Below are 112,092 nucleotides of genomic sequence, written 5' to 3'. Positions count from 1 at the left end.
CTATGCCTAGTGCATTTCATTGAAGACACTCAAACAGGCTGCTTATGCTAGACTTTTTTTATTTATTTATTTTTTTTAAACCAATTAGAATCCTGGTGAAATCGGGAGTGAGTTGGCTTAGATTGACAAATCTTATCAGCTCGACTATTGGGGATTTTCAAGAAAGCCATTGCAAACTTGACGTTTAGTTGGATGCCTCACTCTTATTTTAGTTTTGTGACACTGCATAATAGGGAAATAGTAATACAAGTGGCAAAACCTGTGGCAAGTTGTCATGACTCAGGTGAAGCCATGAAGTTCAAAAGGTGCTCTTGAATATAATAGACTCGAAGACCTCCAACTAAAAACAATCCTTGTACTACTGTAGTCCTCGGTAAATTTGTCATTCAACTTATGGATTTAACATGGCAGTGCATCATTGGAAAAGAATGAGAATCCATAGGCCATGCAACCTATCACTAAGCCATTCCAGTTCATTCCAACCCAGTGAATCTTCCACCACTGAAAGAGAAATAATAGAGCTTTGAAAGAGATTATTCTGCCAACTTAAAAGTTTGTGAATTTTTCTGGGATGGGCAGTTTTTTATAGGTTGGATAATTACTTTTCAATTGAATTTGCTCTCAATTTGTCGCATCTTACTTGCAGGGTGACTAGTGCAGGAGGTACAGTCTGGCATATAATACCGATCCGTCTGCACTGATGGCAGAAGCATGAACACCTGTAGCAATACAGAAGGTAAATTGCATAGTAGCCTCATTATAACTGGGAGCAAGATCTGTCTTGCGTGCAGTTTTCTAGTTTGCTTTTTGTTTTGGTCTTCTGAGTGACTTGACATGTAGCCAAGAGGGACCTGGCCCATACCTGTACACGGAAGCATCATTTACATCAGTTCCACTGGTATATCTAAAGCTGGTGCCAGTCAGAATGTGGGCACACAAATTGGGGTTTAAATTGGCTAAACCAAAGTAAGCTTAAATTAAGCATCTTCACTGACCTGGAGTTTTAATGTATTCATTTAACTAACGCTACTCTTTCATCAAATCAGATGGCCATGGTATTTAAAAATGTGTTGTTGGGGGGAGGGGTGGGTTGAGGTGGTGGGGGAGGGGTGTTCTGTTTTGTTTGTGGGGGGGGAGGTGTTCTTGTAAAAGCATTGCGTTACCTGAGGCTTTTGGTGTAATCCTTAGGCCTAGAAGAAATTGGGAGGGAGACCCCTGAGCTCTGTAGACCATTTCCTTATTTAGCTTAACCAAACTTGCCCTTTGACACTGGCACATTCTCTTTACTGGGGACTGAGCAAAAACTAGACTGCTGGAATTAGTCTATTTTGCAGGCTATGTTTTTGTAGTTTAAACATTTCAATTTAACTTCTGTCAATTAAACTTGAATGACTGGGGAATCTTAATGCCTATAGAAAATGTGAAGGAACTTTATCTGAAAAGTGAGACTGCGTAGAAAAAATTACACTGAAATAACTTCAGTAATACACAATAATTCTTCTCATCGCTCAGTAAGACAACAGTTTCTAACTTGGTTTCATTTAGAATATAATAACTCACAGCTTGATCTTCCAAATGGTACTTCAAAGAAAGATTGAGGCTGTTGTCAAGTACAAGTTTGCACCAAAGAACATGCAAAAATACTTGCATCTTTATCAAAATATTTTGTTAAAACTTTGGAACTTGTGTTAAATACTCAGACTTGGCCTCCAGCCTTGATGCAGTGGGGGAGAGGAAAAACACTATCCTTGATGTACTAAGAGCATTGGCTTTTACTTGAGAAACACTAGTGCAGGAACATAATACCTACTGTCCAACTACTTGCTTGGGCAGCATACCAGGAGTAACAAACTATTACCTTTTCAGATGAGGGGGAAAAAAACAAACAAACATGTTTTCTAAGTAACTCACGTTTAAAAACTGAATTTATTCTTCATAATGCTCTTAACACCAGCATTAAATATCCATAACTTTATCAGGATAGCGTATGACACATCTGTGAAATGAGGGGATCTGATGTCATTTATAGTGTTGCCAAGTGTTTTCTGTGACACGGCTTGGTTTTCCTATTTAAAAATATATATACTTGTCTCAGCCATTGGAAGGTATTACTTCTGTGCAGTATCTTCAGTCTTTAAAGCTTAGTTTGGGGACCAAATCTAGTTCTTGCTGTGAAGCAGAAGAATTTGAATTTTTAGCTTTCAGATTGGCTTCATGGCACAAATTCAGAACTCAGTGGGCAAACAGGCTATTAACCTGGTTATGTAGCTGCTGGTTGTTAAATGTTGGTTTTTGATTTTTTTTTCCTCCTCTAATATTCTGTGTGTTTGGAGATAAGGGAAGGTTTAGAAATGAGATCATAGGCTTCACCTCCTCTAGTCTTAAACTTAGTGAGCTAAGGGCTGACCCAGTCATGGATCCTCAAAACAAAGAATGTGAAAATTGCCTTTAAAGACCCAAGGATGCTCTACATCCTTTACTTGAGTCTTTTGCCATGGCAACTTGCTAACACTGCTTTAATGCGGATCACTAGCCTAAAAGATCCACTTCTCCAGCTATTCAAATTAAGCTCTGGCAAATTGTAGTTATCACACTGAACAATTTTCTCCTTATTGGCAAAAGAAGAAATGTAAAACCTTTTTGGAAGAACTAAATCTTCCTCCTAGGCTCATCCTGTCTGGATTTTGTTGTTGTTGGCCAGTTCTGCTGTATCGTGGCATGGTATGCTTGCCTCTAACAAACTGCATGCACACAATCCTGCTTGCATGCGTTTAACATATTCCAGACACTTGCCTGCAAAAATGGCTGTGTTAAGGGATAAAATGGTAGACAGAACTTGAATAACATCCCGCAAAGAAAGACTAACTGTGTTTTAACTCAAAGGTGTGGGGGGAACAGGTAGTACTAGCTATTTGCTTCTGATTGAAATAGCTTTCATTGCAACAGTCGAGTGATAGCCGTCCTTTTTTAGTGCATCTACGTATTACTTAAATATTTCACAGACATAAGGGGCTGGAAGGGACCTCACAAGATCAAGTCCAGCCCCCAATATATGTAATTACACAAGACTTTACACTAAAGCATTTCTGGAAGCCCTCCTTGCCAGGGAAGTCTAGATGAAGGCTGTTTTTTGTTGAACCACAGTAACACTATAAAAGTGAAGCAGTAATGTGTGTGTCCACAGTAGAAGAATTGCCAATTCAGGTAGGTCTCAGAGCAGTGGTTGATTTTTATTATGGCAGAAGGTCACTGCTGCCTTAGCTCTGTGGCATGGCTAGTGCTAGCTTTCCAGATTAGCTTGTCATTAGTGGTTTAGAGCAGTACTACATCTCTAGAGTCATAAAAAATTTGGGCTGCAAGGAACTTTAGGTCATCTGGTCCAACCCCCTGTTCAAAGCAGGACCAGCCCCAACTAGATGATCCCAGCCAAGGCTTTGTGTAGCAGGGTCTTCAAAAACCTCCAAGGATGGAGCTTCCACAGTCTCTTGGGGTAGCCTGTTCCAGCACCTTTACTGCCCTTCTAGTGAGGTTTTCCTACCATCTAACCTCAACTTCCCTTGCTGCAGCTTGAGCCCATTGGTCCTTGTTCTCTCATCTGCCACCACTGAGAACAGCGGTGTTCCAAGAGATTCCTCTTTTGGAACCACCCTGCAAGGAGTTTAAGGCTACTATTAAATCCCCCCCTCAAGCTCAATAGGCCCAGCTCCTTCAGCCTCTCCTCACAAGTCATGTCCCCCAACCATTTTCATTGCCCTGTGCTGGAGTTTCTCCAGTTTGTGTACATCCTTTCTGTAGTGGGCCATCAACAGAACTGGACACAGGACTCCAGATGCGGCTTCACCAGCACCAGAAAGAGAATCACATTCCTCAGTCTGGCAGCGCTCCTACTGCAGCCCAGTATGCCATTAGCATTCTTCACAAGAAGGCCACGCTGTTGGCTCTTACTCAGCTTCTTCCCGGGTCCTTGCCTGATAGCTGCTGCTTAGCTACTCAGTCCCCAGCCTGTACCGGTGCAAGGAGCGGGCTGCTTGAGAGCTTTCAGCCTAAAGTTACGCCAGTGTCTAAACGGGATAGTTATTGGGATGGAGCTATCTAAGGCTGAATTATGTGGCTGATCTTGGGATACTGTTTTAACATGCTGCTTTTCCTCAGTTACAGGGTGACTGGAAGAAAGCGATGGAACAAGGGATACATGTTGGAAAATTTGAGAATACCTACTTGCAGCTAACACAATTTTAAATTTCTGAAAGTGGTCTTGATCACAATGTTCGGTGCATTCAGAGGTTACTGTTAGTTAGGGTGAAGGAGGTTTTAACTAGTAATTCTTGAGTTTTGGGTATTTATGCCCCAAAGATTACTAATGGGCATTTCTGAGGAAGCTTGAATAGTGGAAGTGCAAGTGACTGGCTTCCATAGTCAGGTCAGTACCTACTTTTGTTTCTGCAGTAGAACAAATATTTCCATCCCACTGTTAATTGCATGCACACCAATTTCTTTGGATTGAAAAGGTGTTGATAAAATTAAGCAAAAACAGTTAGCAATTTTAGCAAACACTGGGGAAGCAGTTTAATGTTGGCTAATATAAAAAGGCAATTCTGTAGCTTGACTAGGCAATTTTACAGCTTGTGGGGGAAGCTGGAAGCAATAGGTGTATACTACGCAGCACAGCATGGTCTGAGTTATGCTGAAAGTTCTCTAAAATTAGCTTTAAAATGGCAGAACAAGGCTAAATTTCTGTTTGTATTTTTTTCTTTTTTTTTGAGCTGGAGGCGCAGTGCTCACTATACTTTTGCAGGTGGATCTTTAGTTCTAACCTTGGGATCGTTAATGTCCTTGTACTGGCTGGTACACTTCAACATTGTCTTCAGATGTTTATAGGTTGAGATGCACAAGTTCCTGTACAACATAGTTGTCTTTTCTCTGGATGCATCTCTAGGCTTTACTTGATTTGTACTCTGTAGCATGTTACACCATGTTTGTCCCAGTATGTCAGTGTCAGTAACTTTTCAAGCACCAGTATTTTATACACAGTACTCTGTTGTATTTGGTGGGAGTACTTTTCAGCCATGATTAATATTAGACTGCAGGGAAGAGAAAATGACATAACTGGTAACTAAGCTTCAGTGTACGGGTGACTGAAGTTTTGGCTTATCCTCAGGCTAAAACAGGCAGACAGAGGATTGAAAATGTATTGGTGTCTGCTGCCTTTCCCCCACCATGGATTGTGGTATTCAAAGTTTACAGAAAAAAATATAGTTGTATACCACTGCCACAACCTATGGCCATCTAGCTATTACTTGATCTTTTGTTTTATACTCATGCTCCTACCTCAGCCTCAGATGCATAACAGGCAGTAAAGCTGCATTCTTCCCCCTGACATTTTTAAGGAAGGAACAGGGACAGCTAGTAATAGTTTATATTGGTATAAAGAAAATGTTGATTTTAAAAAAAAAAAAAGTACACATTACCAAAATGGTCATACTGATTTAGAAACAGGAGGACTTAAAGAATATATAACACCTGCCTGCAATAGAAGGCAGACGGTACTGAGTAGGCTAAAAAGCAGCAGCATAATCCTTATCTTTCTTTACAGCTTTCAGATTTAAATGTGGAACAGTCTTTCTCTAAGCATTATTCTGCTAATTCCATTATAATATGCATGTATTCCTAGAGTCCTATCCTGCCACTTGTTGGATATAGAATTAAGCCTTTGATATGTTACTAAAGCTTTCTTTAAAAAGAAAAACATTACTGCAGTAGATACAAAGATGTTGAAGACATGAATAGTTTCATGAATCTGCAGCCAACCTGAAGCAGTTGATGGGGGTAACATGCTGCATCCATGTCTAGTGGGTGGCAAACACTGAATCTTAACTTATCAGAGCCATCAACTTTTAACTTTTAATCAGCAAAAGCCTCCATCTCCTGTTTTTTAATCCTTCATATTCGTTCTCCCATGTATCTGTTACCTTGATTATACTTTCTAAAGCCTCCAGCTTCCCCTGACTGTTCTACAGTGCTTAAATGCATTGCAAACTTGCCACTTCCATTTTGAACATCGTGTAAATTGGCGAGGTGGCTAAAAGAACAATGGCCATCATAAATCAGTTTTGGGTCTTGAAGTTCTGCATCATGATGATGCATGCTGCTCCAGTATGAAGAATTTTAAATCTGATTTTTCTATAGTATATGTGGGTTGTGGACTTGATCGATATGTTAAAGGCAAACAACTCGCAGAATATTGACTTTAGGTCCTGACTTCAGGTTTGGGCTTGTAATGATATTAGTCTAATAAACATAATGCAGTCTTGGAAGTTAGTAGTAGTAGATAAGCTTTGCAATGTCTAGGGTTTAGTATTTCATGATGGTTTGTGTTTTGGCCTACACCCCCAGAATTCACAAATTATTTCATATATAGAGTGCATTCCTTAACTTCCAGTTAATACCCAAGTAATAAAATCAGTTAGCCTGGCTCTAACAGTGGTAAAAGCATCTATGCAGAACCAAGTAAAAATAGTTGCACTGTGCCCAAATCTTAATGCCAGCTGGCAACCATGGGTTTCTGCCTTTTGGGTTTTGCCAAAAGGTGGTATTTATAAAGCTTAGGCAGCCTATTTGAGGCACCTCAGTGGGGTCATGCTTCCTAAAACCTGTCCAGTTGATACCTGATTTCTTAGTTACTTGAAAAAGCGTTTACTTTTTTCAGGCAGCCTTTTCACATAACTAAGACAGAAGATTAAAAGGTTGTTATGGGTCTTAGTTGTGTTGGCGTTTTTGACACCTAGTAGAAAATTTCAAAGTTTAGGTGCTTTTCCCCCAATAACTGAATAAATGGCTGGTGTTTATGTTGTAAGGGTTGTTGGTTGTACCTGTGTAGGTCTAAGGACATAGGAAGACAAGGGTCTTTGGGTGAATTTGATTAATCTTTTATTAGACCAACTAAAACAGTTGGGAAAATTATTCTTTGCCAGATTTTGGGCACAAACAAAAAGGTGTTTGTGTCCAGAAGTTTGCAAAAAACAATTTTTCCAACTACTTGTTGGGCTAATAAAAGATACCATATTTAGTCAAAGAACCATGTCTGCCCGTGTTTGTTGGACATTCATCTTAAAGTTCTTGGAAGGTTCAGTGTGTCCATGGAAAACGCCCTTTGGGCTTTTCCCCTAAATATTTGAAGGGTGGGGAGCATTATGTATTTTGAAATCTATAACTTCAAATATAAAGCCTGTGTTGGAAAATAATTTTCAGAAATGTGGAATTGGAGGTAAGTAGCTTTTTCCTTTATCAAATATATTTGTTGCACTACAGTGTTTCCTTTTAAGCTGATTTATTACAGTTGGTGTTTCCATATTCAAATATTTCTTTTGGTAAATTAAAGGGCATTGTAATTTTAATGCGTTCGAGGTTCCAGCATCCAGAGGAAGAAAAGGATTTACAAAACCAAAAATAAAGATTTGTTTTTAATAACCCAATAGATATAGCTTTTTTCTTTGAAATAACAAAATAGTTGTACAATTTAAGTCTATCTACGGAGGTTGTCCATGAACGTTATAAGGAGCTTATAATTGGCTGCAAATTTGAAAATTGCATATACATGACAAGCCTGCAGCAGATCTTGTGCCACTTGGAAGCTGATTCTGCTCAGAGACTGTTATTGGCTTATTAACTTATAATTTAAGCCTCCTTGTTGCCTCTTCCCTGGCCCCCTCCCCCCGATAAAAATAAAGCCTCTTAAATTCCTCTGCTAAAGCATTTTGCCTTCTCTCTGACCAGTGCAATTCTTTATGTTGATCTAAACATAGCTGGATGTGTGTACATCTTGCTGTATGCTGACTTTGGAGAGTTACTGTTCATGAAGGAATGCTGTTTTCCAAATAGCCGTTAGGGGGAGGCCTTGGCTGACCTCAAACAGATAAATTTAAGGAGCTGCTTGGGCCATGGACGTACAGTATCGAGAAGGGTTTAAATGCAACTTGAAACCTGAGGCAGACCTGTCAGGCTTTTAGATCAGCCTACGATGGTTCAGCAGTGCACCTGGACAATCAAGTACTGTTTTGAACTGGGTCAGTGTTGTGTGTGGTTGTGTAGATGGGATCTGTAACAAGGATCTGCCTCCTATGCCCACCACTAGTATGCATCACGCTCCCTTGCACCATGTTCACTAAAGCTACCCTAGCATCTAGCTGTGTTCTTCACTGAGGAGCTGCCATTGCCCCCCAGCCCCATGGTCACTAAAGCCAGACAAGCATACTGCAAACGAGCCACGTGCGGGTTACTGAAGTCGGACTCGTCAACAGAAAGGAAAGCAGAAAAGTGCAGACATCCCCAGCCCAAGTCCTCCGTGCCCAGGCTCCTCCAAAGTTTTGGTGCTCACTAACTGCAAGCCGAATCCAAGTCGGTGCTATTCTGGGCAGTTTAAGTGTCACGTGTTTGCACCCTTGAAGTAAAACTTTCTGCTGGGGTCCTTCAAACATAGCTTTAGAATTTCTTTATGCTACTTTTCAGCCCTTAAACTTAAGCTTGCGTCTTTCAAATGGGCTGGTCCCCAAACCTGCCAGGATTAGCCTTGAAAATCAGAACCAACTTTGAGACCCTCGCAATAAGCTGAGCGCTAATGGGCTTGCCTCGTCCACACCAGTGATTTTGAAATGACTCTAAAGCCAACACGCATCTGTTGTTTTCTGCTCACTTCAGGAGAGCAATCTAGCGCAATCTGTTTATCACAAGAACTGCCTCCCACCTTCCTCTTGGATTTCAGAAGCCGCCTTGTGACTAAAGCTGAAATTCTGACACCTCACATGGTGAGAAATTACAGTGGAAAATGCATGGACTCGGTTGTGATCTATTGGCTTTGAATCTGAACTAAGTCAAATCCAATAAAGTCATCACATGCTTCTGCTGCAGCGCTTGTACCAGTGGGCTACAGCAACCAAGTTGTTTCTCCAATTTAATTGGGTGCAGTTGGTTAAAACACTTTCAGAAGCAGCTGATTTGAGGTCAGCTTGTTGCACCTTAGAAGCTCATAAGTGCCTCTGAAAGGCTTGTCCTACTGAGTGCTCAACAGGTGTTAGGGGGAGGGTGTGGGGGGAACAGTTTGGGCTTCTGGTTCTGGGGCTGCTGCTGTTAAGAGCTACAATACCTAAAACACAAGGGTGCATAACCTTTGGAAGTGAAAAGAGCAGTAAGCAATTAAATGGGGCTTCTGTTAAAGGAAGATCACAGTGAAAAGGGAGTCTCCTGCTGTGCCTACCTGTTGGGGTGCCGTTGCAGTGCTGGGCAACTGTTCTCCAGCCCTCTAATACCCACTGCCTCTTCCTGCTATGCTTATTCAGAGCTGGAGGCTGGCTTGGCTTGCTCTTCCTCCACCCAACCTGATTTCCTTCTGTGATAAGGTGACATGTTTTGTGGGTGGGAGAAGAGCAGTGGATATGACATCCCTAGACTTTATTTAGCAAGACTTTTCAATGACATTTTCATTACTTAAAGAAATATGGACTAGTTGAAAGTACTGTAAGATGGATACATAACTGGTTGGATTATTGTATTCAGTGAACAGTCATCAACAGCTCAATGTCTGGCAGGGAGGAGGCTATCAAGAGGGGTTCTCCATAGCTCATCTGGTATTAACAACCTTAACAATTTGGATGATGGGATAGAATACGCGCTTCCCAAATTTGCAAGCGACCCCAAGTTAGGTGGAGTTGCAATCACTGGCGCGCAGAGCTAGGATTCAGAAGGACCTGGATACATTGGAGGAACAAAACGATCAGATGAAATTCAGTAAAAAGTGCCAAATCCTGCACTTACGCATGCAATTATTTCACACCAAGCACAGACTGAGGAAAGACTAGCTGGATGCAGCACTGTAGAGAAGGACCCAGGGGTTACGGTGGACAATAAGATGAATGTAAGCGGTTGGTGTGCCCTTGTTGCAAAAAAAACCCAACAGCATCCTGGGTTATATTAACAGGAGGGTCGCTTGCAAATCAAGGGAAGTGATCCTTCTGTTGCGTTCAGCACTGGGAAGGCCTCACCTGGGGTACTGTGTCCAATTTTGAGACCCACATTTGAAGTAAGATGTGAACAGACTGGAAAGAGTCCAGCAGACTCTGCCAAAAATGATTAGGGACTTGGGAAACGTATGAGGGAAGGCTGGAAAAATGAGGCTTATTTAGTCTGGAGAATTTAATAAGCAATCTTCAGATACCTGAATAGCGATTTGTACAGAGGGTAGAGACAGACTGTTCTCTGGCCGTAGGGGACAGGGCCAGGAGCAATGGTCTTAAGCAGCAGAGGACAGTCAGGTTGGAGATTAGGAAGAATCTTGTGAGCATGGTCAGGCATTGAAACAGGCCACCCGGAGAGGCAGTGACATCTTCATCCCAGAACATTTTCAAAAGCAGGTTAGACAAATGCTTGACTGGGATGGTTTCGTCAAGGACGACGCTGTCCTGAGCAGGGGCCTGGACTAGGTGTCCCATCTAGCCTTCCTTTCCTATGATCGTAATAGGCCCGTTACAGATGGGGGACGTGTCGGGGGAAACCTCAGCCCTTCCTGAAAAATGTAAAAGCAGGCGCAGCTTTGTCACTGCAGGATGGGAACCTGAAGTTTCTTGGTGGTGCTTCCTAGTCCTGGCTTTGGGCAGCACCTAAATCACAGGGGGAAGTTGAGAACACTGTTTAGCTAATGACAGAGAAGGGAAATAGCCTTGATATCATCCATATGTAAATACCTGTTATTTAAACCCTTGAGCTGTAAGCATCCCAGTCTGACTATCGGCTCCTGGGTTCTCGGGGCCAACCAAGGAGGTACGGTACAACTTCCAGGCATAAAACTGCTCATGTAACTGCCTCCACATTTTTGTGTATGGTCCTCCATTATTTTCCAGCTATGTCTGAATAGTTCCCCAGAGGTGATGACACGAAAATAGCCGTCTCCAGCTATAGGCCTGCAGCTTCCAATCTGTAACCTAAAGCTATTTTTACAGAGGGCTTCTCCCTGAACAGCAGGGTTACATACAACTTGGAGGGTCGAGTTACTGATTTGAAGGAGCTGGGTTCCTCGGTCCAACTATTTAGTGCAACTTTGCTGGCTCCTAGCCCCACTGCCCCAGATGCCTTCTCAATCATCTGGAAGTGTGAGCTTGCTGCTGCAAGTAATTTAGGTTTTCAGCTCTGCCAAGGTGGGTCAGTTTTGAACAGATTTGAAGAAAGGCCAGCTGCCTGCTTCTAAATTAGTGTCTTGGGTGATAACAGTTGCAGTTACACTGTTGGGCTCTTTGTACAGGCTGGGACAGAAATTGCACATAAACCGGTATAAGTGATCGGAAACTGGTTCAGATTTGCAACGCAACAGAAATTCAGTGCCTGTAAACCACTTTCAAAATGGCCAAACCCCGTTTAAGATGAACCTGGACGGATGTAGCATCCGACTGAACTGATTTCGGTTAAATTGGTTCATTTAACTTCTAACCCAGATCCAAATTAATTTACAGTCCCCCAGCATCCCAGGATGCTTTGCACCTCCCCCTCAACTCCCCACCTTGGAGGGTAGGCAGACTAGCCTTGGCCCAAGCATCTGCTCCAGCCAAGCAGGGAGGCGTGTTCTAGTGCCCTGCAGCTTCTGGCCTGGGCCACTGCAGGCAGGTGGCTGCAGTTCAGAAATCAAAAGTGACCGTCTGTTCACCTGCTTATCAGTTCAATCTCCGCAGCTTGGACTAACCTGCAATGACTGCATCGATTCAGCCTCGGGCTTCCTAACTGTCCATATTTGGCTTATAAGAGAGTCTGATTACACCGTACATCATCATCCAGAACTGAGTGCAGTATCTCACACCCATATGCCTTTATGGTTCATATAGTAGTGTCCTGAAAAGCTAGTTGAAACCTCTTGAACACCTGTCATGAGGCAGTTTTGTTTTATTAACTGTCGTACAGTTTTTCCACAAAACATTTTTTTCCCCTTTATTCATGGTCAAATTTGAAAAAAATTATACAGGATCTGGAAAGGAAAAATCTTACAATGCAACTAAACTGATATATATATATAGAGAGAGAGAGAGAGAGAGGAGTTTGAAAATGAAAGTTTTAGTATTAAACTATATTAGAAGTCTTTTTGTTACATTTTCAAAGTTGAAAAGCAACTGTGGTTGAAATACGTAACTAGAGCAAGATCTAACCTTTACACCTTGCCATGCTGCAAATGTGTAACGCAGAGATCTACTTTCAGTATATTTAAACAAACTCACCAAGGACTAGAAACTATAAGACACAGCATGTTTCTTTAATTGGGGTTAATCTGGTATTGAAGCCATGAAGTCAGTGGGTTTCCATGCAAAAAAAAAAAAAAAAGTGTCAAGCCTTAGCTCTGCAAGCCCTAGAAGAGGCAGGAAGAGGCAATCACGGATGTGGGTTAGATTAGACCTCGCTGCTGCACAAAAGATTGGCACTGGAGGCAGAATTGTCAGCAATGAACCCAGAAGAGCAAGCGGTGACATGGCTTATTTCCTTAGGAGTTTTGAATTCCCCCAAAAAGATCATCAGTGATCCAGGGGGATTCCTGAAAACTTCCCTGAAAGATGGGGTCGTGCTTTGCAAGTTGATGAATCGGCTCCTGCCAGGATCTGTGGAAAAGGTAACGACCTCACTCATATAATCCATTGCTCACTTCCTACTATGGCAGCGGCGCAGCGCTGCTGCAGGACCTGTCTTGGTGGACCCAGAGTGGTCTACTTTAGCGGGAGGTGCCGTGCATTTTGGCTTTTTCTTTTCTGGGGCGGAAGGCCTGTTTCAGAGGACTTGAGTATTTTATCTTGTGACTGGATTATTGTCTTTGATTGGCTGATAAGTTATTCTGTTGGGCAAAATCAGGCAACAGTATTGCGCGTGTGACTTGCAGTTACACCCGAGTCGGTTGCCTTATGTGGGTTCTTCCGTTTTAAAAGTGGAAACGTTTAATCTTCCAGAAGTCCATTTTAGCTTGATCGATCTTCGTACAAAACTTCATTTATTACATTTAATGGTGCTAATGTTGTCCAGCATCCCCTGGCACCCTCCAAAGGATCTTATGGCACCCCAGGGTGCTGCAGCACCCTGCTTGAGAAGCACAATGGAAATAATGCAGACAATGAATAGTTGAGCTTTAAATACAACTAGGTAAATACAACTGTGCAACTACGTAAAGAAGCCAGGTGATGTTATTTTTCTGTATCTCACCGGGTAAAAAACCAGACTTGAACAGAAATAAAAGCACTTTATCCCCGCCATTTTCAGCCAATCCAGTACATTGAATTAATCCGTCTCAAATGCCTTGCTAATCAGTACATCCATTTCCTGGGTACATAAACAGGCAGCCTAAATCAGCAACAAATAATTGCAAGGGGGAAAAGAGGAAGGATCCTGATCAGAGCTAATGAAATGGCGACACAGAAAAAAGGCTGTTCAGTAAAAGGCTCAGAAACAATATGTTCCTTCCTCCTTACAGAACGGGGACCTTTTATTTCGGAAACGGCACTTGTGCTGGCTGATGTGCCCCTCTGATGGCACGCCTGGTGCTTTGGGGCAGCGTGCTCTTAAAGGTCATTAGCGTCTCGCTGTCACTTAAGGCACTGTCATGTGTTGACATTCAAAAACAAGATGCCGACCATTTAGATTTATGCATCACTTCCTCCAGTGGCTCTTTCTTCCTGGTTCGACAGCTTGCCTGCCACCCCCATCCTCCCCCTAGATAAGCTTCCCTAATTCGGCATAGATCACACACATGTCAAACATCCAACATGCAGACTGCGCTGAAGGTACTACAGTAACCGTGGGGGATTTTGCTTCTTTAGTACTGCCTGGAGCCCAAAAATGAAGAGGATTGCATCGGAAACATTCAGGAGTTCTTGAAAAGCTGTGCAGTCCTGAAAGTAGAGGTAAGTCATCCTACTAGTCTCCATTATATTCTTTTTTTTTTCCCCACTCTACTAATTGTGTGCTTTGTAATTATTCCTAAATGAAGCCAGGTGCCAGGAAACTGAAGTTACTGTTAATCTCTTACATTAGCAACATGCATGAGAGTGTGGATCATTTAATATTCTGTACAGGGGCTCTGCACAAGGTTTTAGTGGTGGAATATATGATGCCTCGGAGTTGAACATATTGCCCTTCAAGCCTCTGACACGAAGCAAAATGCTGAAGTAGGAACGTATAAAGACAGTCTTCCTAGCGCATGCTAGTAAGCTAGTTGGACCGGTGAATAATTTTTTTCAGTGTTGGGAGAGAAGTCACCCCGTTTTCAGCCCCGCATTAACTAGCTGGATCGGATGATAACAGGCGGAGTATTGTAGATTGATACCGTGTCTTCCCTTGCAAAGGATCGTTTCACAAAGGGTGAGCCCGATAGGGCAACTTTATTCATTTGGCCTCGCACATATACTCTTACACAGAGCCTGAGTCCTGCCAAAGGACACAAGGAAGGGAGGAGGGACAGAAGAATGAGGTCTTTGTATCCCCCCAAGCCTTCCTGTCACTAAGTGAGGCCAGTCCCTGTGCCCCAGCACAGGCTGTGTGTTCGCGTGTGCTCTTACACAACGAGCTGCCGCAGGGTATGGAAATGAGTCGGGAGCTGTTCGGCTCCGTGTGCTCACTCTGGCTGCGTGGCCTCCCTCGAGTTAGTGTAAAATGCCATCAATGAAGAAAAGCCCTGTTGTCTTTTGCATCGGCAACGTCCCACAGAAAGCAGCCGTCGTTTTTCAAAATCGTCGCCGACTTCCTTACGGTTGGTTTGGTGGGGGGGAAAATGCAGTTCCCAATTCCTGCGCAGGCAATAACCGTCCACAGTTGTCACTGGGAACAAATCATGTAGCCCAGGGGAAAAGGAGAAGAGCCAGCCAGTGCTGCTGCTTTTCACCTGAAGCTTCACATTGTGTAAGGAGAGTTGCTTGCTTTTCAAAGCCCTTACTCAGCTGACTAGCACACAGCTCTGTTATTTCCAAAACCGTCTCCTCAACCTGTTGTTTCCCAGCAGTCTGGTGCTGGAAACCTGCTGCCGGCTGCAACAGCTTCGTTTTCAGAGCAAATATAGTTGCTCGTTGAAGCCAAAAGAAACCTGATCGGGGCGTGGAGGCAGCGTTTGCCAGTTCTGACTTTTTTTTATCCTGATTCTTGTGACAGTCAACATTTTCTTTGAAATCCCCAGCTCCTGGAGTCATGTGATGGCCTGGGTGTTTCAGCTCTTGTTTAAAAAAATACAAATGAGAGTTTTAGCATGTGGGAGAAAACAGCTTGAATAATATATGAATGCTGCAGGCTCAAAAGCATCCATAAAGCAAGGGGAAAGAACCCAGAGTGTGGTGTTGGCCTGAAAAATCATGAGGTTTTTGAAAGCAACTCGTGATTTTGAGAGGGTTTGGTAACACTGAAATCCAACCTCACACCAGGCCTTTTGCTCTGTCCCCAGCTGCTCGTTCCCTTTCTCCTCGTTACAGAATCCTCCATGTTCTGCACTTTACATGTATAATTTACCCAGCCTTTGATCCTTGAAAGACGATCATTCCTTTCATAGAGCCAGTATGAAAGCCCCTCGCGTGGCGGTCGCACCAGAAAGCGGAGGGCTCTCCGGGGCTAAAAGCCTGAGTCTCCACAGTGTGTCCACTAGATATAGAGAGGCCCAAGGTATGCTGCCCCCCAGGTTGCTCCAGCGCCCTGCCTTGTGCTTCGGTCAGAAAACATTGCACTAGTAGAAATGCAAAGGATCGCTTCCTGGTTTTCGTGCGCTCGCACTGTCGCATTTTCCGAAAACAGGAACTTGGCTTCTTGAGCGTCCTCCACGGGCTTTCACCCATGGGGAGGCACTGGCTGATGCAGCTCATTTGATGGGACTACTTGTGCACCGCTGGCAAGTCCACGCAATGCAGTGTGCGGAGGGCACGGTGCCACAGGGCCGCGGCACCCTCTCGGTTTTCTTCCCATCACAGCAGCACACTTTTTATCCCTGTCATCCATAGCAGTGGCTCAAGAATCACAATCATACACGATTGAGACAGTCAGCAGCATCAGGATAGGAAGGATCATGGCAGACCGCATGTCAAGACCCTGTTTTAAGCAGCACACATTGTGCTGGGGGTCTTCCCAATGTCTTGGCTGCTTGGCGTTCTCGTTTGGAGGTGGTCTGTTTGCACTGCGTTGTTCCCAAGGGTATGTGAGCCCAAAGAGCAGACCGCAAGCAGCCTGGGCAGTGAAGCTTCTCGGGTCTGGTGTCTCAAAGAACCAAGATAACCAAGATAAAGGGTACTGTCTGCTCCGGTACAGCTAGCTTGAAGGAAGAGCACCCTGCAGAAACCTCCGATCCTGGCTTTGGGACTGAGCTCCACGCCTGCCTCATGTTTGCCTCCAAAGACTTTGAATTTGACAGCAAAAAGAAGCCCAAAGCCGGATTTTGCAGTAGGCCTGAAAACATCCACTGGATGCCTATGGGCATGGATGGAGTACCGGTCAGGGTCAATCCCAACCACCTAACAGACCTGTGGATTGCATCAGACCTGGCAAGAGTTTCTTTCTTCATCACCGATTAGCTCAGCTACAAGTTGCTGCTGCAGGTGAAATAGTATCTCGCAGATCCACAGTTGGACCACAGCCCAGCTCTTCAAGCTTCAGTATCTAAAGAGAGCGTGCTCCCTCTCATCATCCTGCTTGGAGCTCTGCTCCTGAAACATAAGAGATCGGATGGACTGTCTCCATTTTCTCTAGAGACTCTTCTCCCTTGGAAACACTCTTTGGCGCACCCAGTGAAGTCGTTGCACCTTTTGCTATGTTATACTTGCCAAGTCCTCTCGTTTTTATATTAGCTTCCAGATTGCATCCACAGTCCAAAGAGGAACAGGACCTGGATAGGCTTCCTTCTTCAGATTTCACTTCTGGCAGGCAGACCTCCTTGCTGTATACTGCACAGAACATGACAGGAATACGGAGTGACTGCAAATCCCACTCCTAGCTACCTGGTCATCTCAGCCGCCGGCCAAGCAGCGTCGAAAGGATACAGCATCTTCTCCCCGGGACGGGAGAAAGCTTGCCCAGTCCGCGTGTGCTGGGATCCAGCCACCTCTCGTGGTTTCAGGGCATGAGACTTCAGGGCAAGTGTCTCTTGCTATGAGGAAGATGAGAAGCGTGTGCCTCGGGGGGAAGACGGCACTTGGAGCCAGAAGAAGAAATGGGCTTGTCACCAAATGAAAATGTTGAAGTAGGTGGTGCTGCTCCAGAGGATGCTTTACAATTCTGTATGCAAGTCAGCCACAAATCAATGGTAAAACTCCCACCTCTGCCAACAGGGAAAACTCCCATTCAGTACCCAACACGGGATGTGCCGTCAGAGACTAAGTAAACTCTCTCACGCAGTCGGCACATGGCCATAACTTCCACTACGAACGTAACATCGAACTAGAGCATTCTGGCTGCAAAATGCAGTCTGGGCTCCTACCTCTCCCTGCCCTCTTGCCCTTCCCTATTCAGGTCCGTGTCTCACAGATCAGAAATGTAGTTCCCATTGCGAGCGGCAGCGGTAGAGGAAGTGCCGAAGGAAACCAGAGGTGAGGATTGCTACTGGTGATGTTTCCCCATAGCAGAGAGAGGCCGCGCTGGGTGTGCATCTGAGGAAGTGCATCGTCTTTATCAAGAAAGGTTGATTTTGGACATGAACGCTATAAACTGGCACTGCAGGAGACTCTCGAGGACATTTGTTACGTGTTCCCTCTTTGAGACATCTGGAGCGTCCATAAATACAAAAAAAAGTCCATTATGCTTTTTCGCAGGAACGGTTCTCAGCGCTCGGGAAGGCCAGGCTTTTCTGCTGCGTGAGGCTTCAGTTGGCTGTAAAGACACTTCATCAGTAATGCACCCAAAAGCAAGGGTTTCCATAGCGCCTCGCCCAGCTGGAAAGGAAAACTCGGTCAGCCGACTAAGCAGAGACTTGACAGGCGGCAGAAATGGGCAGTCAAGAAAGCAGGGGTGGACGCTGACCTCTTGCGCCTGCGTGAGTTTGCAGACATGGACCTGTTTGCCCCCCGTTACCATCCAAAGCGTCTTGGCTCCGGCAGGAGAGCAGGCAAGGGCGATCTGTCCCGATCTGGGGAGAGACTCTGCTCCCTCCTCCTCGAGACCTGCCACAGCCCAAGCCCAGACGTCTTCCAGAAGCACTGCGAGAGCTTCGTCCGACTTGGGCAGGTATTTAACAGGCCAGGCTGAGCTTGGATATTGTTTAGAGGGGTTTAGCTTATTTCACTACTCTGTTGGCTTTTCTAAGTTATTTTATTTTTCCTGCTCGTTTCCTGATTTTTACAAGTTATTTTGCTCTCTTCTGTGAGCCACCCTGAGTCTTTGTAAAAAGAGGGTGGCATATAAATCCAACAGAAAAAGAAGCATGTTTCAATCGGAGATCTGCAGCTCGGGAGCTCAGCACATATCTATGCCAACCACTGCTTGCTTGGTTGGGCAACGCCGTCGGTCCCAGCTCTGTTACGACCCTGAATCCCACCCGCCAGGGAATACTTAGAGGACACAAGAAGGATTGAAGGTTATTTCCCTTGTAGATGAGCTCTGCAGTCACAGGACACGTGTCTCTCAGGAGATGGGGAAAGGAGCTGAAGTGGCCAAGGTTGCCCTTTCACATCCTCTTTCACAGCCTCCCCCTCAAAAGCATGGAGGGAAAGAAGGGAAAGCTGTGAGCCCTCTGCTAGGACAAGCTGAGCAGCACCAGCCCACCCCAGCCCCCGAGTGCAACTGTGCAGAGCCCACCTCGGAGAGCAAAGGGTCGAGCCTTGACTTCCTCTTCCCTAACTTCTGCACAGCTTCAGGTCCTGCAACGCCCTGCTCACGCAAACTCGAAGCACGGACAGGAGAATCAACCTGGCTTCGGGTCTAGACGTGGTCAAAAAAGTGCATTGCAATGCTCCCCAGCCTTTTTCCAGGGATCTCCCGAGGTCCCTTCCAGCCCTAATGTCTATGAAATCTATGAAATCTAAATGTGAAGCATTTCCCCCAGCTCTGCTCTGCAGGACGGCAGGACACCTGAACCTGCCGCTGCCGGAGCCGCCTGCGAGTTTGGACGGAGGTGCAGGAGCCGAACGGGCTGTGCCGGGGCGAAAGCAGGAGGCACCCAGCCTTGGAGATACCTAGCGGTTTGTAAAATGTGCCACGGGGATGCTTGGGCAAACTTCATAGATTTCATAGACATCAGGGCTGGAAGGGACCTCGGGAGATCATCGAGTCCAGCCCCCCGCCCAAAGGGCAGGAAGTCAGCTGGGGTCATAGGATCCCAGCAAGATAAGCATCCAATTTACTCTTGAAGGTGTTCAGTGTAGGTGCTTGAACCACCCCCGCTGGCAGACTGTTCCAGACCTTGGGGGCTCGGACAGGAAAGAATTCTTCCTTATGTCCAGCCTGAAATGGTCTTGCAGGAGTTTGTGACCGTTCGACCTCGTCATCCCTTGGGGCGCTCTGGGGAACACACGTTCCCCCAGATCCTGGTGGTCACCCCTGATAAACTTACAGGTGGCCATCAGATCACCCCGAGCCTGCGCTTTTCCAGGCTAAAGAGTCCCATGGCTCTCAGCCTGTCATCATAAGATCTGTTTTCCTGACCTCTGATCATGCGCGTGGCTCTCCTCTGGACTCTCTCAAGCTTCTCCACATCCTTTTTGAATTGTGGAGCCCAAAACTGGACGCAGTACTCCAGCTGCGGCCTCCCCAAGGCCGAGTACAAGGGGAGAATGACGTCCCGGGATTTGCTCGAGAAGCATCTATGGATGCAAGCCAGCGTTTTGGTCGCTTTACTAGCCGCAGCATCGCATTGGAGGCTCATGTTCATCTTGTGGTCAATGATGACCCCCAAGTCTCTTTCTTCTGTAGTGCTAACCAACGTAGCACTGCCGAGCCTATAAGGGTGATGCAGGGTTTTCCTCCCAAGGTGGAGAACCTTGCATTTTTCGGTGTTAAACACCATCAGGTTCTCGTCTGCCCATTTGCTGAGCTTGTCCAGGTCAGCCTGGATCACCCGCCTGTCTTCTGGCGTGGATGCTTTGCCCCAAAGTTTGGTGTCATCGGCGAACTTGGCCAGTCCACTCCTGACTCCAATGTCCACATCGTTAATGAAGATGTTGAACAGGATGGGTCCCAGGACAGAGCCTTGGGGGACCCCACTGGTCACAGGGCACCACGATGAGTGACTGCCATCAATCACAACTTTACAAACCTCGGCTAGGATGTTTGAGGCCCTGATTCTGCGAACGCTTATGCACGTGCTTTGAAGTTAGTCCCATCGACTGGAATGTGACAATCCACGTACTTAAAACACGTACATCAATGTGTGCAGGCTGGAGGCCCAAATTCCGGCTTAATATTTGATCTCTGTCCAATACTTCTCTCATCCGCTTCCTTTCCAAAATGCAGCCAACTGCTTCGCTGAAGTGTACCGGGAATTTCACACTTCGAGGAAGGAGTGTTTTAACTGAACAGATGGACACACAAAGCAGAGAGGCTCGGAGTTTGCTACGTGGCAAGGACATTTTATTTCTTTTAAATGTCACTTCCCTGAGTAACGTGTGGATCCTTCACCAGCCCCTCTCGCAGCGATCTGTCCCCACTTCAAGAGCGCGCAAGGTGCCGACACCTTCGCTTCAGCAGCCTGTTGGCTTTTTGCACGCGTTGCCTTGGTCTGGGCTTTCCAGCCGACGCGGCGCCGGGCGGCCAGGCCTGCGCTGGTCCTGCCCGCTGCGCGGGGGCGCTGCGGGCCGCCCCGGGCGCGGCTGCCGGAGGGAGCGGGGGCGTCTCCCCGGGCCTGCGGCGTGACAGTGATCTTGCGGCCGCGGCGGTCCAGAACTGATGCCGGAGGCAGGGCTCGGGCATCCTGGGCGCGGCGGGCTTGCTGGCCCGTCTCCGGGCAGCGTCCCCGGCTTCTCGGGGGTGCTTCCTGCTCCGGCCGGCACCGGGGCTGGCTCCCGCTCACAGAGCGAGGGGCGGCAGGGGCCCGGCCCCGCCCCTTGGGACCCGGCTCCCGGTCTCCCCCCGGCCGGCTCGGGCCGCCGCGCCCCCGTGCGGGGTGGGGTGGGGTGGCCCGGCCCGGCGGCGCGCGGGGGAGGCGCTCGCCGGCACTTCCCCTTCCTCGCTCCGCGCCGATCCGGCTCCGGGTCAGAGCCGCCGCCGCCCGCGCCCGCCGCCGCCTCGGCCGGTGAGTGCCGGCGCCCGCGCCCCCCCCGCGCCGAGCCGCCGCGGTGCCGCCCGCCCCGCACCCCGCACTAGACCGGCGCTCTGGGTCAGTGCGGTACCTCGCACTAGACCGGCGCTTTGGGTCAGTACGGTAGCTCGCACTAGACCGGCGCTTTGGGTCAATACGGTACCTCGCACTAGACCGGCGCTTTGGGTCAATACGGTAGCTGGCATTAAACCGGCGCTTTGGGTCAGTACGGTAGCTCGCCTTAGACCAGCGCTTTGGGTCAGTGCGGTACCTCGCACTAGACCGGCGCTTTGGGTCAGTACGGTAGCTCGCACTAGACCGGCGCTCTGGGTCAGTACGGTAGCTCGCACTAGACCGGCGCTCTGGGTCAGTACGGTAGCTGGCATTAAACCGGCGCTTTGGGTCAGTACGGTAGCTCGCACTAGACCAGCGCTTTGGGTCAGTGCGGTACCTCGCACTAGACCGGCGCTTTGGGTCAGTGCGGTACCTCGCACTAGACCGGCGCTCTGGGTCAGTACGGTAGCTCGCACTAGACCGGCGCTCTGGGTCAGTACGGTAGCTCGCACTAGACCGGCGCTTTGGGTCAATACGGTAGCTGGCATTAAACCGGCGCTTTGGGTCAGTACGGTAGCTCGCCTTAGACCAGCGCTTTGGGTCAGTGCGGTACCTCGCACTAAACCGGCGCTTTGGGTCAGTACGGTACCTCGCCTTAGACCAGCACTTTGGGTCAATACGGTACCTCACACTAGACCGGCGCTTTGGGTCAGTGCGGTAGCTCGCACTAGACCGGCGCTCTGGGTCAGTACGGTAGCTCGCACTAGACCGGCGCTTTGGGTCAATACGGTAGCTGGCATTAAACCGGCGCTTTGGGTCAGTACGGTAGCTCGCCTTAGACCAGCGCTTTGGGTCAGTGCGGTACCTCGCACTAGACCGGCGCTCTGGGTCAGTACGGTAGCTCGCACTAGACCGGCGCTCTGGGTCAGTACGGTAGCTCGCACTAGACCGGCGCTCTGGGTCAGTACGGTAGCTCGCACTAGACCGGCGCTCTGGGTCAGTACGGTAGCTCGCACTAGACCGGCGCTTTGGGTCAATACGGTAGCTGGCATTAAACCGGCGCTTTGGGTCAGTACGGTAGCTCGCCTTAGACCAGCGCTTTGGGTCAGTGCGGTACCTCGCACTAGACCGGCGCTTTGGGTCAATACGGTAGCTCGCCTTAGACCGGCGCTTTGGGTCAGTGCGGTACCTCGCACTAGACCGGCGCTTTGGGTCAATACGGTAGCTCGCCTTAGACCGGCGCTTTGGGTCAGTACGGTAGCTCGCCTTAGACCGGCGCTTTGGGTCAATACGGTACCTCGCACTAGACCGGCGCTTTGGGTCAGTACAGTACCTCGCACTAGACCAGCGCTTTGGGTCAGTACGGTAGCTCGCCTTAGACCGGCGCTTTGGGTCAATACGGTACCTCGCACTAGACCGGCACTTTGGGTCAATACGGTAGCTGGCATTAAACCGGCGCTTTGGGTCAGTGCGGTAGCTCGCCTTAGACCGGCGCTTTGGGTCAGTACGGTACCTCGCACTAGACTGGCGCTTTGGGTCAGTACGGTAGCTCGCCTTAGACCGGCTCCAGTGTCTGGGGGGGGGATCCCCATCCCCATCCCCATGTCCTCTTCCCCGCAGGAAGCAGCAGCTCCTGTGCAACAGAGGGGTGCTCTGCTTTTTGCACCCCCAAGCAAGGAAGGATGCTCCAGTCTGGCTTTAATCTGCTCCCTCCAGCAGGTTTTATGCGCATGCCCCCCTTGTGGCCGGAGGGGGGTGGGGGTCTTTCCTCATGTAGGAAAAGCACCCGGCGCGTGTAAGATGGGGTAGGACCCCGGTTGCAGCGGACGAGCTAGCCTGCTCTTTTGTAGTCCGGCAGGATTTTGCTCCTGGCTTTGCTGCTCTTCCTCGATGCAAAAAAAAGGGACATGGTGCATTGGGCTGGGATTGCAGGAGAGGCCGGGAGGAAAGCGCCAGAGGAGCGGGCAGGGAGTTGTGGTTGCTGCTCGGGACTGGCTCTTCATGCAGATGCTCTTGCTCTGCGGAGGCTCTTCCAGTCAGTGTCTCAGTCTAGATCAGCCCTTGAAGTTGTCTGATTTCCTTGTGCTGTCGGCCTGTTTGGGGCTGATCCTGCTTTGAGCAGGGGGTTGGCCCAGACGTGACCCCCCCGGAGGGCCCTTCAACCCTCCTTTCCTGTGATTTTTCAGTATACGCACATGCACGCACACAGTCTGTGGCTAGATGCACGCGCATTCACACACGCACGCACGTCGTCCGCGTGTTAACTCAAGGTACGCAAGCCTCACAGATTCATCCTGTGCGCGGAGAGAGCATCGATCCCTTGCATCGTTTCTCGCATTCACTCCTTTCTAAAATATCAATGCTGCTCATTCGAGTCTGGGCTTGTTTTCCTTCTTCCTGCTGAACTGGAAGAAAAAAAGGACGTGACTGAGAAGATGATACACCCGGGGAAACGGCAGCAAACATCACAATCCCCACGTTTACTGTGATGGTTGGCTTGGCAGGAGAGTGACGCCCTGCTACTGTCACATCACGCAGCCGGCACTGCCGCCGTCCTGCCAGGCTTTCCTTAGCCGTCTCTCCTGTCGGAGAGAGGATGGCATCTCTGTGGCCCTCGTAGAAACAGACCTGAGAGTAAATGCAACGCGGATATTAGCCCATCTGCTTGGAGTAGCTGCAGGTATGTAAAAATATCTCTGAATTGTGTAAGCACAGGTTAGTGCAGAGCCGCGCAGTAGAAGCGGGGAGCTTCCTCGGCCTTCGGGAAGCGTTCGGCTTACTGGAGTGTGAGTATTAGCGTGCGTGCTGCAGCTGTCTGCTTTCAATATTGCGCCTGGTCTTAATACCTCCTCTGATAATGTTCATCTAGAAAGCCTGACTGCAGGTAGCAAGTGCTTACATTGATTTTTTTTTTTTTTTTTTAAAGCCAAGAGCTCATTTTACTGCCTTCATTGACAGCTGTGCGATGTGCCCGTACTGCGCGTGGCAGATATGCTGAGCAGAGGAGGCTATGGGAGCGTGGAGCGGGGGCACTTTTCCCTAATGCTTTACGAAGAATTTGTCAAATGCATCCATAGTTACATATGGGAAGCAAAAAGATTGAGCCCCTATTGTAAGGGTAACTTTGAGGAAATGGATGTTCTGGCTGGAAGGGATGAAGCTCTTTCCAGGCTTGTTGGGTTTGCAGATCTGTAGCTCAAGCCCCGAGCCAAAGCATCTCTCTTGGCAAGCAGAGAGTGCCTTGTGTTGGAGTGTGTTTTGTGCACGGCTCGGGTAAAATGCATGCCCAGAACATGCTCCGTGCACCATGTCAAGAAGGGCAAGGATTTGCATAGGATCTAGAATAAATTTCTCCTGTATTGAGGAGCGGGGTGGTGACTAGCATGAAAAACCAGACTGCCTCATCTCTGGGAAATGGCCAGGGTCAGGTCCAGAAGATCCACTGACCCCAGTAGAGCATTGGCATGGACATAAAGACCTTTAGCACCCCCGTCTAGATGTAGTTTTCCACTTGCTAACTCGACTCTTCAGGATGGACTATCTTCTATACTGGACGACCGGTACAACCAGCGCGTGCCGCCTGTAGTAGTAATTTGTGAGTGTGCCGTGTTGTCCGCGTAGAGCTTCTGGTGGGTTTGGGACCTTTGCTTTGCAGCTGTTCGCAGCTTTGGCCCCTTTGGCTTCGATGACTAACTTGGTAGTGGAAAGCGACCTCTTCTCGAAGCAAACAGCCCCATTTTCCAAGATCTGAATCTTGTTTGTCGCTGCTGTGGAGGCGCATACTCCTTTTACGGTACCTGTTGCCAGCTGGACCCCAGAAACTCTCCAGCTAGAAAGCAAGTTGAACAAATCAGCTCCAGAGAAACTTCCTATCCCTGCAGACATGCCAGCTGTACCTAGCTATTCGGTCAGCGCCGTGGTTGACTGAAGGTAAGGTTGCGCTAGTAAGATATTTTGTGTTACACTGACAAATTTCCTCTTTCACAGGTGTTTGAGGCACATGATCTGTATGCGGGAGAGAATTTCTCCAGGGTCCTGAATACCTTAACAGCTGTAAACAAAGCCACGGAAGGTAAGAAAAGGGTAGCCAACGTTTTATCCTCTTGGTCAAACCCTGCCTGTGGTGTGACCTGGCCTTCCTGGGAATTCAGCGTTTTAGATTTATTTTCAGAAGCTTGGCAAACAGGACTGTCTGTAGGCACCTCCTGGCTACTGTGGGCTCAACGGTATGGATTTAAATGCAGTATACATGTCTGGTGTGTGTGTTTGTGGGGCTGGATACTCATGCAAAGGCCCCTTTACACTCTTCTGACATCATAAAGTGGGTTGTTGTAAAGAGGCCTTTGTAAAGGAGCTTCTAGCCCCCCAAATGGAAACATCAGGGTTTAAATAGTCCATGTGAAATCCTGCTATCTGCATTGTGCATTCACTGAATGTCAGAACAAACCAGCTGCTCCGTAAATTGTATTAGTGACCTTTTCTTTCCCTTCTTGAGATCTGTAGGCTGCGCAGCCGTGATCTGACATCAAATGCCTGGTGGGTGCTTTGTGCCACTGTCGTTAGTCTTTGCAGGGGTGGTAGCAGAGGAGCTAGGTATAGAGGCAAAGCTGATCGCTTTGTTTATTTTTTTTCTGCCCAGCATTTAGCTGCTCACTAAAGACTTATTTTAATTCCTACCCAATAGGATTGCAAGTCAGAAGGTTCAAAAGGAAATAGCTAAATACTCTGGAGTTGGAAAAACAGATTGACTTTATTTTCATGGGCAGAATTCCCTGCATCTGTGCTGACCATTGGAAATAATTATGGGCAGAGTGTCTCCTGGAGACGAGAGCAGCTAGGATGTTCTTACTGGGTGGGCTGGGGGAAAGATCTACATGTCACGGATCTGAAAAGAGGTTGCAAGAGAAAACAGTTATGGCCCTGATCCTGCAGCTGGATTAGCATAGGCAGATCTCTGGACCTAAGGGGATCCAGTTTCAGGACCAAGGCCCAGGGAGAAGTCTCTAAACTCACAAATGCTGCACTTTAAGGCCCCTCCTGCTTCCTTATTACATTGCAAATTATACATCTAGTTATTACAGTCCAGAAGAATACAAAAAACCCCTGTTTACTATTCACCATTGCAACTCTGTTGACTTTCTGCATCATCCTGGGCTTGGTTCTTGATAATAGTCTAACCAGTTTCACTTCTCTTCCTAGTTTCTTTTGCTGGGCTCTCTTGCAGTGGTGCAGTGCCACAGGGGAAAGCTGACAGCCAAGGGAAAACCTTCTCAATGGGGTTATAAAGCCATGGAAACAGTTTGGCTGATCTGAAGTTTTATAAAGCCCCATTTGTGCAAACAACCACAATAAAGATTTGGGGCCTGAATCGAGTAGGTGCATCCCCTTAAGATGACTCTCCTTCCTGAATGCCGCTCCAGGAAAATACAGGGCTTGAGGCTGCCTTGTCGGGCTCTGCAGCTGCCCTCTCTGCAGCTCCCCTCTTCTGCCCGAGAAGCCTATGAATAGCATTTCAGCCTCCGCAGATTTTTAAGAGGCTCTTAATGGTTTGTTAAATGAAGAGAACCCACTGACCCAGTTCAGAAATCTCGTGAGTCAATGGGATGCTAGTATGAAATGCAGGTCACTTGAGAGGTACAGGAGAAAAATCTTCATGCAAACAGGATCTGGTGGTTTCTCAGCACTGATTGTCTCTGATACCGGAGCTCGGGCTCTGTGCTATCAACTAACTGCTATGGAAATCATTAGTGACCTCATCAGTCAAGGTTTGTTTCAGCCAGAGGATGAACTGTTGGAACGGGACAACCTCGAAGAAACACAACGTCTGTTTTCAACGCATTGAGACCCTCTCGCATACCCATTAACTCTACATTGCCTGTGGACATCCATTGAGCAAAATAATTCCACAATTAGCATGTGTCTTACATCTTGAAGCTGGAGAGAAGGAAGGGCAGTAATGCGGTAACAGAAGTGTTACCAGTAGATAGAGCCCAAGGTGGCCTGTAGTGTCAGTGAACTCTTCAGGCAGTTTTAGATCATCAGTCCTTATAGCGTTTAGATGCTAATAAAGGTCATCTTACTTTTTTTTTATCTAGCACTCTTCAGTCCTAAGGATATGCAGTGCCTTACAAGCTCTTTATATGTGGAATATTTGAAATGCATCCTCCTCTGGGGTGGAGAGCACCCACTGACGGAAACACAGTTGGCTGCATAACAGTGGATGTATATTTTCCTTGGCAGATTGTAGTGTTCTTGTTTTTATGAGCAGTGGCAGCTGCTGGCCCTGCTGGAGGCAAGCTGCCTCTCTCCCTCCACATCTGTAGCAGTGCAGCTGCAGTGCCAAAGCACAGCTTTGCTTTGAGCTCATTTGATAAGCCAGGCCTCCCCTGCCAGCCCTGTAGCACAGAGGGCTTCAATCAGACAGTCGTCGTAAAAGTCGAGGCTTCATTTTGCTGTATAATAATCACCATTGTTACTTCACCAAGGAGGGTCGGGAAACTGGGGTCCCAGGCAGTTTTGTGATATACGTCTGTTTGAACATCTGGTTTTTCTCCTTGTAAATGGTAATGTAAGTGGATGCCTGTGATATCATCTGCCATTCAGAGAGAGAGAAACTTTGGGGAAATGGCAAAGGTAAAAAGCACATTCTAAATCTTCAAACCTTTTTTTGTGGTTTGGCCTTGGTCCCAAGGAAAAGGAGCCCCTAGGCAACAAACCACTACCACAGATGGCCCAGACTGTGGCTCCCAGGTTGGGAGTTGCACCAAAGAGCCCAAGGACTGCACAGCATGCCAGGACGAGACATCACTGCCTGCAGTCCTTCCAGCTCAAGGCTGAGTCACATCAGAAGGGCAGTGCAGGGGAGCTTGCCTCGATGCTCCCTGCCTATCCATGAGCCTTTATTATTTGCTCTCCTCACACCCTTCCCAGCCTCATCGCTCTCAGCTGTGTCCTCAGGGAGTTCAGATGCCTGTACACATCGTCTGTGTTCCTGGGCATGCTCCTAGACTGTTGTGGCTTCCTGGATGCCGTCATGCAGAATAACTCTATATCTGCAGAACGCAGCAGCTGTCTCCAGAACATTAGCAAGACCAACTGCTCTGCTTTTTAATTTTGGAAAAAAACCTGGCTATAATGTTATAATGCACCCAACGATGATGACGTGCTTCAAATAATATAAGACTCTGAACAGAAAACTCAGCTTATTTTAACCATATTTTAACAACATATGGCAAGCTGTGCTCAGCAACACTCCATTTTGGAGCAGGCATAAAATAGGATGCTAACGTGATGCAACACAAATGATATGTTTTCCTGCCAAACCGTCAGAGTTGCTGTTACATTTGTCCTGAGGTTGCTGCTGGTATTTATAAAAGTACAAACACAGAAATTGGAGGAAGGTAAAACTGTAACCCATCCAGTAACCAAGGCATTTCCCCAAGCTGCTGCTTGCTGCTCGGGTTGGTCGGGGAATACAGACTTGTGGTTGATGTCCTCTCTTTTCAGAACAGATCAGGGGAGGAACCACTAAGGCTGGCAACATGCCCATCCTGCCAGTTTGCCAGCCCCAAGAACACCGAAAGCAGCTGAAACTGCGGATCAAATGTCAGGGCATTTCAGGAAACAGCCCTGTGTTTGCAAAGCTGATTGCTTTGCACTGATTGCTGTTGCTTTCACCATCACAATTCCAGGAGCCTTGAACTAGTTTCACTGCACGCATCAGGCCGTTGCATTGTCTAGGGGTGGGAAAGAGTGCGGAGAGCCAACAACAGAGGCAGAAGGATGTGTCAGAGTGATGGGGGCTGGGAATGAGCACGCTAACCTCTGCACAAACACGATTTGTGACTCGTGTCGCCGTGGTATTCACGAGCTGCAAACCCGGACAAGGCGCTGATCATGCAATGGGATGTACAAGCACGGAGCAGAAGAGCAGTTCCTAGTCCAAGCAAGCCTGCAAGCAAAATCACTCCAAATTGCTACTAAAAGCTCCCGCCAACTCTGATCATTAGAGGGCCCCAGAAACAGTTGGTGTTTGTCTGACAGAAAATCCCTGAGGGGGGGAAAAAGCCCAATTGATTCATCGTTCTCCCAGTCCTACCAGCTGAAAGCTGCTTTCGCTCCCACTGAACTCAGTGGGTTTGAATGGAACATCCTCCGTCACACTGGCAGTGAGCATCGAGGGCAGCCTTGTCTTGCAGGAATTGGTCCTTTATTTTCTGATTGCAACAGGTGTTGGACAACAAACCTTCCTGGCCGTGTTCAAGACTGAGTGCCGCTCCCCCTCCTGCCCCACAGGACCACTCTGAAATTCGAAAGGAACGAGAGAGCCAAGAGAGCAAGCCCTCCAGTCCCCCTGCTCTGCCAGAATTAGCACGCCTGCCTTCTCAGTCACATACGACAGCTTTGCCGAGTCTCACAATTTGATTGTTTTTCTGCAGTGGGACCCAGTAGCCAGGAAGCAGCCAGAGTTTTCCTTTCTGCTTTGAAAGTAACAGCAGTGGTTTGAATGCAGGCAGAAGCGCGCTCTCGGTGGGTGGGGGTGTCATTCCGTGGGTTGCAGCGAACCGTTTGAGGGCAAGAGCCTTAGACTTTATTCTCATAAGTATAGCACATTGTAAGCTGTTTATTGACATGGTTAATGGCAGCCGTCCATTAACAATAATCAGAATAACGTAGGGCAGCATTCAGCTGCACACACTGAGCCAGTAAGAGCTTGTCTGCACAAGGAAACTATTGTGAAACAGCTGGGGTGTGAATTCACAGTGAAGGAGTTTTCTTCCAGCCTGGTTTTACAGAAGTGGCCTCAGCGTCGATACCTGTGCGAGCTGCGGCACTCAAGCCACAGCAACATGGAGCAGAGTGGGGATTAGTGTGCCCAGCTCCTCACCCAGCTTGGTTTTCTCTCTGCTGCAGTGCAGTCGACTCTGTGCCTGCAGCAGAGACATATCCTAGGAGTGGGTTAGCACAGTCCACTTCAGAAGCAGCTTAACTTGTGCCACAGAAAGGCACTGCGTGTCCCCCCATGGGAAGCCAGCGTGGGTCAGTGGTTCATTGTTACTCCCCGTGTGCACATGCTCTTTGTGTTCCTGGCCATTCCAGTTCTCTGCATTTTCCCCTCTTCATTAGGATGCAAAGGAGATGGTTTTGCAGAGCACGGATTACAGTGCAGCTTTTGTTCTTGCTTCCACAGATCGGCCACTGGCAGGGCCATGCTCAGGTGTGTCCTCTCCTAGCTCGGCAGCCGGTAGCTCCCAGGCCAGCTTCAACGGAACAGCTTCGAGAAAGTCCAGGGTGCTGCGGAGGCAGTCCAAACCCGTGGTAGGCTCTGTCACAGTCTGAGGGCTGCAGTCGTCATCCTAGCCTAAAAAGAGATCGCAGCAACTAGAGCGGGGCACTGGGAAACCATGTCTTCAGCTCTGCTCCCAGTCTTGCAGCTGGGTGGCTGTGTGCTCTTGAGGAATTTACAGGCATACCTGTCTGTAAATGAGCAGCAAAATCCCGACCAGTCTCTCCTGGTGTGGGGGAGGCCCAAGCAGTGCTTTCAGGGGACACTGACAGCCTTTTATGCAAGGCTTTGTACAAGGATAAGATATGGTGATTGCTATGGAGCTGCAGCCCCAACAAAGGCATAGCGTCCTTGTGGGCCATTGTCATCCACCTCCCCTCCTGAACTGTTTTTGATGTGTGTTTCTTTAGGAGATGACCGAAAATGGCAGTCACCAGTTGGTGGTAAAGGCCCGGTTCAATTTTAAGCAGACCAACGAAGATGAGCTCTCGGTTAACAAAGGAGACATCATCTATGTCACCAGAGTTGAAGAAGGGGGCTGGTGGGAAGGCACCCTGAATGGCAAGACGGGCTGGTTCCCCAGTAACTACGTCAGAGAAATCAAGTCCACTGGTAAGCAGATTGTCTTCAACCGCCCTTATGTTGCTTTGAACCCTGATGCCTTTGGGAAATTGCTGCTGTTTGTATAAATACTGTTCACGTGCGCAATGAATGGGGTGAGACTGAGACAGTTCAGCCCTTTGCATCGCTCACTACTAGAGGGCTAGTAAAACATGCTTCCCAAGCTCTGCAGGTGTCCACGGTCCTGGGGGGAGGAACAAGCGGGCTGTGCTCCTTTGCAGTTGCCTTCATGTGTCTTCCCCATTTCTAAGCACAAAGCCCTTTTGTTGTTGTTTTCCACTGATCCTGCCATTTCTGAGAGCAGCGTGATGAGTGCCCACAGTCTTGGTGGAGAAGCCAGCAATAACTATGTGGCTGTAGGGAACAATTCCCATTTTTTATGCGTATGTGCGGCTGACTTCCCAGAGTCTGGTTACCCAGGCTACATCTTGAGCTTCAAAGCTACAGGCAACATTAACAAGAGCTTTCTGTTTTCTCTTAAATTCTCTTAAAATTTTTCAGAAATGTAGTTTTTACCATGTAGGCAACAAGCACGAACCAAGGCAGGCCTGTTTCAGCACAGTTCATCGTATCCGTTTGTAATGCTTTGGTGGGGGCCATTGAATGATGGTCAGATTTTGTTCAAAAAACAACCTCAGTCTTTTCATTGTGAAGGTTTATCATCGTCATTACAGCAGAACCTAGTGGCTATCACCAGGACGGCATCCCATGATCCTGGGCACTGTATTTAATGCAGTTCTAGGCATGACGAGCTTTCAGTCCGAAGGGGCAAAGAGTGGGTGGGGAAAGAGGCGCAGAGACAAGCTGGGACGTGCCCAGAATTAAATAACATGGCCAACCTGGAAACAAAATCCCATCCCCTCAGTAGCACCCCAGTGTCCCATCCACTAGCTCATGCTGCTTTCCAGGGTGCACGTATGTATTTTTTTATTACTGATGAGCATACTGATGTGCAGAGCATATCCCTGGAAGATACATATGCCAAGCCACAGCCAGGCCTGTAGACAGGACAGATCAGTCCTCCCACTCTTCCACACCATACAAGAGAAAGATGGGGGCTGCTGCAGGACTTTACAGTGCAGTCTTCGTGCCTTCTTGTACAACCAAAGAGCAATTAATTATATTACTGAAAGAAAGTGGGCAGGAGAAAAAAGCCAATTCCATTCACCTAAAGCTGGCCAAACTCAGGCAAAGATTTCATGAATTAATAGGAAGGCGCCTTACCAAGGTTCCCAGTGACCTGCAGGGAGCTCAACAGACCCCTTCAGTCTTGTAGCTCCTCTATCCTCCCTCCAGCACCCACCTTGAGTACAGGATGGTGCCAGAGACCTCTGCTGAGCAGAGGAGGGAGGATCGTTCCTGCAGGGAGCAGAGCGAAGGAGCAGTCTCTCTTGGTGCCAGGCTGCAGGTAGTTTTGCAGTGCGCACAAACAGGAGCTGCACAGAAATGGCCCAATTTGCTTTGCTCATACCCTGTACCAGGATCCTGTTTGCTTCGTCAGCCTGGAGTCTAAGGATGGACTAAGCTTGGAAAAGGGCCCTGTGGCCTAGGTCAGTAGGTGCTTGTAAGCCAGCGGTGCAGGGTTAGAATGACACACGATCACTAAATAACAGAACAAGGCAGCCGACCTGAGAATATGAAGCGGTGGACTGGTTGTCAGTCCTGTGACTGTTTCAGCTTGGCTGCATCGGCACAGTCAACTGCTCTGGCTTTTTCCAGTGCTGCAGTCACATGACAGTGTCTGTACTCCCACTCTCCCTCTCTCCTAAGTATACCTTGTGGGCTATAATGACTAGCTGTGTGGAGCAAAGCTTCATCGACTGCTTTAAGTGATGCACACAGCCCCTTGGTGGAGGGTGGAGGAGACAGGAAATGCTGCAAAGGCAATAATTAGAAAGCACAACAGGCTGCAGTCTCCAGTGAGCTAAATTTACTAACATCAGCTTCTCCCCTGTTATCTGTCTCAGAAGCTGCTGATGAAAAGCAGGACAAAATACCCCTCTCTACTCTGTGTGGCATATTTCAAGCTCTTCTTAGGTGCTCCCAGTTCCCATTGATGTAGACAGGAGCTGGGCCTCCAGAGGGACTGCAGTATTGGGCCTCAGTTCAGCACCTTTACTCTTTTCCCAGTACAGCTTTACCAGGGGTACTGTCAAACCTGTTCTTCTGGGAAGAGAGAACAAGCAAGGCCTGAAATGACAGTGCCTCCCTGCAGATGCTAGGCATACCACAGCCTTGAGGTGATTACCGAGGAACTGTAAAATTAAGAGCACCTTCCTTCTGGAAGGCTTGTTTCCTCCTTTGTGAACACACGGTGATTTGTTATTGCACATCGGCTTGCTTGCTCAGCTTCTTCTGGGGAAAAGAACAATGGGACAAGGACTTTGTGCATTCACGGCTGTGTGTGCTGGGGGAGTGGAAATTATACGCAGAGAAGGAACTATTATGTGTCAGCTTAGCAAAGGGTGAAAGCTGCAGAGGTGTTTCATGTTGAACCATGAGTCTTCCCATTTGTGAGCAAGGTAGGAGCAGAGCCCACATTCCCCTGAATTTCAGTGAGAGATGTCACCTTTCAAAGGTCTGACTGCAGTTTGTTTTTAAAGTTGGTGTAATGTAAGTTGTGAATCAGCAATGAGCCCCAAGTAAAATCCTGCATCCGGCATTCCTGGCATTTGAAAACATGTGGAATCTACTTTTTTTAGATTGACTGAGCCAAACCCAGTTCCAGTCCCCTCTTGCCCCCTGCAGCTTTGGGACAGTTGCCAACTATTTCAGAACAAACTTAAAAATATTCTAGAGTTGCTGCGTTGCAATTCTAAGGAGATTCAAACAGCTGTCAGCTTCATGCATACATTCATTTTGCTTCAGGTTTCATTAGAAAAACTCCACAATAGGGCTGCTGGTTCGGTGATCGTGGCATCTTTTTCAGTCTGTCAGACAAGATAGAGGTAGGGCTTTATCCGACGGAATAATGGCAATTCTGCATTACAAGTTATTTATGGTGGGGTTTTTTTCTTGACAGATAAGCCCCTTTCTCCCAAAGCATTAAAAGGACTTGAAAGCGCACAGCTCACAAAGAATTATTATCCCGTGGTAAGTTTTTAAAGTTCTGAGCAAATGTTTTACTAAGCAGAACATTAATCTTCTAGCCCAGCTCTCTCCCAGGTGTAAGTCATTGTCACTCCACTGAAAGTAAGATAACTTATAACAGCGGAGGATTTGGCGCTTTTAGTATTTAAATGTGACTCTTGAGATTGTACTGGATTAAGACGTTTACTTGGCTGTCAAAACAGTAAAACTCAAATACGAGATGCTACATATGTGAGTGATTTAAAATGGGCAGCAAAGTTAAAATAGCAAAGATGAGAGTTTAGTATATCGCGAGGTTAGTACTTTAAAAAAACTTCATGCTGCTGTTCCAGTTCTTCTCTTCCAATAGTAATTATCCACCTTCTGAAAGGTGGGGAGATAATCAAGTTTGCAAGAGAGCAAGGCAGATTAAATTTTGCTCTAAAATGGACACGTGTACATGTGCTTATTTACTGCACAGTAACCAAAATTACTGCGCAATATGGGTGTGCATCTACATGTGCATACCCATACTGTGCAGTAAATATGGAAACTTATGCTGACTTGAATGTGAATTTGATACCTGCAGCATGTAGGTATTAAATTTACACCTGATTACTTACTGCTCAGTAGTGCACATGTAGACACCTTCCTGTGCAGTAACACTATGTGTGGAGTTGGGACTAACTTTAGTCCCAAATCAGTCCATGCACAGTGTTAATGCGCTTTAATGCCTGCATGTGTAGACGCTGGCCTATTCCCACTTATTGCGCAGTAACTTATTGCTCAGTAAATTTAAGCTGGCGTAAATGCACTTGTAGACATACCCAGTAAGTCCAAAAAGAGAGTTAAAATGTCTGTATGTGGACATCATCCTCATCCCTGGGTGCTGGAGGTTAAATGCATTTGTCAGATTCTATTTTATACAAGTGGAAGCTGAAATAGGCCATGTTCAGACAGTAGAAATGGCTAGAATAGAAATAGTCTTGTCTGTCACTGATCCTTGGTCTACAGTGTGACGCCTCCTGCTTACTGACAAAGGGGAGGCTGCAACAGGTCTGGGTACACTGCTGCTACAGGAGACAGGACCGGAGCATGTTCACCGCTGCTCCATAAAGTGGGCACTGAGGCGTTCTTTGGGCTGGAACAGTGCTGAAGCCAGCGGGGTCCTGCCGCAGTTAAGTTGTTGTGCTCATAAGCATATGCAGATACCTGACTCGCATGTTGTTACTGTGACAGCCTACCCGTAACAGGAATGTACATACATATGCAGATGGCCAATGAAGCAGGAAATCTGCCCCTAAGTGGGGACATATACCTGACTTAAATGTGCCTTTACATGATATGCCAGCATCACAGAAGAACACTTGAAAAGCAACTGTCCTTACAGGCTTATTTTTACAGCTTTCCTAAAGACACTCCAGATTTGCAAGATTAAGTCCCTATTTTGAATCCACATGCCTGCATTGCACATTCTCGGTTTTGAATTTAGCATGGTCTTAAGACATGAATAAGTTAGAAGTGGGTTTAAAATCTGCTTCCAGGTTTCTCTACTGCTGGAAGCTGACATTGTATTCATGTGGCTAGTTGCCAATGCTCAGATCGGCTCAATTTTCTGTTTCTCTCTAGGTCTTGCAAAATATCCTGGAAACAGAACGGGACTATGCTAAGGAGCTCCAGTCACTTCTTGGAACATACTTGAGACCCCTCCAGTCCTATGACAAGTAAGGTCCAAGTCCAGCTACAGGGACCGAACACTGGAACTTTTAACACTCTTTGTTACGTTTTAACTTGTGAATAAGTGGGGATAGTTTCAGCTCTTTAGAAGTCTTTGTGCAGCATTTCATAAGTTCTCTGTGTGCTCAGGAGAACCAAGCTTCTGGCAGATCCTGCCCTTTCATTTCCCCCAAATTTTTGTTCAGACCCGTGGTGACAAAGGATTCTAGCTTAGGCACAATCTCTGTTTTAACCAATCCAGAAAGTCAGCTATAGAATGCTTCATGCTCATTTATTCCCTTTCAATGGTCCTTCTTTTGGCTTTTCACCATCAGCTGGGAACTCCTGGTCATCTCTTCACCAGACATGATGTCTTCACCAGGCTACAATCTAAGAAATGCATCAACCATGGTTGGCCTGGCTTTTGCTGATTCTGAACTTGAGAGCTAGAAAAGACCAACCCAACATCTCTATGGTGATTTGCTTGAAGTATTTTCTTGTTTTACCTGAAACAATACTCCGCAGTCATGTGCAGCCCAAACAGACATCTGGAAGGTCCTTGTCAGCTGCAGAAGTAAACCAGTAGGTTTTCATCCTGGGAAGAGCTGATGGGGAGTAAAGTTCAGAGTTGATAAGTTTGAAGGTACACTCTTAGGATTTTGAAAAGCCTTTGTTTGTGGCTTGTCCAAACAGTGGTACACACAGATAGCTCTTTGTTGTCTGCACATCAATAGACTCCATGTGCTCCAGCACCGTTTGCTTGATCTTATGCTTCCTGCCTTGGTTTCGCAGTCATCTGTTCCAGAGAGCAACACTGAAATCAGCACAAAAGCTTGGATAATTCCACTTAGCGGAGTACCTCCGTCCTGCCTCCTCTGGTGAGGTTGTGCAGTTGTGAACAAGGAGGTAGTGGATCACTGCTGGTCTGTAGCGTGAGAAAGATGGTGAAATCCCAGTGGATCACAAGCGCCGAGGTCAACTGCTTAGACTTCCTTTTTTTCCAGTTCGGAGAGTTTTGAGGGCAGAATCTCAAGCCCTCTATGAGAGAGGATTTCCTCTTTTTTTTCCTCAAGTATCTCCTAAACTTCCCCACAGCAGCCTGACTTCCTCAAACCTTTAGAAGAATCTGAGACGGTGTATTTGGCTGTGACCAGGTCCTGGGATGCCATGGCTGATCTCCCTTGAAAAGCCATGGTACCTCCATGATACCCCAAGGCTTTTGATGGTGTCATTCTTATCCCAGAGTCCAGGCAGGCAGCCCTGAGCGAGATTTTTCTCACATTATTCTCATGTTGTATCAAATGTGGCAAGTAGTCTGATATGCTTGCAGGACTGTAAAGGGTACCGAGAGGAATGAGGCTGAAATGAGTGAGGGAGCAAAGGTGATGAGGGGGCGAAGACTGGCAGAAGACCAAGGGTACTTGCATTTGACTGTTGTTAGTAGCACAGCAGGTTCCAGTGGCCATACTGAAGTCAGGTCCTGTTTGTGCCATGCCTGGTATGCATGTATTAAAAGACAGTCCATCCCCTGAAGAGGCTGCCATCTCTGGCTCTGCTTCTGCAAAGAGAGCTACAACCCAGGGCAAGCCTGCTACAGTTCAGAGTACATAGCTGCGCCGGCCTCCTCCCTACCCCCAGAAGGAATCCTCTCATTTAGGACAATTTAGCAATCTGAGACGATTCATGTGATTAAGCGATTAAAATCCAATTTGGGATAATTCCTGCGAGCAAATGTTTTCTCTGGGATGTTTTAATTGGATTTGCAAACTGTGAATTTTTGTACTTCATTACATTAACGAGTTTGCCTGTTGGAACCAATACTTTAGATTGTCTGCACCCCTGAAAAGGTTATTTGCAGAGCTTGTTTTACAGAGACAGCACCATTTGTTTTGAACGGTGGTAAAGCACCTCACTAGCATTCTTCATTATCTTAATTCTTTCAGGCTCAGTGCTGCGGATACCGCATCCTTACTGGGAAATGTTGAGGAGATCTGCACGTTTCAGCAAACACTGAATCAAGCCTTGGAAGAATGTGCAAAGTAAGCTTCCACTGTTGCAACGGAGGGTGATAAATCATTAATTTGCCTCTTTACTAACTTTTTTCTTACTGCGTGATCGCTGTGTGGGCTACTCGCATCTGAGGAAGGTGGTGTCTTGCTTTTGCTGATGGTGCAGGCAGGATCTCAAAGTGAGATGTGGCTTCCTAGTAGCTGCGGGAGGTTGAGCCTCGGGGTAGTCTACCCCTGCGGGGTAGACAGCAGGGGGAGGAGTGGAAGACTTGCTATCTTGCGGGGAATTTGGTCCCCTTCTGAGGGCGTGCTCTAGTTCAGCTTGCAGAAGAGTCTAGCATTTGTCTGTACGAAGGAGGTCAGGCTGGGCCATTGTGACAATCCTTTCTGGGATCTGTTTCCTTCTCTCATTCATCCTTCTTCCTCTTGAACTCCCAATTTAACTACAGTATTTGCTGAGCTTGCAGTTAATTAATTGGTTCACACTTCAGGCCTTCTGCTGGCTGCCTGGAGGGACCAGGAAATAATTTTTTGACCCCCTTGAACACAACTTGACTTCTGTTACTTTTCCCTCCACTTTCCTCTGAAGCGTCGGTGATTGACTGGGTGTCCTGGTGCTCCAGGTGGGACTGTGAAACCTCCCGGGTGCCTGGCTGGGCGGGGGGTCCTGCTTACACCGAGTTGGAGTCAGGAAGGAATTTTCCACCAGGTCAGATTGGCAGAGGCTGTTGCAGGAGAGAGGGGGAATTTCTCTTCCTCTGTAGGATGGGGCATGGTCCAGTTCCTAGGATTATCTCGGTATGTTTTACCTAACAAACTCCTTGCCACTGCAGTGACCTTGGCATTGGCAGTACCCTTGGTCTCTCCTGCTTTCTTCCTTTGACACAGGGTAGTTTTTGAGGCGTTTGATTTTTGTATGAAAGACCCCAGCTTGTATGAGGAACTAGGATGTGTTTTGTGGCTGTGATATGTAAGAGAGGCCAACAGGATGTTCTTATGGACCTGTTTGGACCATGTCTATGACATGGCTCCCTGCGATTGCAAGGGCCAGTGACCCTGATAGTCTCTATCAGTCCTACAATCCCAAGCTAGTGCCATAAACCTGCTTCAAGAGAAGGTCAGTGATTTGGGGACCAGGAAAGGTAACAGAAATAGCAATGTATCTGCCCAGCTGCAGAGAAATAAAACTAAATGGGAAACTAAAAACAATATTTGCGGGTTTTCAAGGGGACCTATGAAAGACAGTGCCCAAATCCTAACGTGAAGCCAGTAGGATTTTGATGTCCAATTCTCTTGGGTGCCTTAAAGCTCAACCTACATCCTTTGTATCCATCCCAAATGCTCCTGTAGGTGATGTGAGTGGTGCAGAGCCAGGACTCAAACTGGGGGGAATGGATTCCCTCACTGGTAAAGACAGAAAATAGTAGAAAAAAGGCAACAAACAGAGGGAGGCAGAAGTTGGAAGCTGGAAAAAGTACTGAGTCCTTTTGGGCTCCAGGTCTCCTTTCCTTTCCCCTCTCTCTCTCTTACTTCCTACTTGAGTCCTGCATAGAGCTGGTGCAGGAGCCACGCAGATCAGGTGCTCTGTTATCCCAGGCTGCCGTGTGCTTTCCAAAGCACCAGGCAAGAGGACTGCAGAGCTGGATCCCACACTTAGCTGTGCAGTTAAGCGATCCAAAGGCTACGTGCAAGTGTCATCTCAGCTAATGAGCATGTGCGCAGCTAAGGTGGCTTAGAACATCCCAGCGAAACTGCTGAGTTGGAGCCAGCGCTCATGGGCCAGTGTGTTTGGTGTGGGTGGGACAGGCACCCTGCAAAGTTGGGTTTGGACCGCGTCCAGCACTGATAGCAGGTTACGATGCAGTGTTGCCAGTCCGCTGCTGCTCTGTCATGTCTGAGGACCTATCTTGTTACCTCATCTCCAAATAACAGGCTCTGAAAACGTTCCTGTTTATGTTTACAGGCTTCCTGAAAACCAGCAGAGAGTGGGAGGCTGTTTTATGCACTTGATGCCACAGTTCAGAGCTCTGTACCTCACATACTGCGCTAACCACCCTTCTGCTGTCAACGTCCTCACACAACACAGGCAAGTAACATTTTGTGATGAGGGAGGAAGTCATTCCCTTTCCCATTTAAGTTGAAGTTCAGTGGGAGTCCTCAACTGGGATCTCGGCAATGGGGTCCAGTGTTGCCCATGGTCTTTGGAAGGTTCTGGGAACACTGCTGACACTGGGAGATGGGGGAGACTCTGGGATGGATCTGGCTGGCTTCCCTGCCTGCCACCCAGGGACAGCCGCTCATGGAGGGATTGTGGTGAGTGGTCAATCGAGCAGTTAGGGAGATGAGAGCTCTCTGCTGGCTTCGTGGGACAACCCTGTGCAAGTGCAGAAGACCCCATTAACCCCTGTCCAGATCTTATGGACGTCTACCCCACCTATACACGCTCACTCACAAGGGTCCTGGTCCAGTGAGATTCCAGATATATCTCCTTGCACTGATTTAACTGAAATGCTCGCCACCTTCCAGGACCAGGCATCTAGTGTAGGAAGGGAGGTACAGGCAGTTGCTTTGGAAAAGACGGCATCTATTGCTGTAACAAAGCAGCTGTCCTACAGAATGACTGCTCGACTTGCTCTGTAAACTATTGCAGAGATCATGGCAATGGCCTCCTTCAGGGTGCATCTCCTGAATAAGCTGTAGCTGCAGGGCACATGGGAGAGCTGTGGAGACTGCCCGCTTCACTGACATGAGAGCTGCTGCCTCTGCTCTGCTGTGTAATTCTAGTATGTTTGTAATGGGAGGCCAGCAAAGTGCTTATCTCCTAAAGTGTGGTTTTAATTTCGCCTGATGAAAATTGGGGCTTTTGTAAATGACTCTGTCTTTCACCTCATTAGCCAGAGCCCTTTTAAAACTATTTTAGCAAATGTGCTGATTGCAGCTCAAAGTGCGCTTCCCAGAGCATTACAAACCAAAGCTGCGCAAGCGTTGCATGTTCTCTAAATACAGAAACCTCCTTCTCCCCCACAGTGTGCTATTCAGCAGGGTGATTAAGAGGCCCATTTACCAAACTCCAGGAGAGCGCACCAGCCAGCTGCTGGCCTCAGAGCTAGACAGAGCCACAGCACAACTGGGCCTGCTGTCCCACTGCAGCTTGTAAGAACAGACCCCAGGTGTCATGTCATGTGAGCAGATACTGCTGCTTATTTTTGGGCCTGCTGTTATCTGGGCCTTACCAGGGAGGAGAGTACTAGGATCTCTCTCCGTGGCAATCAGGACTCGTAGTACAGATGATGTCTTTTATTGTAGTAGAGATGATTTTATTGTAGTAAAGATGATATCTCCGTGGCAGGCATCTCATACAGGGGCCAGCCACAGTAGGGAAGCAGCATGGGCACCACTTCCACTGCCTTCCTGCAGTGCCTCTAGGGCTCATATCACTCTTGAGGGTCTTAGATCCCTCCCTCTGCAAAACAGGCTGTAGAGCTGACCAAGTGTACCAGCCAGGGAGCTGGCTGCTTCTTCCTGGGGTGCAACTGCCCCGCCCAGCCCAGACAGACCCGCGGTGCTCCAGAGATTCCTGAGGCACAGTCATTTCCAGGAGCTTGCTAGAGAGTTATGTCCCAGCTCTGTTGCAAAAGCCAGGCTGAGTCTCTGGCCCACCCTGTGTCCAGCAACTGGTGGATCTGGGAGAAGCTGGAGTTCTGTGGGAACAGAGTGCAGCTCAGATGAAAGCCAGAGTCGTGGCAGGAGCATGGGAGTGAGTAACACACAGCCCTGAGCGGCTGGTGAAGTCTGCTGCTTGTTGTTGTCTCTATTTATAGCGACGAACTGGAGAAGTTTATGGAGAACCAGGGCGCACCCAACCCAGGGATTCTGATTTTGACCACAAGCCTCAGCAAGCCATTTGTGAGGCTGGATAAATACGTTACTGTTCTCCAGGAGCTGGAACGGCACATGGAGGTATGTGAGACATGGGCCAGCCAGGCCCTGTGCACCCAGAACTGTGCTGCTAGGCTGGGGAACGTAGAATAGTTGGGCCCTTGAACCTCTTCTGTCTGGACACTGGCAGCCCAATTTCTGTGTCTCCCAATACTTCATATATTCCTTGTTCTTCACCCTGGTGAGTTAGGGGATCATTATGATGCCCATGTGTCAGCTGCCTGCCTCGTAGGTGGGAAGGCATCGGAGAGCTACCAGCCCATGAGTGACTCTTGCCTGAGTCCTTGGTGCAAAGTTGGGTTACAGCCTGAGTTGCAGCTGAGCTCAGGTTGTAACATGCATCCCCAGCTGGGCAGCCAGCTGGAGCACAAGGACCTGTGAGTCCAGGCCAGAAGTTTCTGTGTAAGAGTATGGCGGGAAGTGAGGAGAACGATGGAGCCCAGGTTAATTTGCAGTGCATGATTTAACGATTCTGCTTTTGATGTGCTTCAGATGTGAGGCAAGAGCAGTCTAGATCACAGCCCCTGCTCTGTAGCCCAAGTGGAGATTAATGCATCAGCTGTTCCTTCCCCTCAAACAGCTGAAGTACCCCCCTCCAGCTGCCTCCTGCTTGCTGCAAGACCTTGCAACAGGGGGAGGATGCTGTGGCAAGGAGGGTGGCAGCTTCCCACAAGCCTGCAGGGGAGGGCAGCAGCTTTTTCATCACCCTGCTTTGAGGGGGCTAGTCCTGAGGTTAATAGTTGCCTTCCCTGGGTCCCTCTCGCATCCTGGATGGTGAAGAAAGGATGCTTTGATTGTAGTTGTTACTCATGTCCACCAGAGGCCACTGCTCCCAGTACCACATCCAAGGCTATATCTGACTTCTCCCACTTGTGCTGCTTGCTGGCAGGGACTGCCGGGGTGCGTGTGTACCTTGCAGCGTCCCAGCTCCAGGCTGCAGGCCTCTTCTCAGGAGACCTTCCCCATGTGGGGTGGGGAGGGTTCTGCCAGCGATGCTTCACTGCTGCTGTCCCATATGGTGCAGCACTGTGTGGGTCCATAAAGTGCTAGGGGCTTTGCTGCAGTTTTGCAGCATCCTACATATCAAGTTGCAGCAAAGGAAATTTATATTATTAATATTATATTATAATATTAAGACAACTTTCTCCCTAGGAGGGGGTAGTAAAGCATTGGAAGAGGCTGCCCAGAGAGGTAGAATCTCCATTCTCAGAGATTTTTAAGACCCAACTAGACAAAGCCTTGGCTGGGATGATGTAGTTGAGGCTGGTCCTGCTTGGAGCAGGGGGTTTGACTAGATGTGACCTCCTGAGGTCCCTTCCCACCCTCATTGTCTGTGATTCTATGTGGCCCAGAGCATAGGAGCTGGTGGAAGCGGTGTCCTGCTCACTGTGAAATCTGGTGTCTGAGAAAGGCCAAAACTGCACCTGGCTCTGAAGGCCTGCTAAGATATGCATCGGTGTGTTTGTCTAGCTCTGCATTCCCTGCAAGTCCACTTGGAAAACCATCCTCAGCAAAAACCAGCAGGTGTTGTTAGAAGCAAAGGGGTAAGGGACTATGTCTTAATCTGCCCCCAGAGTCCTGACTAACTTCCAGGAAGGTCACATATTATACAGACTTGATATCCAAAATTCAGCTCTCTACGTGGGCATCTAGATGTTTGTTTACAGGAGGAAAACACCCTAAAACCATCCCAAAGCACCCGAACGGGGTGGTATTCCTAGTACAGAGGGCTGGGCTAAAGACAGCAAAAGAGACATACTCTCCTAATCTCTGCAATCTGCTACCCATACCCCTCTCACAGCTGTTGTGGCCAGTACCGTAACCACAGTGAGAAGAGCAGTGGGGATCAGTCATATGTGGGTCAGCTGTCTTTGCTGACTTCTATATGGTGAATGTGGTGGTGAGGCTTTAAATAAGACTCATCTTCAGTGAGCATGTATGGTTGAAGTTATGGGCAAGTGTGGGTTTCTGGAAAGTGGGCACTGAGCAGTGGGGCTTTGCCCAGCAGGGTCCCCTGCACAGCAACACAACAGGGGTTAAAGCATGGTCAGTGCTGCTCACTTCTGGGAGGGTTAACTGTCCATGTTCATTCCAAAGTGGCTATTTTGCTAACACCAAATAGGCTATTAACTACCACCTGGTGGTGAGGTGCATTAATAGCCACTTAATCATGTAGCATCTCTAGAATAGTTGTCTGTCTGCCCGTGCTGGATTCCAATGTAACGTGCATCGGTATACAAAACGGGTATATAGTTGCATATCCGGGTTCCGGTTGCTTAAATAGCCTTAGGCTGAACAGAACAAGAGCAAAATGAAGATTAGACTCAGTTGTGTTTGATGGCATGTCTTCCTGACCCATGCTGCCTCTGTCCTGGGTTGAATCGTTACGACCCAACTCCGTGCGGCCAGCAAGAATCTCTGTCATTTTTAGATCACTGCACTAATGGGAGAATTCTGCACTTCCAAATGCTGCTGCAGTTCATGACTAACTCGGTGATTTCTACTTTCACTAGGAGGCGCATCCAGATCATGAAGAGGTTTTGAAAACAGTCACATCCTTCAAGTCTCTTGTGGTAGGTAGCGATTCTCAAAATAGAGTGCTCCATTTCTGTGCTGCGTTTCACAAAGAGTGAGTCAAGCCTGACATTTGTCTCCTTGTGAGAAGGTCTTTTGGAGTGGAAAACATGGGTTATGAAGATTTTTATTTTAAGTTCCAAGACTGGCTTGCCCCCATCTGGTAGCATGTTCCAATGGCTGTGTGTGGCTCTCAAGACTTTGTGATCCCTGCAGTATCATAACTTAACTATATTAAGTAACTCTTATTTTAGTGGCATGCCACCTAAGGAAGCCATGTGTGGGTGGGGGGTTTCTTTCATCTCCTTTACTTTTATACAGTTATGTATATGAAGAGCAACTCGGGTACAATACATTACTCATTAAAATGAACTATGAAAGGTTAAATGCTTGCATTTGACTCCTCTGCCAGTGCTAACAGAGAGACGTGTTTGAATGGGAGTCTTTCCAGTGGCCTTTGGCTCAGACTCTGATACATCACAGTATTTATAACACTATAAAAATGGCAATGAGTAGAGAAGCTACTAAACTGCTATCTGTGGGTCTCTAATCTGTGCAATCAACAATAATCTGTTTGTTGCAGATGCAGTAGCAAACATTTTGATTAATTGTTTTCAAGTACTCATATCCTTTAGAACCCTTTTGCAACAAGGGAAAGGGGGAAAAAACCTTCCATGCAGTGACTGTTTAACAGGGGGAAGGTTTATTATTCAGTTCTGAAGAAAGTTATGTTCTGTCTCTCTTCAGCTACTGAATACCTTTTGCTATAATCACTCCAGGTGTGGTCCAGCTTCCTTCCTTAACACAGGAGCTGTTAACATTTACTGCTTAACGGTGCAGTTGAAAGACTGAGGAAGAAGAAAGTTCATAGAAAACAGGAAAGGGAGATGGTGTTATGTTTACTTAGAAACTCATCTCAGTTTGTATTCACTGTGGTAGATAATTCAGGAATATTCAGTTAAACCAATTACAAAGTGGCATGAATCTTTAGAACTGCTGCTACCTGATGGAGATCAATAGTTGAGCTGCTTCTGTATTTGGTCAAGTCCAGTGTCCTGTATCTCAGGCCAGGGTCTTATTGATCAATATAATGTAATTCCTGTATGTCTGAGGTGGTTCACTGTGCAATTGAAATTAGATGGTCAAAGAAGTAAATTGTGTCATCAGACATGCATGTTTAACTTCATGGTGTTGGGATCAGTAATGCAGATGCTTCCAGCCACGCAGCGTGGACCTCAGAAAGCAATGCAAATGCGATCTGTAGCTTCCAAATAGTAGAAGAGCTATGTGGTTTCATTTACAGAGACTGCAACAAACATAAGCAGGCGCTACATGTGCTTGCTCCAGAGACCCAGAACTATAGGACATTTAGAATAAAATTTGCCACCCAAAAAGAAGCTGCTGTGCTCTGCTTTAAAAACAGGGCATGTACCCGGGGTACAGCCAAAATGGCCTCCTCTCTAGCCACAGTGTCATGGTGTTTGAACAGCCTGTACAGAACTGAACCAAATCTTGAATTCTAAACAGAGTAATAACTGGGCGCATCTACACATGCTCCCGACTGTGCATTTGATACTGTGCAGTCATTTAGCACTTGTTTTAAGTAATATATACACACCCATTGAATAAGAAATCAGTCCAGCAGGAGGCCCAAATCGAGGTTTGGCACTCTAGCGTTTTTCTCCTGCTTCAACTGAATTTGAATCCAGTTCCTAGTGAGCTTTTAGGGCAATAACCAGTAGTCCTTGCTCTCATAGCACCCCCAGTAACTTGCAGGGAAATTTGTCTGTGTAAATACTAAAGAGAGACTTCAGGACTCAAGGCTTGATCCAAAACCTATGCCACGGTGCCTCTCTTCTTTTCCCTAGTTCCATTTTTGAATGGGCCTCGTTAAAGACACAGCACTTTGATAATTTACAAACCTAGCAGAATAAAACAAATTTTAGACATTTTGCTTGTGTGAATTTAATGACAATCTTGCCTAACTGTACAAAAGTGAATAATGCTATTGATCTTCTTGCTGAATTCTCCAGTTGTGGCCTGTTCTCTACTGGGATAAAAACTGAACGGCTAGAGCCAAATTTTTCTTCTGATGTGTTCATGCTTTAACTGTAGCCAACAAACTGATAAGAGCATTGCCAGAAAGCTTTCTTAGCTAGGGCAGAACAGGTTTGATTTTAGAGTTTTTCTGTTCTATTTTTAACCAAATCTTTTCTGCAATATTGGCTTTGCAGTCACAATGCCAGGAGCTGAGGAAGAGGAAACAGCTTGAATTGCAGATCCTTTCAGAATCCATTCAGGGCTGGGAAGGAGAGGATATAAAGTCTATGGGAAATGTAATCTATATGTCCCATGTCATGGTTCAGTGCGGGGGAAGCGAGGTAAGCCCTTCAAATGGCAATAGCCCTTTTTGCTGCATGCTGAAACGTTCAAAGAATTCCCAGGTCCCAAAATCTCTTTATTTCAGGCTTGACTGTGTAGGATACAGAGTAATCTGGCCTCGGTCCACCAGAGCACTAATGCAGCTGCTTAGCTTTAATCACACAAATCAATTGGGCTCCTCATGTACTTAAAGTCAAGCATGTGCTTAATTGTTCACTGGAGTCAGTCTTGAATGCTCAATGCCAAGCTCTCTGGGAGTTGCTTTTCTTGTTCAAGCAGAGATTTTAGCATCATTAAACAACCAGCGTTTTTCATTACTTAGTGTGAAAAAAGAAAGTTTCTTAAATCCACCTATTTGAAATGTTATATCTTTCAGCTCCTAGGCTGAAGGTTAAAGTAACTTCATATGGTGTACAGAATTGCTGTGTGCTGTTTAATAGCAAGCAAGTGCTATTCCAGAGCTGGCTGAATTTGGAAAAGTTCAAAGCAATTCCTGTATTGTAGGACTAAATGTGGTCCTTGTATACACGTCTCTCACTACCATGTGAGAGGAGTTTGCCAGTAGACTCACTAGGCATTTACTGCTTATTACGTGAGCAGCCCCATGACTGTGGGTGGAACTGCTCACACATTATGGTACCTGACCCAGCCAAAACTCTGCACGAGGGAGGACTTTTAGTTTGTAGTGCTTTAGCATAATTTGGGTTGCCCCGTCATAGGCATTCCAAACCATTGAAGCAATTCTTCTGCTGGATTATTTAGAAAAGGAAGTATATTAATATTTTGGAGCCACAGGCACGCAATGCCTAGTGCAATGACTGGAAGTTGGATACATTTTTTTTACCCTTGCTTTTTAAATAAGAGAGCAAGAACTGATAGCCTTCTTTAATATGTTTATATTGCATATAATTATGCATGTGTATGGTTTGACATATTTGACAAATATGTTATGAAAGCAACTCTTACTGGTTTTGATTGAGTATTTACTCAGAAAATGGGCATTCTTCACTGCCATCTAAATTAATGCTGAGGAGGATGCATGTATGAGGGTTTGCAACCTCCAAAGAATTAAAATTAGCTTTCAGCTAAAAGGCTTGATTCTGGTCCCCTAAAAACCAGTAGGAGCATTACCATTGAGTTCTATTACGTGTGTACTGAGCCCAACGTACTCAGCCCTCTGAGAAAAGTGTCATGCAATGTTAAGTGGGACTTAAGCAAATTCTCATCTTTTCACTTCAGGAGAAAGAAGAGCGGTATTTCTTGTTGTTTTCAAATGTTCTCCTAATGTTATCTGCAAGCCCTCGGATGAGTGGGTTCATTTATCAGGTAAAGATATTTAATTTTAAGTCATCTGTAATCAGATTCAATCCTCTTGCTTTCTGAAACCTCTCTGTTGTGGTGTTAATACTCCACAGCCAGGAAACAGAGAACTCTAGCACACTGTGCATGCCAGCGTGCTAACTACAAACATTTTTGTCCTTCAGAGTCATTAAACAGTTTCCACAAGGGTACAGGCTCTTGAGTTTAAAAAAAAAATCTGTCTTATGCTTGGATAATCCTCAGCCAGTGTTTTAGTATATGGGCGGTGAATTCTGACAGGCTCTGGAATTTTGCACTCAAATAGAAATTTCAAACTGACTGTCAGTGATGTTAGCCATCTCCATATCAATAATGCCTGGCTAAAATAAGCTTTTAGCTGTGGACTTTCTAATAATTTCCATTATATGAGATGCCTTAAACAATGCATGTACTGGTACTTGCTACATTTCTAAGTGATTGAAGTAATTCTGTTTGGGTCCTATTCCCTTTAACTTACTGGAAACATTAAATCATTCCCAGAAAAGGAAGGATCTTGTGCTAATATCACACCCAAAGCAGACACATACAAGAGTAGTGTAACAGAGATTACAAAGGATTTGTCATTGGTTTTGTTTTCTTAACTGAGATTTAGAATGAGATGAAGTGGACAGTTCCTACAGCAAGATGGGCAGGATGCAGTAGTCTTCCCTAAGAAGCTAATGAAACTGGTGACACTTATCTCCTTTGTAGAAGTGCTTTTGTGAGGAAAAGTGCCACGTCCTGTAAAAAGAGCCAGGTAGTATTAAGTTAACATGGGTGTCCCCTTTGGGGCTAGACCTTTTGGTCTGGTGTGCTAAGGATAGGGACATTTACATCCATAAAACTTGAGAGGAATCTGTTCCTATTTTCTGAATCAGCCTTCAGGGATCATTGATGGCAATTCATGAGAGAGGTGGAATCAACCAGACTGATAGAACATGATTTTGGAGACACATGTAGACTCTGAATTGTTCTCAACCCCTTTTGTAGGGAAAACTGCCATTAACAGGAATGACACTCACAAAATTAGAAGAATGTGAAGGGAATGACCATGCCTTTGAAATCACAGGTGAATACATTTTTCTACATTTCCTGCTGAGGGAAAGGGGGGTGTGCAATGCTTCATTAAGTTCATTAGTGTAAGCAGCACCTGCTGCATAGTAAGTTCCCCACTGCTATTACTTGCATACATTCAGATGCTTTAAACTCTTGTCCTTATGCTACCCCAGTATCTTCTCCCAGTGCTTTCACTATCAGCGTCTAAGCCCTTTGGGTGTCTTGCTGTCCTGGGTATGCATGGAAGGAATCTATTTGTTGGTTAATCTTCAATGACCAGGCTTTAGGGCTACTTCAAAGATGCATGGAGGGTACAGCCAAGATCTGCTCGCATTGAGAGAGCCCCTAAAAATATCAAGAACCACTTACATGCAGAACCTGTGACACATGTCTTCAAGCCACCGTGTTTCTGTGTGTGGAGTTACAGAAGTTGGGGATGAAAGAAGCCCTGAGTAATTCAGTCCAATGCACAGTTGTTTCTTACTATACATTTCTTCGTGTTTTGTCCAATCTAGCTGTAAATGTCTCATGTGCTGGAGACAAGACCCCTGGACAGACCACCCCACAGCCTAATATGTCTCACTGCTGGGGAGCTTTTCTTAATGTTCAGCCTAAAGTTTTCTCTTTCCAAAGTATTCTTCCTTAGCCCAGCTTTGTGTGACACTCACAGTTCTCTCTCTAGCACTGGTGTTTGCAGACTGCCATCATCATCAATTCATCTGCTCTTGCTTAGCACTTTCAGTAATTTCCTGTAGGTTCACTGTTCCAGGTTCTGATCCTTTCTGTTGCTTTTCTCTGAACTCCTTCCTGTTTGCTAATATCTCTCCGGTAACCAAGGGCCCAAAATGGAATATACCACTCCAGGTGTGGTCAGACCAGAGTTGTATACCCAATCCCCCAAACCCACTGAGGCTAGTTGAGAAACCCCCTCTGACTTTAGCTGAGCCTGTCCCAAAACCTGTTTAAAGGACTGTTCCCTTTCTCCTCTCTCATGCCGTGCCTTTGTACTGGCCTTTTTTTGCAGCTACATCGCATGGCAAACTCAGGAAGTTCTTGCTGTCAGAATGAGTTTGGCTTGGCTATTTTCTCTCTCTGCACTGTTATAAAGAATCTCATTTAATCCTACAATGCAGGGAACATGATCGAAAGAATCGTGGTGTCCTGTAACAGCAGCCAGGATTTGCACGAATGGCTTGACCATTTGCAAAGGCTGACCAAAGGGACATGCAACACGATATCAAAAACACAGTCGTGGAGTGCTCATTCGGTGAGTGTGGTAGAACATCCCAATCCTTTCTGCATTTCACTGTGCCGCATTATCGACCAGGTTTTCTTGTAGAATATGACTGTAACTAAGCCTCTTACACAGCCTTGCAGTTTTTCATAGAGGTTGTGGTTATGACCCCTCATCATGCTTCTGACTATATAGCTGACGACTGACACTATAGCTACAGAAGTCATTTGTCTTATCTCCATTTCCAATTTTGTTGCAAAGTGAGCTTCTTACGGTAGTTTAGATGGAGAGGGCTCCTGTTTTCCCTGCTCTTGTGCATGTGTTATATGCAATGCTTAACGGCCTTCATTGTCTCACTATCTGTTTTCTCAGTCTTTTAGTTCCACTGGACAGATTCGTGGCCCACTGGAACCACCCAAAATTCTTAAACCCTGGACCTTAAGTTGCCTCCGACCTGCTCCTCCACTCAGGCCATCAGCAGCTCTGAGTTACAAAGAGGTAATCCTTCGCGCAGACAGTAGATTGTGGGGTTTGTGCACAGAATTGCTTTGCATGATAATTCAGGAGAGGGGTTGATTTAATGCCCCTGAATGAATACTGATGTTAAAAAGGACTGCACAGCAAAGACCCCAGTCCTACAAACACTGAGGCATGTGGACGAAACCAGGCAATAAAACCATCTATGTGCTTTAAATTAAGACTGGGGCCAGGTGTTTGCAGGATTGGAGACTCAGTTGCACTGTTTCCAGTGAGCCCACTCTTGCGGTCTTTGTTTAATCACAGCTCTCACTGGGAGCTGCACCTCTGTACCGTGAGGCAGTCTTATGTAATGTGACTGTGTAGCTTAGTAGCTGGAAACATTTGCCTAGGGAAGGACTACAGTGGGATGGAAAACCACCATGTATTTCTATCACATTCCTCCATGCCATATTTTTGGTGACTAGATTACAAATATGTTAGTCACCAGATGACAACGATAAATGCTTTTTACTTCTCTGCAGTAATCCCCTCAAAATACTTCACAAATGTTTAATCTTTTTAGTATCACAGAATATCTGTCAGTCTTATCTCTTGCAAGAAACTTACATTTGGGGTTTAGGTGATACCTGGGAAGTCTGTGGGTGCAACTGCAACACAGTTTGCTTCTCAGATAGCTCTGGTTCTCAGTCCCTGGCTTTAACCACAGGACCATCCTTCCCGATTTCAAAGCAAACATTTTGAATTACTCACTTCAAACATGGGTAATGTTCTCATTAGTAGTAGATGAATCCAGTTCTGAATCACTGATTATTCGTGTGAAAAGGTGTGAACATTACTTCACAGTGCTCAGCATTGTGGCCTGAAGGCCCCCCCAGACAGCCATTCAGTTAGTTACAAACCCCTCCTTTTCCAAGATTGCAATATTCATCAGAACTGAAGCCTAACAGAACGGGAGATGGGTGCTGCCAGATTGGCCTGGTTATGACGAGACGTTTGACATCACTGTGGCAGTTTAGCTGAGAAACTTGTATTTATAAAATGCAGAAGAAATGTTCTTTTGAAGACCAAATTGTTGGTTTTTTAAAATAAATAATAAAAAACCCCTTAATCTTTGCATGTTCCCAGCCCCTCACTTAGACTAAATGGTTTCTTTCTTGCATGACAAATAAGAGGCCCTGTTTAGATTTTAACCAAGGAGCAGTCGCTCCTGTACAACAATAAAATATCTTTTTTAAAAGGCCAAAAACACACCGATTGACTAATGTAGTCAATGACATCATGGCCTTCCATGCCTCTTTCTCAGGTATGGTTATCCCTGGATAACTCTGAATGCCGAGCATAAGTTAGATATTGGCTTAGAAAACCAATCCAGGCTTCTCCGGAATAGACTTTATCAATGGTGATGCCACAGGAACGCAATACGAGAATGACTTTGGTTGCGCTGGTCCTCCGGGCTTGTATGCTATGGAGGTTTCCCAACAAGCAGGAGATCAGGCTGTGGTGACATTACAATGCACAACATGGGCATCAGCAGCCCTCTGCCTGCCGAGGGCAACTTTCTGGTTGCAATTCCCACTCACACCCGGCACACCTTAATTGAAAAGGTGCAAGGAAAGCATGTGCTCACTGAAAATGGCCAGGTTAACAGCGAAACTTGATTAAATGCTGAGGGAGCAGGCACAGCAAAGCTGCCCAACCTGTATGCCTCAAACTTATTCTGGCAGGACTAGGCCTATGACCGTGAGCCGTTAAGTCTTTGTGTCTTTTCAGCATAGGCCTGGTGCAAACGTGGCTGGCAACAGCATCAGGTGTAGAGGCAGTGCTTGTGAAGTGCACCCTTATTCTCTGGCAACTGGTCATCCTCCCCCATCCCAGCATACAGCTTTAAAAAAATGTTGGTGTCTCCTATCTTTTGCTAATTGAAATCCAATTACAAGCAAAAGCTGAACCAGGTGTGACTCACATCTGTAACATGCCAACTGGTCAGGTTCTTTTGACTGAGACTGAAGGAGGGCAGGGGGCATGGAAGAGGAGGAGAGGAGTAAAGTTAGGGAATACAAAATGTTGCCTGTCTTTGAAGTGATTGGTTACAACTGTCTAAATCCAAATGAATTTGCATGATGACAGTGCCAGATGGAGATGTTCACACGTGCACATGCATTTGAACCCAGAATTTGGCTCTGTTTTTGAATGCCTAATGTTTTAAAACACGGGATACCGGACTCAGAGTCTATGAGTCTAGTTCCTAGCTCCTGCACTTACCTGGCAGGTGACAAAATAGCTTTTAAATTATAGGCACAAGCATGTGGTGGCCGAATACAGATAGGAGATGAATTCATTTATTTAAACAAGCTGCATTTCAGCCACCCTTTCCCTCTTCTCTCAAGTCCAGTCAGTTCAGTCACAAAGTTAAGCAGAATTGCTATTTCTATGAAATTTTTTTAAACTAGTGCCAAGCAGAGTAAATCAAGTATGAAACTAGGATAACAACTCAGACTAGGTTAGGTTTCTATTCAAAGATGCATTGCATGAATTCAAATATTTCTCAAGAGCATGAGTCTGCCATTGAAAGAAATCAGTTATTTTCCAGGTAGGGTGGGGTATGGGTTTGATGAAAAGACCGGAGATTTTGAGACATCCAGTGATATATCAGTTGGCTTCTGGTAGCAAAAGACAGAATTTCACAGGTTTGTGTGTTTTTTCTCGTATCTAACTGTATTCAGGAAACCCCAGAACACTGCTTACGTGCTGTGTACCTCTGTTGTCATTTCCATTCAAATTGGGTCATTTTTCCTGTTCAGTGTCTAGTCATCATTTGAAATTACAGAGGAGGTGCCCCTTGGTAAAATTGTATGTCTGGATTGGGGTTACTGGGGTGTGAGGACTGGCATACTTTTCCTAGTTCAAAAAATTACCTGCCTTGAATCACTTGTAAGATTAATTACATCAGTACATTTCTGAGCAAAAGTTGTACCTCTCTGCGTACAACTGGGGAAAGAATCTGGGCTGAAATAAAACCTGCGTCACACAAGTTCTCAGGATCTTACCTTACAAAACCATTTGTAATGGGACCCATTTGTGTAAATGCAGCCCCCAGGACTTCCTCCATGAAACCGGCTGAGCTATCAGGGAACACCTTCAAGCAGGTTACCAGGCCAGGAAACCAACTTGCTAATCCTCAAAATCCAACTAACCAATGAGGCATGATCTCTTTTTTGCTCTCTTAGGCATACAGTCCTGCTTGCCACCTTTTTCACAATTAATTTTTTTTTTTAACAGTCACAGTTTTGCATGTAATTCTGCTCTTTTTGGGTCTCTTGCATGTTGATATTGCTCTAAAACTGGTATAGAGGGGGTGCCCATCCTTGTAGCACATATCTTGCAATGCTAACATTAAAATGTGTTTTAGAATGATAGATTTAAATGGATTTGGTCAATAAAACTATCAACTTCTCACCACTCATCTTCTCTTTCTTTACATATTCATTGTAGAGGATGTCTTATATCTTAAAGGTAAGGGTAGATACATGTCTTTGGCTTATCGTGAAATAAAATACTTGTCCTGTGTCTCTTAGCTGATTTTTTTTTCCCTGATTGCTTTTTCCTGACTGCTAGTAATCTTTAGCGTGAGTCCCTTCTGATGGCTAAATAGATTTTAAAAAAAACTCAGAAAAATATTTGATCCTATGACACTAACACTGTACTGCATGAAAAGCATGAATGACACTCTTACTTTACCCCATAATATTTACATTGCATGTAATCTTTTAATATGCAAGTGCTTTCACACTTTGTAAGAATAATTTAACTTAGTAAAAGAAGTAAAACCTGTTTCTTACTTTTACAATGCTAGGCACTAACTCTCTGTGTTATATGTTCTGTGTATATGTATGGGGGGGTCAGTATGTTCAGACACACCCATGAGTAGTGTGTGCGCATTAAAAACAGCGTGTCATTGATAATACATTCTAATTGAAGAAGAATGAAATTGCGTATCACTTGCATAGTTATGTAGAGAATGCTTACAGCAGTGAACTTAAAAGGTGATCTCACTGTATTTTAGCACAGTGGTTTTCAACCATTTTTCATTTGTGAACCCCCCAAAAATATGAATGGAAATTTCAGATGGAAGTGTCAGACCCCTTTGAATTGTAAGTTTAGGTATTCACATACTTCTAACTGATCATAGTTATTGTTTGTGGACCCCTCAGGCACAGTCTGCAGATCCCCAGTTCTGTGGACCACAGGTTGAAAACTACTGTTTTAGCAGATTGTGCTTCTCTCCCAAGGGTTTTGTCACGCCGTGTTTCAGTTGCTATGACCAGGTGCAGCTCATCCAGACATAATGCAGGGATAAAGCTGAATGTTGTTAGTTTTCCCTGATGTTGACTGTGTGCCTCCTAGCCTTCTGTGTACAGCATTAACATAATGAGCTGTGTTCAGAGAAGCTCTGTCATTTCAGCTACCGTTGACTCTTACCTAAAAGAAACATCTGTTTTTTATAGGATTCCAGCAAGAGTCCAAAGACAATGAAGAAGTTTCTCCCAAAAAGGAAAACTGAGAGAAAAGCATCTGATGAGGAGTTTGTCATCAGAAAAAGTACGTTTTTCTTCTCTGGCACTGGTTTCTGTCTGCCCAATAAGCCACCCAAAAGTCAGCAATCAAAACAGAGTGACTGAATAAATCATTAATCTTGGGAGGCTCCCCACCATGCCAAACACAGCTGCCATGCAGCTTAGTTTGGTGGGCCCTTCTGGGAATTCTTAGTATTTAACTCAATAAAGTTAAGAATGATTTTATATCACAAAAGTATTGTGAGGTAGCTGGGCAAGTTGTTTTCATTATTCAGGGAGGGATATGGTGCAGAAACCATAATCCTCAAAACTATCTTAAAGTCTAATTTCAATCTATGTGATATATGCGTGCTTGCCTGGGATATTGTGGATCCATATGGTCCAAGGCAAGACAAATCTTTCTCTGCCAATGGGTCCAACTCTGGAGTTAACATCCAGAGTTCTCACATGTGCACATAGCCAAAACTGTACGTTGCAACTCAGGGAAGTCCAGATAGGGCGCTGTTATTGATTTTCATATGGAAGGGACCTAGTGACTGGTGATGGGCAACAGTGTAAAACTTTGCAATAGATAAGTGGTTTGTCCAGGGAGAGGCAGTGTCTGAGTCGGAGTTAGACACTTCCTGACTCCACTACTGTTCTGCAGCTGCTGCATCACCCTTCTTTCTAAGAAGCTAGCAGGGGGGTATTATGCCTGCACTTTCTTAGCAAGTATGTTTATTTTCCCTTTAAATCCATCATATCATAAGTAAGTTCCTACCTGCCTATTCTTACTGCCTTCTCTCTAGTTGGTCTTTGCTGTTCAACTTCCCCATCCTTCCTTAGTCAGACCTGTGCTGTGATAGTACCTCTTAGTCAGTTAGGACCATACCACTTAACCAGCCAGTCTCCGTGATACAGTACAAAGCTCTCCCTCCCCAATATTATCTTTGCACCTTTGCCAGACAGACATCTGTCATAAAAGCAAGGTTCTGTTCTTAGTTAATTTGTCTCAGGGTGGTTGAGAGGGGAAGATGCCAAAGTATCCTGCTGTTAATAATGGCCAATGTTTGTAATGGTTTGCAGGTACAGCTGCATTGGAAGAAGATGCACAGATTCTGAAAGTCATTGAGGCATACTGCACTGGTGCAGGCTTTCAGCAAACTCTCGGTTCAGGTGGGCACACAGATGTAGTGCTTAATTCATGATGTATTCAAAACGATGATAACCTCTTAGGAAAAACAGATTGTTGCATCATAGAGCAATAAGAATGGGGCTAAGAAGCCGTGTCGTGTTTATCTTTAAGATAAGGAAGCTGCAGATACCTAGTGGTTTATTTTGCCATTGTTTTTCTTCTAAACACAGAGAATGAGCAAGTAGGAGGTTAGATGAGACCCAGTTACTTCACCAGCAAGGTGAAGTTGTTAGGAATTAAACAAACCTAGTTATTGCCTGTGGCTGTGAGCATAAAACATTGATGCTAATCTCAGACTGCAGATAGCTTTAGAAAGGAAGCATGAATATTATCTCTTGATCAGCTTCATATTTAAAAACGAGCTGCTTCATAAGAACCCAACTATCTAACATCTTCTTAAACTCTGGAAATATTTACCGGTGCTGGTGAGATATAGCCTCGGTTGATAGTTCACTGATTTAATTTCACATTAAAAAATGAGGGACCATACAACATGTATCTTCTAATAGGTCTTAACCCTTAACAAATGACTTCATTTATCAAGTAGCTTCAGATAGCTGACAGTGATCTGTGTATTTGCTGTCTTAGTATTTTAGCCCTATTCAGCAAAACTCATAAGCTTCCACTTAAGCATGTGCTCTAAGTTATGTCCATCCCTATCAAGGAAAACACGCATAACACATTCTAAATCAGTGGGACTTAAGTGCTTCAGTGTAAGCACTTGTTTTGGTGCTTTGTTAAGTCAGAGTATTGGTTGATGTTTGCCTTAGTGTTAGTATTTCCTGTACTTAGAAGCACTCAAACAATGCAAGTTTTAAGGGTGCTGTTAATGCATGGTAGTACAGATGTGGGCATCATGATGTTGGAGAGGATGAGGATGGCAGTCTAGCAGAGACCCTCTGCTCAATAATAATGAATGGAGGCCTGGCTCTGCACCCTCCCTCTGAAGTTATGCTCCTGTATTCACAGTAGTCATGCTGAAACCAGGCCACCACTAAGGCTTAAATTCCTAGATAGGTCGAGGGAGACTTGTAATTAATGGCATTTGAAACACCCTCCAGGTAGGGCCCATGCACATTCTATTAGGACTCTGCCTGGAGCTTCTGTGTGTGCTGCTATAATGTAAAGACTAATGCAGAGCTGTTCCACTTTTAAGTGGCCAAGGGCCACACACTCCCAGGCCACATTCATGGGGGTAACATGTTACACAGGCCAAACTAGCAGAAGCCACAGGTGCCCCATCTCACCCTCCAGCTCTCCCACTGTAACATATCACACAGGGGTCCCAGGTGTCGTCTGTGCTGTGCCACACTGCATTGCCCCCTGAAGTAGGGGTAGAAAGTGGAGCCAAGAGATCCTGGCTGCTAACATGCAGCCAGAGCAATGTGGGGAACAGTGGCTGGGTGGGAGCCTGGGACCACAAATGAACCCCTGTGGGGGCCACTCCAAGCTGCTAGTTGGACATCCCTGGACTTAAGCAACAACGAGGATGATGATGATTGTCAGGAAGTAACACAAGGGGAGCCCACTTCTGGTCCCTGCCACAGAGGTATGTTTGACACAGAGTAGGGTGCACCAGACCAGAGTTTGACTCTATTTCTAAATGGGGTTAGTTCCCGAAGAAAGTTCCTGTTTCCTTCTGTGATTGGTACCTGTTGTTGTAGGGTCCCGTAAGGACTCCATCCCCCAGGTATTACTTCCCGAGGAAGAGAAAATTATTGTGGAGGAAACAAGAAGCAATGGTCAGACTGTCACTGAAGAAAAGTAAGTAGGCAGATCATCTGCTTTGTGGCTTCCCCTTCTGTGCCTTTATGCTTCAGAATTTTTCAGTGAACTCTAGTGTGTTTGTGGTCAGATCTTAAAAACCAACAAGACTTTTCTTCTCTGCATGGGCATGAATGGAAGGACATAGATGGTCAGCATGTCCCTGCCATGGGTTTCTCCACTCGCTGGGAGTTTGGGGTGTACAAGGAATGCAAGGGTGCATTTTAATTTGTATTTAGCATCTTTTCATTCCAACTTTGGAGGCAAGATTCCCAGGTGGTGTAAACTGGGCCTCCTTTCACTGTAGTCAGCTGGAGCTAGGTCCTCTGGTAGTGTAAGTCAGTACTGCTCTCCTGGGGACTATGTTGGTTTATACCAGCTTGGGTCCTGGACTTGGATTTTTAACTGCACCAGGTAAAATAAACCGTTCTTAAACTGTAGGTTGTTGATATGTACAGTCATTACTTTTCCTTCCAAGCCTTCATTTTTGTCATCCATGCGTGCTCTGCGTATCTGTATCAGACCAACTGTAGATGTTTCCTCAGCCTGATGAAAGGTGTTTGTGCCTGAAAGCTTGCAAAGAAGATTTTTTTTCAACTATTTGAGTTGGTCTAATAAAATATATCAGATTTACCCAAAGAACCTTGTCTGCCTGTGCATCCTACAAATTTAAATGTCTGACATGTCTGAGACCCAGAGCAGGATACACAGCATCTTTCCACTAGTGTAATCTGCCTTTATGCTAATGTAAACAAAGAGCAGACCCAGGGCATAAGCCGCTACGCCAGAATAACTTAATAGAAACTGGAGTTGAGTTATCTCAGGAAGAACCTGTAAAACTATGCCAGTATAGGTGTCATATGTCCTCTTCTGTCCTGGCAGAGACATTTCTTCAATGCAAGCAAGCTCTTTACTGCCTCTCCCTCCACTTAGTCACAAGATACTGTAGTATTGCCTACTTCAGCAGCTAACCCAGGAGAGCTGTCTTTCCATCTGCTCTGGTCACCAGTGTAATTTACATTACTATACAAAAGTGATATGTGTTTGATCAATGTTACCACATCCGGCATCCAGGTCCCTAGATGAATACATGTTCTGGTAACTTTCTAATCTAGCCGGTGCATTCTTTATACAGTTTGTTTTTAACCATGTAACCACAAGGTATAAAGTTTGCATTATGAACACGACCTGGATGCTTAATTTTTAATCTATCTATAATTTTTAGTTACAGTGGCATAAACAAAGCAGTCACAGCCACTTAATTATGTGAGCGCATAAGCTCTTTCCAAATGTTGAAAAATGGGACTTTCGTATGCTCCTCAACTGCAACTCCAGAGCGCGATCTTATGGACACATGTTAGTAGCACCTTAGAATGGGCCTCAGCACTGAAATATTGGCAAAAACATAACCTAAACAGCAGTAATGGCACTGCAGACTGAGGAAGCATGAGATAAATTGCAAACTGAAAGTACGTGCCCACCTCATTTCTTTCTGTACTAAAAAAAAACAAAAACAAAGCAAACCCTCATGCTATACTGAGATAAAGAGCTGCATAGTAGCAGATCAACTATCTGCTTTATTTTCTAGGAGCCTCGTAGACACTGTTTACGCACTGAAGGATGAAGTCAAAGAGTTAAAGCAGGTAACTAACACACTTCTGCATGAGCTGTCAGTAAATTAACCTGAAGTCGGTAAAGAGGAGTGGTTAAGTAGGGCATCTTGCTGCGCGAGCATTTTATGCTCTGACTTATCCGTGTTCAGGACGAATGTCATGCAAATCAAGGGTTTGAGCCTACAGCTGCTCAAGGGGTGAAATTCCCAGTAAAGTAAGTGGGATTGTAGTGGAGTTGCAGGTGCGCTTCCCTATTTTGCAACATTAAATGGAGAATATATACAAAGCCAGAGGCTCAGTCCAACTGTGCTGGCTTTTTAACAGTACTTTTTAACCTCTAGGGATGTCACTCATCCTTTTGTAGGAACATGATAAACAAATGTAAAAATTAATTTCTGCTGAGAGTGAAAGGAAAAGCTTCCCTTCTTCCCACCCCTGACCCCAGTTCTGGATCTTGGAGATCCCACTGCAGAACAGTGGGTGACCAGTGATGAAATAGGACTTCCACAAGGCCCTGCCTGAATTCCCATTGTCAACTGACAGTGAGGTTAGAACCAGTCTGGTTCAAGGCCTTCATTTATTCCATATCACAAGAGTGCTGGTGTCTTTGAAAACCAACGCCCATCTCCTCCTTCCCACACTGCAGGAAAACAAAAGAATGAAACAGTGTTTGGAAGAAGAGCTGAAGTCCAGGAAAGATTTAGAGAAGCTGGTTCGAAGGCTCCTGAAACAAGCAGATGAATGTGCCAGGGAAGAGGTGGGGCGCAAGTCATCTGTCCTGGCCTGAACACTGAGCAAAACTGTCGGTGGTTTTTTGTGACCTCAGGTGTTCTTTGGAAGCAGAACTGGATGCTTTGCCTCTTCTTGCTACTTATTTTGGGGTGTTTTTGTTATGAAGAAAGGAGGCGGGAGTGAAAAACAGGTTGTTTTTTTTGTCCCATTCAATAAGGAAATCATACATACCACAAACAAGTAAACAGTCACAGCTAAAATGGTCAGCAAGTGGTCTATGAGACACAAGTCATCTGCAGCAACTAATACCTCATTGCACCTGCTACTGGGAGCGAATGCAAACTCTGTTAATGATTGCTAGTCCAAAGAGGGTTGGCAGTAGTTTCCTACTGAGGAAATTCAAGCACTTTTTTATGCTTTCATTTTTATTCTTTTTAAAGCACCCGGTACCTAATTTATTGAATAGAAGGGTTAGTGAGTTGGGTAAAAATCAAAAAAGCTATGAGCACTTCTGTTCTGAGAGTCAAAAATGAAAGTTTTTCCCATCCAAATATTTTCCCTCTATTAGTTGTTTGTAGTGAACTCAAGCCCAGTAGTACTGTGGTTCCCACGTGGCCTTTATACAGATTAAAATGTGCAATTAACATTATGACATTTCTAATTCAACTCCTTGGCACAGTACGATCTGGAGTGTCTGTCATCAGTGCATTCAGAAGTTGCACTGGACAGTACTGCCTCCTAGCAGGCAACAGTTAACACAGGGGTTATCCATTGTGTTGCCCATACTCCTTTTTCTGACGCATGCCTTCTAATTCTTTAGTCCTGTTACATTTTTGCTTCCTTAGTGTCCATGTATTGTATAAGTTCTGTATTTTCCCAGTGCTTTTACCTTGCAGTACATGCCTCTCTATATGCAATGCAGACTCTGCTTGACAATTATTTGCTTGAGGTTTTTTTTACATTAGGAATAGTTCCTTCTCCTTAGTTAGGAAATCAAGCAGTGGCCACATGGACAAGAGCTTGGACAAGAGCTGGAATGGTCACCCATCTCCTTGCATGAAAAAACATGTAAAATTCTTACAAATAACTGTTACAGACACAAGCTAAATGCAGTGGATTACACAGCATATGTGTACCAAAAGTCTATGTCCTGCATTTCCATCTGGCCCTGGGTTACCTTACTCTTGTTACATATGCTCTTCCTTTTTCTTAGTCATATACCATTTAAACTTTTTAACAGAGAGTCTGGACTACGGTTACTCTTATTAATATCAGGTGATGGTGAGCTCCCAAGATATGCAGATGTATCACGGACCGTTACGTAGCCATGTTGTTAAGTTCTTCATGCAAGAAATATCCCTGGCAATAACTGTAAGTCCCCCTATTGCCATTAGAGTTCAGCCAGGGAGGGGTAGATCAGGCAAGAGAGCTGGATTCTGGGAACATGGCAAAGCCTGTGCAAATGGGATTGTGTTTAATTCTAGGTACATGGACTTAGACCTTGCTCGCCCTGGCTAGCACTCTCTGTCTCTATCCCAAGTCCGTGGTAGTATGCAGTCTCCAGAGCTACCTGCTAAATGGCCGTTCTCTGAATTTGTGCACGTGGAGCAAAGCCCTAATTCAGCTGACCACTGGCCATGGCAAGCTGTCCAACACGCGCTTACTTGCAAAGGGCAGAGATTTGAAATTTGGCATGTGGCTGCATGCCATGGAGCTGGCGCAGCCAGTTTTCCAGCATCGTCCCTCTACCGAGCCAGCGATCTTGCGGGGAAGGCAATAGTCTCACCTTTGTTCCTGCAGTAGCCGCACAGTGTATGCTGTTTTGCTGGCATGCACATATGCATATATGCCCAAGCAATCGTGACATGTAGCCAGTGAAAGAAATAAATGTCAGCAATTTATAGTCCTGCACCAAGGATAGAAGTATATCCACCAGGTTAGCGAGTTAATTTGAAACCCATGCTGTGTACATATGCATGTTTATAAGACTTTTAATACAATGGGAGACACGCTGGTACATTTTGGAACAGGCACATGTACGGAGCGTTACAAGCCAAAAAAAAGTCAATGAATAAAGGAAAAGAAGCCATGTCAAACTGATAGCAGTGTTTCCATATTTACTTTGTTTACAATACTCTGTAAATATGTTCCAGTTTGTCTGTTGTTAGATGGATGCTCTGTGTCCGCTGCCTTCCAATTTATCTTTTGTCATGTTGGTTTATTTACTGTTCCTACTTATGCAAGTTCAATTTTTCTAACATGTTTTTATTTTGAACAGTTTTTTAAGTGACATTTTCAACAAATAAAGGAAGATGAAAATTGCTTCTTAGCTACATTTACTGATTCCTTTTGTCTCCAGCTCACAGCTCCACCGGGAGTTGAATCCACAGAGTGTATCATGTGCCCAGGGACCTTTTAAATGATGGTACCTGGCTCAGGGGCCACACTGGTCCTGAACAAGTTCCCAAGGCAGCACCAATGTCAGAATAAGGAAAAACTTTGCAATTTGGAATAGCAGCATAGCATACAGGCTTTTCGTATCTCCCGATACAAGTGAATTTTAACAAAAATCCTGCCATAGTGTCATCCAGAGGGGGTCAATATGTTTCCCTCAGGCTCTATGGGGACAATAGGCTAATTTCTTTCCTACATCCAGCTTTTGATGGGTTCAGTGCATGTAGGGGTAGAGTGCTGTCAGGGAGCAGGCTACAACTCCCTGATCCAGGTTGAAACAGGTTGGAGGCTCTGTGGTCTCTGGCAGTGAGCCCCCTCTCTCCTCCCTGTGCTGGAGATACAGGGCAAGAGCTTGTTCAGGTAATTGTATGCTCATGGTGGAAGGGAGGTGGAATGTCCTAGCACCAGGGCTGAGCTTCCCACTTTACAGATCAGGAATTATGGTGCAGCAAAGCTAAATAACTGGCCCAAGGTCACAAGGGCAGTCTGGCAGAACAAGGACTTGAATCCAGGTCTCCAAGTCCTACACTTGTGCTCTAGTCCCTGGACTAGCCTTCGTCTCCATTACTTTGTTCACAAATTATTTGACACAAATCTGTTGTCATTTATTTATGCAAACCTTTGCAATGGATACCTGTTATTAAGCCTTCAACCCAGAACACTTCCCAGTGACGAGGGAAACCTTCTCATGACAAATTAAATCTGTGGTGAAACTTTCATTCTCCAAATATTGCCTATTCTGCATATTAATGATCATTATGTGTTTCTAATTAAAGCATTTTATGAAGAAATATACATACTTTCTCATGCAGTCAATTGCCTACGTTATGGTAACTTACTTCCTGCCCTTTGAGAATTTTTTTTTTTTTTTTTTTTTGCTTTTTTAGGTGTGGCAACAGGATTTCCTTTGGTCTACCACTTGGACAAGACCTCTTGTGCATGCCTGAATTCTCACTGTATTAGTAAAAGGCATATTGCACTCTTCTAATTAAATCAACCATCATTAAGAAACTAATGATGCTTGCAAGTGTTTTACTGACAGAGTTCAGGTCTGAAGCCAATCTAGTGTCTGAGCATAGCTGTGGAAAGGCAGGAGCTCTTACCTAGCGATAATATGTATGTGTATTCTTTGATAATGCACATCGAGCTTACTCCGAAATCAATGGATGGTTTCCCACTGACTGCAATGAGCTTTTGATCAGCACGGTGCAGTGGAGCAATAATTAGGGAACTGTAAACCACTCTTCCCTGGAGGGAACACACAACTTATATTGGCAATAGAACAAACTTTTAGGAAACGAGAAATATCCATCTTGTTTGTAGGGGGTGGGGAGGAAACATGTTAGGTACTTGGATGTGGGATGTGGGTTATATTTGTTATTGAGCGTTCTAAAGAATTGTTGGTTACAGTCACAGCCAGTCCCTCTTTTTCTCATGTCTCCTAACGAAAACACTTGGAAACAAACCCGTTTTAACTTAATAACCTAATTTGGCAGAATGTCTGGCTCAGAGTTCCATTCTCCCTGCACTGCATGTGCCCAAGCTACAGGGATAAATAGCTCCTCCTATGTGCCCAGTATTTTGGGAACATTTCCTATGGGATGTATTATGCTGGTTTAATATCGAAATCAGGCTTCCCTGTTTCAGTGACTGGGGTGTGTAAAACAAAAAATCCCCAAACTGAAACAGGATCCCCCCCCCAGTTCACATACACTGGGTCTGGTTTTCTTTTCTGTTGTCGTAAGTCCTGTGTACTTTTTTACATGGGTGCAAGGTAGGTGTAAAGGACTGCCATTCTGATCTGCCAGCATTTTAAACCCACACAGTGTTAGTGTCTACATGACACATTAACTGCGCCGTAGCCTGATAATACTTCTCAGTAGTAAGTCACGGCACGGACAGTGCTAATACACTACTGTGCAGTATTATTAGGCTAAAAAGGCGTTCACCAGCACTACTGATTATACAAGTACTAAATTAAATGTGCAGTAACCACTGCACGTTAATGAACATGTAGATGTGCCCAATGACTGCTTGAAGGGCAGAAAAAAAGGAGGATTGGGCCCATTGTTCTACATTGTCAGGGACTCTCTTGGAATAGGAATATGGCAGAAATCATTGTAAGCCCTTCTATGTGAAAAATAATCTCCAGGAAATCCCTTCCCCCCAGGCCAGGCAATCCCTTCAGGGTTAAAGGGAGGAGTAAGCACCAAACCAATACAGGAAACACTGCAAGTATCAAGGTGCTGTGCCCTCAAACCCACTGCAACCACAGCTAGGGTGGGAGGCTAGAACTGAGAGGAACTACTGCAACACGTGACTTGGAAGAGTAGAAGGCATGTGTAGTGCCTGGTACCACCCAGAGACCAGAGGCAGAAGGATGGAAAGATAAGGTGCAAAGAGAACAGATTGCCAGTTTGGATGTTCGCAGTGGACAATGGTACCATAGCACAAGCAAAATAATATCTCGGCAAACACATTCGCACAGAGGTCTCAAGCCACGGCAGAAGATTTGTGAAGTGGGAAGAGCAGAGAATCCGTGTAGCCTGTCCACCTGCAGCTGATGGTGCAGATGCACAGGACAATTTCTCCTACGGTTTCTCCAGAGTAGTTCAGATTTTACTCTGTAATAAATGCAGTAAATTCCATAGTAAGGATCAGACATACAACCAACTCTACCATGCTTGTTGCCCACCGAAAAGGCTCTTATAGTGTCTAGTCACAAGATAGTCTAGTTTATATTGAGCAAATAGCTATCCTGGTGTAAAACTGGCAGAAGGAAGGGACATGTAATTTTTCCATGTGATAATTTTCACGTGTAGTGAAAGTCCTATGCATTTTTCAAGGAGTAGCTACCCTGGAGTTGCGTGAGCCCTATGTAGTAGGGCTGCCTGTGTGTTGTATGTCCATCCACTTTGACTGTACAGATGCTGTGTGTGAAGTCCATCTACTTTGACTGCATAGATGCAGTACAGATGCTGTGTGTTCGTGCTGTTAGGCAGCTTGTGTGAGAGGAAAACCTCCAGCCATTAGCTTCCTGCTCTGTGCAAGGTGGTTATACTGTACACGTGTAAGAGAGAGTTTTGTCAGTCTGTCTCTGGTTTTCGAGTCCTGCAGCCATCTCCACTGCTTGTTTACCCATGAAATCAAAGCAAAAAACCTGCAGTGAAACAAATCACAGAAAGAGCCCACGGTGAGGGGAAAGCAAAGTTTTAGCAACCTTCAAACTTTCCACGGGTAGACTGAAAACGAGCCTGCCACAACGCGAAGGGATGAGAAACGAACAGAATCACTCAAGCAAAGGCCACCGTGTCTGAATAGCACAGCTGGATGGTAGCAAATGCCTCTCCTAACCACCTACGCGTTATCTCAGACCTGAATTCCACAGGCTATTTTTGGTGAGCCAAACACACACAATCGAGAAGCAAAAGCCCCGGGAAATCTAGTGAAACATTTCAGTAGGTAGTCACTACATGGATTTCTGATTTTCTGGTCATTAATACAGGAACTGTAGAGAGAGAAATTTATGAACTGTGTTTGCATTTCTCTTTAACAGCAAAAGTCAGTCCGAGCTTGAGGATGTTTTTTTCTACATCTTGCTTATGCTAGGGCAAATCTGAAAAGCTGTCCTGAGGAAAATGGGCTTTCCCTGTTGTCGACCCACAGGAAGCCAGAGGAAAATGGGGAGATTACACTCAGAGGCTCCCAGTGACTAGAGAGAAGTAGTTAATAGCCATGTTAGTCCAAAGTCAGGGAGAAGACAGGGCAGCAGTACCTTAGAGACTAGCTGGTTTAGAGAAGCATAAGCTTTCCCAGATGACAGCTTACGTCATCAGATGCCCCAACTGTGGTAGGAGACGGTCTCTACTTCCAGCTGAAATAGCTCTGCTGCAGTGGTTTAAACATCTTGATAATTGCTCCTTCCAAGCAAACATTAAAAATACTGTTCTGCCAGTTGGTTTGACTGGGTCTTCTCCTACTCTGGTTTTATCACCTGTGTTGCAGTAAAGCTTGAGGAGCTCAGCCTCATTGCCAGGTGCTAACAAACAAGCCATCCCTGCACCTGGATCAGCAGTTTAATGCTATCTTATCTACCCCAGTCACATCTGGCAAATTTGACCCATCAGATGACATTCTCTCCATTCACCGATGCTAACTTGTGGGGTTTTCCTATGTTTTGCACGCCATAGATCAATAAGGTTTTCCTTTACCTATGACTAACCGCTTCTCTGCTCCCTAAGGTGCGCTATATCTGAGAATGGCTGCTCCTCACAATCTCCTCCTCCTCTTTCCACTCCTATTTTTCTATTTCAGAGTGTTTCCTGTTCTCTCAGGTAGTTTTAGTTTTCAAGCATCTTAATAGGCATCCTCGTATGGCTAAAGCAATGCCAAATTCAAGACCTAGGTCTGCCACTGACCTGCTGTGTGACCTTAGTCAAGTCACTTCAACGCTCTGCTGACTTGCAAAGGGCAGAGATTTGAAATTTGGCATGTGACTGCATGCCACGGAGCTGGCACAACCAGTTTTCCAGCATCATCCTTCTGCCAAGCCAGCAATCTTGCAGCAGGGAAGGCAGTCGTCTCTTTGTTCCTGCAGTAGCCGTGCAGCGTATGCTGTTTTGCTGGCATGCACATATGCAGATGCCCAAACATGGGCCTCATGACATGTAGCCAGTAAAAGAAATAAATGTCAGCCATTTTTTATAGTCCCGCACCAAGGATAGAAGTATATCCATCAGGTTAGCGAGTTGATTTGAAACCCATGCTGTGTACGTATGCCTGTTTATAAGAGTTTTAATACGATGGGAGACATTTTGGAACAGGTGCATGTACGGACCCCCGCAGTCACGACACTTTACACCCCCTCTGTCAAACAAGGGTCGTGATCCTGGCATCCTTTGAGATCTGATGCCAGGTAGAAGAGCCAGGTGAAGACGGATAACATTCAGATCTGGGTTATAGTGCTTGAGAAGAAGAGTGACTTTGGTGATATCTGCCTGTGAAGAACATGATTACCTGTCCCAGGCCCACAAGATCAATATTAAACGGCATGAGGAGAAAGGCAGGTCAGGAACGACCATGCATAAAAAACAGAAGCAGAGGGGGTATCCTCCCAAGCGGAGGAAAGTAACAGCTCCTCCCTGTGCTGTCAACCACAGTCTCCATCACCATGACCTCCTTCAAAACAGCGCTCAGTTTGCAAAAGTAGAAGCCATCGGGGTGCAGCACCACTGAGACGCCTGCCCCGGGGAAGGTGTTCGCACTAGCTGCCAAAACCACTCGGTAGCCCGCTGGGTGCCATTAGGAGTAGGGGAACGCACCAGCGGGCAGCGTGGCGGCATAGGAATCATTGCTGGACATGTAGAGAAGCCAGGGCTATGTGCTGAGAGTGGTATGCATTTGTTTGACCCCGTTAATACTCCCTGGTGAAATCCTGAGCCACGTCTCTCCTCACACCTGACTCGTTTATTCTCCTAACATTACTCCTGTGTTTCTCTGACCCTATAAAAAAAACACACTAAAATAATGTTTCCACCGAGGAATCCCACAAAACACTTCCAGGCCACCAGCACTTGGCTTAGCTGGAGTCTCCGCTTTACCCCAGATGCCCGGGACAAAATGGTTTCCTCAGCGAGGCCCTGGCTCCTGCCTGAGGGAAGAGTCGGTAGCATCCCTGGCGGCATTGCTCCGAAGAGAGCAGCAGGTCTCCAGAGCTGCCGGCATGGCGTTAAGCACTGACCAGCCATGGCTTTCCCCATCAAATAAAAAGAAAAGCTCCTTCAAAAGAGTTGCGTGCAGCATGAAGGGGGCCACCTCTGAGGCCTCTGCAAAGTCCCGGGTCCCTCGCATGTGGCGGGGCTGTGGTGAGTTTCCCTCAGGCATGGCTGCCATGTTGAATTATATGGCGGACGAAGGCTTCACTGAGCCCATGGGGTGGGGTAGTTATCATCTGGTTGCCCTGAAGTTTCCCCCCGATCTTCCTTCCCCCATTCGGCTTTTGCCCCATATCACTAGTGCGCTGCTGGCGGGGATGGCCTCATCCTCTCCTCTCCCGCTCTCCTCACGGGGCTCCCGGCTGAGGGGAGTGGTGCTGCCTGTGGGACCGGTGTCATCCATCTTGCCCCTCTGTGGCGCAGGGGCGCCTACCCCACCAGATGGGCACAGAAAAGTGATATTTTATGTAAAACAGAGAAAATATTCTCAAATAAATGTGTAGTGGGAGCGAAATGTGGGGCAGGAGCAAGCATGTATGTTTGTGGAGGACGAGGGAGGGCTCCTTCTCATTTTTGAAGCTTTCCTCATGCCCCAAATTTATATGAGAGGGTCGACATCCAGCCTTAGATCCACAGGCAAAATCCTCCTATCCTTGTCCTTCTACCCCATACTGCTTCTGGGAAGGCATCGGCATCCCCTGCCCCCTCCTCCTTCACAGCCACCTCAGGGTGAGGCCCTGTCCTGCCATCTTTCCCCTCATGCCTACTGTCTGCAGCCCCTCAGTCCCCCTCAACACTCCCCATCGCTCTGTGTTTCTCCCCCGGCTTCAGCCGCCTGGAAGTCTGCCTCATGTCTCCCTCATCCTCCACGTGCCCTTTCTCCTGGGGCCTCCACATTTCCTCACAGTCCCTGTGGCCCGCTCCATCTGGGTCCTGAGCCTGCCAGCCGCTTGGACTACAAATGTGCGACGCTCTGGTATATCTGCCCAGAAGCCAGGTTAAAAAAAACCCTACCGAATTACCCCAAAAAACCCCACCAGATTTGGAAGCACACCTTGGGATTTGTGCCGCTGGAAAAAGGAACCGGGCCAAATACTCAAAGGGGCTGTGAGGTGATGAGCACGGATGCATGCATTTTAATTTGGTTTGGATTTGGTTTAGTTTTGATTTCAGGTTTAAATGCATACATTATTCACAATGTAGTGAAGCGGGTTACTGTGTTTTTTATTGATCTATTGATTTAGTCAGGAAATTCATATTTAAAATGGTGTTGTATCAGTACAAACAATAAATGCATTGCTCTAATATAATACGTTAATGGTTGTGTAGTATGAGACGAAGGAAGACTTGGATGCACAAAAATATGCTATGCCCTTGATCCTATTTAGGTGCCTAAATCTCATTGATTTGAACCTTGTTATTAAGTTATTAAAAGGGCCCAAATATTGAATTGTTCCCTTACAACATCAAGCAAGAGACATTGTGAAATAAGCCTGATGTTGTAGGAGGTTTTGGCACCCAGTTAAACCACAGAACGACGTCTCTGCGGCTGACAACAAATCCAAGCTAGCTAAAGGAAACATAATTGTAGTAGGAAAAGAAAATTTTGCACAAAAAAAGGAAGGGGAAAAGGCTACATAGCTGCACAAGTTAGATATTATGCATATATGTACAGTTACAGAGGACAGGACAAATCCTCCTCATATTTCAAGAGCATTTTGCAGATAGGAAACTGTATATAGTAATCCATCATATGTTATAGGATATTGCAGTGACAAGCAGCAGAATAGACCCTGTGACAGATCCCAACATCAGAGTGACAAACTCAGACCTCATATTTGAAAAGAAAAGCATACAGCCAGTGTTAAAACTGTATAAAATGACATTTTATTTGTTAAATTATAAAGGGCATGTTATTTGTAGCACTACAGTGTACAGATTTCTAGACCAACTGTTGTAGCTAGGCTGCAAAATACCTCCATGTTGCACCATGGTGTGTAAGCAACACAGCACATCCTCCTTAACACTTCAGATTTAAACATTCAATCATGTGCAACGAGTATTATTGCAGAAGTACAACCAGGTTTAGTCTTTTCACACCTTTTCATAGTTTTCAATGCAACTTTTAGTTATTCCCTCCCTTTTGTTCATCAATATAATACAGTTTTAGTTAAATAAATAATTTTTTATACAATGCATCAAACAAGAACATATCTCTGACTCCATTCTCTAATAAAGTTATGCATTTCAGATAACAGCCAACAAACTACACATTAAATTACTATAAGATTAGACGGGCAAAGTCTGAGCACAGCTCCCCTTGATTTCAGTAGGTGAAGAATCAGGTCTTATATTTTCAGGATGATGGTATTTATACAATCCATGTTTAAAAGCTACTGCTTTCCACCCCAGAGGAGACACTTTGGAATTGAACCAGCAACCCAAGTATAATACAGAAATTAATCTCATATAGTCTTTACTCAGTGAAAGCTCTCATGCCCTGTCCTACAACCCTTGCTTGAACAAGCCTACAGACATCCCCAAAACTACTTCCGTGACTATGTACTACTCAAGGAAATACCCCAGAAAATCTCTCAAACAGTTGGGATCTCTGGATAAAGGTGCTATGTAAATGTCCTTATACCCTGGAGTTCCCCAAGTCAAGCCCATGGGACTAAGGGTCCAGAGTAGAAAATTTCAGTAAGGACTTTCCTATATATTTTCCACATCCAAAATGCTGTGGGGCCTGGTTACAGAGTCCCTCTTTTTGCACACCTGTTTTATAGCTTTAGTGGTGCTATTCTACCATTCTCCCTGGCTGTGGTAGCTCCAGGACACTGAGTGCACGCTCCATATAACAAAGGAGACAACTTGGATTTTTTCATAGGACTGGAAAAGGCATAAATGTGCCTGATTCCTGTCCTCTGCCTTTTCACCCTTCTTTCTAGCATGGAACCAGGAGTCATGGAGGAGGGTCCTTCATGGGGCATGGAGAAGTATAGAAGTAGGAGACATCCTTTTCTGCACAGGAGTAGCAGGAGGACAGTCTAGGCTAGTGGGTGAGGTTCACTGGGCAGATGGCCGCATAGGCCTCAAGAAATCTGTGTTCTGAGAGGTCTGTGCTACCCCTGCACTACAGCCTGAATTTCACCCAGCACGAGCATGCCTGAGCAAATGCCATGTTATGTTCAAAGGTACGAGAGACTCTGCTGATTGCATATTATACACGCCTATGGGTGGAAAAAAGGAATACTTCAGATGAAACCCAGCTTATATGGCAAACATGCATCATCATCAGCTACGACATAAGGAACGCATTTTGCTGATTGCATGCTTTACACAGAAGATGTTCCTAAGCCTCTTAAGGTTTTTCCACTCTCATTTTATATGCAGATGGAGACAAAAATACATCTTGATAAGAGTCCCTTGAGACATGTAATGTTATTTGGGAAGAAACACCAGTATTACTGTCCACTAAGTAAGCTTATATGACATTAATTGAGACATCCACCCTGTCAAACAAATGGTAACACACACAGTGTTGAAAGCTTAAATACATATAATACAGACACGTACAGAACAAAGTGCACAGAATAACAGCTCCAAACTTTTTTCCATTTCTCTTCTAAGGGCTTGTTCTGTCCCATTAATAAATAATAAAATATACAACTCTAGAAATGAGAAAACTAAAGATGCAGGGGAATATAAATATTGGAAACCAGGAGAAGCCACTTTGTTCAACAAAGTCGCGTTAGGGCTTCCTGTGCAGTGACAACTGCAGATCTGTTCTTCACGGTAGATCTCCTTTCAGTTAAGATTAAACATACCAAAGTATGTGCTTCCATGATTGTAGTTCACAAGAGTTGAATCTGTCACATTAACGAATACCACGTCACCTTGCCGGAGTTCAAATACTCCTCCCACATGAGTGGACTGGAGGCCACAGGACAAGTCTGATGAGCTGTGTGTATTTAGTCCATTTAACAAGAGCCGATCTGATTCCAAAGGCAGGTGCAAATAAATATACACAGTAAATGGTGCCTGAGGTGCTGGCTTGGTGCAGAAGCTGACTTGGGCATAGATGTAATAAACCCCTGCTTTCTCCACCTTCAGTTTCCCTTCTTTGTAGGATATCAAGTTGTTTGTAGGGGCATACCCAGTTGTCTTCCACTCTAAAACTGCAAAGGGAAAAATATCACCATTGAGCCTGGCAAGTCAGGAATCACATTAAGAGGAAAAACACTAGTTGAAAGTTTAACCTCAATGGGATTATTCCCACCCTGTGCCCCTCTCATCCATTTAGATTGTCATCTTATTGAAGCAGAGGTTGTCTGCAGCCCCTCAGTCTCTGGTCTGCAGGGAAAGGGAAGAAAGGGCTTTTTTGTGCGGTTTCTAATCCTGGACTGCTCCCTCTAATTGACCTGGTGGCACTGTATTTCACCACCATCACACGTGCTATAATATGTTTCCTTGCAAATAGTAAATACAAAAAACCAGGTTAGCATAAGTAGGCATCGGTTCTTTGAAGCCCACACAGTCCAAGGTGCATTGCAGATACTGAAACACAACTCTCACTGCCTTGTACAGGAGCTGCATACTGGTCTGACTCAGGGCCATCAGGACCTCTCTGAAATGAATGATGATTTCATATTAAAAATGTAGGTTCTTCAGCCTGGTACTTTTATGTGTCGCTGGCACATGAGCGGTGCTCGCTATCGTGCTCCTTCTGCACTTGTGCTCCTCCAGTCGCCAAAGGAGGTGAGAACCAAGTGAGGATGTATAAAAAAAAAAAGTGGCTGGAAGTTTCAATCTATATTTGCAGCGAGTGCCTCAGAGCTTGACGACACACAAAACATAAATGGTCTTGTGGCAAAACACAGACCTCCACTACCAATCTCTGCTGTGTGCCAGGCTGGCTGTTTTGTGTGTGCTAGATGTCAAATGGCAGGTGCTAAAGCTAGATGGGCAAGGCAGAGCATTAAATATTTAAGGGAATGAACTCTGGGCTCTTTCAGTAATACACAATTACCCAACCCTACCCTCGCTGAAATCCTATTCATTTCGTGGGTAGCTGGCTGGAGACATCATCACTTCCTAAGAAGATCCACTAGTGAAAGAATAAAGCATACCACCTATGTATTTCTAGGACAGTGGATGGTTTTCTTTTCTCCCCCACTGTCCAGGATACCATTTAATTTGCATGAGTTTTCACTTTGTGTTCTAATCTCAACAAAATATCTCACTAAGGAGCACATTCATGCAGTGACTTTCTTACTTCTGTGATTTTATCTAAGTTTTCCACATGTGCTGCTGAGCTCTGAGGTAAGCTGAAACCTGAGTAAGTTGAAGCATCACAGATGGAAAGAGCAATGCTATTTACTGGTATTTGCTCTAGAGTCAATTAAAATAGGCCCAAGTGGGGAGATCTTTACAAGATTGAGGGTATCATCTTCAAGCTCTTACTCATTTGAGTAATTCCCTTTTTTTTCCATTTGCAGGTTGTCACCTTAGCCAGGGACACACTAGGAAATTAACTTATTGCTGGTGTGAAAGCAGCTAAAATGGCAATGAAAATGGTCCCAGCTGAGTGGTTTCAAAAGACAGCTGAGCCCTGCTCCAAGTAATCATGATTTATATGGTGATCTATGGGCCTAGTGATGACAGAAAGTCACCAGCCAACACAACTTGGTCTAATCAATACTGTAACTGTTGCTATCACTACTGGGAAATTTTAGGAGACAAGGCTAGCATAAAGATCTCTCTTGAAACCATTCAGGGTCTGCAAGAGCTGACCTGTGACTAAGGGTTTGCAGAATATTAATATTTGTCTCCTGTACTTCAGCATGAGCTCCTTTGAAGTCTACATATGGTGATTCATATTACCCATCCCCCCTTTACTTAAGCAGTTTTGAACCTTTTCTCCCACAGCTGAGAGAGAGGCAATTCTACAATAATGCCACTCTGCCCATGGCAAGTTTTCTTCTAAAAAGGGAAACAAAAATAGCTTTAGGAAAATTACACCCACAGCTTTCTCTCACACACTCCTCTACAGCCAGTCCATCCTGCCTCCCTTTAAAGTATGAACTGCAACAGGACCCCTGAGTGTTATAGGATTGCAAGATCCAATTTATCTTCCTTTGACTTTAGCTGGGAGATGAAAGATTGGTTCCATTAGGGGAAAAAACTAAACCATTTTCATTTCACTAAAAATATGCCTTAAAAATCAGGCACTGTTTTTTTATTTCTAGGAAATATATGCTTAAGAATAGAACAACACTAGCCTTGAGCAAAGAAAAAATGTCTGTTGTCAGGTTTGGTTTTTGGTGTTACTAAACTCCATGATGGCATTATTTATATAATACATGGCCCCATTTGTGAATGTGATCTGGGAAGGAAGCTTCCTTACCTGGTACTGATTTGTTGCCCTTCTTAATTCCTGCCAGGTGAGCTGCAACTGGGTGCCTCCTGACATCTGCAACTAAACAAAACCAGTGATTAATTGATGTTTTAATTCTTGTTCTCTACCTGAGACCACACTAGATGTTGTATTGCACTATAATTATGTTAACAGATGCAAGGGCCAGAACTGATTAAAAATATCTTATCCCTGACATAGCCTGATCTATCCAACACAATCCCAGTCTCCCATGCTGTAGTAAGCAGATCCCTGCAGGACCAGAGCTAATCTGATGGAGCAGCATGTATTTGAATGCAAACTCATGCTCTGACAGGCACAGAAAGATGGGTGTTTTTTACAGAGAATGTCTTGCTGCAGGCATCTGAAGGATGTCTTCTAAACATCGGCAGTGGAGAAGTCTCAGCAAATTTCAAATGCAAGGTGGGCCATAAGTTCCTAAATAACAATGTTCCTGACTTTAGAGGGCCATGAAGATTAAGGCTGAGGAAGATAAGTTGCCAGATAGATCCCAGGTGGATGGCAGCAGAGGAATTGAAACTGATCCCACTCAAAGGTGGGGTGCTGTCTTAGCTGTGGCTAGGCTGGAATATGTTCATTCCCAAGATGAGGGTGGCTGGGTATGTCTTCACTGCAGAGTTAGCCCGGGTTTTTTCTTTGATATAAGTCTGAGCTGCATTCCCAGCTACACATAAAACCCTTTCTCTCCTGAGATTTGGGTGCTTTCATTCAAAACTAGTTAACTCTGCTTAGGACATGGGTTAGAGGTTCTACTTTTCCTGAGGGTCAAATCCCACCCCTTTGCAGTGAGGGCATAAATTAAACCTACTCATTTGTGGATAATCCCACACTACTCCTCTCTTGTGTGACCAGAAGGACAAACGTATTCTCCCACATTTCACTAGGCGAGGATCACAGCCCAGCTCAGCTTACTGCAACACAAGGAACTGTGAGACTCGCTGCCAGAAGTTTTAGTGTCACAGGCAGGGGTAGCACCAGTGGAGAAACTAACTTGGATATGCCTTTACATGTGGCTGCTTACACCTGTGCTGACTTAACCTGTCTGCTCAGACCTAGATGCCAGTCACTCAGCCAAACACTATAGTGTTCATTACTGGCTTATATGATAGCAGACCTAGCAATTCCCTACTTGGCAGCTTTCTGTACAAGCTCTTTTATTCCTCTGATATTTTATCCTTCTCCAGACTATTGTCAGATATTCTTCTGCCTCCTGTCATCATGCCACAATAGCTTTGAAAAACCTAGGCAATAAGCAAAGCAAAACCTCTAACCTTGTTTCAAATGATACATGAAAGCTAACAGTTGACAAAGACATTAAGATATGGACTCTGGACCCTTTAAAATACCATTAGAAACCAAAGGCTGATCAATGTGATTTTTGCCATGGGTCAGGCCGCAAATGCAGCATATCTCATTATCTAGTTCCCTGTGCAACCCCCTTGGTTTGCAATGATGCAAAGAAAAGTATGTCTCTGGGCTGATTTAATTCCCCAGTAGCAAAAAGTTTGCCCCAAACTTCTAGAACATACCTTTCAGCTTTTCATATGTTTCAGTGTCTTTTTTGGTGTTGTCCTCCTAAAACAAGGATAGTAGAAAAGAAGTTATTCAGAGATTCACTGATTGAAAAGCCAGTGTTGAAGTAATGTTCTGCACCTCACACATGTCATCGTATACTGCCTGTATCATAATCACAGGTATCATAATGCCAGCCTTAGAGTTACCATGTAAGGAAAGTCATAATACACGGAGATGTAGTGCAATGCCTGTGATTCCAATACAGATCCATTGAAAGTGACTGACATTATAAAAGCTTATTATATCTTCACAAGCTCTAAATAAAAGGATTTGATAAACATTTTTACTGCACATAATCCTCTCTGATCATTCTGGTACCTACATACACATTCAGTGTTTCTGTAGTACAGGTAGAAGTTAAATATTTGAGAGAGAAGGAAGAAAATGAGTGGGTTCCCATTTTCATATCTCATATGCTGAAATCTTTTCTTTCCTGCAATGCAGGAACTCATCTTCATTACTTTGGTACAGCAGTTATTTAAGACCTAATTCTGCCTGCCCTCATTTCTTCCAGTGCAGACACACAGAACTCAGCAAGTATAAATGAAGGCACAATTTGGCCCTGAGCTCTTAGTTACAGGGCATGTATAACTACATAACTTGTGAAAATAGCTTTGATAATATCATACGCACAGCAGAGCTTTGACTTTCCATTTGTAGCTTGCAGTTTAAAGAGTCTTTGATGTCACGTTTTCCATAATTAAGATGCTCTGACCGAAAAAGTTTATTTGCAAACCAAAAAGAAATATATATATATGAAAAGAGTATTCAGGGCAATTAAAAAATGTGCATCATCAGACCAAAGCTTTTCTGGAAGGCCAGCGGACGTTGTTGCTATGCCAGACTCCATCGTTTCTTACACACCTAGAGGGTATTAGGAACTTGTAGAGGCTGGCCAAGTTCAGTAACAATAGACCTCATCAGCTAGACTCTGATCCAAAGCTTTAAAAATGACTCTCACTGACTGATGAAGGTTAGGTCAGGTCCCCGGGGGTGCATACCCCAAGGATTTTCACTTAAGGCAGACAAGAATATCAAAACACTAGATATCTTGAGCACAGTAAACAAGGTGATAAATAATTCCAAGGGACACAGAGATTGAGGGCTCCTTCTCCCAGGTTTGATACCAATTTAGGTTTGGCTGTCTTCAGTCACAGAGAATTGGAGAGGGAACTCACTGACGAACTTGAGTTCATGATCTTTGCTTAAGAGCTTATGTAAGTCCCTTTTTTAAAAAAACCCAACAAACTACTATCTGATGAAGCACATCCTTGCAGCCATTATGAACCATTTGGTACCACAAGATAGCTCAAACCTGTCCATGGAATGCTGATTAAAAGTAATGGTGCTACACTTTCTGATGCAAGCCTAGGACTGTGTGAAACCAAGAGCCTGGGTCAGATTATATTTTCTCATGCAACTTATGCTCTGTTTCCTTGCAACTGGAGGAGCTGCTGCCTTCTGTCCCTCCTGTATTTGCAGAGCACACTGTCTTTTCAAGCTGTCAAGAGATGCTACACCTCTGCCCTCACTATGACCACAGCATCCAGGCCTGACTCTACCCTGCCTTACAACCCACATACTCTTTGACATTTGTGTAAAGTGGGTGTAAAAATCCTATCTGTTATCAAACTAGTTAGCATTTGACACCCACTGTGTAGAAGTGTCAGATTTTGCAAGGTGGCATACATCAGAGAATCAGCCTTTCAGGGTTACTGAATTAGTCACAGGGCCAGATCCTGCCATCAGTCCACACAGGGAGCTTGCTCTCCAGATTGGTGTACAAACTGGCAGTCAGCTTCATTTCTCTCTATTGCTCTCCCCAGAAGCCAATGGAAGTTGTCATCAAAGCTCTGTGTACTCTTTGAAGAACTCGGGCCTTGTTTGTTAAACAATGAGATTTTTGTTATATGATATAACTTGTTTTAATCTTTGAAAAGAGAAAATGTTGTGAAAATGGGTTCATAGTGACCTAGAATCTTATCTATGCTTTTTAGGATGATGCATTATAGATATCGTAACAGATAACTTGTCTTGCTGCTTGATGATCATAATTATGATTTGTTGGGTGTTTTGGCTTCCTGTGCATGATATTTAATATCAGAGACACGGAGTCCAGCCTTCTGGAGCTTTGGTTCTAAAGAGAAAGTGCCTGCGCTCAGAGGCTGAGCAGCACCAGCTCCCGCTGTGCTGAATGCGCTGCACAATGACACGCTGCTGTGGCAACTGCTGCTTTTGCACCCCCTCACAAAAGCAGCCCCCAGGGCTGCTGTCCTGATTGCTTCCCCTCAGTTAGGCTACTTCCTGAGCTCCAGTGCAAACAAGGATTTCCTTATACCTTTGTTTCCACTGTGTGATTGGTAGAGTTTGTGCTGGCAGGATCAGGCTTCCAGATTCTAGTGACGGTTGCAAAAGAGCAATTCCATTGACTTCAGAGGAGTTAGTCTACATTTAACTTCCCTTTAACTAAGACTGAAATCTGGCCTAGGATGTAAAAGCACACCAAAGTTGTTTTTTAAATACAGCTTGTAAGACTGTGTACGGGTGTGTGCACCTGTGTAGACTCAGCCTCTTACCTTCATTAGGAGATGCTTCAACCTGTCTGTAATCTTCTTACAGTCCAGTAATGAAGATTCCACACCTTTTGGTTTCTGACATTCGTGTAATCTTTTCAGGAATAAGAAATCTTCATTTAAGCTCATGCCATCTTTCAGCTGCAGGCGAGATGACAGAAAGGGTAAAAGTTATGCTAGTGGGAGAGTGGCCAGGTGACAAAGGAAAACAGGCAAACCTTATTCTGAAATGATAACTCACAGATGGGTAAGCCCCCCATCCCACATGTCTCGATGACCTGACGTCCAGACCCAGACAAAATTCTCTTTCACTTCAATGGGAATTTTGCTAACATCACATCTGGGAAGCTAGTCCTCACAACATATTTCTACCTGAACCGTGCAACAACAAGTGAAACCTACTGTCAAGTCTTTAGTATTAATTCACATTACATTCCACTCCTCCCCTCTTTGAAAAGGTAGGACATGCATCACCTTGACAACAGGTATCGGCTCAGGAATCTGGACCAGTCATTAAGGGCTTGGTCTGTGGCCAGTACTCATGTAGATCTGTACCTGCTCTAATTAGTTTGTCCCAGTAAAATCAAAGATATGGCTCATAATAAGAACAGGGCAAATTCTTTTTAGTGGAGAGTTTATTTGCCAAAAAATATGGTTTTAAGGAGACCAAAATTAGTTGTGAACTGCAGTCAAATTCTGTAATAGATTCAGACAAAAAATGTGAAAAAAATGGAAGTTCTACAATTTCATTGTAATGTTTAGAAACTAAACTTTAATGATTTTTCATTTTGAAACTTTTTTGTTCCAAAAAATCACCAAATTTAATTTTAAAAAATGGGGTTAAAACTGCTGAAATCCAAGCAGGTTCCCTAAGGGCTGCATCAGTGGAGAGTCTACAGGTCAGGCTGTTCACAATAAAATGGTAGAATCAGATTTTTAAAAGCGTCCTACGACCTCTAATTATCATCTTTAAAACCAAACCAGCTGATGCTGTTAATTTTGGGAAAGTGACATTTTCCATTGCTGCAGCAGTAACCAGTCATTCCATCCACTGGACAGACTTTGACTCCTGTGCTCACTTTGAATTGTGTCTGCAGGTGTAATAGATATTTAGTGACCTATAGATGGTGATGGCACATGGGGCAGCAGCTGCTGCTGGGCTGCCAACAGCGAGACCAGAAGCATAATAGTTGCTCTTTTTGTGTCTCTCACCCCTCCAGTCAGCACCCAGGGATGGTGCCCTGGACACCCCCTTAGGTATACTACTGGTAGTGCCAAATGGGACCTGCTTGCACAGAAAGGTGCAACAGGAGGAGAACAAGGATTCTGCAAACCAGTCCAATCTATGAACATTGTACCACTGTGATTCTCGCAGACTAATTCACCGGTTGCACTTAGGTAGACAAGGTTCTTTGGGCAAATGTGATATTAACACCAACTATTGGTCTAATAAAAGATATAATATAAAAGATATCACATTTATCCAAATAACCTTGTTTGCCTATATCCTTAGACCAACACGGCTATCGCCAACACCCCATTCGCACTTACACTTTTGAAGCCCAGTTCTACACTTCACATACATGCAACCTGAATACTCCACATTCACTGTTAACTCATTAACATTTCAATTATAAATGTGAACCAATAATTATCATTTTTTTTAAATTTCACCAAGAAAAACATTCTTTTGGACTGTTTAAGTTGAATACATTTGATTCTATATATATTTTAATTGGCTCTCCTGTTATATCTCTTCACTGTTGTTTGAGTAAAACTTAGTTTTAAATAAGGTGGCATTAGATGGCTTATTCGCCACTGGAGCAACAACAACATTGAAAACAACTTTTACATTTCAGATTCTTTAATAAACAGTCTCAGAAGCATAAGATGAAACCATTTGGATTGTGTCTATTTAAAAATAAGTCTACTCTTTTTTTCTTAATGTATGAAGAAGAGTTGTAAAGTAAAACTGTCTCTAAAACTTTTACATAAAAATTCACTTCTGGCATCACTCTCTCTTTCTAAGTGTCACTATAAATCATAATATAACTAGGTCTAAAATACTATCACAAATTAAAAGGTATCCATTTACTCCCAAAGAGCATGGACTCATCATTCATGGTTTTCACGCTGACTTGAATGCAGTACTTTCTATCATCTCGGAATTTAACCGGATCAAATACACTTGTTTTGATATTATCTACACTTCACTCTGCTGATCCAAAATTCTTTTATTAATTGCATGATTCATTAGCAAAATATATCTTCTGTATAAATTTTAAGTCTGTGAACTTTATATAATCTAAGCATGTATATTTTCTTCAGTAAGTGGCAGATTAAGACCCAAACAAGAAAATGTATGTGATACATGCCACTTCTATATAAGAAAATTATTAACAGCTTTTGCATCATTATTCACCTTTGTTCAACAATTTTTTCTGTGCTGAAAATAAATCATTTTAGTACTGGTCCAGTTAACACAGTCTTACTACTAATCTTACCTTGTCCAACTGCATGTGAAAATATAAGCAAAATAGTGCAGTCCCAATAGTCTGTGCTACAATAAATACACTAAGAAAGCATATAAAAATTTTCATGGTGATTGATGAGCCGGTACTCGTAGGTCTAGGTGTCGTTGGGGTATAAGGTTCATTCATTCTGTATTCACGTTTCTGAGGCTTCCTCTTCAAAAGTTGTAGTCATGAGCAGCATGAGAACTGTCCTCGGTAACATGCGACTCAAGATAGTTAAGGCATGCAAGATTGTCACAGCCCACACTTCCTGGAAAAAACCCTTCGTAGTGGGGAGGTTTGTTCACTACCATCTCCCACAACAAAAACGTTGCTTAAACTTTCTTCGGCTGCTCACTTCCAGGCTTTTTCCTATTGTTCTGTCAGAGTCAGTTGAATATTCTTATTCCATGTATTCATATTTGCCCCGAAACACTCCAGAGCATAACCCCCTTTTTTTTTTCCTTTCACGGACAAACATTTTACGGCTGATGACTTCAAAGAAACGCGGGAAACGAATCCATGAGTAAAGTGATTGAATTTCAGTGAAGGTGGAAAAAGGGTTGGAAACAGCCAAACACTAATTGTTTCAGAACAAGGGAAAAGAGCCTTTAACGCATTGTTTTCCTCAGGGAGGAAGGATGGGTTTGTAGTTATGACAATAAGCTAGAAATTAAGAGAGGCAAGTGCAGTTCTGCCAGGCCAGGCCTGTCTTGGCCTGCTCTCTGGTCCCATGTAAACCAGCACAGCCGGTTCCATGGTCAGGTTGTCAGCAACTAAACCGGCACACCAACCTAGGCTAGCCTGGGTGAGGCGAGTATGTGAACTAAAAGCAAGACCTGTCAAAGGACAGATGAGCCCCCTGTGAACCAACAGCCACCCATACATAGAGACCAGTTCACTTTGCCCAAAGAATCACCAGTGATGCACAGCATCTAAGGTGCCCCAATGGTCACAGCAGCCTCAGGAATGACTTGACTTGAAGTGCAGTTCTGGCCTTTATAGCCTACTCCTTGTGTGACTTTGGACAAGCCACATAATGTCTCTACATCTCATTTCACTGCATGTACAAAGGGGGTGGTGATACAACTTTTGTCTAATGAGAAGGTAAGCACCTTGGGAAAGGGACCAGCTTTTTTGGTAGCTGGCCCAATGGGGTCCCCATCTTTGTTGGGGCTTTTTGATGCTACCAGAACTATAACAGTAACTGGGGGGCTTTCACCTCCTCCCCATTATTTGCTTTTCAAGCTAGCTTTCTTTGAGCCTTCTGAACTGCACCACGATGTCCCAAGCTGCTTCCACTGGCACATACTGGCTAAATGCTATGAAATGGGTCCTTAAAAAGAGACAGTCCATTGAAAGTCAGCCCCAAATAAGCAATGATCCAAGAGGCATAACCCGTAATCCTTGCTCAGGCAAAATTCCCCAGGCACTATGCTTGGGTTGGCCAAGAAAGGTGGGAAGAACAGGGGATCTTAGGAACAGGGGATTTTGGCCAGCTGTCTTGTGCAGTTGTATTCTCACTGACCATGCTCTTCACCCCAAAGCTGTCTGTCTTTACTGAAGCACAGATTTTTGTGTCCAGACCCTGATTTTTATGTCCACTGCCTGATCCTCTTAGGGAGAAAGCCAAGCCTGTCACTTCTGGCAGGCAGGGGAACTGTAGCAATTAACGCACTAGCTGGGGCCTTGGGAAATCTGCATTTATTCCTGCCATGCACTTCATGAAGGGGGTTCAAACCTCCCCGTGCTTCTGATGCCCAACTGTAACACTGGGTAACAAACCCTTCCTTCACCTGGCTTGTCAAATCAGACTGTAAGTTCCTGAAGGCAGAGACAGCCTCCTCCTACCTGTCTGCACAACATCCAGCACACTGGGACTCTGGGTTCAGCCAGGTTCTTGGCACCACTGTAGTAACAGTGACCTAATCCAGCAAAGTCCCAAGTATTCATAATTGGTGTGGGGGCTCTGGTCCAGAGAGATAAAGAGCACCTGTTGCAAACAGCCAAGCCCGCTTAGCTGTAACATGGGAACCTGCTGTCTACAATGTAAATCAGAGGGTTTGGTCTTTGTTAAAATTGTTTTGCAAGGACTATGTTAAATGTCATAAATTTATCAGACTTTTGCACTTCAGCTAAAAGAGTCAGATTCTGTGTGAGCATCAGTGGTGCCAGCAGCAAACTGAGCTCTGCTCCACTCTGCCTGAGGGCACTGGGGGTAAAAGATGCTCAGTACCTTGCAGGGAATGCTCAGCACTTTGCAGGATGGGCCTGACGTTTGTTTCAGCTCTACACCCACTCTCCAGCATCCTGTCCTGTGTGGTTCAGAGTTGCAAATGCAAATGCTGCTAACAAGCACAAACACCTCTGCCACCAACTCTGCCTCTGACCTTGGGCAGCTCACCAAACCACTCTGCTCCTAAATTTAGTACTGCAAAACAAGGTGCACCAATAGTGCCAGAAGTCTTAATATTGACAGAATAAAATACAAGCCAGGAAGGCTGTGTGGTTAAAGCATAGGGCTGGGACTCAGGAACTCTGCCAGTTTCCCTGGGCAAGTCCTTTGTCTCAGGTTATCCCCCTACAACTAGTAAATAGAAGTGTATATCCTTCTTTTGTCCTTCTTGTCTCTCTAGATCACATCTTTAGGGTAGGGGCTGCCCCTTATAATGCACATATACAGCACTTGGAGTGCGTGAACATGGTGATGTTAACCTAAATATCACAACAGACTCTTTTTTCACGATTCTTTTGCACACAAGCAACTTGAAAAGAGTATCTTCTTTATTATTTCTATGTGAAGATAATTACCTCACTGCCCTTATTAGTCAAGCCCCAGCCCATTCTTCACACAAGAGCCTCTTGAACAACACTGTCCTCTGTGAGGGCTGCAGGAAGTGAGTTTGAAAAATTAATAGGAGGCAAAAAGGCTCCTCCACGCCCTCAGCCCTGGGTCACCTCCGCCTCTGGATTCCCCAGAACATCCTGTTTTCTCTATGTCCCTGGTCTGGTCCACCGATGTTTCGGGGAAGGGACTGTTGCTAGTTTTCGATATCACAAAATGGCAAATACCATAATTATTACCATTATGACAGAAAATAGACTGCTTGATGCATAGACTTCTGGAGTCAGTAGAAAGAGACTCCCATTGCCTTCCATGCGATGTTGCTCAGTGGGGTCCAGGGGCCCATCTTCCTAATCAGTGTATGCACACACACACATACATTGAGTGTACTCCCTGACCAGCATTTATGATCCTTTTTGACTTAATTAACCCCTTTACCACTCCAGATCTAGGCGCTCTGCAAAGACTTGTTCCAAAACTTGAGGATTCATATTTCTCAAGCCCAAGAAGTTAACTATTTAGACAGGCCTAAGAGACAAAAAGAGCTTTCTCCGCTGGTGGGAAGTGGAGACATGGCAAGATAAAGTGACATGTCATGGAGGGAGCTTGTGGGCATGTCTTCACTGCCTTTCGACCAGGCTAGGAAGCATCACCATGACACCATGCCTCTCCCTCTAGCTCCTGCTCCACGTGTGATGCCAGAAAAAATGTACCGTAGCGCTATCATGGCCTATTGCATGCCCAATGCCTCTCCCACCCCCATCTAGTGTGCACCTGGCACTTACGATTGTTCAGTGACAGGTGGGCAGCATTTGGCATGGGTGAAGCAGGGAGAGCGTGTTTCTTGGTGGCATTCCCTAGCGCAGTGGGAAGCAGTGTAGACAGACACCAGGGTGGATCCAGAATTCACACCAATGTGTTTCTAATTCCTGGTCCCATGAGTCCACCATTTGTAACAACCCACATTTCCCCAACTTCTTCAAAGTTTCCTCTGAAGTGAACACTCGTATTGAGGGCAACTCTTTAAAATCGAGAAAAAAAAATTGCTACCTTCAGCCTTTACTTAATACTTTCCCCGAATCCTGCAGTGTCAAGGCTGAGCTAAGTCTACAATGTGTGAAACCACATTGTTGAGTTTTGAAAAGAGCAGCCACTGAAGTTTTTGCATAGATATTCCTAAACCCTGGCTGTCACTTGCAAATGAAAGCTGCTTCTGGAGAGCTACTTAGCAACTATTTCACCGAAATGAGCAGAACTTTTGACTAACACCGGAAACCCTTAAAACACTGGGGGCCTGTTTAACATGCAGCCTCCAGGGGAGTGGAGAGGCAGGAGGAGACAGTATCTTCTAGAACCATGTTCAAAAGGCTGAAGATATGCACCAGGTGTCTGGGACGGCCTCAGTTTTCAACTGTCCCTCTTGAAACACCTCAAAGGGAACTGAGCTAGCAAGGACAAGTGTTCAGCCCGTTCTGAGAACTGGGCCCCTTTCTCAGACATCTTGAATGGGAAACCCTAGTCGCTATTGAAAGTCTTGGCTTCAAGTCACTTTGAACAATGAAATCTAAAAGATGATATGAGATTGGGGCAACTGATAGAGGCTTGTCAGTGCCCCCTTGCGGATGTATCTGTGCAGCCACCGCTCCAGAAAGCATCACTTCCCATCAGTCATCCCTCTGCTCATCACCCCGCAACTCATTTGGCTAAGTGTGTAGGAAAGCTGATGTCAAGACAACTCTGAATGCTGCAGGGTCTTGGATCTCTCAGCCCCCCTGTGAGTCTGGGTACTAGCTCGGGAAAGGCCTTTCAACTGCTATGGCTGAAGTGGGAACAGCGTCAATACTCTGGGCTCTGTCAGCAGCCTTCGATGCCACTGACTGGGAAGGGCTGCTGACTCGTGCGAACTTTGATGTGGGTGGGCACAGCCATCCTAAGAAAACCCTGTTGGTTTTTAGCTGAGTGGTGCTTGACAACTGTTCTTCCATCTCAGGGAGCTCTCTTGTTCCCTGTGTCCAAGTGGCACATTTGCGGCTACTGGGAGAATCGAGAAAGAGAGACTGTTGTTGATGCCCAGCACTGTCAGTACCGTTAAGCCCAGCCAGAGCATTCAACTGCCTAGGCCAACATGGGATAGGATCAGGGCACTGATGAGAATGAGCGGCTATAATTTCAAGGCCTTGAAGGAAGCCAAAGCCCATACTGTGTGCTTCCCCATCTACCCCACACATGGAGGATGCAGTCATCTGGGTGCTGAGGAAGATGTAGAGGAGATAACAGAGGGGACACCCATTCTTAGGGACAGCGGTACAGTCTTCAGAGCAACTAGGGAGTAGAAAGAGGTGCTGGGGAAACCCTGGGAAACATCCCATTGTGCAGGACTCCCCAGGGGAGCCGAAGTCCGTCCAACTTGAACCCACCAGTGGGAATCTGATGGGGTTGGTCTTACCCCTACGGCCTTCGGACAGCATCTCTGGGGCCAGGGCAAAAACCCACCTGTGAACAAGAGCCGGTGGAACTGGCGCAGCCTAATAACTAGCGCGTGACACAATGGGAAAATGTGATCCATCGCCTGGATGCCTATTGACCTAGTTAGGGTATTTCCACTGATCAGCAAATTGTCAGAGATACACTCAGAACACACTTTGTTTACTACAAAAATATCCGGTAGCCTCCTCTGGTGCTCTGACAAATGCTTCTGAGGTAACTGCTGCTCACCATGGAGTGGGCTGGGGGCAGGGTGTGATTTTGCGGGCTTGCTAACAGGTTTATGAAATATCCTACTTCTCCTCCTGATGCTTTCCAGAGCCCTGCACTTTACTGGGCTACGAGCAACACAGTAAAGAGAGAAGACTTTGCTTTGAGCCATGAAGGACTACGAGTGCAGTAAAACTAGTTACATGGAGAGGAATATTAAAGAGAAATTTAATTTCGGGTCTGAGCTTATCATTGGACTGATATTCTCGCTTCCCTAATTGTAGCTTCTTTATACTGGGTTTCTCTCACTGCCACCTGAATGCAGTCTCTGCCTTCCTAAATATTAAGCTTCAGGATGATCTCTGCAAACCAGGAACAAGGCAGGGGGCTGGACTCGATGATCTCCCGAGGTCCCTTCCAGCCCTAATGTCTATGAAATCTATGAAATCTGGCTAAAAACCAGAAAAACATCATCAGCATACAGAGAAATGCTTCTTGACTTTCCCCTCATTTTTATTAATTATAGACAGTTTTGCTTTATCTACAATCACAAGGAAAAGACCTGGCAGGGTGATTTTGAATGGCTCTGAAGTCCACGGCCCTGTACAAAAACAAAAATAGCATCTTTGTGATAACTGCATGCACAAACTGTACTTGCAAATGATCATTAGTACACAGAAATACATAATGTGTGCACATAGATATATGCATGCATAAAAGTCCTCAGCAGCATCCGAAACCAAGACTTTCAGTTCTGTAGCAGGCCTCTAATGGGGTAACTCCATTCGCCAGTAGCAATAATAAGCTGTGTCCCTGTAAAGGGGGAGGAAAGATGTCACGAAGTCTAGCTGTATAGTAGTACATCCACAGCCCAAATAACAGCATCACCTGCAGTCTGGTCATATTTCAGAAGCACACAAGGCGAAGTGCTGGCAAGATGCTCCATTGTCAAATACATAGCCACTAAAAAAACCACAGAGCAAAATGCTAGCAGAACAGTACTATGTCACTGGGCTATAGTAACAGGAGGCTTTCAACAGCTGCGCCCTCATAAAATAACGCTGTGATCTTCCCTGCCATCTCCATACCGCAGGTTGGAAAAAGGCACCTCTGTCTCTCTTCTCTGCCATCCTTAGACCCCAGCAGCTGCAATCTGCTTTTTCAGTGCTGCTTTTTGTGCTTGGACGACATGGAGAAGCAAGGACTGGGACACACCCTGGGTAATGACCAGCTTTTGACCCAAGCCCAAGCAGAGAAAAAAGAGCTCCAATAAAGGCTTGACTTGGGTGAGAAGAGAATGCAAGGCCCCCAAGAGCACCAAAACCAACGTGGGCCAACACAAGCTGAGCCACTCGGTCACAAAGCTACGCTTGCCACCTGTGGCCATGAGGGGCTGTCATGCTAACCCGCTGTACAGAGACACCTAACCCAATCCCATCGCATCCGCTGAGACACAAACAACACTAGAAACTGCTCACTGGGGTGGCTGTGCCCACTACTCCCTGGCTTCCTAAAAATAGACCCTGGAAAAGTGTGATACTGCGGTCTTGGTCACGTTAAACAAGCCTCGTTGTCTGAGTCACAGTGGAAGAATGCGACTGGCTTGGGCGCCCTGAGCAAGTGCCGAAAGCAGCTTTCCCCAGCACAATGTTCAGAGACTGGCACTCATCAAAGGTGAACTGAAAGGGCCCAGGGAGGCTCTGCCCTTTTATGTTGCAAAAGAAAAGGGGAGGTGTGTGGAAGACAAAAAGCCGCAGGACGCCCCCAGCGCAGCTGAAACACCAACGCCACCTTCCTACGAGGCAGCTCCATGGGGTGGGTGGGGAGGGTCCCAGCTTCTCACAGGCATGCTACTCCTCCCCAACCTTTCCTGAAAGAGAGAAGAGTGTGTTTTTTTGTCAGTGCAGAAGGAACAAACAAATCAAAACCCCTAGGAAGAGCGAGGGAAGACAGAGAGAGCTGAGTGAGCAACAAGATGAGCCCTCCTTGAGTCTGGGGGGCACTAGGAGCCTACTGCAAACAGGCCAAGTTTGCAACCTCTGCTTCCAGCTGCAAAGCCCCATCCCTGTACCTGGAATTGCGCTGGCAGAGATGAAAGGGCTGCCTCCCCACTGCCCTGCGGGGTAACTCACCCCTGCCGCTGAGTGGGTCTCAAACACGACCAGGTGGGACTTTTCCCCTTGCTCTGTTGGTGGGAGCATTTCACCTACTCTGCACTGGCTGGGCCCAGGGGTAAGGGCTGACCAAAGGTGTGTGGCCCTGCAGGGCCAGGCTTTCAGAAAGAGCTCCTAAGAACCATAGAAACATAGAAAATTAGGGTTGGAAGGGACCTCAGGAGGTGATGGGTCACACTCAAAACCAACACAGGCCCACCTTACCAGCCCTTAAGAACAGTTGGGATGCTTTGCATCTAGCAAGTATCAGGACCAGAAGCTAGAAAACAGCCCGAGTACATCCTGGTGGGGCCTGATCCTGCAGCTTCAATGGGAAATCAGCAGATGGAGAATGGTCCCATTCAGACTGTGTTTAAATGCTTTGTTGGATTGTGACCTGGGACAGCAGCAGGATACAGCCCTTGGGCCCTTGCATGTCACTCCACTCCCTTGCCATCCCCCATTAGATTAATACAAGCTTGCTATGCACTAGGAACAATTGCAAGTGCAAACAAGGAGGATCTTTCCCTGCAATGGGTAAAAGGAGAAAGAGGGAAAGCACATGTCAGTCAGTAGAAAGCACAAGCAATCATATCCACCCTGATAGGTATTTAAAAGAAAAACCCTATGTGGTAAATGAAAGGATACAGACAGACATTCTTGCCAGTTTCCTGCATTCAGAGAGTTCCCGGCCAGAAGGGTCCAGGCAATCATTTAGTCTGAACAATATAGCGCAAGACATTGTATTTCTGGGGAGGTACACTATACCCCCAGTGCTGTTGGGGCACCTGCTCTGGAACATGCTCCACACTCCAGCTCCTGCTTGCATACCCCAAGCCTAGAAGGGGCAGGGAAGCCATTCTGGGAGCCCTCCCTGCAGCTACTCTCAACATCTGTCTGCAGCACACTGGAGAGGAGCCATGGGGGAGCACTCAGGACCAATCTGCTGCTGCATCGCCAGGGTAGCTGTGTGTGAGTGGGCCAGGTTGGCCAGAGTGTGCTTTAAAGCAAGTAGCTCCTGCAGCCTCGGCAAACTCTTTGCAGCAAGTACCGGCTGTGTGCCTGTGCCATACCTAACACAATAGATCCGACCTCAGCTGTACGGTTCTTTCCACTCCCCCCACGAGAGGGTCCAGAGGGTATAGACTTAGCCTGGATCTCAGCAGACCTGGGTGAACCTGGGTGCATCACTTCTTAGGGGATTTAACATTCAGCAATCTTTTGAATCAGAGGGAGTTAGCCAGCTCCCAATGCTATCCTATCATGACAGTCTCCCTGCAAAATGATTTCTCCCACCCGTCTCCCTTACTAATATTTATGGCAGTATCTGGAGGCATCAGCTGGGATCACAGCCCTTTAATTCCAGCCATGAGACCATCACCCAGAAAGAGACAGTTTTTGGTTACAATCTAAACAGATGCCAGACAAGGGACAAGAGTCTTTTCACCCTCCTTCTGCAGGCACAGTTGAGATTAAATGTTTTGCCAAAGGTCATCCAGAGAGTCTGTGGCAGACTCAAAACAGTCCAGTGTGTTTCAGTGAGGGGAAACTGGCACTGGTGCTAGGTCCTGGGCAGTTCTTTCAGAGGCCCTCAGCTTCACCCTGCTTAACCACACCAACAAATAACCCTCCTGTGAACACAAGACATCCAGGAGTGCACAACATAGAATTTACTTTGTGAGGAAAGGAAGACAGTCAACACCTTTGTGAAAGCCACCTCTCACAGGCTGAATGTCCTTAGGCAGCAGGGATAAAGAGAACAGAAAACCCTGGGGATCAAATTAGTTCCTACCTACAAGCCCCAGTACCTGTGTGTGACTGTAATGGTCTCAAGTTGCAGCAAGACAAGCTGAGATTAGATATTAGGAAAAACCCTTTCGCAAAGAGCGTAGTAAAGCACTGGAACAGGCTACCCAGAGAGGTGGTGGACTGTCCATCCTTGGAGGTTTTTAAGACCTAGCTAGACAAAGCCTTGGCCAGGATGATGTAGTAGGGGATAGTCCTGCTTTGAGCAGGGGGTTAGACCAAATGTGACTTCCTGAGGTCTCCTCCAACTCTCATTTTCTATGTTTCTATAACAGGGCATTGCTGCACAGGAGGATTGGTATGAGGGTAGATGGAAAACTGCCTCCTACTAGTATCTCCAGAAAGTGCCCCATCCAATCCCTGCACGGTGAAAACCAAACCCAAGCGCCCAAGCCAAGTGCAATCAGAGCCAGCAAAAAATGTCCTGTATCACAGGAGCACGTGAAAGACAACCCAGTGTGCAGCACCATGCAGCATCCCCATCCTCTGCTAGATAAAAATATTATAAACACACTAATAGGAACCCCAAATGCTGCAGTGCTCGCCCTGGTGTTGTAGGGCTTTGGGGCTGTTGGCGTAGGTGTTTTCTTCCTTTCTAAGGAACTGGGTCTCCAAGCAGTGTTAGTGGGTGCACAACTGTAGCTAACAACCCACTGCCTACATGTTCTTTCCAGATCAGCAGATGTATGGCAAGCTCACCCTGCCAGGCCACCTGCTCTGCCAAAATCGATCCTTAGCCTGAGAGGCCAATAGCCCATGAAGCTGAAGTTCTCCAGCTTCAGAAAATGATTCTGCCAACTGAGGCCCCCTGCAAAGCAAAGCTGAATGACAAATGGCACTCAAGCAGATGCTAAAACGACTCTGCCCTCTACTGACTTATCCAGCATCCATCCACCCAGCACTCACTCCTTCTGGGTAAGGGAAGTCTTTGTTGAAGCAGCAGTGAGTTACAGCAGTGAATGTGGTGCAGCAAGTGACAGTGGAGGAAACTCTGAAGCAGAACACGGCAGCAAACTCATTTTCCAACAATAACCCATGGGAGCCCATGAGATGGGAGTTGGCTGGGCCCTGGCTCACTGTAAGACTGTAAAGCACTGGGCTTGGTGAAGAGGAGCATAACATAGAGCTGCTGCTAACACACAGGCTGCTGCAGGCAACATCGCTTCCTCCCACTTTGTCCAGAAGCTAAGAGATGCTGAAGGGAGATACAAGGTCCATGGCCTTGTCTATGCTCGCTTGCCTCTGACATCTTGGGCAGCAGAAAGCAGCTGCCTCTGTCAAAACACCAGAGCCTGCACATACCTATGTGCTGTAGGCAGCTCCACTTAGCAGCTGTGTTACCTGTGTACAAAGTGCGGAAGGGACTATGGCAACCATCGGAAGTCATGGGGATGTCTATAGGTAGAAGAAGCCTGATGCCACCTGCCAGAGCTAGAGGAACTGTGCTGGCCGAACCGAGGGCTTGCCACTATAGGGGAGGTTCGGGTGTCAATGCTCTCGGTGCCTCATTGGCAGGACCGGAGTCCTGCTAACATAAGACTGGAGTGTGTAAGACACAACCTGCTCCCCTGATCTTTGGAGGCAGTTTTCCAACCTGTTCTCCCTCTGAAACCTCACCCCCATCAGGTGGTCACTGTTACAGCAGGCCCCTCTCAACACCACACTGAAAGTGCACAAAGATAATTGCCTTTTCCAGCTGTCACCAGACTAACCTGTATTAATTTGCACCTTGAAGGCCAGGACTTGCCTCTCCAATTTCCTTCTTGATGCAGCAGACAGTTGCTGCAACAGTTGCATTATAGGTTCAGTCCCTTGGTAGGGTGCTATTTCTATAAAAGTAAACGTGAGCTGCAGGATGGGGGCTTTAAGAAACACTTATTCTACTTGGAACTCGCTGAGGGGATGGTTTGTGGATCCAGGGGCAGATCTAAAATGCACATAGAGTTGGGCTCTTAATCAGAGGCAAACAAGGCAGAGTCAGGATCCCAGGCATCCAGGTTCTTGCAGAAATCCCATTGAAGTATTGCCAGGACAAGGATGGCAGAATTGCACTAAAATAGGTCCTTTTTCCCAGTCATCTCCCCTGCTTGGCACGTACTGGGTCATCGGACAAGAGGAGTGTGAAGTAACTTAAGACTAAGACTCCCCCATCCTCCTAGCTCCCTGAAAAGTGGATGCAAAGCCAGAGAAAAAAGCATGAAGCTCTTCTGGGAAACCAGCTCCATTTTGCAAGCCAACCTCACACGGCCAGGTGTAGGGAGGAGGGCAGCTTTTGGCCCTTTCAAGACTGGTCACAATGAATCCTCTGAACTTCTGATGAGACTCACATCTTGCATTTTTACACCAATGTAAATATGGCTGACTTACTGAAATCAATATGCATTTTCCCAAAGAAAGACTCTCAGGACCAGGTTTCTCCGGGAAGGCGCTTTCCTGACAATAATAGAGAGATCCTTCTAAGTATACTTAGCAACTTAATGATTACTGAAACAGTGTAGACTAATATTAGCAGTATCTACTAATAGAAGACAAAAAGAGGAGGTTAAAAGTGTGGTCACCATCCCATCTGCTCTAGCCACATTAACATGCATGCTGCGGCACCAGCATAGCATTTTATGGAGGGATGATGCTACATCCAGACACAGAGCTCACATACATCTGAATGACAGCTTGAAATATGGCTCATCCTGGTTCCCTTTTCTTTTCCTGGCTTGTGTAACATTTCCAGCAGGGGCCCAGGAGAGCTGTGTAAGGGGAAGAAGTTTAATACCCAACAGTCACTGTTTTGAATCCATCCATTTAAAATCAGTATCTAAAGGCATCAAAAGATGCCTCAGGGCCCAGAACATGAGACCAAACTATTTTCATAGCACCTATACTCTATAGTGCTGTTCTTGTACTTTGTTACATCAGTGGGACTCAGCCATTCATCCTGGCATCATTGTGCCCTTTTCTCTGACTGCACTGATGAAAAATGGCAACTAGATTGCTTTTTCTTTGGGCTTCTTTCAGTCACAAAGCAGAACCCACACCCCGCAGGGATTGTTTGATCACCATCGAATATAAAAAAGTATATAAAAAAGAGGCACAAACTTTTGCAAAATGAGGCTTGGGGAAAGCCATAGGACTCTAGCTTTTACCAACTCCAGTACTTGTGCTCCATCCAGAGGGTAAGAAAGCACATCCACTGGAAGTGCAGTGCACTGTGGCCATCAAGGGTTATGACAACTGGGATGTGTCATGCTGGAAACAGGGGTCAGATAGAGCTGATCATTAGTTACAACCATGCTTCTGGTGCAGGGCAAGATACCTCCTGGCATACAAAGCAGCAAGGTCCCACTGGTGTCTCAGACCAGGAGAAGCTGCCCTCTTCCTATGCAGGATTCACCACACAGCCTAGCACACAGGCTGCACATCTCAAGTGTGAGGAGAGAATGACGAGTATCCTAACGCAGCAAACAGGAACCCAGATCTGCAAGGAAGGCAGGCAGCCCCTACATCCTAGCAGATGGGAGGAGCTGAGAAGAGTGGATGGAAGATCTCACCTTCACCTGGGCGAGAAGGCACCTTAGTCCCAGACAGGAATGGGGGAGAGGAAAAGGGAGCATTACTCTTGGGGCAGGAAACTTCACCTAAATAGTGAGTACTGGGAACAGTACAGAGCTTTTGGGGCTCTTAGGAAGCACTTATAACAGTATGGAACAGACCCTCCAGGGCAGATAACACACAAGCAGAGCAGAGAAGGGAACTAGTGAAAATGGTAATTTATTTAGTCTTTCTCTCCAACTGGCAAACTGAATGGGTTGAAAGTTGGCTGACTTCCCTAGGGAGGTGTAATGCTGGCAACCTGGACCTTCTTAGAGACCATCTACACTGGAAAGCCTGGGCTAAGCCTTCCCCAGCATTGGTACTGTCAGGGCGTCGCTGTCAGAGCCCTGATGTGGTGCATTCAGTGGCCACCGACATTTCAAGCACCATCTAACCTTTCCCAGACCACAAAGCACTTGAGCAGCAGCTGCCAGCAGTGCTTGCTCTAGTGCAGTAGGAGCAATTTTTGTGTTAGGCTTGCCACAAATTAGCCATGCACCCTCTCCAAGTGCCACTCCAATACCCCTCCCCTGCCTTATCTGCTGCTCTGCTTTCTTCTCCCTGCCCTGTGCACCCTGCATGATTTGCTGCTTTGCTTTCTGCTTCCTGCCCTAGCTGCCACTGTGCTGCCTGTCCCCACACTTCTCATGCCACACACAGAGGCTGTCCATCCCACTTGTGGTACCTATGCTGCAGATGGTCATCCCTGATCTAGTGCACTATTACTATTACCAGGGGAACAGTATTGTAAGAAGTTTTAACTAAAAGAATGATCATAGACACAAGAAGGTCATTGGCTTCTTTTGATAAGATCTGTAGGTTATGCACAGGGCTAGGCCTGAATTGGCCTACATGTGTGAGATGATGCTGGTTGAAACTTGGATTTCCATATCTAGACTTTAAGGCCAGAAGGTAGCATGGGGCAGGAGGTCAGACTAGTGGATTAAATGGAGAAAAGTGAAGGAAAGGAGAAGGCTGAGGGGGGGATATGACAGAGGTCTATAAAATCATGAAGCATGTGAACCAAGTGAACACGAGAGATGTTCAATAAGACCCAGATTACTAGAACCAGGGGGCACCTACTGAAATTAGTAGGCGACAGATTTAAAACTAATGAAAGAAGGTACTTTTTTATGCAGCATGCAGTTAACTTGTGAAATTCATTGCCACAGGAGGCAGATAGCAGGGCCAGGTTCAAAAAGGGACTGGATAAATGCATAGATGAAAAATCTATTAACGGCTATTGAATGGTTGGAGTTGTTTTCTGTATCTCTAAACTAATAATGGTGTATGCCAGGGTGGTTATTGAATTGGGGATAGATCATCCTAGAGATATCCAGTCCAATACTTTCCCTCTGCTACTGTCAGAGACCTGAGCTAGGTGGACCATCGTGCTAACCCAGTATGGCAGTTCTTACTTTCTTATGTTCTAAAAATGCCACCCGGATCAGGCAGACTCCAGACTGCTGTGCACTTCACTCGGCACAGGAGGGTGCAGAGTACGACATGAACAAAGCAGAAGGGCATCTCACTGCCATCTGAAGTTCCCATGCACCTGGAGCTGGATGTTCCAAGAAAGCAACTGCTATGGTCATTTTGCGGAAAGCGTAGGTTACGTTTCCAAACCAACACTGACAAACGTGGTTGGAGGCCTGGCTGAAAACATGACATCTAGTATTTCTTCCACCACCTCTAACTCACTACCAACACTAAAGATGGAAAGATATTTTAGGAACCTGCTTGTCAGTCTGGGAGTAGCTACCATAGGTATTGCCATGTTCACTCTCAGTTTACTAAGCTATAGTGTTACAGTCCTAGAAGAGGCGTTTCCAGGAAAGGTGATTACAGCACAAGTGAATCACAGCTTCTGATGCTCTGTTGGGTCATCATCATCTACCATTACAGGAATAAGGCAAGGAAAAAATAGAAAACCAGAGAGATCAGCCATTGCTTGTGAATTAAGGGGGTCACAAACTTGTCGCTGTTTCCAGGTAAGTTTGTTTTACGGGCAAAACTGAAATCTGGTTACAGAAGTTTGCGCAAATACAGTCTTCCTATTTGGGCAAGATTTAGGGCAACCATACAAATGTGTGAAAGGCTTCTAGCTGACGGTTTTCAACCATTCTGCTCAATCCAGGATGGGTAATTAGTTAGAGCCCTATGTTCCTAGGTAATATATGACATATGCTTCCCAATTTTTATTTCGCTTGGGAATCGAGGCCAGAATTTTTCACGGTACGAATACTGAAATGAGCTGGAGGGAGGTGAAAGCAACTTTTTGACCAATTACAAAGAGCTGCAAGTGTCATTTGTTTTTCTGAAGAGAGTGCAATGCAGGTTTTACTCTGCCCTTCAGCTATAAACAGAGACATCTCTGTCTCCCAACCAGCTGTCTCACAACCTGGGCTCTGTTTGGAAATAAGGGCAATTTTGTTGCACCGAAAGGATGATCTGCATTTTTACTACATGGACAAAAATCCCCGTAGAGCTAGGAAAGCTTAAATGCTTTGTTTGGACACAATGTCATTTAGTACAGCATGTGTTACAACACCTCATCCTCACACTGCTCCATAGCAGTCAAGTCACACGCACCTGCGAGAAGCATACAGTTTGTCTTTATAATGGCAGCCCCCACTTCATGCTGCTCCTAATAACTCTGATGCGTGATGGATTAGAAGCCTGCATGATTCACAGGGGACATGACCATGCCTCTGCTAGTCTGCTGACTCTTTGGCTCTTTAGCTCTAGCTGTGCGGCTTCAGATACTGATCTCAGCCTGCCAGAGTGATGGCCATGATATGAACCACCATCCTCTTTCTAATAATTCTTTTGCTACCTACATCCGCTGACAAGATGCGACACAGTTTCAAAGCAGCTCTATCTAACATAGCCCTCAGATGCAGAAGGTGGCAGAGGGCTGAAGCTGGCTGTAAATGGAAAGGCAAAGCAGCTATGGTGGAGCAGCTTGCGGAGGCACTCCAAATGCAGACCCTGCCATGGCCCCTGCCAGGATTTTCCAATTTGGCTTGCACACAAGCTGCATGATGGGCAGATTGACCATCTCCTTCAGCTCAATTTGTTCAGTCTAACTCACTAGCAAGCTACAGCTCAGTGTCACTTGGAGCATGAGGAGAGAACAAGGTTGCTGGGCTACAGGACAATTTCCTTCAAGAACCGAGAACGTGCTGATGCCTCCCTGGTTGCAGACACTGGCAAGGCATGTGATTCCCTTTCATATTAGATCTTGCCCTGCAAGATCCTCTGGGCAATCTAGTGGTTGCACCAGAGGAAAAAGCAGGCCTCTTTAACCAATTCTTCACCTCCGTTTTCTTGTGCAGGGACCAGGACTTCCCCACCGTGATGCAAGAGGACTTGAGGGGAACGCCTCCAGACCTCAGGGTGGGGAGGACCAGGTTAGAGAGCTTCTGGAGGGGCTGGACGTGTTCAAATCAGCGAGTCCAGATGCTCTGCAAGGCCTTTGACACTGTCTCCCACCCCATCCTCATTAAAAAATTGGGCAACTGTGGCATTGATGCCTACACCGTCAGATGGATTGCAGATTGGCTGAAGGGTCGTACTCAGAAGGTGGTGGTGGACGGGTCATATTCAACCTGGGGAGAAGTGGGCAGCGGAGTCCCCCAAGGCTCGGTCCTTGGGCCCGCGCTGTTCAATTTCTTTATCAGCAATTTGGACGATGGGGTGAAAAGCACCCTGTTTAAATTCGCTGATGACACCAAAATTTGGGGTGAGGTGAGTACGCTAGTAGGGAGGGAAAGACTGCAACAAGACCTGGATAGGTTACAGGGGTGGGCTAGCAAAAACAGGACGTGCTTCAATACTGACAAGTGCAGGGTGCTGCACGTGGGCAGTAGTAACCAGCAGCACACTTTTAAGATGGGAAACTCCCTTCTTGAGAGCACGGAGGCAGAAAGGGATCTTTGAGTCATTATTGACTCCAAGATGAACATGGGCTGACAATGCAAGGTCACGGTTGGCAGGGCTAACCGGACCTTGTCATGCATCCACAGATGCATCTCAAGCAGGACCAAGGATGTGATCCTCCCCCTCTATGGTCAGGCCACACTGGTCAGGCCACAGCTGGAGTACTGTGTCCAGTTCTGTGCGCCCCACTTCAGGAGGGATGCGGACAACATGGAGAGGGTCCAGAGGAGGCCACTCGCATGATCTGGGGACAACAGGGCAGACTCTACAATGAGAGACTGTGGGACATGAACCTGTTCAGCCTTCGCAAGAGAAGGCTGAGGGGGGACCTGGTGACAGTCTATAACCTCACTAGGGGGGACCAGAAGGGTTTGGGAGAGACCTTGTTTCCCCTAGCCCCCCCTGGCATAACAAGGAAAAATGGCCACAAGTTGTTGGAGAGGAGGTTTAGATTAGACATCCATAAGAACTACTTCACGGTCAGGGCGGCTAGGATCTGGAACCAACTTCCAAGGTAAGTGGTGCTGGTTCCTACCCTGGGGGGCTTTAAGAGGAGGCCTGATGCCTACCTGGCTGGGATCATTTGAGCCCAGTTTTTTCTCCTGCCCAGGCAGGGGGTCAGACCTAAAGATCAACAAGGTCCCTTCCGACCCGACTTCTATGATTCTATGATTCTTTTTTAACTGGCATCCCCTCTGATCTAGGAAACATCATGTGCTTTGAGGGGACCTGTTGACACAGCCAGAGATGACAGCAACATGAATACAACCACTGGCTGCAAGAAGCTACCTGACAAGAACACCCCCCTATGGAACAAAACACGGGCAAGCTAAGGAAGTACAGGCTGGATGAGTGGACTGTAAGGTGGATAGAAAACTGACTAAACCATTGGGTTCTGAGGGTAGTAATCAATGGCTCTATGGCAGCCAGTATCAAGTGAAGTGCCCCAGGGGTTGGTCCTGGGGTCGGTTTGTTCAGTATTTTCATCAACGACCTGGTAGATGGCATAGAGAGCACCCTCAGCAAGTTTTTAGATGACAACAAGCTGTGGGAATTAGTAGACTTCATACGCTGGAGGGTCGGGCTAGGATTCAGAGAGACCTCAACAAGTTGGAGGATTGGGCCAAAAGGAATCTCATGAGGTTCAACAAAGACAAATGCAAAGTCTTGCACTTAGGAGGGAACAATCCCATGCACCGGGACAGCCCGGGGGCTGACTGGCTGGGCAGGAGCTCTGCAGAAAAGGACCTGGGGGTAACAGGGATATGAGTCAGCAGTGTGCCTTTCTTGCCAAGAAGGCTAATGGCATCCTGGGCTGCATTGGTAGGAGAGTTGCCAGCATATCGGGGGAAGTGATTATTCCCCTCTATTCAGCATTGTGACGGTCACATCTGAAGTCCTGTGTCCAGTTTTGGGCCCCCCACTACAGAAAGGATGTGGACAAATTGGAGAGAATCCAATGGAGGGCAATGAAAATGGTTCAGGGGCTGGGGGACATGACTTATGAGGAGAGGCTGAGGGAACTGGGCTGATTTAGTCTAGAGAAGAGAAGACTGACATGAGATTTAATAGCAGCCTTCAACTCCCTGAAGAAGGGTTCAAAAGAGGCTGGAGCTGAACTGTTCTCAGTGGTGGCAGATGACAGAACAAGGAGTAATGGTCTCAAGTTGTAACAAGGGAAGTTTAAGTTAGCTATTAGGAAGAATTTTCTCACTAGGAGGGTAGTAAAGCACTGGAACAGGCTCCCCAGAGAGATTGTGGACTCTCCACCCTTGGAGGCTTTGAAGACCTGACTAGACAAAGCCTTGGCTGGGATGATCTAGCTGGGGTTGGTCCTGCTTCAAGCAGCGGTGACCTCCTGAGGTCCCTTCCAACCCTCATTTTCTATGATTCTAAACCACAAAGGGGCCAATCAATGTTGGTATCCAACAGCAAGCAGAAGAGCATGTAGAGCACTTACCCTGGACACAGGCAATGGACCAAACTGCAACAAGTGGTCAGGTTGGGTGTAGGTACTCCAGAGGACAGACAGCCCCATGCCAGGGGCAGAAGTCTAAAGCACCAGAGCAAACAAGCATGCTGTGCCAACAGACAGCACTCGTTCCCACCAGGTTAGCTTGCATCCATGCTGCCCTGGCTCCCCCCAAGCGGATAGAAGGTGATTAGATTTTGACAGGTGGTGAAGGATTGTGTAATAAGGTGCAATGCAGTGGCACAAATAAAACTCTGGTTATCCAGGCTGGCAAACACCCTGCACAGATGCAGTGGGTCCAACCTTGGCACCATCCCTGCCCAGCCAGATCTTCATGTCAGGAGATGTCAGGGGGTTCCAAATACAAATCTTTGTCCCTGTCCCCTGAGTTCAGCCCTGACCAGGAAAGCAGAGGAGCACACGGGATGCTTGAGTTACCTGACCATGTCGTTTAAATGTTCTTGGAGTTGATGATAGGCACCAGCAAGGCACCTTGCCATGTGCAACCCAAAGGAGCCACAATTTTAAGTAGCATGTAACCAAATCCCCAATTATCCCTAGCCCACTGCACAGATATAACAAGGGATTATGCCTAAAGTCTCAGCCTCATTGAAGTCAAGGGAAGGTGCTTCCATTAATGTCAAAGGGGCAGGAATTGTATCTGTTTGTTCAGAACAGCCATTTGTAAATCACAGTAAATACAATCACATTAGCCCTGTTGTGCCCAATGCTTCCAGATGGTACAAATACCTTCTGACCAGAAGAAACTCTGATTTACAGGAGAGCTGGGTTTTTTTGGCTGAATCACAGCAGCACCTAGAAAGGAAAGATCCGAGTCATAACCTAGGATCAGAACAACGGGTCCCCCTATAGTCAGTAACACAGAAACACAAACTTCTCACGTAGCCTTAGAAAAGTCATTTGTACCATTTCTTCCTCTGTATCATCAACAACACCACCTGCCTCAAAGCATATTGGGAGGCTAATTCATCAGTGGAAATCATGTGCTTTAAGACCCTAAAGATGGAAGGAACCAGACAAGTCCTTGGTACTATTCAATTACAGTCAGCATATTGTTTGAAAAGTATTACTGCTTTCCAGTGCAGTGTATCTAGCAGTTGGGATGTAGAATGACAGACCTTCAGGAGTGGAATAATTCTTTTATTATTACTATTATAGCGTACAAAATGGACCAAGCACTTCACAAATTAGTGTAGTTCATACCCAGCCAACTTCAATCAAAAAGGAAGGAAAAACCTACTTAGCCTATGGGAAATTCCTGATGAGACCTTTAAGGAACAGCATCCTGGCTATTACAGCATGTAACATCATTTATTGCTGCAGGAAGAAAGCCCATGGCACAGAAAGATCTTTCCTTATGTGCAAGGCCTTGCAGTAGTGAAGGCAGGTGCCATCAAAAATACTTCTGACCACATCCTATAGCTCAGGGAACCATTCTTCATTCACTAAAACATATTTAAACCAATCCATATGCAGAAATGCTGCTTGCAGTCCTTTCCAGATCTCCATCTACTCTCTCCTTTTAGAAGCACTCAAGAGGAGGCTTAAAAGCTAGAGAGGATGAAGTTCTCCTTTGGATTCCTGTCCACGGCTTCAGAATAACACTCAAAGAAATGATCCCAGAGCTTAACATGGCACTGAGCTTAGCAGTAGCAGACATTCATTGAGGATGAATATGTTGTTCAGTGAAGACAATAACTCTTGCAATCTTGAGTTTCAGGTTTTTGGTACAAAGAACCCTGGCAACCTTAAGAACGAAAGCAAGACATTGCTCCTAAACCTCCCGTCTCTAACTAAAACTAGACTTTGATGGTTTTTGGTGTGGTTGAATGGAAGGCAGCAATTCCATGAGTTGATATGGAAAGACTTCTTGGGAATCCCTGAGCCCTGGATGTTTTTCACCACCCTGGATCTGGGAGTGGCTAAGCCGCTACTAAAGAGGGGCTTGATTTCATGGGGTCTTTGTATTTCTGAGCAAGGGCTCCATGCCTTGTTTTCAAAGCTAGCAGGGAGGCACATCAATAGAACTGAAAGTAGGTTCACACCACATTGCCCACCCATGCAAAAACTATTACCAACCACAAAACCCGCCACTTACTGCTAGCTCCAAGCAAGCTCTGTTTCTGAGCAGCGGCTGTTGCTGCAAACAGAAATACTGCTTTTAGAGAAGCTTTGAAATAAAAAAGATGTCAGGGATTTTATTTCTGGCAACAGCCATCTGTGAGCTCACCCTTCTGGGCAGGCACTTACTGCCTAGGCTCCCAACAGCAAACCTCTGTCCTGAACGAAGAGTGCGCTGACCCAGAGCTGCAATGCTTCATTTCCTTTTAGAAATGAAGGTCCTTTTTCACCTGCTCCCACAACAGCTGAGCTAAGTGATAGACATGCTCCTCCTCACAACCCCAGCAATAGATAGGTATCTCATAAGTAGGGGTAGAATAAAAGCTTTGGGTTTTCTGTACATCCAGAGAATGACATGAGAACCCCAGTGTCCTGGCTAGACCAGCATCTAGGGGCAGCCTATAATCCACCGTGACCAGCTGTCAAACCCTGTCTACACTAGTGTTCAAAACCATGATCTCCAAACCATTTTTAAGTTCTGCTGGCTGGGCCAGGACTTTGGTATTCAGCCCAGGAGATGGGACTACATGGCTGAGGCTGAGTTTCCAAGTAGGAAGCCAGAATGCCAGCTCAGAACACACTTGACCCTTACCCAGGCCTTTATGAATGTATTCAGAGGTGGTGTCCAAAGGATAAGAGAAAACCTGGATATAACAATGAGAAAAGCTAGTGATGGCTAATATCACCATCCAGAACCGATCATCCCCAGCTTTCATCCCTCCAGTGTACTCATTAGGAAAATGCCCTCCTGAATTTTAGTGCTATCCCTGGAACTCACCCATTCTTTCCTTCCTTCTTGATGTTCCTATCTGCAGTCCTCCTTATCTCACCCACCTCTCCCTGCTTTCCTTTGGGTTCTCCCCACACTCAAATTATCAAGAAATTTCTATCATAAAACTAAACCCTGAAACTTCCTGTTGACTCTGACCTCTGACTCTGGCCTCCAATCAATTCTTGATGCTCTGCATTCTTCCATCTCCCATGCCATAACTAGGATGTCAGTTTATTATAGCTCATGGGAAAACCCAGCTTTATGTGGATGGAAAGCCCTCCAAAGCATGGACTGACTCTTCCCTGCACCTAACACATTATGGGTGCTACTCCAGGTCCACAGCGTACAGGCCGGCAACACAACCTCAGCATGGACCTCAGGTTGGTCCCAAACATAAGCAGAGCTGTGCTGAAGTTCATGCCTCCACATCTCTCCCATCACTCTTTCACTGCTAGGTGGGAAGAGCTATGCCTGCCTGCCCTGAAATTACACCTTCAGCTGTGCTGTGGACTACAGCAGGCAGGGGAGACACTCTGGACACAGGGTAAAAGAGCTTCTAGACGTTTGTTCCCATCTGGTCTCCAAGAACCAGCCATGAAACTTGCATCATTTTTTATTGGTGTTTTTTGTGTCTACTTAAGACATCTGGTTCTCTCTGCTGTGCTGAGAACTAAAGCTTCCTGTCTCCCCGCACTCTCTTCCTCAGCCATTTGCCGTGTTCCTAATTTTAACTTAAAAACTCTTCTTTTTTTCATTTTTTTCTTCTGCTGGCTTTTTGTGCATCATTCTCCTTTTCCCACATATCTGAGTCACTCCAGCCAGCCCCCCAGAAAACTATCTCTATTTATGTCTCTGGATTACTGATGCTCATGCAACAGAGGCCGTGTGAAGGTGCACTATGATGCATCATTGCCTCACAGTAACATAGCTATTGGGAAGGTGGTGTGGTGGCAATGTGGTACGGATGCTCCAGTGGAGCCAACCCTCCATTGTGCACCAGGCAACCACCCTGCCCCTTTTTTCTCCTTTCCCCAGCTTTTTCTTGGGTATTCTCCATTCAGACTGTGGAGTGTCCAGGAAAGAACACTAGACCAAATCCTCCCGTGTGGCTAGGCAACTTTGTGATGCCCAGCGGGTGACTATCTCCCCTAACACTGGCCCACAACAAAACTCACCCCAACAAAGGGATAGCCTTGGCATGCGGACCCTGCCAAGAGACAGTGGGTCTCCTCTGTGTGCCCTTGCAATCCCCAGCTGCTGTACCAGGCTTGGACATTAGGCAGCTGATCCATATTTCAGCAGTTGTCAAGCTATTCTGACCTGGGGGACAGCCTAAAGCAGAATGACTCTGGGATGAGGGAATTGGAAAGGTGGTTTAGAGCTGCCGTGGTCATCCTCACATCTGATCAGCAGGGTAGGCTAGCATGGAATCAATCCCCAGGACTCACAAGTAGAGAAGAAAGGCAATTTATAAGGACACAGAAGCTCTCTGTCTGTTGTAGGAGAGCAAGTGAGCAATGCAGGACCCTTTCTTACACTTCTCTATGACTACATCTATCATCAGGAACAGGGTTTTTTTTCTATTGCTACCAATTCACAATAGCAATAGGATATCCTATTGCTACTGATTCCTGTTGATTCAGTCAGCAACTGCATTTGCTGCATCAGAGCATGCCAAAGAGCAGTGGTTACAGACTGGGACAGTGGCAGTGCACTGTGGGCATCACCAAGCACCATAAACAGGAGAGGATGAAGCTCCCAAACAACTCTGCACTGCCACAGTTTCTTCCCAAATAGGAGATAGGCTGCAAGATGTGAGCCCCCACCAGGTCCCTCAGATGATTTGCTTTGCTAGAACAACTTTGGAGAGAAGATGACAGAAGGTGTTCAGACTTGGGCCCCATCACACCCTGGCCCTTTTAGCAGAAACTGCTGCAATGGGAGAGTGGTGGTGAGGATAGGCTTTCCAACAGCCCTACCCACCCCACCTCATCCTGTGCAAGAGGCCCACACAAAGCTGCTGCTTTGCAAAAATCAGTGCTCGCTGAGCATAGGTCCAATATGAAGGGGCAACTGTGCTCTAGGGTGAAGGCAAAGGGGAATCCTCACCTGCTTGTTGAGGGACACAGTGAGGATAGATTCACAGATGTGCCAGTCACTGCCAGCACGGATGCTTACTGTTGGTGTGACTATGCCACACTTCCTCAGTGTTGCAATCAGGGACACTATCCCGGATGGCATCCAGCAGGTAACCATGGAGACCACCATGAAGAAGATGTGATGGTCCCTCTTCTGAATTGCTGTCGCATTAAACTTTTGCTAGAATCAAGTGCTGTTTATCAAGCAGAAGCTAAACAGAGAGTTTTTAAACCCCTGCATCGTTTCAAGTCACCCCTTTGACTCCGACAGCAGGCAGGTGCCAGGGAATTCAGCAGAACCGGGATCTGAACCAATGCACGGAAAAGTATGAACAGAACCACACGCAGACATACGTGCAAGCTCACATTGATGCTCTGCACAGACATAACTGGGAGACTTGCTCAGAAATCCTCATCAGGTCTAGACACGGCATTCTGTATGCAGGAGAGCAGCTTCTTTACCAACGGTGGGGGGCCGCGCAGGCTTTGCAACAAAACTAGCTATTTCCTTGGAAAGCTTTAAGAAGAGAAGGCAGAGGGTTCCAGATCTTGCCCCAGGGACCACAGCTCCCTCCCTCGTGCCTGCAGGAGTTGCCATCTTGCAGTGGCAAAACTGGAAAGCATTTTATTAATCCCCTTACCCAAGAAACACGAGGGCAGTCCCCCCAGCTGGCACATGTCTGGGTGCCTCCACTGCAGCTGTGGCAGTTTATACTCCCGAGAAATTTGTGGACCCTGAGGGATCATATGACGGGTGGTAATCATCCCAAAGCTTGTCATCCTGCTTCCATGCTGGGAGTGTTTGCTAATCCCATGCATCAGGGTTTTGCCTGTAGGGGCCAGGAAGAAATGCGCCTCTTCCGCTCCATGACTGCTTGACTTTGCTGGAGGAAGGATATCCTGGCTTTTCTCTAAAGCACTGGATATGGGCCCCAGCGAGGGGTGGGAGTGTGGCAGGGGTGAGTGGGTGCTCCGAAAGAAAGTAAAATCCTCTCAGGTGCCTCTCTGATGGGTCTGGCTTCCGTGTGCAGCATCACACCAATTGCCAAATCTGGGCTCACGAAGGGATTTCCCCCAAGTCAACTTGGGTTTGGTTTTTTGCCTTCCCTTCCAGCACAAAATGTGCTTCCAGAATCACCTGAGCAGGCGTTTAGCTAATGAGTGTCCTGCCACGGCTGTGACAAGGCAGCATTTGTGCCGGTGTCTTGCCTGGTCTTTCCCTGTGGCACATTGCAGGGCTTTGTTTTTTTGTAATAAGATGCTTTTAGGCTGCGCTGTGTGAGAGGGGTTGGAGGAGTGATTCTTATCACTTCTGGAAAACTGGGATGTCCCTTCCAGGCTACATCACTCTGGCCACACAATAGTCAGCCTTGTCGTTTGTTTTAAATGAAAAAAAAATAGTCCCCTCATCGCAACGCCAGCCAAAGTGAGAACACTCGCCCCTGACCGCCACGCAGAACGCATGCGACAGTGGCCCCTGCTGGAGCACGGCAGGCTTGCTTCATGGCAAGTTTAATTAGGCTTCAAGATTGCTCTAGCTAGACAGACAAGGAGACTGCGCTGGGAGCTCAGGGTCTGTGGACAAACACAGCAGGGGTTACAGATGAGTGATTGGGGGTGAATCTGTGTCCATCTCCAGAGCTCTCTGAACACCCTGCGCTGGAAAGCATTACTCAGTGAATGCTCCCCTTTGATTTCAATGCAATCGTCCATCCATGCCCAACTTTGCAGGGCTGGGTCTAATTGTGCCAAGATGGGGGCCATGTTGCCCTCAAGACCCCAATTTCAGGCTCATGACTTATCTGCTTTTGCTTAAAAAACAGGAGCTGCACAATGCTCTCCCTTTAATCAGGAAGACAATGAGATGAACTGGGGACAGAAGAGAACCTGCTGTAGTGTTGCCTCTAAAATAGACTTAAATAACTAGCTATGAAATGGGTGAGCTAGCTCTGAAGGATCATTAAGCATCTGCTGAGGCTAGTGGCTACCTGCCTGCTGCCCAGTTCCTTACTTCTTCTACCTGTGGGGACAAAGGGCAGGCAGGTTGCTTAAATAATGCAGAGACAGATGGGGGTCCAATGCTGAATTAAGCGGCTGTTGTAACTTACTGCAGTTCAGCTGAGGGAAGGGTCTCACTTCAGAAGGTGGCATCTAGACAGTGGCATCCCTTTGCAATCGTTCTGCTAAGCAGGCAGCTAGCTGGTCTCTTTTGTTTCACGTTGACCCCCCAAAGAAACCAATGGCTGCTCCCACTCACACAGTGTTTACCATTTCCCAAATATCATTTCATCCCCACAAACACTTATGTGTTGAGGGAGCCCTACTGAGCATGATTTTCAAAGGCACAGACAGCACCCTGGTACCTGAGCGCTATTTGCAACATGGAAAATCAGCCCTTGATCCCCTGTTGAGTAAGAGATGAACCAAGCTGCACAGTGGACAAAAGTGGACCAAGACAAGCAGGTGTCAGAGTTGGACCTAAGACTTGGGAGTTCCCACTGGTGCTCTAGCCAAGTAGAGTGCATGTTCTGCTCATTCAGCCCCATGGCAAGAAGAACTATAAATATTCCCAAAGTACAGTTGCCTGAGCCACTCTCAGGGCAGTAGTTAACACATCTGAACTGCACTCTTGGAGCATTACATAAGCATTGAGAGGGCATAAAATGCAAGCCAACTGAGACTAGAAAATTTCTGTGCATTCCAATTTTTTTCTCTCGGTGTTTTGCTGGCACCACATGGGTGACTGGCATTCATCCTGTGTCTCAGCTTTCTACCCATTTTGGAAGACAGAGGAAATGATGTATACATCGCAGTCTGTCACTAGACCTCATAGCTGCATCCCAGCTGGACATGCTAATACCCCTGAGCGATTCATTCATAAAATGATGCCAGAGGTAAACACTCAAGAGAAAGGCCAGGATGCCAAAGATGGGATGAGATGTTGTCCAAGTACCTGTCCTTATGGAAGATAACCTGCTTTTCCAAAATTAATTAAGAGTTTCTTAATGTCTCAAAAGCCCCTTCAGCAGTCAAATGCTGGTAATTTTAGCAATAACCAATCCTTGAAGCACTCATAACATTTAACCTAACAACCCAGACATAATTAAAATAGAAGACCAATGAACAGACTGCTCTGACCATCATTTCTATGTTGCTGTTTATCTGATTTTCCTTCCAATGCATCATTGCTGTTCTGTAATCCCATAAGGAAAATAAAGGAGGGTGATTAAGAAACCTGTGTCCTTACTTCCTTATGTGCCTTTCTTTCTGCTAAAATGCTGGGGTTTTAATGCTGAGTTAACAAAGTCCATTTGGGTTGGCTGGGAACAGACTTTTCATCAAGCCATTTATTAAATGGCGAAGGAATGAGTTGGATAGGGTGTCAGTAGGTCAGCTACTCAGTAATCAATCTATCTCCATCAAGCAGGAGACAGGGAAAGATAACATTCCCAAGCATCAACAGCAAACCAGCATCTCCATTTTACTGGTACTGCTCCAAGAGAATTGGATTTTAACGAGTGGGCACTAACCATCAGGTGCCACGGTGCCTTTTGACCCACACAACACTCCTATCCTGGTTTTTTAATTAGCTATCCAAGTACTTTGTTGTGTCATCCATCCATTGGTTTCATACAATAGGAGCTATTAGTTAGCCGTGTGGGCCTCAGGGCCCACAATAATTGGGTGATACAAATAGTCAGGTGCCACGGTGCCGAGGGCCAGAGCAGACGATAAATAGCTGTGTTTGATGCAGGACAGTCAGAGTCAGAGCTAGATTGAGACACACCGCTACACTCCTGGTTCGAGAGCTACACCACTTCAGCAGGCAGGCACCTAATACCACCCTGGAAGAAGAGGGGAAGCCCAGCTGCTGTGACACCAGACAGCTATTGTGTGGATGGATGGAGAGAGCCAGGTCATGGCCCCAAGCCCTGCCAACACCTCCACCTTCTCTCTACAGTGCTGCATGATCGGTGGAGTCCTAGCACCATGATGTGCTACAGCACACGTCACAACACATAACTTCTGAAACAGTGCTTTTATCTTAGAGTGCAACTGGTTAATGGCCTTTGAAGGAACGCCGTGCTGCAGTTCAATTTGTTCCCCATTTGCCCCAAAGGAATATTCCCCAACAAAACTGTCTTCCACAGATTTACGCTCTTTCCTTGGAAGGCAGCATTTGGGGACAGAATGCTTCCCTGGGAACCAGGAATTTGTGACAGAGCTGGGATATCTGGAAGAGACTGCCTGGATAACAGCAGCATTGTGCACAGCCATTGTTTTGCTATGAAATCCCAACAGAGGCGAGACTCATGTGTTTTTGACCACAGAGCACCCAGGTGAGGTCCACAGTGTACCACCAGCCCTGGTTAGCCACACACATGGTCCTAAGGCATCTCATTTCCAATTTCACCCACATTTTGCAGCTGGATAGCTAACATCCATTGAGAAAAAGCCATGCCTTTCATTAGCAGTGAAGCCAAACCTTTAACTCAGCTTTTTAATTCATGTGAATGTGACAGGGTGCCACGTCTTCATAATGCTTTACTGCAGCTAGTCCAGGTTTCCTTGTTATACCTTTTAATGCTCATCGAGGATATTTTAATCTATCCGAAGTCCATTCTTTATGGATGCACTGTAAATTATAATTAAAGTCACCTCTTAAACTTCTTTCAGCTAAACTAAAGGGAGAGTTTTTTGAGTTTCTCACTGTAAGAAATGCTCAAATAATTCTTGAGAGAGAGCTTTCTGCAGGCAGCTTTGAAGCTCATGTCAGAAATGCCGGTCTATTTGTTTCTACTTCATATCAATGTCTTTGCTTGCCAAGTCGTTCAAAGTTTTTTAGCAACACACGCGCAGTAGGCAACAGCTCCCTGCCTCACTTGGCAGTTTTGATAATGTAAAGGCCTGCATTGTGTCTCATTTTTGTTTGGGATTAAAAGAGCACAACAGGAAAAAAAAATGTTATGCAACATGAAATATTTGTAATAGAGCAGACTGAGAATTTGCACAGGACCATCCTTTGGTGATTCACAAGTTCAAATCCAGGGTCCTAAATAAGTCCGCAACCTCAACCAAGCAGCAGCCCGTTTTGAGGTGCAGCGTCTTGCCCTCAAAGCAGAGGAGAGAGAGCGGAGGAAGAAAAAGAGAAATCCCAGCCTATGGCTTACTCTCCCCTGTAGAAAGACCTGCAACTTCTGCAGAGAGATCTGTGGCTCAAGGATTGGACTCTTCAGTCATCTCAAGACCCATCAATAAGCCATGGTAGAGATTGTCCTTGAATCAAGGGATTGCCAACAATGAAAAGCATTTACTAATGCTTTCCTGACTTACCTGATGTCTAAATCACACCAAGTCCCAATTGAATAGAATCAGAAAGAAGCAGGGCTGGAAGGGACCTGGAGAGGTCCTCTAGCCCAACCCTGGAATAGCAATGTTATGTACAGAAACTTTGTGACAAATGAGCCTAAAAAACCTGTGCTGAACAGAGGGAAGCGAAGCTGGTTCAGTGGCAGATGCTCAGTTGCATATGTATCAACTTCAGGTTTTCCCCTTGCTACAAGGCACCCAGACTGCCATCCAAGAACGACACCACCAGTTGGACCAGATCCATGCTTCTGCCTTTTGCCTTTGTTTGCAGACAGGTGCAGCAGCCAGGAGGAGCTGGTACTGACGCAGGAGCCAGCTGCAAAGAAAACACCGAGGCTCCGGGTGTCCTGGCAGCACATGAGCAGCTTGCAGTGGTGAAGTGCTTCCCATCTCTTTCATGGATGCGGGCCACAATCCTACCTTTCAGAGCTGCAGCTGTGCCTGCGGGGAGAGCCTGCAGGGTGGGCAAGCCTCACCTCCGCCTGTGCATGGCTTAGCAAGTTTGCATCCTTCACGTGGAAGGGAAAGGGAAAAGCAGGAGGAAGAGGAGCAGTAGAGCAGGAAGCACATGTTGTTTATTGGTAA

The 112,092-nt window shown here is 46.0% G+C and overlaps 2 protein-coding genes across 4 annotated transcripts; one reads left to right on the top strand and one right to left on the bottom strand.

Annotated features, from left to right (window-relative positions):
- The first annotated feature begins 11,905 nt into the window (after window positions 1–11,905).
- ARHGEF6 (Rac/Cdc42 guanine nucleotide exchange factor 6) lies at window positions 11,906–63,142 on the top strand. 3 transcript variants are annotated; one of them, XM_090059001.1, is made up of 22 exons: window positions 11,906–12,634; window positions 13,830–13,913; window positions 25,247–25,331; window positions 30,450–30,577; window positions 30,956–31,157; window positions 34,189–34,259; window positions 35,865–35,959; window positions 37,895–37,990; window positions 39,924–40,046; window positions 41,782–41,920; window positions 44,413–44,472; window positions 46,708–46,854; window positions 48,095–48,181; window positions 49,184–49,262; window positions 50,383–50,516; window positions 50,856–50,981; window positions 54,456–54,476; window positions 55,469–55,562; window positions 56,603–56,692; window positions 58,376–58,475; window positions 60,064–60,118; window positions 60,735–63,142. In XM_090059001.1, exons 1-22 carry the CDS (start codon window positions 12,470–12,472, stop codon window positions 60,873–60,875), a joined length of 2,322 nt encoding a protein of 773 aa, XP_089915127.1. In that variant the 5' UTR covers window positions 11,906–12,469; the 3' UTR covers window positions 60,876–63,142. The 3 variants fall into 3 exon arrangements, with proteins under 3 accessions (XP_089915127.1, XP_089915126.1, XP_089915125.1); XM_090059000.1 differs by lacking the exons at window positions 11,906–12,634; window positions 13,830–13,913 and adding an exon at window positions 20,870–21,199; XM_090058999.1 differs by lacking the exons at window positions 11,906–12,634; window positions 13,830–13,913; window positions 54,456–54,476 and having other exon boundaries at window positions 23,077–25,331.
- Window positions 63,143–70,899: 7,757 nt separating this feature from the next.
- On the bottom strand, window positions 70,900–82,278 carry CD40LG (CD40 ligand). The gene is made up of 5 exons (XM_090059979.1): window positions 82,077–82,278; window positions 79,576–79,713; window positions 76,954–76,999; window positions 75,395–75,466; window positions 70,900–73,166 (listed from the first exon to the last, which is right to left on the bottom strand). The coding sequence occupies exons 1-5, from the start codon at window positions 82,230–82,232 to the stop codon at window positions 72,796–72,798; spliced, it is 783 nt and encodes a 260-aa protein (XP_089916105.1). The 5' UTR covers window positions 82,233–82,278; the 3' UTR covers window positions 70,900–72,795.
- Window positions 82,279–112,092: the final 29,814 nt, after the last annotated feature.

This window comes from Crocodylus siamensis, chromosome 8 (genome assembly GCF_052110815.1).
Source record: "Crocodylus siamensis isolate JL-2025a chromosome 8, ASM5211081v1, whole genome shotgun sequence".
Lineage (NCBI taxonomy): Eukaryota > Metazoa > Chordata > Crocodylia > Crocodylidae > Crocodylus > Crocodylus siamensis.
Note: the sequence above shows the minus strand (reverse complement) of the source record. Positions and strands in the feature narration are given on the sequence as shown.

Coding starts and splice junctions, on each gene's coding strand:
- ARHGEF6 (XM_090059001.1), top strand. CDS start 12,470: ATGAACCCAGAAGAGCAAGCGGTGACATGGCTTATTTCCTTAGGAGTT. Junction 49,263..50,382: donor CCATGCCTTTGAAATCACAG/GTGAATACATTT, acceptor CCTACAATGCAG/GGAACATGATCGAAAGAATC. Junction 50,982..54,455: donor CAGCTCTGAGTTACAAAGAG/GTAATCCTTCGC, acceptor TATTCATTGTAG/AGGATGTCTTATATCTTAAA.
- CD40LG (XM_090059979.1), bottom strand. CDS start 82,232: ATGAATGAACCTTATACCCCAACGACACCTAGACCTACGAGTACCGGC. Junction 77,000..79,575: donor TGAAGCATCTCCTAATGAAG/GTAAGAGGCTGA, acceptor TCCTTGTTTTAG/GAGGACAACACCAAAAAAGA. Junction 73,167..75,394: donor GGGCAACAAATCAGTACCAG/GTAAGGAAGCTT, acceptor TTCCCTTTGCAG/TTTTAGAGTGGAAGACAACT.